A 144,179-nucleotide genomic window follows, 5' to 3' on the forward strand; every position below is an offset into this window, starting at 1 on the left:
CCAAAGAACACCCAGGACTGATCTCCTTCAAATGGACGGGTTGGATCTCCTTGCAGTCCAAGGGACTCTCAAGAGTCTTCTCCAACACCACAGTTCAAGAGCATCAATTCTTCAGTGCTCAGCTTTCTTCACAGTCCAACTCTCACATCCATACATGAGTACTGGAAAAACCATAGCCTTGACTAGACGGACCTTTGTTGGCAAAGTAATGTCTCTGCTTTTGAATATGCTATCTAGGTTGGTCATAACTTTCCTTCCAAGGAGGAAGCATCTTTTAATTTCATGGCTGCAATCACCATCTGCAGTGATTTTGGAGCTCAAAAAAATAAACTATGACACTGTTTCCCCTGTTTCACCATCTATTTCCCATGAAGTGATGGGACCAGATGCCATGATCTTCGTTTTATGAATGTTGAGCTTTAAGCCAACTTTTTCACTCTCCACTTTCACTTTCATCAAGAGGCTTTTTAGTTCCTCTACACTTTTCACCATAAGGGTGGTGTCATCTGCATATCTAAGGTTATTGATATTTCTCCTGGCAATCTTGATTCCAGCTTGTGCTTCTTCCAGCCCAGCATTTCTCATGATGTACTCTGCATAATAGTTAAATAAGCAGGGTAATAATATACAGCCTTGATGTACTCCTTTTCCTATTTGGAACCAGTCTGTTGTTTCATGTCCAGTTCTAACTATTGCTTCCTGACCTGCATACAGGTTTCTCAAGAGGCAAGTCAGGTGGTCTGGTATTCCCATATCTTTCAGAATTTTCCACAGTTTATTGTGACCCACACAGTCAAAGGCTTTGACATAGTCAATAGAGAAGAAGTAGATGTTTTTCTGGAACTCACTTGCTTTTTCCATGATCCAGCGGATGTTGGCAGTTTGATCTCTGGTTCCTCTGTCTTTTCTAAAACCAGCTTGAACATCTGGAAGTTCACGGTTCACGTATTGCTGAAGCCTGGCTTGGAGAATTTGGAGCATTACTTTACTAGCCTGTGAGATGAGTGCAATTGTGTGGTAGTTTGAGCATTCTCTGGCATTGCCTTTCTTAGGGATTGGAATGAAAAATGACCTTTTCTAGTCCTGTGGCCACTGTTGAGTTTTCCAAATTGCTGGCATATTGAGTGCAGCACTTTCACAGCATCATCTTTCAGGATTTGAAATAGCTCAACTGGAATTCTATCACCTCCACTAGCACTGTTCGTAGTGATGCTTTCTAAGGCCCACTTGACTTCACATTCCAGGATGTCTGGCTCTACATCATTCCCATACCCTAGGTTCAGAAATCATACCTCAGTAATGAGAGAAATAGCACGTCATTACAATATGGTTTGATCTCCAGTACAAGTTGGAAATAAAGGATTAATGTAGTCCTTTTACTAAATCAAGTTTTCATTTTGAATAGCATTTTTTTCTAGTCTTATTAATCTCTCTTTTAGCATTCATAATTCCCTTGAGTGTATGCTTTACTCCCCTCACTTCTTAACTTGGTTATCTATGTCTTTAATTTTTGATATCTCTTATTTTCTAATAAAAGAATTAGCACTGGAAATTTCATTGCATCTTGCAAGTTTGATATTTAATTACTCTATTATTGATCAAATCTATAAAATTTTGCTTTAAAATTTTTGAGTCATGAATTACTTTTACATGTATGGTGCACTTTATATCTTATTTTTTAATCAAATAGAAATTCTACTATGATCAGGACATAATATATTTATAATACTGAATCTTGAAAACTTGTTGAGACTTGATTTAAGGCTTTGTGTATGGCTAAATTTTATTATTCATGTGAGCTTGAGAGCATCATTTTGTCCACTTATTGTATGCAGCTTCTTCTTCTGTCTCTTAAATCATATGCTACTTATGTTGTTTAGGTATTCCATATATTTGCTACTATTGTATAATTTATTGATCAACTGAGAGACAAGTTGAATTCTAATGAGTTGTATATATTTCCCTTGTAATTATATCCATTTTTCACCTATATATCTTGATATGGTATTTACTTAAACATAGAATGTTTATACCTACCTGAATAATTGAAACTTTGTACTTAATGTTCATATCTATTTCTAAAGACACTTTTCAGGTTAAAGTTTTTCATGTGTGATATTAATATAACTGTGATATGCAGTGCTGTTGTTTCAGTCCTGTCCAACTCTTGGAGACCCTATGGACTGTAGCCCACCAGGCTCCTCTGTCCATGGGATTCTCCAGGCAAGACTACTGGAGTGGGTTGCCATGCCCTCCTTCAGGGGACCTTCCAGACCCAGGGAGTGGACCTGCATTTTCTGTGTCTCCTGCATTGCAGGTAGATTCTTTACCCTTGAGCCACAGCGGAAGCCATTTCAGTGACTATTCACTGGATTTATCTTTTCAAATGTTTCCATTTTAACCTTTCAATGTTTGTATATTGTAGATATTTCTCCTGTAAACAGTATAGTTCTTATGGTTATTTTTTTCATTTCAAACTATAATTTTTTTTTTCTTTTAACTGATAAGTTACTACTCACTATTTTGGATGTTTTTATCCCTCCAAAATTTATATTTTGAATTTCTAATGCCAAATGTGATGGTACTGGATGATAGGGGCTTTGGGAAGTGATTAGGTTGTGAGGGTGGAGCCCACCCACAGTGGCATACCGGGTCCCAAGCTTCCTCTCCCAACTAGCCCATGAAACAAGGGGACAATCAAGAGCACCCCAAAGGGCAACAGCAGTGAGTGAGGAAAGATAATCATTTAGATGCACCTGGGACCAAGAGACAGTGAAAAATAAATGAACTAAGAAAAGGAATATGATAGTCTTTTTAACTGACTCTGGGCCTATGCATCATTGAAGTTGCAGTATTAAAACTACAAAAGAGCTAGAAGCAGAGACTTGGAAAAATTGAAGATGTCTGCTTGCGGAAGTGCAGAAAGAGACCAGGACATTATTTATTAACGACCAACTTCTGTTATTTTGTGTTAAGTTTTTTCATCTGTGCATCAAATCACAAAGAATAAATAGATTTTTTTCCTTTATCAGTTTCTTGGGCACAGGAGCTCCTGAACACCTTGCCCTAAAAAGTTGCATCAAGAGTTCCAAACATCAGAATAAAATATTAATAGGAAACCCCCATCCTGTGACATAGTCCCGTTGGTTCACCTGGCTGGTTACCTTTTCTGCTAAGAGGAAGCTTAAATTTTTACAAAATGGCCAGAAAACTGGTTGCCTGTGTTAAACAAGGGTGAGCATAATAGCACTGAAGACAGCACAGGCTCCTGTACAGAGAATTCTTTCGCATTTGAACTGTGTACTGAGCAGCAAGTTGGCTGTGAGTTCAGTAAAATCCTCTGATAATACAAATGAGAAAAATAAAAGTATTAAATTTCATAAAATGTTTGTATTCAAATATATTTCTCAGTTTCAGATCCTCAGCTGTTTTATTGAATGGAAAATCTTGAACTGAAAGGGTTCAAGAAGAAGAATGTTGCATTTTCTTATGTCTCAGGAAACACTGTTTATGGTAACTTGTCAGACTGTCTATAAACAAAGCCACTTTTTTAGACATTGAGAAAGCCTTCTTCTCTTCACGTGATATTTTATACAAAAACACTTTAGATGTGTTATTAGATGTGACTGATTCTAACAAATCCTATTAGATTTTTGTCAACGAGTTGCATGTTATATTTATAGTCTTTTGTAAATCATCAGCTTTTTGTTTAAAAGATGGTCTATTTTGAGCCTTTGTATAGGTACACTCCTGGTTTTGTGACCTCCCCCCCCAAAAAAAAAAGTTTAAACTGTCTCAAACAGAAAAATAAAGGCTATCAGAAATATGTTTTGTTTTAATGTGAGTTACCATTACTATATTTGTTCATTGTAATCAGATCAGACCAGATCAGTCGCTCAGTCGTGTCCGACTCTTTGCGACCCCATGAATCGCAGCACGCCAGGCCTCTCTGTCCATCACCAACTCCCGGAGTTCACTGAGACTCAAGTCCATCGAGTCAGTGATGCCATCCAGCCATCTCATCCTCTGTCGTCCCCTTCTCCTCTTGCTCCCCATCCCTCCTAGCATCAGAGTTCCTTCCAATGAGTCAACTCTTCGCATGAGGTGGCCAAAGTATTGGAGTTTCAGCTTTAGCATCATTCCTTCCAAAGAAATCCCAGGACTGATCTCCTTCAGAATGGACTGGTTGGATCTCCTTGCAGTCCAAGGGACTCTCAAGAGTCTTCTCCAACACCACAGTTCAAAAGCATCAATTCTTTGGCGCTCAGCCATCTTCACAGTCCAACTCTCACATCCATACATGACCACAGGAAAAACCATAGCCTTGACTAGACGAACTTTTGTTGGCAAAGTAATGTCTCTGCTTTTGAATATGCTATCTAGGTTGGTCATAACTTTCCTTCCAAGGAGTAAGCGTCTTTTAATTTCATGGCTGCAGTCACCATCTGTAGTGATTTTGGAGCCCAGAAAAATAAAGTCTGACACTGTTTCCACTGTTTCCCCATCTATTTCCCATGAAGTGATGGGACTGGATGTTTTCAACAGAAAGTAAGAAAAAAATTAAAACTCACATAATAAGGTGTGAAGTTCCACACTAAATAATTAATATTTTAAATTAATTGTCTTTACAAATAGAGAAATGCTTACAAACTTCAGGTACATGTTTTCTTCTTAAAATAACTGTGATAATATAAACTAGATATTGCTAAAGTCATCAGGAAGGTTATAATTAATGAAAAAATCACATTAGTAAAATTAAAAATTCTGTGTTAACTAAATTTAAAATAAAGATGCTTGAATGTCTCTATTTTTATCATATGCTGAAATGAAAAACAATGGGACACTGCTAAAAGTCTACTGGAAAAGGAAGCCACCGTTTTAATTTTCTAACTTCAAAATACAAAGCCAGTATTTCCTAAGGCTTGGTTTGCATGATTGAATATTTGTACAATATGAAAGTAATTTAATGTTTAAGTTCAGCAACCAATTTTGAATGTCTGAGCTTAAAAAAATGAAACACTTTAAAGAAATCTAGAGATTTTGATGGTGGAAAGGATCTTAAAGCTCAGCTTATTCAATCATTCCTTCATTCTACAGATCTTCTTTCACAGCAAGTAATTAAGGTGAGTAATTATTAACAATAACTCCCAATTTGTCTATAACTCTTCCAGCCCTTGAATTGTTAAGTGTGAGCCCCTGGCTGAGGAAAATGCTTCAGGTTTAATTTAATTATCATAGAGTAGTGAATCATAATCATTTCTCTTATTCTGCATCATATATATATACTCGATATAATCTGATAATTTATGGATTTTAAGCCTTCTGGCAACTGTCATCTACATCCATCTTCCATATACAAGCCTGTCTTTTGCAACTAACGAAGTTCATTTTAGAGTTTCAGTCCAGAACTTTACATCAATTTCTTTTTACCTCTCTTTTGTTATAACAAGCTATTAGCCTTACTTCTCACAGCTTCTTTGCACTACATCTTTTAAAATTCAATATATCTTCCATCATTTCTGATTTTTAGTGAAAATATGAAAAATATGTAAAAAGGGATAATATTGCAAGTTTTCATACGTTCTTTATTCCTAGCTCTGATTTAAATGTCTGAAACTGAGCTCTAGTCTGCCTGACACTAAAACGTTACTCTAGATGCTTTCAGCCAAATAAGCTCAATTCCAGTGATATATAATTCACTTCACTCTGTAACATCTAGTCAGTTCAAGGAGCTAGTCCACTTGCCCCATGTAATGGGATATGGGCTTCCCTCAGCTCAGTTGGTAAAGAATCCACCTGCAATGCAGGAGACTTTGGTTTGATTCCTGGGTCAGGAAGATCCACTGGAGAAGGGAAAGGCTACCCACTCCAGTAATTTGGCCTGGAGAATTCCATGGACTGTATAGTCCATGGGGTTGGAGAATCAGACAGGACCAAGCAACTTTCACTTTCACTTCACTTCACTTCACTAGATTCAAGAGAAGTTTAACTCACATCATTGCAGAGGGATGTAACTAGTCTGAACTTATGCTGATCAAAAATATATCTCTATTTTTTGGCACAGAAAATCTGAGGAGATTGCTCCAGCAAAACTTAGCAGTATTTTCTGGCTGATTCAGTTGTATCTACCACGGATTTTGCTGGAGATAACCCACTGATGATCTGTTGCATCTCCTATGTGATGCCCACTTGAGACCACCCTCGTGTTAGCTTCTACAAGGTGACTGTGTTGTCCTCAGAAAACACTCTGTGCCCAACTCTACTCCACCTTATGAGATTAGTGGGGCCTACTGTCAACCACGGGCTTCCCAGGTGGCTCAGTGGTAAGAATCTGCCTGCCAAAGCAGGTGACCCAGAAGACATGGGTTCGATCCTTGGGTCAGGAAGATACCTTGAAGAGGGAAATGGCAACTCACTCCAGTATTCTTGCCTGGAGAATCCCATGGACAGAGAAGGCTGGTGGGATGCAGTCCATAGGGTTGCGAAGAGTCAAACACAACTGAGCATGCATGCACTCTTAACCACATTGTCTGTCTCTTACTGAGGCACACAGGGAATTTTTTACCCTAACTCACCTCTTTAGAGAACAGGAGTATTTTTTCAGACATATGGACCCCTTCTTTTGCCATTTCTTTGGCCCTTTATTACCGAAATATACCTCAAGGCCACTTTCACTGATTTCTCCATTCACACTGATAGCATTTGGATGGCTATTTTTTTTCCTCAGCAAGGTGCAGGCCTGTTATTTCCCAATTCTCCCAACTCACCTTGGAGGACTTTGCCTGCCAAATTACTTCTCTCTTCTCACTCCACATTCATATTCTGTCCTTTATTAAAAGGTTTGATATAGAGAGGTTATGAAGAAGTGGAATGTTATGAAGAAGTGGAAAGTTGCTCAGTCATATCTGACTGCAAATCCATGGACTGTAGCCTGCCAGGCTCCTCTGTCCATGTGATTCTCCAGGCAAGAATACTCAAGTGGGTTGCCATGCCCTCCTTCAGGGTATCTTCCTGACCTAGGGATCAAAACCAGGTCTCCCACAATGCAGGCAGATTACTTACTGTCTGAGCCACCAGGGAAGCCCCAAGAATACTGGGGTGGGTAGACATTCCCTTCCTGAACTTATTACTACTTTCTTTAATTTCTAGATCTATTGGCTTTTCTATTCCAGATAGATGGTAAAGAGGCTGATTCTGCTTCAGCTTATTGCATTTTGTCTCTGTTGCAACCTGAAATTTTGTATGTTATATGCAGTAGTTACAAATTTGTAATATTTGATGGTCCTTGTCTGTTCAGTCCTTTCTGAAGAGAAGGTCAATCATGACATGGCTGAAAAAGGGTAATCATTTGCACAAGTATGAAGTTGCCAGTTAAATCTTTAGCTTATTGATCTGACAGAAATTATTAATTTATAGAATATCCTGCCACACTTGTTTTGTCCTTACTAAAAATATTCTTAATAACATTTTTAATAGACGTTTTTGCTGTGATTAGTTATTGAAATGATTTCTGTTTCTTCAAAATGGTCTCTGTACAAAGAATGGTCTTGTGGCAATATCTGGCTATGATTGAAGTGTTTCTTTGGCTATAACTGGTTGATCTAGGAGTAGAGAACTGACCTGATAAGAGGCAACTGAATTCCTTCTCCTGTAAACATGAAACTTGAAAGATGAGACATTGAAATGTCTAAAGAGATAATTCATATGGATGCTGGTACCATAAAGAGATGTACTGTAAATTTCTGCCATGGACATATTTTTAGATATATTTTTGGTTTGCTCCTTTTCTAAAACTTGTGTGTTTAATCTGCCCTTCAATTTTGAGAAAAATTATGCTTGTTTTTATCTATTCAAGCCCCATTTTCTGTGTAATCAAGTTTGAACTGGATTTGTCTCATTTATAGTTAGTTAGTTCTGGCTGAAAAACTATGCATAGCAGTGATGAAGATGATATTCAGTTTTAGGGAATGGAAATGCCTTGTATGATCTTCCTTGTCTTTTTTTTCCCTGAAGCAACAACCTGGAAGCCATTATTGATAAGGCAGAACCATGATATCTGGAGTCACTACTTGGAAGGGAGTTTCCTTCAAGTGCAGTGGGATACACAGCTGACTTAACATATGTGAGCAATAAACCTCTGGTTACTGCATCATCACCTGTATATCCTGTCTAATAAAACTTACTTTCAATGCTTAAAACAGCATAATTTTTTTTTCTTTCTATTGTTAAATATGTGGTACACTTAATAAAGAGTTTCTCCTTACCCAAACTCCAGCCAGGCTTCTCAGTGTCTATTCTTGAATGGAGTCCTCAACCTTGGCCTAGAAAGACTTGATCAAAAGACTAACATAGTTTCTAACTTCTGAAGGCTATGATTCTAGGATGACCCTTGCCCTTCCTTAAAGTGCCTGCCTGAGAACATTCAAGGCTGTCAAAAGAATTTACTGTTCATTCCAGCCCACACCTGAAGACAGGGCTCCCAGGCTCTATGGGAGGATGGGACTTAATTTCATAAGCACTAGTTAAGAAACCCAGATAGGTTTCACATGGGCCAACTCGTCTCAGTTTTTGTAATTTTTCATTGCTTGAATCTACTGAACTGCCCTCACCACCCTCACTATTTCTTCATTCTTCTATTAAAATGCTCAGTTGTCTCTGAAACAAACGTTTCAGTTCACACTGGATTCTTCTCTTTATTGCATTATTGATTAGAATCTTCCCTGATCATTTTAACTACTTTCCTGCTTTGTCTTTAATATTCTCTCACTAGAATGTCCTTTTCTATCTTCCTCAGCCCAGTTCCATCTTCACATCAGTCATCTATCTAGCTAGCTACATATTAAGTATATTTAAGGTGATGGGTCATGAACAACTCTTTAAGAAAGCTATTCCCATCTCTTCATTCACTTAGGATGGACTAGGTACAGCATCTTGTATTTCCCCAAAGTAACATTTATCCTTATCATTGTGTTAATTGTACAGTATTGCAATTGTCCCATTCCTTGACTATCTCTAGTCCTAGACTTGTCAATGATACAAAACATGTTATTCTGAGAAATCAGCACAATGTTTGGCTATTAATAAGTATCTGTTAACCAAGCATGAGATTGGTAGCTAGTAGTCAATGAGATAATGATTTTAAAGCACTATATATAATATATGTATATAAAATAGTTATATACATAATATATATACACTGTATATATAAAAATATATATAAAATAATTGGCTTGACTGTATGAATAAAAAATAATTACAATAAACTTGTACTGCAATATCAAATAATCAAACTCCTCTAATATTTACCAAAATTCATAATTAGATGGAAAGAAAAGTCATTTTATTTAACCAAACTAACTTTCATATATACATCAGAGAGTTCCCATTATTTCAATTAGAAGAAAGTAAAGGGAAATTTTTCCTTAAAAGTTTAAGAGGTTAAATGATAAAGCATGCTATTCTATTAGAGATGGGAGGAGGTTAAATACTTTTCCTCAGGAGGATCATGTTGTGTTTGCCCAAAGGGAACGTGGCTTTTAGCTCATACTTAATTAGGACATGACTCTTCCCCTTGTATCACTTCAGAATGTTGATCTCTTCCACTTTAACCAGTATTGTGAAACTACTCTATTTCAGACACGGTTTGATTTTAGATTTAGCAGGAAACAGACACAGAAAAAATACAGCTTTAGGAAAAGCAAGAGGTCCATTGATTGATTTAGCAGTAAGCAAACAGAAAGAATACTTCCCTAAGGAGTTAAGAAAAGGAAGCCAACATATTACAGTATAATGAATGGAAATATCTACATCAAAAGAAAATGATAAAGCCTATGAATAAAGGCTTTCCTGGTGGCTCAGATGGTAAAGAATTTGCTTGCAATATAGAAGATGTGGGTTTGATCCCAGGGTTGGGAAGATCCCCTGGAAAAGGAAATGGCTACCCACTCCAGCATTCTTGCCTGGACAGATAGGGGGTCCTTAAATTTAGAGAGTGGCTTCCAGTTCAGAAGGATATAGGCCATGAATGTTGAAGATGTAGAAGACTGGTACAATGTGGGAAAGAAAAACACAAATTCCAAAAAAAAAAAAAAAAATCCCAGGTAAGTGTTTTCATTAATAGAAATAAAGTTTGGGTTTTATTTTACTCAAAAAAAAAAAAAAATGAGTTTGGGACTGTTTCTTTTGTCATGTCCTAAATAGCTACTCATAGTAAGTTTTCTGACATTGAAAAACATCCTGGTAATAATACTGAGCCACACATTTATCTAATCTGTTCTTCTTTTGGAATAGAATGTCTAACATTTATGCATATAAAGTCCACTATTTAACTCAGGTAGAGTCATATCAAACCACTAGACAAATCCTCACACAGAGTTTCCTGAATAAGGAGAAAACAGATAAACTGTTAAAATATTTTCATAGAAAGGCTTTTGCATTTGAGATACAAATACACTCTGTGAAGAATCTCAAACCAGCAACTTAGACCCCTTAGTATCAGTCCATTGTCATAACATTTCTTGTACTTAGAATACGAAATCTCTAATTCTCACAATTCTTCCACATTCAGACATGAACTACTCTGTTATATATCACAAGTTAATAGATACAATTTCAAGTTCTATTATGTGGAAATGTGTACCAAACCACATTATATATACTATTTATATAATTCACATTCATCTCTCTGCCAGCAGGTTATGAGTTCTGATTTTAAGCATGATAAATTGAGAAAAACAAACCCTGAAAGTAAAAGGGTCTTGGGAGGTAACACCAAGAAGACAAGGGATGCAGTGGAACATGAAAAGAAAGAAGGCAAGAAAAAAAGGCAATAAAATATATATTGAGTGAATACTGTTTCTTCTATTACCTTAGAATTGTCCCATTAAAAAATAGGAAGCCTGAGATATTCAACACTTGTCCTTCAGGGGTTTAGGGTAATTCCTGGAGGTAGTAATTCAATTTAACCTCTGATTTTTTTTTTTTTTTTGTGGGGGGGCTTTTTGTTTTCCCCAAAGCAAGCTGTAATGTTTCTGGAAAAATTCCTTAGGCAGAAGAGCAATCAAAAGACAAACCGAAGGTAAACCCAGAGGTGGAAATCAATGGCATCTTCAACATTTTGTATAAATTCTAAGTTTCAACAGACACTTGAAGTGAAAACATAGGGATACATATTAAATTCAAATAAACTACAACAGCTTCTAAAATTATACAAGTCAGTCAAAATTCTTCCAGATAAATTATTTTGAATCATGATTTTCAATCAATGTCACATTGATTCATAATAGTCTTTTCCAATATTATTAAGTGTTTCAAAAATATTATTTAGTTAAACAATGATGATTTCTTTCATAATTAAAAAGTGAAATTATTAGTCACTCAGTCATTTTGGACTCTTTGAGACCCCATGGAGTGTAGCCCGCCAGGCTCCTCTGTCCATGGAATTATTCAGGCAAGAATACTGGAGTGGGTAGCCATTCCTTTCTCCAGGGGATCTTCCCAACTCAGGGATTGAACCACAGTCTCTTGCATTGCAGGCAGATTCTTTACTGTGTGCGCTACCAGGGAGGCCCATTCCATATGCAAACTCACTCAAGACAGAATATTTAAATATGCTTGATAAAAAAGCACATTACTATGTAGGCTAGTGAGAGTTTGAATAACATTGAAGAATCCCTCTATCAGTGGGCTCTTTACAAGATTTAATTTATTCTGTGTCAAGGCAAAATCAATTGACTTTTTACAAGATAATGTAGTTTAGTAGAAAGCACTCAACAGATCCTCAAGAATCTGATTTATCTTCCAGATTCTGCATTAAATACATGTCTTATAAATTGCAGAAAAATGTGCTGAGCAGGGTATGAGGGGTATTGTTTTTCTCCAGTGAAATAAAAATTGTTGAAATAGGGAAGATTTAAATCTCTTTACAGCTCTCTTATCCTATGTCCAAGAATGGTTTCAAAGTAAATATCTTCCTCAGTTTCTGAAAATGGTTAGACATCTTTTTTTCTTGTATTCAGTATTACTATCATGAGCTGTTTAAAGAGAGGGGCTGGGTCTTAAGCAAATTTTTGGTGGCACCAAAGACTGTTTAATAGACATTTAATTAAATTAAAAGGAATATCTGCATAATTAATTAGTTACATGATTGTTTTTGAAATAATTGATTTAAAATAAATTTAATTTTTGGTTAGTTTTTCCTTTACTTGTTTAGAGTGAAGATTTCAAAAGAATCCCTCTATTTCATGTAAACAAAAGTATAGGAAAAATTGTTTTTAGAAAGACGGTGAGTGAAATTTGATTAAATTAACAATGAAATAATAACATTTATGATCATTTTAGTAAATCAGTACTTTGTTTTGTTGTTGATTGCATAAAAAAGATTCACACAGTAGGATATAATTTCAAAAGTGCTGAAATTTGCATTCATTAGAGTTGCAGTGGCTAATCAAGAAATTTCCAATTAAACACCACTTCAGCTGCATTTTCATCAACTATAAGAACTGTTTACATAGTTAATGATAAAATTTCAGATCGTACCAAACTATTCTTGATCTGTTCTGATCTGAATATTTCTATCTTATAATTTTGTTACCTAATTTTAAAGGCAGGATCTGTGTCTTTTACACTTTTGAATAGTTACTGTATATTCACTTTTATAAACCACAACTGAAGAAACTGTATGTTTGGTTAGACAGTTTATGTTATAAACATTCTTGCATTTGACAGACATGAATTGTGTTTATTTGGAATAAATGTTAAAAGTGATCTATCCAAACTTGTCTATTAAGAAATTTGAGGCCTGGAATGGTGAAATTATTTTTCAAGAAAGGGCTCAGAGTTGAACTAGAACCTAGAACTTTCCATTATCATACAATAATTATCAGTTCATTACACACTGAATTCAGTTGTAGCCATTTGTTCAACAAATATTTTTGGTGTTGCTCCTGCTGCTAAGTCACTTCAGTTGTGTCCGACTCTGTGTGACCCCATAGACGGCAGCCCACCAGGCTCTCCCGTCCCTGGGATTCTCCAGGCAAGAACACTGGAGTGGGTTGCCATTTCCTTCTCCAATGCATGAAAGTGAAAAGTGAAAGTGAAGTCACTCAGTCGTATCCGACTCTTCACGACCCCATGGACTGCAGCCCACCAGGCTCCTCCGTCCATGGGATTTTCCAGGCAAGAACACTGGAGTGGGTTGCTATTTCCTTAACTTCCCGCTAATTACCATAGCAGATACCATGGAATTGTATTTAAAGGGAAACTGCAATGAGTTTGTATAAAGAAGTGATAAGATGCCAAGGAGGCCATCTGCCTTATTTTAATAAGTATTTAATCCACTCAAGTCCTGACTTTTAGCTGACTTGCCTTAGAGGGATGTTTTTGTTAATGAGCTGTCTTAATTCCTTATGCCTATATCTTAAATTGGTACATACTTAAAATTCTAGAAATGTAAACTGTAGTCTATATCAGATTTAATTAATGACAAAATTGTAAAGCAGACAAAGATTGCATTCAATTAGCTCTTTATGAAAAGCCCTGTGGCATTCTTTTGGTGAGACTCTTCCAGATGGCTTGAGACTTGCAAATGTCTCTCTGTGGGCTGAAAATTTCTAATGCTTTTCTTTATTAAGAACATGAAATAAGTATTAAGGCTATACCTATGGGCTCTAGAATAAGTCTTCTCCATTCTAACCCTACATGTTTTCTCATGTAATAGTTATGAACTTCATTCAATTTATCTATCTTTTCTGAATGTCACTTTTGACTTTCTGCTTCAATATTCTCACACAGTTGTGAACATTAAATGACTTAATTTTTGAAAAGCCTTTAGTATACACGGGTCAGTACCCAGGAAATAATCCATTAAAATAAACTTTTATTAAAACACAATCTATGGATTAATTCTGATTTTTACTTTTTTATTTAACCACAAAATTATAAACACAAAAGTTGATTAAATTATTCTGAAGTGAAATATTAAACTTTTGAAATATTCTCAGATATATCCATTGCTAATCTGAATGGGATTTTCCTTCTGCAATTACATAGAACATTAACTATCAGTATAAACTAGATCTTCCCACTACTACAGTGGTGAAGTAAGGGCCTGAAAGTCAGATCTTCAATAAAAACAGAGAGTATTGAAAAATATATCATAATCAACTTTCTTAGAACTCTGTAAACTGATGAACTTCTTTCAACCATCCAAGAATCATGGATTCAAAAAATAGCTGAATGTTTGTACAGATAAATTGAAATACATCACAATAGGAATATGGTTCATAAAAAACCGCCAAGAAGTTGAAAGACAACTGAGAGAAGGGAAAAATATCTGTAAACCATATACTCAGTAAAGATTTAGTATCCAGATTATAAAAAAAAAGCAAAAACCTTCTTACAACCAAACAATAACATGAGAAAGAACCCAAATGAAAAAGTAGAATTTTTTTTTCCAAAGAAGACAAACGAATGGCCAAGAAGCTCATGAAAATATATTCAAAATTATTTACCATTAGATAAGTGCATATCAAACCCTTATGAGATATCTATTCATGCCAATAATATAGCTAAAATTAAAAAGAGAGCCAAATAATAGGTGTTGGAGAGAATGTGCGAACATTGGCATTCTGGTGCATTACTGAGTAGATGTAAAATGGTACGGCCACTTTGGAACACAGGTTGGCAGTTTCTTAGAAATTAAACTTAGAGTTACATGACCCAGCTATTCTAATCCCAGATATATACTCAAAAGAATGGAAAACAGGTGTTCAAATAACATCTTGGACATGAATTTTTATGGTAACATTATTCATAATCGCCAAAAGGTAGAAATAAGCTGAATGTTCATCAGTGGATGAATGTGTAAACAAAATATAGTATATCCATAAAATGCATTTCGTTGTAAAAAATAAAGTACTGATAACATGCTAAAACATGGGTAAACCTTAAAAATATTATTTTAATTGAAATAAGCTAAAAGCCAAAGGCCTCATATTCTATCATTTCACTTATTTGAAATTTTCCATAATTGTATTAGTTTTGCCAAATATCAAAATGAATCCGCCACAGGTATACATGTGTTCAGCAACTAGCATCATGCATCGAACCTGACTGCAACTCGTTTCCTACCTGATATTTTACATGTTTCATTGCCATTCCCATATTGTTACCATCTTTCTAAATTCCATATATATGCGTTAGTATACTGTATTTATGTTTTTCCTTCTGGCTTACTTCACTCTGTATAATAGGCTCCAGTTTCATCCACCTCATTAGAACCGATTCAAATGTATTCTTTTTAATGGCTGAGTAATACTCCATTGTGTATATGTACCACAATCCATTCATCTGCTGATGGACATCTAGGTTGCTTCCACGTCTTGGCTATTATAAACAGTGCTGCGATGAACATTGGGGTACACGTGTCTCTTTCCCTTCTGGTTTCCTCAGTGTGTATGCCCAGCAGTGGGGTTGCTGGATCATAAGGCAGTTCTATTTCCAGTTTTTTAAGGAATCTCCACACTGTTCTCCATAGTGGCTGTACTAGTTTGCATTCCCACCAACAGTGTAAGAGGGTTCCCTTTTCTCCACACCCTCTCCAGCATTTATTATTTGTAGACTTTTGGATCGCAGCCATTCTGACTGGTGTGAAATGGTACCTCATAGTGGTTTTGATTTGCATTTCTCTGATAATGAGTGATGTTGAGCATCTTTTCATGTGTTTGATTTTTTGATTGGGTCGTTTATTTTTCTGAGTTGAGCTGTAGGAGTTATAGTTTCCTTTGATGTGCAGAAGCTTTTAAGGTTAATTAGGTCCCATTTGTTTATTTTTGCTTTTAATAGACAAGTTCATCAACACAAAATGGATTAGTGATTGCCAAAGGCTCAGGGGAAAAGAAAATGATGAATAACAGCTAATGCATAGGTTTATTTGGGGGAGTTATTAAAATATTCTAGAATTGCATGGCATATATAGCATTAGAGATTTTAGTATCCATGAAAAGCACATAAAACATGAAAAAGATAATAGAGAATATGGTGGATAGATTACAATTTTAAAGAAGTTACTAGGGAAAAGGTGACCTAGGCTGAAGATCTAAGGGAGCTGTATTAGGGAGATGGGGATATATCCAAATCCTGGATTCTAAGGGGAAAATATTGCAATGAGTTTGAGGTTAGAGAATGCCTGATATGTTCAGAGTGACAAATCCATGTTGGTCAGCATGACTAGACTAGAGAGAAACAGGGAGGGAGCATCTATAAATGAGTTCAGAGAGGGAAGAGAAAGGGAGGAAAAATACTGTAAAAATGTACAGCTAATTGTAAAGAAATTGTTTTTCATGCTGAGCAAGATGGCAATCCACTTCAAATTTTGAGCATAGGAGTGACACCTAGTTATTTTTCAGAAATCATTTCTAACTACTCTATTAAAAACTATTGAAATGCATCATAAGCTAGAAGCAGGACATCAATGATTTGTGTATGCAACTATTTCCAATAACGTTTAAAAATGTGAAGTTTTTTCAAGGATGGTCATTGTTGAGATGGTGCGAGTGGTCAGATTCGTCAAATATAAGACAAAATTTTCTAACATACTGGATATGAGTATGAGAAAAAAAACAAGTGATGATTATACTATGTTGCTTAGTAGGCATCTAAGCGATTAGGTTTAGTTTTGTTGTTACTGTTCCGTCTCTAAGTCGTGTCCAACTCTTTGTGACCCCAGGGACTGCAGCATGCCAGCCCCCTTGCAATTTAGTTAGCAGTTAGAACGTATTAGCCTATGACTAAACTGTCTAAAACAATAGCCACTAGCTACATGGCAATTTGAATTTTAATTAATTAAACATTTAATTACTTGGTTGCATTAGCTAGCTGCATTTCAATTGCATAATAATCATATGTGGCTAGTGGCTACACTAATAGGGAGTGCAGGAATAGAACGTACACATGATCACTGAATTTCTACTGCATAGCCACTGTTTACAGCTCAGAACTGGGCCAGGAATATGCAGTTAGATATCATAATGTAGAGATAGAGACAGAGATATATAGATAGTACTTAGAGATGAAAAATTACCTACAGAACACCAAGACAAGAAACTAAATTGGTATGAGTACTGAGTCCTAGGGCATTTTAATATTTAGTGACTGTAGAAGGATAGAAAAACCACCAGCAAGGTTTTTTTTAGAAAAAGGACCAGTGAGATAGAAGGAAAATGTTGAGAATATTATCCCTGAGCCAAGAGAAGAAATTGAGAGGAAGTGATAAATTTGGATAAAGTGAAATAAGTGTAGAATAGGATGTAAATGGAAAAATGGGTTCTAGTGAGTACAATAAAACTAAAAAGGGGCCAAGGAGTTGATGGAGTGTGAAAAGGGGTGATATTAGCATGAAATCTTTTCCTTTAGTTACCCAGGGATAATAAGGAACAAGCAATATGAGAAAAGTCTCCTAGAATATCAACTATAAACCGTGTAAAAGAACATAGAAACCACTTCAGATTAATAACTGTTTTTCCAAGTAACTTCTAAGTGTTAGTGGCTCAATCATGTCTGATTCTGTGACCCCATGGACTGTAGCCTTCCAGGCTCCTCTGTCCATGGGATTCTCCAGGCAAGAATACTGAAGTGGGTTACCATTCTCTTCTCCAGGGGATCTTCCCAACCCAGGGATTGAACCCACGTGTCTTACATCTCCTAAATTAGCAGGTGGGCTCCTTACCCTCTAAGCCACCAAACACAATTAGCAAAACAAAATACAGTGTGCGTAGGTAAATCTGCATAGAATGTCCTGATGGTTCCTAAAACCTCATTTGAAAAATGTAGATGATTTACTCTTCAAGATTCTATTAGCTATCTTCTTTCTGTCTCAATGTTTAAATCATAAGTATGTCACTTAGAAGAGCAGATCATATTGTCTCTCTAATATCACAATGGTGTGATCACTCACTTAGAGCCATACATCCTGGAATGCAAACTCAAGTGGGCCTTAGGAAGCATCATTATGAACAAAGCTAGTTGAGGTGATGAAATTTCAACTGAGCTATTTCAAATCCTTAAAGATGATGCTGTGAAAGTGCTGAACTCAATATGCCATCAAATTTGAAAAACTCAGCAGTGGCTGCAGGATTGGAAAAGGTCAGTTTTCATTCCAATCCCTAAGAAAGGCAATGCCAAAGAATGTTCAAACTACCACACAATTGCACTCATCTCACATGTTAGCAAAGTAATGCTCAAGATTCTCAAGCCAGGCTTCAACAGAACGTGAACCGTGAACTTCCATATGTTCAAGCTATATTTAGAAAAGGCAGAGGAACCAGAGATCAAATTACCAACATCCCTTGAATCATCGAACAAGCAAGAGAGTTCCAGAAAAACATCTACTTCTGCTTTACTGACTATACCAAAGACTTTGACTGTGTGGATCACAAGAAACTGGAAAATTCTGAAAGATATGGAAATACCAGACCACCTGATCTGCTTCCTGAGAAATCTGTATGCAGGTCAAGAAACAACAGTTAGAACTGGACAGAACATTAGACTGTTTCCAAATCGGGAAAGGTGTAAGTCAAGGCTGTATATTGTCACTCTGTTTATTTAACTTATATGAAGAGTACATCATGAGAAATGCTAGACTGGATGAAGCATGAGCTGGAATCAAGATTGCTGAGAGAAATATCAGTAACCTCAGATATGCAGATGATACCATGCTTACAGCAGAAAGTGAAAAAGAACTAAAGAGCCTCTTGATGAAAATGCAAGAGGAGAGTGAAAAAGTTGGCTTAAAACTCAACATTCAGAAAACTAAGATCATGGCATCTGGTCCCATAAATGGGGAAACAATGGAAACAGTGGCTGACTTCATTTTGGGGGGCTCCAAAATCACTGCAGATGGTAACTGCAGCCACAAAATTAAAAGACATTGACTCCTTGGAAGAAAAGTTATACCAAACTAGACAATATATTCAAAAGCAGAAACATTACTTTGCCAACCAAGGTTCATCTAATCAAAGCTATGGTTTTTCAGTAGTCATGTACGGATGTGAGCATTGGACTATAAAGAAGGCTGAGTGCCAAAGAATTGATGCTTTTGAACTGTGGTTTTGGAGAAGACTCTTGAGTCCTTTGGGCTGTAAGGAGATCCAACCAGTCCATCCTAAACAAAATCAGTCCTGAATATTCATTGGAAGGATTGATGCTGAAGGTGAAAACTCTAACATTTTGGCCACCTGATGCGAAGAACTGACTCATTTGAAAGGACCCTGATGCTGGGAATGAATGAAGGCAGGAGGAGAAGAGGATGGACAGAAAATGAAATAGTTGGATGGCATCACCGACTCAATAGACATGAGTTTGAATAAACTCCAGGAGCTGCTGATGGGTAGGGTGGCCTGGTGTGCTGCAGTCCACGGTGTCGCAAAGAGTCTGACACGATTGAGTGCTGTAGTGAACTGAACTGAATATCTAATCATTGCAATGAGATAGTGTTATTTTGGTGTAGTGAGAAACCAGGGGTCAGAGAAAGAAACTGAAAGACGCTGATGCTAGGTCAAACAAGGGCAGTTGTAGGTTGGAAATAGTGATGTCAAAGCACAGAGTTTTCAATCCCTACAATAAACCAACATAGTGTTTGGATGAGGTCTCAGTACAGAGTTCTTCTGCCTTCATTTTTGAGGGAAAATCACCCACAAAATCAAAAGGACATGCCAACTGAACTTGACTAGTGGACTGCTCCACATATTTGTATTTCTTGTAGGTTATATGGCTTTCAAAAAAGTCGTCAGTACAAATCCATTTCTATGCATCAGTCTAATACTTCTAATACATTGACAATTGTTTTATTGAATCCTTAGAATGAGACAGAAGTTTCTATTAGATATACCTCTTGTTCCTGTTTTCTTAACATTTTTTACTCATTTCCCTGATTCCCATGTGATATCTTAAAATTTGATAATTTCTTTTACTATTTCTTTACATTTATTTCATGATAAAAAAATTCCCTTATAGTCCTAAAGATTAATAGCATTATTAAATAAGAATCCTTTATTTACACTGCCATTAGTTTTAAAATGTATCCATTAATATGTACTACTTACTTTAATCTTCTATCTAGTTTTACAGGCACAAAGAACATTTTTCTACCTTTACATAAAGCAGAGCTCTTATGTACTTCTTCCATGTTTTGACTCTGGATTGGTTATTTTTCTTTAAGAATAGAATAGAATTCAAAGAATGAAAAAGAAAAACAAACATATACTTTGTACAATCATGAACTATTAAAATTCAAACTTATTTTAAAATTATTACTGAAAGAGGTGAAAGCTTTCTATAAAAATAAATATAGATATATAGTGTGTAGCATGGTTTTTTAAAAAAATAATTGGTAAAATGCTACCAATATCTGTTTCTCTTCAGTTCAAGGTGATTGCACTATGTTAATTTAGACAATAAAAAGTATTATAAGATCATATTTTACTAAATATCATACCCTTCATATACAAAGTACTAAATCATTTGTTTCTTTAGAGATCAACACGATGGACACATCTTCCATGAGTGTATGATTTCTTCAACAATGTATAGAATAACTCCAGTTGAAATGTTTTATTCGATCTCTATGAATCCAGTTTATATATACATTTTTATAATCTATGATATAAAGGTAAATATTTCAGTTCATCTTATAAACTGAAATACTTTCCTTTATATTATGGAGTATAAAATATATGGTGTTTTAAAAAATAAATACTGTCATAACACAAAATTAACCAAGAATATATGATTGTTATAGAAAAACTTATATACATTTTTAATGAAACTATGATTACTAATTTCAAGAAATTATATCACTGTTAAATTAATATTTAAGATTAAGTAAGCAGTAAAATTTATTTTTAGTTATGTTAATGACTCTAACTTAATAGCTCAGTTGGTAAAGAATCCACCTGCAATGCAGGAGACCCCAGTTTGATTCTTGGGTCAGGAAGATCTGCTGGAGAAGGGATAGGCTACCCACTCCAGTATTCTTGGACTTCCCTTGTGGCTCAGCTGGTAAAGAATCAGCCTGCAGTGGGGGAGACCTGGGTTCTATCCCTGGATTGGGAAGACACCCTGGAGAAGGGAAAGGCTAAGCACTCCAGTATTCTGGCCTGGAGAATGCCAGGGACTGCGTAGTCCATGGGGTGGCAAAGAGTCGGATACGACTGAGTGACTTTCAATTTCACTAACTTAATATGTGGCTTTATTATCCTAAAATGAAGTGGAATTTATTTATACAAAATACTTCATTGCTGTTATCAGTAGACTTGGATATGAATAGTCTCCAAGTCAATCTTTTATTGTACATATTGACACTATGGATCAAGTATAGGTCACTCAAGAATGTTATTTTATGGTCAAGAGCAGATTTCTGAATAAAGTTTTAGTTGAGAAGTAAAAAGAGAAAAAGGCTATCTCAACCTACTTTTAAAAAATCTAAATTATATACAGAAAGTGACAGATAGAAGATGCTCTAGGTCTTAGAATTCCACTGAGACAGTTAAGCTGTCTTCCTAAAGCTTTCGTAGTTCAGGGGCAGTCAGTCACAGTGAAATGTATTCTGACATTGGAATGTGCTAAAGGATATTATGAAAAATAGCCCTGATGATTGCCAATATTGTAGTGTATTTGAAGAATGACTGGAGATCAAGAAACAGAATGATTCACAATCAGGATATCACTTTAAATCTAAGTATATCTTTGACATCACCATACTATAAAAGCAATTATCATCCCACGAGTTTAAAGACTTAGTGAAGTCTAGGTAGAACATTCACATTACTGACAAATTTTATCTTGTTAAGGACTTGTTGTCAGGTTAGACATTATTAAAGAATAAGAATATTGATTGATTTCCTTGACCTCATCATACACTGCTAGTCAAAAGATGATGAATGGCTCTTTGTCTATTAATCATACAAAAGGGACAACATGAGGTATTATTTTTCTTTTGAGTAAAAAATTAGGAGAACTGTCAAAAATACTGACACAACCAACAATTACTGCAGTAATTTCTAGTTATTTCATTAATAATAAAATGTTAAATACCAAAAATAAAAAAAATCTTTTTTATGACTTTTAAAAAAGCCTGGCAATATTATTCAGGGCATTATTTATAATGAATCAATGAAAAGCAAACTAAAAAAGTGGAATTCAAGTTTAGGTCACTTACCCTAAATATTTCAATAGAAAGATTGACCTCATGCAAGCTTCATACTTATACAAATCAACATGTGGAAATTAATATAAGATGGTTTATTTGCAATTGGCAACCTTGGTCCCATCTGAAGAATTCTTCCTTTATCACAGACTATATTGTTGTCTACATACTTGCTTTAAGAAGGCAACTAACAAATCAAATTTTGAAATGAAAACAAAATGAAATATGGCATTATCTATGTCAAAATTGGTAAATAGACACTAATTCATGTTAAAATGTACTTATCTTGCCAATAAGTAAGGGCTTACAAACATGGAGTAGTTATGCAGATACTAAATAAATAATTAAAAATTTAAGCCACCCCTATTCCATAATGGAGACAACTATTACATTACACTGCTAAAACTATTCATTCTTTCTAAACACTAGGAGGCATATTTAAAAATATACTTCTTCTGTTTCAACAGATACTTAAAAGTAATTGAAATAGACCTTCAGAAAACTGAGATATCTTCCTCCACACTAATGAAACATTCTCCTATGAAAACTCACACTGCTTTGAAATTAGCAATAGTAAACATTTTTCAAAAGAATTTTTCCTCATATATTTTCCCATTCATTAAACTATTGATTCATTTAACAAACATTAATAGATACATATTATATTCCAGACTTTGTGCTTAGGCTGAGGATGGAAAATGAAGACATTAGTTAAACATTGATATATATTTTTAAGCTTGATATTTAGGATGAATTCTTAATATGTATATCTAAAGAAGTCATGAATATCTACTAGGATTCTAAAACTAAATATTTCAAAAGCTGTGCTTCTTGCAAAAAACACTACTCCTTCTTCAGTTAATAACCACATAATCTTTCCAGATTGTAAGATCAAAATCTATAGTATCAATCTTAAATGCTTCTTTGCATATGTTATATCCTAATGCTGTTCAATCTATATTCAGAATATGCCCACTGGAGTGAAGTTCACTGATGATGACAATTTATATTGAAGGTAATAAAAGAGAAGAAAGATTGGTAGATATATTGATGAATAGATTAAACAGATGTGTATCAAACAAATCCAGCAAAATGTTAATAATAAAACCTGGATGGAGGGCATATATGTGTTCCCTATAGACTTCTTTTATATGTCTGAACATTTTCATAATAAAATGCTGAAGAATAATAAATCAATCACACATTTCCTCTTTCAAAAGTTGTGGAGGACTAAGCTACCTTCTAATAACAATTACAAATCCTTGACCGAATGTAAAAAACATTTCAACATACTGAAGACTGATCAAAAGTAGATAGAAGCTGGAAGATATATGGCTTTTTTTGAAAACAATGAATCACAATATATATCTCACTATAAGAAAGTCACATTTAAGTGGCTCTTTTACTTAGAGTTTGTGGTGTAAGGCCTAAAATTAAAGTCTATAGGCTTCAATATCTGGTGAATTGGGAGTACCCTGAATAGTCTAACCACTAGCTCCCTTCCCAACTTTGCTTCCACAGATAAGATCCCCTGCTGCTGCTGCTAAGTCACTTCAGTCATGTCCGACTCTGAGACCCCATAGACGGCAGCCCACCAGGCTTCCCTGTCCCTGGGATTCTCCAGGCAAGAACACTGGAGTGGGTTGCCATTTCCTTCTCCAATGCATGAAAGTGAAAAATGAAAGTGAAGTCACTCAGTTGTGTCTGACTCTTAGTGACCCCATGGACTGCAGCCCACCAGGCTCCTCCATCCATGGGATTTTCCAGGCAAGAGTACTGGAAAGGGTTGCCATTGTCTTCTCCTAAAGGAAATAGGAATAGTTTCTGCTTATTGCTAAGTAGTGGGTTTCATTTCCCTGCCAGCCTACAAAATTATTCAACAAAACCAATCAAATTCTTTCTTGGAATGAGGGATTACCCAATCCTCTTGATACTTCATTATTTACCTTTCACAGTTCCTGGTTGTTCCCTTGTCCTTGAGTACAGCCTCCCTGTGACCTTGTATGACATGCAATATTCCCTTCCTCTAGGTTGTGAGTGTATGTGCAAACTGTTGTCAGTCTCATCTGTCCAGTGTTGGGTGGCATGAACTCAGCCATCACCTTAATTCTAACTCAAGAGTCCCTCTCTCACCAATAGAATAAGGAAAAGGCAAGTTAAAATAGGACATCATTTCTACATACCAGTTTTATCTGTACATTGGGAATAAATGTAAGATAAAAACAGAAGCATTGTCACAGAATGGAAGAGTGAAGCTTGTAATTTAAGATTGCGTGCATGTATGCTAAGTTGCTACAGTCATGTCCGACTCTTTGTGACCCTATGAACTGTAGCCTGCCAGATTCCTCTGTCCATTGGGTTCTCCAGGCAAGGGCACTGAAGTAGATTGCCATGTCCTACTCTAGAGGATCTTTCCAATCCAGGGATCGAACTGACCCCTCTTATGCTTCCTGCACTGGAAGGCAGGTTCTTTACCACTAGTGCCGCCTGGGGAAGCCCAATTTAAGGTTAGAACATTTGAAAGTAGACTACAAAATTTGACAAATACAAAGCTAAAAATATGAAAATACATTGCCTTCAAATATTTTGTTGACTATTAAATCACACACACACCAGGAGATATTGCAATAAGGAACAGCTGTGAGATTAAAGAGAATGTATAAGCTAAATTGAAAAAACTTCTGAAATCAAACCTCCACAAGTTTAAGTCAATCTAACAATAACTACCTATCACTGTCTTCCAGGAAAAAATCTAACATATTTTAGAGGAATATGGCAAAATTCCATATTGGTGCAGCATTTGCCTCACAATATCTACTATATAATAAAAAAAAACTAGTAGTCAAGTAAAGAAGAGCAAGATAGGAACCATTATCTAGAGAAAAACACAGTCAATTGAAGCAAGCCCTAAGATTACACAGATGTTAGAATTAAATGAAGACTTGAAATAGTTATTATAAACATTTTTATTTTTTTGGAAGCATTCTTTTATTTATTTATTTATTTTTATACTTTACAACATTGTATTGGTTTTGCCGTACATCAACATGCATCCACCATGGGTGTACACGTGTTCCCCATCCTGAACCCCCTCCCACCTCCCTCCCCATACCATCTCTCTGGGTCATCCCAGTGCACCAGCCCCAAGCTTCCAGTATCCTGCATCAAACCTGGACTGGTGATTCGTTTCTTATATGATATTATACATATTTTAATGCCATTGTCCCAAATCATCCCCCTCTTCCCTCTCCCACAGAGTCCAAAAGACTGTTCTGTACATCTGTGTCTCTTTTGCTGTCTCGCATACAGGGTTGTTGTTACCATCTTTCTAAATTCCATATATATGTGCTAGTATACTGTATTGGTGTTTTTCTTTCTGGCTTACTTCACTCTGTATAATAGGCTCCAGTTTCACCCCCCTCATTAGAACTGATTCAAATGCATTCTTTTTAATGGCTGAGTAATACTCCATCGTGTATATGTACCATAGCTTTCTTATCCATTCATCTGCTGATGGAAATTTAGGTTGCTTCCATGTCCTGGCTATTATAAACAGTGCTGCAATGAACATTGGGGTACACGTGTCTCTTTCAATTCTGGTTTCCTCGGTGTGTATGCCCAGCAGTGGGATTGCTGGGTCGTTTGGCAGTTCTATTTCCAGTTTTTTAAGGAATCTCCACACTGTTCTCCATAGTGGCTGTACTAGTTTGCATTCCCACCAACAGTGTAAGAGGGTTCCCTTTTCTCCACATCCTCTCCAGCATTTATTGTTGTAGATTTTTGGATCGCAAAGGAATATAGAAAGGCAAATTATATATCAATTAGAAAATGTAGAATTGAGAAATACGATATTTACATTGAAGAAATAATCTGATTGTTTCACTTAAAAATAAGGTTTTATAGAAATACTTACACTGAAGCACTAAGATATTAAAGATTGGAAAATGTTAACAGCATGTCAGTGATATGTGGGATAATAGCAACTGTAACAATAATCACAGCTAAAAAAGAAGAGGGAGCAAGAAATGTTAAAAAAATTTAATCTGAATACCTTCTGTATTTTGCTAAAATATTAATCGTCAGTTCCTAGATGATCAGCAATAAGGCTGCAGCCATGAAATTAAAAGATGCTTACTCCTTGGAAGGAAAGTTATGACCAACCTAGATAGCATATTCAAAAGCAGAGACATTACTTTGCCAACAAAGATTCATCTAGTCAAGGCTATGGTTTTTCCTGTGGTCATGTATGGATGTGAGAGTTGGACTGTGAAGAAGGCTGAGCACCAAAGAATTGATGCTTTTGAACTGTGGTGTTGGAGAAGACTCTTGAGAGTCCCTTGGACTGCAAGGAGATCCAACCAGTCCATTCTGAAGGAGATCAGCCCTGGGATTTCTTTGGAAGGACTGATGCTAAAGCTGAAACTACACTATTTGGCCACCTCATGCGAAGAGTTGACTCACTGGAAAAGACTCTGATGCTGGGAGGGATTGAGGGCAGGAGGAGAAGGGGACGACAGAGGATGAGATGGCTGGATGGCATCACTGACTCGATGGACGTGAGTCTGAGTGAACTCCGGGAGTTGGTGATGGACAGGGAGGCCTGGCGTGCTGCGATTCATGGGGTCACAAAGAGTCGGACACAACTGAGCGACTGATCTGATCTGATCTGAGTGAGGCAAGTAGATACAAATTCAATTACAAATGACTTGTATCTTACATAATATAAAAACTGAAAATAGAATTAAACTATACATACTGTGTTTACTTCTGGTTAGGATGTAGAAAGACATAAGAAGATGCTGTTCCCAATTTTAACAAGAATAAAACACTAATCTACAAATCCTAAGATTTGTTGAACACATCAGACAGTTTAGATCACAAGTGAATCAAATGAATTGTACTCCAATGATGGTAAGCCCCTTTGATGAAAAATGAGTATCACATTTGTTTTACATACAGGAGAGTATAGGAGTCAACCATAAGAATGGGTAAAATGAAAATATCAGAAGTTATAAAGAATGTTGAACGTCTGAGTGTCAGCTAGCATGACAGATCAAACAAAACAGGAATTCATTCTGACTTTGTCCACTGGTTTCTCAAATGAGAAATTTATGGCCCAAAAGGTGATATGAAATCGTGACTTCAATGGAATAGCTGCAAGTGATGATTTCCTGGGACTAGATAAACATGATTTGGTTCTCAATCTTTCTTTAATATGAAGTACAAGCTAATGCCATTTTAGGGAGGAGAAAAACACACACACACACACAAAACAAATCATTTGCTGCTCTATGTCCCAGGAAAAGATCACGTGTTGCTCTACATCCCAGTAAAAGATCAGGTCAGCTGCTACTGAAAGACAAGTTAAAGTAAAAGCTGTCTGCTGTTGAGAAAGCAAGGCTCCTCCTGCCACACCTTGGTAACACTCAATGGCTTCTGGAGGAACCCAAATAACCTGTCCCATTCCCAGCACTGAAACTAGGAAAACTTATCTGCTGTTGGTAGAGGGACAGGAAACCATTCCATGCCCAGATCCTCCTGTAAACAAAGCAGTTCTCTGCTGCAATAAGGGTTGGAGAAGAAAATTTGCTCTCATTCAAACCCCTCTGTAGAAGAAAGGACAAGAAAATGTGTTTGACTTCTCCTGTGATATAGGAGAAAAAGGACTAGCAGAAAGCTGAGGATATAAAGGAACATTAAGAAGAAGAAAAACAAAAAAATGCTCTAGACTCAGCATTAAGTGGAATGGATCAGTCAAAGGCATATTGACTTTAACTAGAGCAACAACTGAAATCAAATTCAGCCCAATTACTGAATTGATGTATCCATTGATACTCAAGGAATAGCAACAGAGAAAGAATACACTATTTGGGGGTTAGATAATATTTATCTGTCTCTACTGTTCTTTTTAAATACAGTGTATGATAATTAAGCCATAAAGAGAGAGAAAAGGAAAAAAAAAAAAAGCTCCAAAAATAGATGAATTAAATATAAACAAATTACAAGATGTAGCCTTAAACTTCACCATGTAAGTTAGTATAAAAATAGTCTAGACACTTTTCTTACTAGGCAGTCTGTCTAATTTGATATAATGATGAGACCTTAAAATCTTCTATCTACAGGAAACTTACAAATAATCAATGAATTAAAATTTTAAAATGGAAAAATAATTCATAAAAAAAGCAATCAGAGGAAAGACTTACTGACTCTTTACATGTTGACAAATCAGACTTCAGAACAAGGAAAATTAGCAATGAAAAAAAGGGATGTTACATAGTGATTAAGGATAAATTCATCAAGAATATATTACAATTTGAAATGTGTATGTACCTAATAATAAATCATCAAAATCCATAATACAAATGCGTTGAATTAAAAGGGGAAATATACTCATCCACAGTTACATTTGCAGACACCAATATTTTTCTTTCTAATTGACAGAAAACATAGACAAAAACTTATCAATAAGTACTGAAGACATACAATAGTGAGGTAAAATCAAATTAAAACACTTCTGTATATAAAAGGAAATAGAAGAATGAGATCAACCTATGGACTGGGGAAAAGACTTGCAAACCAAATATCTGATAAGGAATTGATTTTTAAATACCTAAGAAATTCTTTTATGTGCAGTTCTGTCATACATGCATGCTTAGTTGCTTCAGTCATGTCTGACTCTTTGCGACCCTATAGACTGTAGCTTGCAGGCTCCTCTGTACATGGAATTTTCCAGGCAAGAATACTGGAGTGGGTTGCCATTTCTTACAACTTTTTAATATCAAGTTGTAAAACTTCTATATTTAATCTGATAAAAGATCTTTTGCTATATGTTTCGCAAATATTTTACCCAAATTTGCTTAATATTCTTAACACGGTTTTTCAGAGATCATAAACTTTTAATATTCATAAATCTGAATTTTTTCTTGTAAATCATGGCTTTTTTGTGTTCTCTTTAAGAAATCTCTGTCTAACACAATGTCCCATCCAAAAGAACTGACCTCAGGCACTAAAAGATATTTCTATTCCTATGTTCACTACAAGACACCAGCGGGCGTGTGTCACTACCTTCTGTGGAGCTGGAAGCGCCTGGAGTCTCCCTGGGCACTCAGGGATGGCCTGCCAGGAGCTCTGTCTCGAGATCCCTGACCTAGGATGGTGTCTTCTTGTCTCTCACAGGCTGGTCCTTGTGACCTACTTGCCCTCATTACCGTGATCCCTCTCAGCAAGTCTGATTTGATTCCTCAGCCTCCCCATTCTTCCCCAATCTCCCACCCTGAGCCTCCCGCCCAGCCCTTGTCACAGAGTCCATCTTTTCACCCCATCAGAAACCAAGTTCCCTGAAGGGAGGGCTGGGGCTCTGAAGTCCACAGCTTAAGACTGAGCAAAAATGTCTTCAGACACACAGTAAAAACTTCAGAGTGTAAGAGTGTTGAATGAAAACTCTGCATTCTTGCCAGTGTTCCTGCCAGTGTTCCCCTCCCTGGGGGCAGAGAGAAAACAATGTGTAGCAAAGGAGTTTATGCAAGAAGGTCATCTACTTACTCAGAGTGGCTTGCGGAGTGTTTAGTGTTCCCTTCCTAGACTGGATTCGGTCCTTCTAGTGTCCACACAATATTTTATTAAAATTGAACTTTATTCATCCCATTCCTTGTTGGGGGAAACTTAGGTTTTTTCCAGTCTTCTGTAACAGGCCAGTCTAGGTCCAGTATCCCCATACAAATATCTTCCTACACGAGTAGGAGTATTCCTGGAGGCTGTTCCTCAGTTTACAAGAGTTTCTCATAGATCTGTAAATGGGTATGTGATCTCTTAAAATATTTAATTGCAGTTTCATGTGTATTGCTTAGAAGTATAATCAAACATCTTAGTGCTTCTGTCAGATTTATTTTTATATTGTTCATTTCTACCACTAATCTGATCATTTTAAAACTGGAATAGTCTGCTATAAACATGTATTTTTATTTTTTAGTATAAAATTCTTGGTGGGAATGCAAACTAGTACAGCCACTATGGAGAACAGTGTGGAGATTCCTTAAAAAACTGGAAATAGAACTGCCATACAACCCAGCAACCCCACTGCTGGGCATACACACCAAAGAAATCATAATTGAAAAAGACATGTACAGCAGTGTTCATTGTAGCACTATTTACAATAGCCAGGACATGGAAGCAGCCTAGATATACATTGGCAGACAAATGTATAAGAAAACTGTGGTACATATACACAATGGAATATTACTCAGCTATTAAAAAGAATGCATTTGTAGCAGTTCTAATGAGGTGGATGAAAGTGGAGCCTATTATACAGAGTGAAGTAAGTCAGAAAGAAAAACATGAATACAATATATTAACACATATATATGGAATTTAGAAAGATGGTAACGATGACCCTCTATGTGAGACAGCAAAAGAGACACAGATGTAAAGAACAGACTTTCAGATTCTGTGGGAGAAGGCAAGGGTGGGATGATTTGAGAGAATAGCATTGAAGTATGTATATTATAATATGTAAAAATAATCACCAGTCCAGGTTCAATGCATGAGACAGGGTGCTCAGGACTGGTGCACTGGGATACCCTGAGGGATAGGATGGGAAGGGAAGTGGGAGGCAGGTACAGGATAGGGAACACATGTACACCCATGGCTGATTCATGTCAATGTATGGCAAAACCAACTACAATATTGTAAAGTAATTAACCTCCAATTAAGATAAATAAATTAATTAAAAAAATTCTTTAAGAGGTTAGATCTCATGTTAGGCATTCTTACCAAAATAAAGTAAAACATTAAAATCCATTGTAGCACATTTTACAATAGCTAGGATGTGGAAGCAGCCTAGATGTCCACAGATGATGAATGGATATAGAAATTGAGGTACATATGTACAATGGAATGTTGCTTAGCTATAAAAAAGAATGTTTTTGACTCAGTCCTAATGAGGTGGATAAACCTTGAACCTATTGTACAGAATGAAGTAAGTCAGAAAGAGAAAAACAAATATTGCATATAATATGGGTATGGAATCTAGAAAGATGTTATTTATGAATTTATTTGCAGGGCAGCAATGGAGACCGCAGATATAGAGAACAGATTTATGGACACAGTGGAGGAAGTGGAGAGTGGGATGAATTGAGAGTAGCATGGAAACATATACATTACCATATGTAAAATAGATAGCCAGTGAGAATTTGCTGTGTGACAAAGGGAGCTCAACTCAACACTGTGTAACAATCTGCAGAGGTGTGATGGGGTGGGACATGGGAGGGAGGTTCAAGAGTGAAGGGGAATATGTATATCTGTGGCTGATTCATGTTGATGCATGGCAGAAACCAGAACAATATTGAAAAACAATTATCCAATAAAAAATTTAAAAAAATGATGTAGAGAAGCAACAAAATATAAAATTGGCAAAAAATTATACATGAGTTACTGATTCATTTAAAGATACTCAACTATATTATAAGTAAAACCACAGTATGATACCTTTGGGAAGTTCCTGAGTTATGGATGAAATTAACATCAACAATGATACAATCAACAATTTGGAGAATTAACCATTTGAGATAACACTGTGTCCCTTTTTAAAAACATAAGGTTAAGCAAATACTTGCTATAAAACCAAACAATGATATTTCTATACACTTCCCTCAGAATAATGACAGTATATGTTCTCACAAAACCATAAATGCTCAAATCTACTCTATTCACAATAGTTAAAAACTAGTGTACATCAGCTAACTAATGAACAGACACTCTGATATATTCACACAATGAAATACTACTTAGTAATAAAAATAATAAACTACAGATATGTACAACAACATGGATAATTCTCAGAAGATTCTCTATAGACTATGTAATTTAATGTTCCATTTACTCTCTGGAGGATGAAAAACTATACTGAAAATGAGCAGTGTGGTTTTCATGTGCTAGAAGTGGGGAAATCAAATTGACTCCAAAGAGGCTCAAGAAATATTTTAGAGTGAACAAAATGTACTTAATCATGATTTTTTAGTCATCATTGATGACTATATAAATGTTTACATGTGTATACACTGAATTTTGTACCTCCCTAATCCGTATGTTAAAACTTATCCAGAATGTGATAGTATTTGGGGGTGGAGGCTTAGGGAAGTGATTAGGTCATGAGTTCAGAGTGCTCATGAATAGAAAAGTGAAAGTAAAAAAAAAAAAAAAAAACACTGACAGTAATACTAAGTTTTAGTAAAGTGTATAGTTCATGGGAAATAGATGGGGAAACAGTGTCAGACTTTATTTTTGGGGCTCCAAAACCACTGCAGATGGTGATTGCAACCATGAAATTAAAAGACGCTTACTCCTTGGAAGGAAAGTTATGACCAACCTAGATAGCATATTGAAAAGCAGAGATATTACTTTGCCAACAAAGGTCCATCTAGTTAAGGCTATGGTTTTTCCTGTGGTCATGTATGGATGTGAGAGTTGGACTGTGAAGAAAGCTGAGCGCCAAAGTATTGATGCTTTTGAACTGTGGTGTTGGTGAAGACTCTTGAGAGTCCCTTGGACTGCAAGGAGATCCAAGCAGTCCATCCTAAAGGAGATCAGTCCTGGGTGTTCATTGGAAGGACTGGTGCTGAAGCTGAAACTTCAATACTTTGACCACCTGATGTGAAGAGTTGACTCATTGGAAAAGACTCTAATGCTGGGAGGGATTGGGGGCAGGAAGACAAGGGGACAACAGAGGATAAGATGGCTGAATGCATCACCGATTCCATGGACATGAGTTTGAGTGAACTGCGGGAGTTGGTGATGGACAGGGAGGCCTGGCGTGCTGTGATTCATGGGGTCACAAAGAGTCAGACACAACTGAGCAACTGAACTGAACTGACTGATAGTAACTGGATACCTCATACCTCGTAAACATTTTACAAGAAATTTGAGAAAATGTTTTGTACTTTTCTTATGTAAACATTGGAAAAGACCCTGATTCTGGGAAAGATTGAAGGCAGTAGGAGAAGGGGATGACAGAGGATAAGATGGTTGGATGGCATCACCGACTTGATGGACATGAGAGTTTAAGTAAGCTCCAGAAGGTGGTGATAGACACAGAAGCCTGGCGTGCTGCAGTCCATGTGGTCGCAAAGAGTCAAACATGACTGAGCGACTGAACGAAACAATCGTTCTGGCCCAGCAATTGCACTCCAAGAGAAATAACAACATACATCTATAAAACTGTGTACACCAAATTCACTGATGTTTTATTCTTAATCAATTCAGGTCAGTTCAGTCGCTCAGTTGTGTCTGACTCCCTGCAACCCCATGAATCGCAGCACGCCAGGCCTCCCTGTCCATCACCAACTCCCGGAGTTCACTCAAACTCATGTCCATGGAGTGGGTGATGCCATCCAGCCATCGCATCTTCTGTCATCCCCTTCTCCTCCTGTCCCCAATCCCTCCCAGCATCAGTGTCAGTCCTTCCAATAAACACCCAGGACTGATCTCCTCTAGGATGGACTGCTTGGATCTCCTTGCAGTCCAAGGGACTCTCAAGAGTCTTCTCCAACACCACAGTTCAAAAGCATCAATTCTTCAACACTCAGCTTTCTTCACAGTCCAACTCTCACATCCATTCATGACCACTGGAAAAACCATAGCCTTGACTAGACGGAACATTTTTGGCAAAGTAATGTCTCTGCTTTTGAATATGCTATCTGTATTGGTCATAACTTTCATTCCAAGGAGTAAGCATCTTTTAATTTCATGGCTGCAATCACCATCTGCAGTGATTCTGGAGCCCCCAAAAATAATGTTGGACACTGTTTCCACTGTTTCTCCATCTATTTGCCAAGAAGTGATGGGACCATATGCCATGATCTTAGTTTTCTAAATGTTGAGCTTTTAGCCAACTTCTCCTGCAAGAAGATCCATGCAGTCAATTGTAAAGGAAATCAGTCCTGAATAGTCATTGGAAGAACTGATGCTGAAGCTGAAACTTCAATGCTTTGACCACATGATGTGAAGAAATGACTCATTGGAAAAGACCCTGATGCTGGGAAAGATTGAAGGCAGGAGGAGAAGGGGATGAGATGGTTGGATGGAATAACCAACTTGATGGGCATGAGTTTGAGCAAGCTTCGGGAGCTGGTGATGGTCAGGGAAGCCTGGTGTGCTGTGGCCCATGGGGTCTCAAAGAGTCAGACATGACTGAGTGGCTGAACTGAATTCAACAAAGATGAATTTCCCTCCATTTATTTAGTTTTTCTTTAATTGGGATTAGGTTAATGCTGTTCTCATTGAACGAGTAGAGAAATATTCCTTCTGCTTCTATCCAATGAAAGAGATGGTAGAGAATTGCTTTAATTTTTTTTTCTCCTTATTGTTTCATGGAATTCACCAGTGAATTTACTCTTGATACTTTCTGTTTGAAGGTTATTAGTTATTGATTCAATTTATTTAATAGATACAGACCTAATCTAATGGTCTATCTCTCAGTGAATTTTGACAAACTTTTATTTCAAGGAATTGGTCTGTTTTATCTAAATAGGTTTTCAGATTGTAGGCATACAATTGTTCATATACAGTTGACCCTCGAGCAGCATTGATTTAAACTGTGTAGGTTCACTTATACATGTGTTTTTCTTTTTTGAATAAATAAATATGTATTGCAGTACTACACAATCTGTACTTGTAGAACTGAATATAAGAAAGGCCAGCTGTAACAATTTTTTGGTTTTTGACTGCTTGGAGTTCAAAGCAGCAATTCCCACATTGTTCAAGGATCATTTGTATTCCTTTCACAACCTTGTGATTTCCATGGGATCCAAAGTGATGTCCATCTTCCATTTATAACATTAGTAATTTGTTTTTCTTAGTTAGCTTGGTTACACACATTGATTTTAATGATTTTTTTTCGAAGAATCAGCATTAAGTTTCATTGTTTTTCTTATATGTTCTTTTCAATTTCCTTGATCTGTTCTAAAACTTATAATTTATTTTCTTCTGTTTACTTAGATTTAACTTATTTCCTTTACTAATTTTCTGTGCTGGAAAATTATATCATTGTTTTTTGCATCTTTTTAATTTTCTAATTTATGGCATAGCTTAGTTTCATTGAATTAGACCAGGCTGTGGTCCGTGTGATTAGATTGACTAGTTTTCTGTGATTATGGTTTCAGTGTGTCTGCCCTCTGATGCCCTCTAGCAACCCTTACCATCTTACTTGGGTTTCTCTTACCTTGGGTGGGTTATCTCCTCATGGCTGTTCCAGCAAAGCGCAGCCACTGCTCCTTACCTTGGACGATGGGTATCTCCTCACTGCTGCGCCTCCTGAGCTTGAACATGGAATGGCTCCTCTCGGCCCTCCAGCCACCTCTCCTTGGACGTGGGGTTGCTCCTCGTCCCCACGAGGAGCTTATATCTTTCCTTTTTGCTTATATCTTTTCTTTTCTCCTTTGCTTTTCGCTTCTCTTCTTTTCACAACTATTTGTAAGGCCTCCCCAGACAGCCATTTTGCTATTTTGCATTTCTTTCCCATGGGGAAGGTCTTGATCCCTGTCTCCTGTACAATGTCATAAACCTCCGTCCAGTTCATCAGGCATTCTATCTATGAGATCTAGTCCCTTAAATCTATTTCTCACTTCCACTGTATAATCATACGGGGTTTGATTTAGGTCATACCTGAATGGTCCAGTGGTTTTCCCTACTTTCTTCAATTTAACTCTGAATTTAGCAATAAGGAGTTCATGATCTGAGCCACAGTCAGCTCCCGGTCTTGTTTTTGCTGACTGTATAGAGCTTGACCATTTTTGGCTGCAAAGAATATAATCAATCTGATTTCAGTGTTGGCCATCTGGTGATGTCCATGTGTAGAGTCTTCTCTTGTGTTGTTGGAAGAGGGTGTTTGCTATGACCAGTGCGTTCTCTTGGCAAAACTCTATTAGCCTTTGCCCTGCTTCATTCCGTATTCCAAGGCCAAATTTGCCTGTTACTCCAGGTGTTTCTTGACTTCCTACTTTTGCATTCCAGTCCCCTATAATGAAAAGGACATCTTTTTTGGGTGTTAGTTCTAAAAAGTCTTGAAGGGCTTCATAGAACCATTCAATTTCAGCTTCTTCAGCCTTACTGGTTGGGGCGTAGACTTGGATTACTGTGATATTGAATGGTGTGCCTTGGAAACGAACAGAGATCATTCTGTCATTTTTGAGATTGCATCTAAGTACTGCATTTCAGACTCTTTTGTTGACCATGATGGCTACTCCATTTCTTCTAAGGGATTCCTGTCCACAGTAGTAGATATAATGGTCATCTGAGTTAAATTCACCCATTCCAGTCCACTTTAGTTCGCTGATTCCTAGAATGTCGATGTTCACTCTTGCTATCTCCTGTTTGACCACTTTCAATTTGCCTTGATTCATGGACCCAACATTCCAGGTTCCTATGCAATATTGCTCTTTACAGCATCAGACCTTGCTTCTATCACCAGTCACATACACAACTGGGTATTGTTCCCTTCGTTCTTTCTGGAGTTATTTCTCCACTGATCTCCAGTAGCATATTGGGCACCTGCCGACCTGGGGAGTTCCTCTTTCAGTATCCTATCATTTTGCCTTTTCATACTGTTCATGGGGTTCTCATGAACAAAATTCTCCAAGCCAGGCTTCAGCAATACGTGAACCGTGAACTTCCTGATGTTCAAGCTGGTTTTAGAAAAGGCAGAGGAACCAGAGATCAAATTGCCAACATCTGCTGGATCATTGAAAAATCAAAAGAGTTCCAGAAAAACATCTATTTCTGCTTTATTGACTATGCCAAAGCCTTTGACTGTGTGGATCACAATAAACCGTGGACAATTCTGAAAGAGATGGGAAAAGACCCCTGACCTGCCTCTTGAGAAACCTATATGCAGGTCAGGAAGCAACAGTTAGAACTGGACATGAAACAACAGACTGGTTCCAAATAGGAAAATGAGTATGTGAAGGCTGTATATTGTCACCCTGCTCTTTAACTTATATGCAGAGTACATCATGAGAAACGCTGGACTGGAAGAAGCACAAGCTGGAATCAAGATTGCAGGGAGAAATATCAGTAACCTCAGATATGCAGATGACACCACCCTTATGGCAGAAAGTGAAGAGAAACTAAAAAGCCTCTTGATGAAAGTGAAAGAGGAGAGTAAAAAAGTTGGCTTAAAGCTCAACATTCAGAAAACGATGATGGCATCTGGTCCCATCACTTCATGGGAAATAGATGGGGAAACAGTGGAAACAGTGTCAGACTTTATTTTTGGGGGTCCAAAATCACGGCAAATGGTGACTGCAGCCATGATATTAAAAGACACTTACTCCTTAGAAGGCAAGTCATGACCAACCTAGATAGCATATTCAAAAGCAGAGACATTACTTTGCCAACAAAGGTTCATCTAGTCAAGCCTATGGTTTTTCCAGTGGTCATGTTTGGATGTGAGAGTTGGACTGTGAAGAAAGCTGAGCACCAAAGTATTGATGCTTTTGAACTGTGGTGTTGAAGAAGACTCTTGAGAGTCCCTTGGACTGCAAGGAGATCCAACCAGTCCATTCTGAAGGAGATAAGCCCTGGGATATCTTTGGAAGGAGTGATGCTAAAGTTGAAACTCCAGTACTTTGGCCACCTCATGCAAAGAGCTGACTCACTGGAAAAGACTCTGATGCTGGGAGGGATTGGGGGCAGGAGGAGAAGGGGACGACAGAGGATGAGATGGCTGGATGGCATCACTGACTAGATGGACTTGAGTTTGAATGAACTCTGGGAGGTGGTGATGGACAGGGAGGCCTGGTGTGGGGCAATTCATGGAGTCCCAAAGAGCCAGACATGACTGAGCGACTGAACTGAACTGATATATACTGGTGTTGCCATCATTATGTTACACCCATGATGATGTGCTATGGGAGTGTTTGAAAGAAAAAAAAAAAAGATATTTAGGAAAAAATCAGCTCAGTAAATACTAGCCATGATGACAGAACTCTGAACAATTAGTACAGATATTTTTAAGGATGTAATTTTTAAAAAATAGTAAATTAAAATCTGATGATTTTGATTCATCAGTTTAAAATATTAAAATTCCAGAAGCTAGTTTTCTTGAACATCTTGAGGAAAAACAATTTTCCATTAGACAAACTGAATCAATATTCATTAAATAAAAACTATTAAATGCTATTTTTAACATCTCAACTGATTGAGCTTACTAATCTATCACCAAAATCCTAATAAGACAATTAATTTTAAAATGAAATCCTTTGTAAAATTCCTTGTTCAAGGTTTTCATTCTAATCCTCACTTAGTTTTAGGTGATTAAGCATTGATATTTAAGCTGATTAGTGAAAATTTTTACCTTTTTGAAAAATATGTTGTTTCTCCATTTCCAGATTCCCTGAAGAATATGAACTATCTTCTTACATAGTAATAAAATCCAGGTCTTCAAATACTTGGTAAAAATAAAGGAAATTAAGACATTCATTATACATTTTTGCTCAGATTTCAATAAAAAAATTTATCTTGAGATCAAAGTAAAACTCATTTTGTAATATATATTCTAGTTACCTTTTTTGAGGTATTCACAAACAATATAACGGATAAAATATATAAATAACATAATAGACAATTTGAGTAATTTTTATCATTTGATTAATTATAGAACATAATTCATGTGGCAGAAAGATTATTTTGTTGTTTCCATTATTCTGGTGAAGATATTGGAGGAATACAGTTGAAAGGTGAAGTTAAAATCTAGGTTTGACATAGCACATATATCATTAAAGAAACTATAATTTGTAACAGTTTACATAAAAATGTTATTATGTATCAACAAATTTAGATTTGTTTATTTAATATTTATAAAAAGTAAATACTGAAAATTTTATTTTCTAAATTTGTATGCCAGATTTCTTTTGATAATTATGTCAAGAAAAAGTTCCAAGCTTTCATTTCTGAATACTGATTTTCAATTGTACTTTGTAGGCATTACTTTGCAGACAACCATCTGTTTCATTCTAAGTTTCTTCCTATCCAGTCTAAAGGCAATTATACTATCAATAGACAATTCTTTTCCATGGAAAAAGATGTAAAAAAAGGCTTTAAAAGTTGAAGTTGCAAGCAGTTGTTGAAATAGAATTTATATATAGTTCTCCATATTGCAAACTGCGAATTATTATTTTAAAATCTCAAAATATAGATGTTTTTAATATCCTCTCTGATTTGATGTAGCTGTAATTTGAAAATTCTTTTAGGTCTGAACAATTAATATGTTCTTAGCCCATGTGGACATTGCTGTTTTCAGAAAGTTAAAGTGAGTACATTATGATTATATGTATACAAACATACATGTACACAGAATCATGAATTCACAAGAGAAACAGCATTTGTTTAAAGTTTTGACCATTTAAATAAATAATATATGTAATGGTTCAGTCTTTTTTCTCATGGGTTTACAGTCTAGATAATACCACTTAAAAAATATGTTTAAAATATTAGACATCCTTAATCCCGTTGAGGTTTTATATTTTAAACACATTAAAAAATAATATTAGAGCTCCTAATCCCTTTGAAACTTCCCTGGTGACTCAGATGGTAAAGAATCTGCCTGCAGTTCAGAAAACCAGGGTTCAATCCCTGGGTTGGGAGCATCCCCTGAAGGAGCAAATGACAACCCACTTCACAGTATTCTTGCCTGGAGAATTCCATGGAAGGGCTATAGTCCATGGGGCCACAAAGAGTCCAACATGTCTGAATGACTAACACACACAACCCCTTTGAAGGGCTCCCCAGGTGATGCTGGGAAAGACTGAAGGCAAAAGAAGAGGGTGCTAGAGGGTGAGACGGTTGGAGAGCATCAACAACTCAATGGACATGAACTTAGGCAAACTCCAGGAGATTATGAGGGACAGGGAGGCCTGGCTTGATGCAGTTCATGGGTTGCAAAGAGTTGGACATGACTTAGGGACTGAACAACAATCCATTTGAAAATTTTCATCTCTATCTGGAAACTCTGTAGGCCTCCTTTAAAAGGGAGGAGGAGGTTAGTGTTCAGGACTGCCAGATTTAACAAATGAAAATAAAGACAGTTAAATTTGAATTTTCAATAATTGATCATTTTTAAATTAACTATGTCTCCCATACTGCATGGGCTACCCAAATAAATGCAGTTTTGTAACATATTTAGGCTAAAAACTATAAGTTGTTGATATGAAATTCAAATTTAGCTGGAATCTTTATATTTGACCTGACATTCGGCTAATATAATTTAGGTTGGTGCAAAAGTAATTGCGGTTTTGCACTGTTGAAATTTGCCATTTGATATTGAAATACAATCTTAAATAAATGTAGTTATGTTATACACATTTTAATGCTCATTTATCACTTTATTTATTTTTTGCTAATGACATTACTTGCTGTTTATTTTATATTTATTTTCAACTATGGAAATGATGTCAGACAAAAAGCAAATTTTCTTGAGTTTAAAATGGGCCATAAAGCATCAGAGACAACTCACAACATTGGCCAACGAATTGCTAAGGAATGTCCAGTGGAGTTTTAAAAGTGGTTTAAAAAAATTTGCAAAGGAGACAAGAGCCTTGAAGTTGAGGAGCATAGTGACTAGCCATTGGAAGTTGACAATGACCAATTGAGAGCCATCGTAGAAGCTGATCCTCTTACAGCTACACAAGAAGTGGCCAAAGAACTCAACATTGACCTTTCTATGATCATTCAGCATTTTTGAAGCAAACTGGAAAAGTAAAAAAGCTCAATAAGTGGATGCCTTATGAGCTAACCCCCCCTCAAAAAAAATGTTTTTTGAAGTGCCATTTTCTCTTATTCTACACGACAGCAAACCATTTCTCAATTGGATTGTGATGTGCAACAAAAAGTGGATTTTATGTGACAACCAGCTCAGTTGTTAGACCGAGAAGAAGTTCCAAAGCATTCCAAAAGCCAAAGTTGAACCAAAAAAAAGGTCATGGTCACTGTTTGGTGGTCTGCCACCTGTCTGACCTACTACAGCTGTCTGAATCCTGACAAAACCATTACATATGAAAAGTATGCTCAGTAAAGCAATGAGATTCACTGAAAACTGCAATGCCTGCAGCTGACATTGGTCAACAGAAAGAGCCTGATTCTTCTTCATGACAACGCACACCACACATCACACAACCAATGCTTCAAAAGTTGAACAAATCGGGCTACAAAGTTTTGCCTCATTCACTTTATTCACCTGACCTCTTACCAACTGACAACTTTTTGCAGGGAAAATTCTTCCATAACCAGCAGGAGAGGGCTTCCCTGGTGGCTCAGACAGTAAAGAATATACCTGCAAAGCAAGAGACCTGAGTTCAATCCCTGGGTCAGAAAGATCTCGTGGAGAAGGGAATGGCAACCCACTCCAGTATTCTTGCCTGAAAAATCCTATGAACAGAGGAACCTGGCAGCTACAGTCCATGGGGTAGCAAAGAGTAGGACACGGTTGAGCAACTAACACACACACACACACACAACCAATAGGAGGCAGAAAATGCTTTCCAAGAGTTCATCAAATCCTGAAGCACAGATTTTTATACTATAGTAATAAACGAGCATTTCTCATTGGCAAAAATGTTTATTATAATGACTCATATTTTTATCGATAATGATGTGTTTGAGTCTAGTTAAACTGACTTAAAATTCATTGTCTAGAACCACGATTACATTTATACAACCTAATAGAACATGTGTGTTGAGACCCTCAATGTCACTGTGTGTATCTAATGATCAGTATCTAATTGCTTGTACTGTAGGAAGAATCAGACACTGGATTTAAAAGGCTAGATCTTGTCTATCTGAGAACCAGTCAAGAGAAGATTATTGTTATCTGATCTTAAGATATCTTCAAAACTAGAATTCAGATCCATTACTGTACTGGTCCAAAAGTTTATATTCATTTTATCACTCCATATATCAATTTTCTGGCATGGAAATAGTCCGTAGGGCACAAATTTCTGGAGAACAGAGCCTATTCTACCCAGAGGGTTGTATATGTGATATCTATGTGGTAGGATGTAGGGATTCTCAGTTGTTAATCTGCCTCAAGCTATGATCTTAATCAACCTATTTGATATTTACAATGAATAGCATTAGAAGAGAATCTCTAAATAGCAAATATGAAAGGGAAATAGTAAGTCACCAGATAAATAGTGTTTCTGAAATCTGGCTGCTCATTAGAATTTGACATGTTAATGTTATGATATGTGTTCTTGGACTTTAATTCTGTATTTCCCAAGTGGCTCAAGAGGTAAAGAATCCACCTGCTAATGCAGGAGATGCAGTTTTGATATTTGTGTTGGGAAGATTCCTGGAGGAGGAAATGACAACCCACCCCAGTATTCTTGCCAGGATAATCACATGGATGGAGGAGCCTGGTGGGTAATCATACATGGACTTTATTTCTAGGAGTACAACTCAGTAGGCTTGGAGTAATAATCTTTAGTGTTTGTTTGTTTGTTTGAATAAGCTCTCCTATGAATAGCATTTTGGAATCATGTATAGCTCAACTCCTTAATATTACAAAGAACTTGAATATAAGAGAGGTTAACTTGCTCTACTAAAGTCTTAGAGCCTGTAGGATATTGGGAATAAAATCTGAGCTTTTTTATTTCTTGAATTTCCAGGATAACGAGGCCCTGTTCATGTTAGAGGAGAACAATGGGAAGCTAACAGTTAGGTAAGAACTCTTAAATGCAGTACTACACTGTCACCACAGGTTATCACATTATTTCTATACAAAACATTAATTAAATTTCTAACTATTTGCATTGGTATATATTAACCTGGAAGGATCAATCTTTTTGAATCCTAGAGAATCACAAATTTCCAGGAAAATGACAACTGCCACAGGGAAATTCAGGGAGAAGAAACTGGTTATGCAAGGTACCTGGAACAGACTGTATTATCTGTTATCTCCAATACTGCCCACAGTAGAGATCTTCATACAATCACTGCATTCCTTCATAGGTGAAGGCACAAGGTATTCAGATTGGGAGCCAATGAAGTAAAATATTGGATGATAGAACTGCGGGAAAAAGCCTAGCTCATTCTTTTTTGAATCTAGCAATGTTAACTTTTTGACATAATGGTTTATTACTATTATTATCTAAAAAATCTTATAACTTTTAGCTTATTCTGATAAAGATGATTGAACCTTATGAATGACAACTACCAATACAAAATTTTAGGTAATAACATAAGCTTCTTTTTAATTTCCCTGTAGCAGGTTGAGAGACACTAATATGAAATCAGAATATTTGTGAGAAAGGATAAAGAAGGGAAAAAAATGGAGAAAAGAGGAGCATTATCTATCCAAATTACCAGGCCCCACCCTTTCCAGATAAATGATCAGAAGGAATAGTTTCTAAGTCATGTCAGATCAAAAGAGACTATGTATGTAATTGCTCCATTATTAAAATGATATAAAATTATATTTAATAGCATTTGAATGCTTAAGAAATATAATATACAAAAAAAATTTACTCAAAGACAATTGTATGAAAGGAATGAGGTATGTTTCCAACTGTGCTTCTGCAGATAAAATAACAATATGGGTACTGTAATTTCTGGATTTTTTTTTCTTTTTTAGCACAACTATAACTTCCTTCAGATCCTTTAAAACAAACAAACAAAAAAACATTTTATGGGAGTGAAAAATCACTGTCATTTTTGTCAGGTAATTATCCAAGTTCTGATAAAATGAATATTATGCCTTCTCCTTTTAGAAATAAATTTAAAATATTCCTGCTTGAGAAAGAATTTTTCCTCATCACAACCTAGAAATTATTTCAATGTACTTTCTGCAGAATATTTTAGAACAAGATCCTAGAATGAAGCAGGCATTCAACTTAAACCACTTTGGGGCCCCTACTGTATGTTAGGCAACATTTGACTCTGTGAGGAATAATGGGTCTAATATGAGTACCTGCAATATGCCAAGCACTAAGCAAGGTGGTTGCAAATGAGTAAAACTGAATGGAGGTTAAGTATATACCACCTAATATAGTCTTTAGTTCCTTTCTGCTTCTTAGGAATTTAACAAATAATTTATCCCCTTTTATGCCTGAGGCTGCTAACTTTTAAATAGTTGTTAAAAACTGACACCTCACAGGAGTGTTATGCATTTTATAAGCATATATAAATATATGTTTATATATATAATATATAATAATTATATGTTATTATGATATATAAGTATATAAGTATTGATATTTAAGAAGTATATAAGAACATATAAGAATAAAGATAGACTAGTTTGTGTAGACTGTTCTCCAAGTACTAATATATAAAAGGATTTAGTAGACCCTACTTCACTTAGCAAGCTCTCAATGTTTATAGCTATTATGAAATAAAAGATATTTATTTTTTAAATATGTGTGATATAGTAATTACAGTGAAATCTATATGGTTTGGCAAAGCAAAGAAGCCAGAATTTATTGAAATTATATCCTTTAAATTTTATGGAAGATATCAAAAATCTTTCAGCCTTACATCCCTTATAGAAACAAAGGTGTGTATAAATTATCAAATAGAATTTTTGTGAATATTTAAAAACATAGATAATATGAAGTTTCCTAACACACGTTAGGGCACACACATTTTGCTTGAAAGAAAATTAAAACTTAAATGTAAGATCAGAAACAACTCAAAGAGAAATAGATTTTTAGGTCTATCTTGAGCATCACAGGATTGAGATTTGGAATGAGGTAGATCCTCCTGAAAAAGGTCATTCATTCACCTTGATAATAATAGTCAAAATATAAATGTAAAAATGAATAATTAAAAAAATATATATATAGTAGAGAGGACCACAAATAGAGGAAAGGAAGGAGAGCGGGAAGAAGAAAGGGGAGAGAAAAAAGGAAAGCAAAGGAAAAAGGAAGAAAAGAAATCATGTTTTATGACTAAAGCATATGTTTAGAATGAATTGTTCCCCTGATTCACTACCATTTTTAGGAACTCTTCTTTCCTAAATATGAAATCTCAATTAAGGAGATAATTAAGTGAAGAAAATCTAGAAATATTTTTTCATAACTCTTGGACTAGAGTAATGAATTAGTGACTAAATGCTATTATATTTTCTAGCCAAAAGAATCCTACTCTGCAGTACTCCAAAGCAGCGCTGTTAGCTTCATAAATTCTTACAAGAGCTTTTGCAGGCCATGAACCACTTAAGCAGGTTGACTCATGACAAGTGCTTATAAATTCCAGCTGAGTGAAGGAAATTTGTATGTAACTACAGGCTCAATTTTGGCTTTTGGATAGACTTTAGATTTTGTCTTAAAAAATTGTGATTTAATATTTATGATTGCATTAAAACAGTGAGTCTCCATTTTTTCCTAAAATGATTAGGGTATCATAGGTTTAACATTTTCTCTGTTGGGGGGGGTTAATCTCAGTTTACTCCTCTTAAATTTAGGAGGATGTATATGGAAAGAATTTGTATTATTACATATCAAGTACAATAATCCTATATATTTGTTTTTGTGGACCCATATAATCAATAGTAAATTGTTTCAATGTCAGCACCATTGAATTACAACATTTGGTAATTTATGTTTTGATAAAAGAAAACTTTTGAAAAACTTCATACTCTATTAACACAATAAGAAAGAAAACTCCAATTTAGTAAAGTTTTGTCACTTTCTTTCAAAAAATCTGAAAGTGGCTTGATTTGCTTCTTTTACCTAAGTATCACTGAATTCTAATGACAAAATTAATTTGCTGAATGAGATTATCAATCAGTATACATGACTTATAGGAAATATGTGATTCATATTTATCTTAAAATACTTGAGATTAATCTTTGTTGTTGGTTTACACATACCATAGACTAGTGTCAATAATGGTATCACAAATTCAGACTGTTGTTAGTAAACCAAAAGTTACTTTTAGGAGTTTAACTCTGCAGAAGCAATATAAATTTATAGCCAGAAAAACAAATTATGTACATTTAAAGCAAATTTTTGTTCTTTATGAAAATGCAAAGGCAATACTCCAATTTTGGAAATTCTTGGTGAGTGACCAAAAGAATGTTATGAAATGGTCTAAAAAAACATATTGTACAATATAGTTTTCTGCATATGTTTCATTAAACTCACATTTTCTTGGCTGCAATTACATTGGCTATGTGTATACACTACTTAGGTTTCAGTAAGAAAACACCTGTTTAGTGTTTTCTATATTTTTTAGCTTTAAATACAGTCAATGTGCTTTGGCCTTTATAACTACTGACTGTATTTCAAAATGTTGGTCTTCTGAAGTTGTAAAGACACCTTGAACTGTTTCAGTTTCATTCTCCTAATTTTACAGGTTCTTTCTGGAAAATAGCATTTATTTTTATTGATGCTGTCCTAAAGCAAAAATGTACATTTTATTTATTTCTTATAGAAAATACTCTTGATAATTTATGGCATTTTAAAGATGTAAATTGTGATTAATCTGTCATTTACTGGGCTTGACATCACAGCAAAAGAACATCTTTTCATCTCTTCCCATTCAGTAACTTTAGGCTCTATAAAAATCATGAAAGTTGTTTATTAAAACATTGTTTTAAGGCCTCTGAGCTTCTAAGCCTTTACTTGGAATTATAAGTTTGCATTTACTCACATTTCTTTTCCTCATACACTTTCCTAGTTAGTCCACAATTACTTAACTCTTCTTACTTCATTCTAGAAATAGGTTAAAATATAATCCTGAAATTTGATGTTACAGTGTATAAAAATATTTAGTTAAATATATCTAATTGTATTTATATAGTTACATAAAGTTTCCATGCAATTTGAAGATGAATCTGTGCCACATAATATGCAAATAAAAATATAAGTAAATATTTTCCTAAGTTTCAAGCATATTCTTAGAGAAAAACTAGTAAGCACAATGAATAAAAATAGAATTGCCAGGGTACAGGAAAAGATTTAGGGCTTTACTCAGATAGTAAAGAATGCACATGCAATGCAGGAGACACAGGTTCAATCCTTGGGTCGGGAAGATCCCCTGGAGAAGGAAATGGCTAACCACACCAGTATTCTTGCCTGGAGAATTCCATGGACAGAAGAGTCTGGCAGGCTATGACCCATGGAGTCTAAAAGAGTCAGACACAATTGAGAGACTAAGCACAGCACAGCATGTATCATGGATACTAGATTATATTACATGTTATCCTTACATACATAACTTGATCTACAAATGAATATAGATCTATAAATAAACAGATTAGAATGCATCTAACACAAATTATTATGTTTCGTTTGCTTAGATGACTGTTCAGTGTGGTCAGTTAACTTTTACAAGGTTATCCAACCAAGAAGATAATTAATAACACTATTTCCATTCTTATTTCAGTTATTTTATGTTTTCCAATGAATTTTAATTGATTTTTCTGGCAAACGTGAACAGAATAGGCAAATTTGAGACTATTTGATCCTCCCTAAGGAAACAGAAGGGGAAAAGGAGAAAGTGGAAGAAAAATCATATGAAATCAACTTTGACATTCTGAAAGAATCAATGCACTTCTCAATGTAAGCAATACACACCTTTGCACTGTTAGAATCATAGTTATCATTTGAAAAAAATATTGAATAACCATCCAGAATTATAAATGTGGTATCTATGTGGACATCAACACACAAATGGAAAGCTAAAGAAATCTTATTCAATTTTATTAAATGCATTTTTTACCCAAGATGAAGTCTCCATGACCCTCTATACTGTAATTCATATTTGAGACAGCTGCACTTTGCCTTTTTATAAAACAAACTATCAGACGATGGTGAAAACAAAATAAAGATGGTGAATACATCATCTTCCACAAAACAGAGTCAATTACTCCTGGCTTTGTATATGAAAAATATATGAAAATGATAACATCTTTCATCACCCCATTCCAAGCAAGCTGTGAAAAAAGAATTGCTTAAAAACCTATTCTGTTCTGAAGAAAAGAAAATAAAATTGACAATACAGACATTGCTTCAAGTACATATTAAATGCACTTTCACTGGAAGGACAGATATTAATTTTATAAAAAATATTGAGCTATTTAATACACTAAAATAGATTGGTGACTTGTATGTAATATCTTTTAAAATATTCATATGTATTAAGTTGGAGACATATGAATTCTTTGTGATATTCAATTTCATTATCAAAAACTGGTATACAGCTTTGATGTTTAATTTGTACAAGCTTATGTCTACAGTATTAGATGAGAGAGAGCATAGCGTTTTATGGATAGGACAATTTTAGAGTTTGGCTAATATGCTTATGTTCTTATAATCTCATTTTAAGTATTATAAATGTGTGAAAGAATATTAGGCTGGCTAAGCTTTGTATTTCACCCATGCATTTTATATGTAATTAATTAATTGTTTGATTAAATTTAACTTAATTAATTAAAAAACACCTGAAGCCCCATTGCACACTCACACTACTACTATATTGCTAGTCTCTCAGTCATGCCTGACTCTTTGAGACCCCATGGACTGTAGTCTTCAAGGCTCCAACATCCATGAAATTCTCCAGGCCAGAATACTAAAGTGGGTAGCCTATCCCTTCTCCAGCAGATCTCCCAGACCTAGGAATCAAATGGGTGTCTTCTGCATTGCAGGCAGATTCTTTAGCTGCTGAGCTGCCAGAGAAGCTGTAACAAACCTATATAGTGTATTCAAAAGCAGAGACATCGCTTTGCTGACAAAAGTCTATATAGTCAAAACTATGGTTTTTCTAGTAGTCATGTACAGACGTGAGAGTTGAACCATAAAGAAGGCTGAAGACTGAAGAATTGATGTTTTCAAACTGTGGTGCTGGAGAAGACTCTTGAGAGTTCCTTGGACAGCAACAAGATCAAACCAGTCAATCCCAAAGGAAATAAGTCCTGAATATTCATTGGAAGGACTGATGCTGATGTTTATTGATATGTCAGACATGACTGAGAGACTCAACAACAACAACAACAACACACACATATGTTGTTGCTGTTTAGTTGCTAAGTTGTGTCTGCCTCTATGCGACCCCATGGACTGTAGCCCATCAGGCTCTTCTGTTCATGGGATTTCCCAGGCAAGGATATTGGAGTGGGTTGCCATTTCCTTCTCCAGGGGATCTTCTCATTCCACGGACTGAACTCTCATTTCTTGAATTCCAGACAGATTCTTTACCACTGAGCCAACTGGGAATACATATATATATATATATATATATATATATATATATAATCAGTTCAGTTCAGTTATAGATACATACATTTCAAGTTTATATGACAGTACATTTTCATTAGTTGTAAATTATAAGCTAATATAACAATTTAATTAGAATATCATTTGCATATATAAGCAACTAGTAGTCAAGAGTGAAAAGGGGATATAGGTGACACATGGTAAAATGGCCTATTTGATTATTTGAATACCATTTTTGTTAAACTTTTGGTAGCATATCAGAAACTATGATTAATTTTTTCATAATAGTGTGCATACTTTGTGATTTTTTTATTTAAAAATATTACAGGTAACAAAACCGTTGTTTTTTACAAGTTGTTATCTTATTACGAGTAATAAAACTGTTGGATAAAGTTTAGTAATTCTAAATAAAAAGGAAAGATAACATATATGTCAGAGTCCAATTATGCCGATAGATGAAACTTCAGGTATCTTTCTGTGTGATAGAATATCTGCTATAATTCTTATCAATTTTGAACTTATCTTAGTTTTTATGTGTACATATCTCTTTTAATTAGGCTAGAAATGCTGTATTCTTTAGCCATTAACTAAAAATTTAATTTCAATGCTAGAATATTATTTTGGATATGAATTAACCACCTGACATATCAATAAACTTTTTTCTATTTAAGATAATTAAAGCAAAGTTATACTTCCTTTCCTGTATAAATAAAATGACAATTTTGTTCAGGATCTCAAATTTATATGAGATCTTCTCTAATGGAAAATGTGGAGAGATATGGGACAAGTAAGACAAAACTGGAAACCAAAACTTCAACCAATAAAACTTGAATTCATTCTACTCATGTACCAGAAACCATTCATGCTCAGAAACAGAACATGTATTATATAATGACTGTGTTTAATATCACTTTTACTAAAGCTATTCACATTTTTAAATGCCTCTTTTGTATTTAAACAGCTGGCACAATATTAGACAGTTCTTAGATTGATGGCCATATACAGTATACAAAAGGCAAAATCCTTATTTTAATAGAGAAATAGTTTGAAGTGATTGAGAAAGATTGTTTTAAGGAAAGATTAATTGCCTTAATCCACTGTAGCTAATAAGAACAGGTAAATTATATAGTAAAGAATGAGATAATTTTTTCCCTAGAAAATATTCCTTTACACATGTTTCAGTAGGGATCTTGCCTGGTATTACTCAAGTATTACATATATTGATTAAAAATAATAGGTATTAATAACAAAAGCAAATTACTATCTTTACTAGGTTTAACAATAACTTCAATAGGAAATTATATAATATGTCATATATATTTTATATATAATTATTATACAAATATATGTGTATAATATACATAGATACTTATGCCAATGTCTCAGATATACCCATTCTATAGTAGCAGTTATGAAATAAAGTCAGAAGAACTCCAGAAAATACCATAAAAATGTTTCTAGAAACTAGGTTTTCTAGTAAGGAAAATTATGCATAATGCAAATATTTTAACAGTGTTTGTATATAAAAATTTAAAAATAAAGAAAATATCTCATGATTAATATATATCCAGAAATTGAAACCATACATTTAAGATCATCCAACTTCATAAGTTAAAGGGAAAAGACAGGACTCACAATATTTTGAGTTATCAAGAGAAATTTGCTCTAGGTGATCTATATCTTTACCATTTTAGTATGTGAGATCTTTGTTGTGGTACAAATTGACAATATTTCAGAACATACTACCACATTATCCTTAGCAGTGTAGGACTGTTGCCAGCATCTAGGTTAGAAAAGAGAGATAAATGACAAATGTGGAAATCATTATGGAGTTACTAGTTGTTTACTGGTTTAAACAAAAATGTGAACAGCATCTATTTTCTCGAGAAATCTCTTACTTCATCTTTTGCTATTTGAACTTTGCACAGGTACTAAATAGCTTATTTTCATTTCTGCCTCAAACAAATGTTCTCATGACCTCTATAGATATGTTGCTACACTTGACATTCCATATAGTGTCTACCCTAAATGGACTCTTTTTTAAAAATTAATCAATTGATTTTAATTGGAGGCTAATTACTTTACAATATTGTGATGGTTTTTGCAATACACTGACATCAATCAACCATGGGTGTACATGTGTCCTCATCCCAAACCCACTTCCCACCTCCCCCGCCATCCTATTCCTCTGGGTTGTCCCCCAGCTTTGAGTGCCCTGGATCACCAATCCATTGAGCTTGGATTGGTGATCTCTTTCACATATGGTAATATACATGTTTCTATCCTATTCTCTCAAATTATCCCACCCTTTCCTTCTCCCACAGAGTCCAAAAGTCTGTTCTTTATATCTGTGTCTTTTTTCTGTCTCGCATATAGGGCTGTCATTACCATCTTTCTAAATTCCATATATATGCATTAATATACTGGATTGGTGTTTTTCTTTCTGACTTACTTCACTTTGTATAATAGGCTCCAGTTTATCCACCTTATTAGAACTGATTCAAATGTGTTCTTTTCAATAGCTGAGTAATATTCCATTATATATATGTACCAAAACTTTCTTACCTATTCATCTGCTGATGGACATCTAGGTTGCTTCCATGCCCTAACTATTGTACACAGTGCTGTGATGAATACTGGGGTACATGTGTCTCTTTCAATTCTGGTTTCCTCAATGTGTCAGCCCAGCGTGGGATTGCTCGGTCATATGGCAATCTATTGGCATGTGGCAATATTTTCAATTTTGGCAATATTGGCAACTCTATTTTCAGTTTTTTAAGGAATCTCCACACTGTTCTACATAGTGGTTAGATAGTGTAAGAGGGCTCCCTTTTCCCCACACCCTCTCAAGCATTTATTGTTTGTAGACTTTGTGATGGCAGCCATTCTGACTGGCATGAGATGGTACCTCATTGTGGTTTTGATTTGCATTTCTCTAATAATGAGTGAAATGTTCCCTTGGTATCTCTAACTTTCTTGAAGAGATCTCTAGTCTTTCCAATTCTGTTGTTTTCCTCTATTTCTTTGCATTGATCTCTGAGGAAGGCTTTCTTATCTCTCCTTGCTATTCTTTGGAACTCTGCATTCAATGGAAATATCTTTCCTTTTCCCCTTTGCTTTTCACTTCTTTTCTTTTCACAGCTATTTGTAAGGCCTCTTCAGACAGCCATTTTGCTTTTTTGCATTTCTTTTCCATGGGATGGTCTTGATCCCTGTCTCTTATACAATGTCACGAACCTCCATCCAAAGTTCATCAGGTATTCTATCCGATCTATTCCCTTAAATCTATTTCTCACTTCCACTGTATAATTATAAGGGATTTGATTTAGGTCATACCTGAATGGTCTAGTGGTTTTCCCTACTTTCTTCAATTTAACTCTGAATTTGGCAATAAGGTATTCATGATCTGAGCCACAGTCAGCTCTTGGTCTTGTTTTTGCTGACTGTATAGAGTTTGACCATCTTTGGCTGCAAAGAATATAATCAATCTGATTTCGGTGTTGGCCATCTGGTGATGTCCATGTGTAGTCTTCTCTTGTGTTATTGGAAGAGGGTGATAGCTAGGACCAGTGCATTCTCTTGGCAAAACTCTATTAGACTTTGCCCTGATTCATTCTGTATTCCAAGGCCAAATTTGCCTGTTACTCCAGGTGTTTCTTGACTTCCTACTTTTGCATTCCAGTACCCTATAATGAAAAGGACATCTTTTGGGGGTGTTAGTTCTAGAAGGTCTTGTAGGTCTTCATAGAACCATTCAATTTTAGCTTCTTCAGCATTACTGGTTGGAGAATAGGCTTGGGTTACTGTGATATTGAATGGTTTGCCTTGAAAACTAACAGAAATCATTCTGTCGTTTTTGTTTGTTTAAGTTATATGCAAAGTACATCATGAGAAACGCTGGGTTGGAAGTAGCACAAGCAGGAATCAAGATTGCCAGGAGAAATATCAATCATCTCAGATATACAGATGACATCACCCTCATGGGAGAAAGTGAAGAGGAACTAAAAAGCCTCTTGATGAAAGTGAAAGAGGAGAGTGAAAAAGTTGGCTTAAAGCTCAACATTCAGAAAACTAAGATCATGGCATCTGGTCCCATCACTTCATGGGAAATAGATGGGGAAACAGTGGAAACAGTGTCAGACTTTATTTTTCTGGGCTCCAAAATCACTGCAGATGGTGACTGCAGGCATGAAATTAAAAGATGCTTACTCCTTGGAAGGAAAGTTTTACCAGCCTAGATAGCATATTAAAAAGCAGAGATTTTACTTTGCCAACAAAGGTCCGTCTAGTCAAGGCTATGGTTTTCCAGTGGTCATGTATGGATGTGATAGTGGGACTGTGAAGAAAGCTGAGAGCTGAAGAATTGATGCTTTTGAACTGTGGTGTTGGAGAAGACTCTTGAGAGTCCCTTGGACTGCAAGGAGTTACAAACAGTCCATCCTAAAGGAGACCAGTCCTGGGAGTTCTTTGGAAGTAGTGGTGCTGAGGCCAAAACTCCAATATTTGGTCACCTCATGTGAAGAGTTGACTCATTGGAATAGACTCTGATGCTGGGAAAGATTGAGGGCAGGAGGAGAAGGGGACTACAGAGGATGAGATGGCTGGATGGCATCACCAACTCCATAAACATGAGTTTGGGTGAACTCCACCAATTGGTGATGGACAGGGATGCCTGCCATGCTGCGATTCATGGGGTCGCAGAGAGTCGGACATGACTGAGTGACGGAACTGAATAATGAGTGCTGTTGAACATCTTTTCATGTGTTTGTTAGCCATCTGTATGTCTTATTTGGAGAAATGTTTGTTTAGTTCTTTGGCCCATTTTTTGATTGGGTCGTTTATTTTTCTGGTATTGAGCTGCATGAGCTGTTTGTATATTTTTGAGATTAATTCCTTGTCAGTTGCTTCATTTGTTATTATTTTCTCCTACTCTGAAGGCTGTTTTTTCACCTTGCTTATAGTTTCCTTCGTTGTGCAAAAGCTTTTAAGTTTAATTAGGTCCCAATTGTTTATTTTTGCTTTTATTTTGATTAGTTTGGGGGGTGGGTCATAGACAATATTGCTGTGATTTAAGTCAGAGAGTCTTCTGCCTATGTTTTCCTCTAGGAGTTTTATAGTTTCTGGTCCTGCATTTAGATCTTTAATCCATTTTGAGTTTATTTTTGTATATGATGTTAGTGTTCTAGTTTCATTCTTTTACAGGTGATTGACCAGTTTTCCCAGCACCAATTGTTAAAGAGATTGTCTTTTCTCCATTGCATATTTTGTCTCCTTTGTTAAAGATAAGATGCCCGTGGGTGCATGGATTTATCTCTGGGCTTTCAATTTTGTTCCATTGATCTACATTTCTGTCTTTGTGCCAGTACAATAGTGTTTTGATGACTGTAGCTTTGTAGTATAGACCGAAGTCAGGCAGGTTGATTTCTCCAGTTCCATTCTTCTTTCTCAAGATTGCTTTGACTATTCAAGGTTTTTTGTATTTCCATGCAACTGTGAAATTATTTCGTCTAGTTCTGTGAAAAGTACCATTGGTAGATTGATAGGGATTGCACTGAATCTATAGATTGCTTTGGGTAGTATACTCATTTTCACTATATTGATTCTTCTGATCCATGAACATGGTATATTTCTCCATCTATTTGTGACCTCTTTGATATCTTTCATCAGTACTTTGTAGTTTTCTATGTATAGGTCTTTTGTTTCTTTAGGTAGATTTATTCCTAAGTATTTTATTCTTTTCATTGCAATGGTGAATGGGATTTTTTCCTTAATTTCCCTTTCTGTTTTCTCATTGTTAGTGTATAGGAATGCAAGGGATTCCTGTATATTAATTTTATATCCTGCAACTTTACTATGTTCGTTGATTAGCTCTAGTAATTTTCTGGTGGTGTCTTTAGGGTTTTCTATGTAGAGGATCATGTCATCTGCAAACAGTGAGAGTTTTACTTCTTTTCCAATCTGGATTCCTTTTATTTCTTTTTCTTCTATAATTCCTGTGGCTAAAACTTCCAAACTAAGTTGGATAGTAGTGGTGAGAGTGGGCTCCTTACTTTAGGGGAAATGCTTTCAATTTTTCACCATTGAGGATAATGTTTCCTGTGGGTTTATCATATATGTCTTTTATTAAGTTGAGGTATGTTCCTTTTATGCCTGCTTTCTGGATATTTTTTGTCATAAATGGATGTTGAATTTTGTCAAAGACTTTCTCTGCATCTATTGAGACAATCATATGGTTTTTATCTTTCAATTTGTTAATGTGGTGTATCACATTGATTGATTTGCGAATATTGAAGAATCCTTGCATCCTTGGGATAAAGCCCACTTGGTCATGATGTGTGATGTTTTTAATACATTGTTGGATTCTGTTTGTTATAATTTTACTGAGGATTTTTGCATCTATATTCATCAGTGATATTGGCCTGTAGTTTTCTTTTTTGTGGCATCTTTGTCTGGTTTTGGTATTAGGGTGATGGTGGCCTCATAGAACGAGTTTGGAAGTTTACCTTCCTCTGCAATTTTCTGGAAGAGTTTGTGCAGGATATGTGTCAGCTCTTCTCTAAATTTTTGGTAGGATTCACCTGTAAAACCATCTGGTTCTAGGCTTTTGTTTGTTGGAAGATTTTTTATTACAGTTTCTATTTCCATGCTCGTGATGGGTCTGTTGATATATTCTATTTCTTCCTGGTTCAGTTTTGGAAGGTTACACTTTTCTAAGAATTTGTCCATTTCTCCCAAGGTACTCATTTTATTGACATATAGTTGCTGATAGTAGTCTCTTATGATCCTTTGTATTTCTGTGTTGTCTGTTGTGCCTAAATGCACTCTTGAAAGTATAAATTAGTGGGGCAAAAAGACACAAGAAAAAGTATGAATATTGTGTTATATACAATGAGTAATACATGTATTTTATATATATATATAAATTCATGTAGGCACTACACACACACATACATACATACACACACACATACACACAGAGATTGGAATGCTTTATGAACAAAGAGGCTGCCAACTTTAGTTGATCTTTTTATCCATTGACCCATCCTATAGCTGAACCTACACCAAGGATCAGATTGTCAAATTGGATTCACACATTAAGCTTAATAATGTTGAAGATATAGGTGATTGTATTCTCAGATGAAAAATTCTAGGAAGTGATGGGAAATTCACATGGTTCTACATTTGTGATGTGGCCCTTTAGATCAGAATAGACAGGTTTCAAATTGAGGTTCACAGAGTCACTCACATAGGGGGAGAATTTAGATTCCAATACTGCCATTTTATAACCCAGTTTTTTATATAGCATATCCTAGAGATATTTTCTTGGGAGCCAAGATTCACAGTTCCTGGGTTCTACTTACTAGGGAGAACCCTTAGCCAGGGACATCCTCTTAAAGTCTTTCTCTTACTAAATATCATCGGGTTATTTACCCAGGTGATCCTCTCCTAAAGGAAATGATTAGTTCTTAAGCAGCTGGTTTAACTCTCTTCTCCTAGTAGCCTTGCACCACTCAATAATCAATCCATAATCAATCTGTGTTACCAAGTAACACATGATCAACAAATATAGGTAGATTTGGGACATATTCTCTTCTAATAAGTTTCTTTCAATCAAAGATAATTTTATGTAATACTTTTATTCCCTAATCATTGTTGAAAAAATTTACAGATCATGCACTCATCATTGTATCACCACTTCTTTGTAGATATCAGTCATATAGAAGTCACTCAAAATTTGCTTATTCATAAAATGAATAAAAGTTTATTTAAAGGTATAATATAAAAGTCTATAATTATGACCAAACTGAAGTTTAAGGGGAAGCACCATATAAGACAAGTGAGAAATATTATTAGAAGAAAAGATACATATTAGCAATGTAACATTCTGCAACTATGAACTACTTAGTATTCTAAAGAAAACAAAATGTAAAAATAATTCATCAGAGCCCTTATTATAAAACAAAAATCTGTATAGTACTCCAACAAAGACAAATGTAATTCATTAGTTAAAAAAAAAAAGATGTGCAAAATTTTTACATGTAATTATGTGTTTTTCACATATATTTTATGGTTTGTAATTTGTGAAATATTCTATTTTTCTATTTAATATTATTGTTTATTACTCATGCTCATTAACTATGTTTCAGAACAAGACAGTCATGTCACATTAATGTAACATAAGTAATACTGTAAATTAGAGTTGGAGCCAATAGTCAAGCACAATTCTTGTGATTATCATGTTCTCACTATGATGCACTAACATCCATTATAAATGTAGTCATTCATACTGGCTTCCCTGGTGGCTCAGATGGTAAAGAATCTGCCTGCAATGTGAGAAACTGAGTTCAATCCCTGGGTTGGGAAGATCCCTTGGAGGAGGGCATGGCAATCAACTCCAATATTCTTGCCAGGAGAATCCCCATGGATAGAGGTGCCTGGTGGGCTACAGTCCATGGGGTCACAGAGTCAGACACAACTGAGCAACTAAGCCCACAGCACATACTGGCTAAAACAGTTAACTCTTAAAACTATACATATCTTTTGTCACTACTTACAATTCATTACACAAAAGTATGAACAAAAGTAAATACTATGACCTAAGAGTAAATTATAATAGAATTACTAATTTAGAATGGTTAGTGTTTTATTTTAGGAAGTTAGAAATTTTAAAAATCTCTAGATTTTACTTACAACAATGTATCTTATAACTCTAGAATATTGAAAAAAAGTGACAAAATCACTGCTGCTGCCGCTGCTGCTAAGTAGCCTCAGTCATGTCCGACTCTGTGCAACCCCATAGATGGCAGCCCACCAGGCTCCCCCATCCCTGGGATTCTCCAGGCAAGAACACTGGAGTGGGTTGCCATTTCCTTCTCCAATGCATGAAAGTGAAAAGTGAAAGGGAAGTCGCTCAGTCGTGTCTGACTCTTAGTGACCCCGTGGACTGTAGCCCGCCAGGCTCCTCCATCCATGGGATTTTCCAGGCAAGAGTACTGGAGTGGGGTGCCATTGCACTTCTACATAAATAGGTTTCCATTTCTCAAAATAAAGAAGACTCTTGTTGATAAAATATTTTTAATGATGCTGATTTTTTTAAAGAAAAGTACTCTATGTTAGTGATATGTAAAGTATTATAATGTAGGGTTTTACATTTTCATTCCAATCCCAAAGGGAAATGACAGTGTTCAAACTAACATATAATTGCACTCATTTCACATGTTACAAAGGTTATACTCAAAATCCTCAGGCTAGGCTTCAGCAGTACCTGAACTGAGAACTTCCAGATGTACAAGATGATTTTAGAAAAGGCAGAGGAATCAGAGATCAAATTGCCAACATTCATTGCATCATAGAAAAAGCAAGGGGATTCCAGAAAAACATCTACTTGAATACACTAAAGCCTGTGACTGTGTGAATCACAACAAATTTTGGAAAATTCTTAAAGAGATGGTAATACCAGACCACCTTACCTGGCTCCTAAGAAATCTGTATGCAGGTCAAAAAGCAACAGTTAGAACTGGACATGAAACAACAGACTGGTTCAAGATTGGGAATGGAGTATCTCAAGGCTGTATATTGTCACCCTGCTTATTTAACTTATATGCAGAGTACATCATGCAAAATGCCAGGCTGGATGAAACTCAAGCTGGAATCAAGATTGCCAGGAGAAATATCGATAACCTCAGATATTCACATGACACCACCCTTATGGAAGAAAGTGAAGAGAAATTAAAAAGCCCCTTGATGAAGCTGAAAGAAGAGAGTAAAAAGCTGTCTCAAACTCAACATTCAAAAAACAAAGATTATGGCATATGGTCCCATCACTTCATGGCTAACAGAAACGGAAAAAGTGGAAACAGTGACAGGTGTTACTTTCTTGGGCTCCAGAATCACTGCAGCCATAAAATTAACAGATGCTTGCTCTTGAAATAAAAGCTGTGACAAACCTAGACAGAGTATTAAAAAGCGGAGATATCACTTTGCCAACAAAGATCCGTATAGTCGAAGGTACAGTTTTTCCAGTAGTTATGTACAGATATGAGAGTTGGACTATAAAGAAGGCTTGAGTGTGGATGCTTTCAAATTTTGGTGCTGGTGAAGACTCCTGAGAGTCCCTTGGACTGCAAGGGAATCAAACCAGTAAATTCTAAATGAAATCAACTCTGAATATTCTTTGCAGGGACTGATCTTGAAGCTGAAGCTCCAATATTTTGGCGACCTGATGCAAAGATCTGACTCATTGGAAAAGACCCTGATGCTGGCAAAAGTGAAAGTGAAATTGTTAGTCACTCAGTCCTGTCCAGCCCTTTGTGAATAGACTGTAGCCTCCCAGTCTCCTCTTGTCCATTGGATTCTTCAAGCAAGAGTACTGGAGGGGGTTTCCATTTCCTTCTTCAGGTAAACTCTCCAACCCAGGCATCAAACCCATGCCTCCCACATTGCAGGCAGATTCTTTACGGTTGGAGCCAGCCACGAGGAAGCCCGATGCTGGCAAAGATTGAAGGCAAAAGGAATAGGGGATGGTGGAGGATGTTAGTTAGATAACGTCACTGACTTACTGGACATGAATTTGAACAAATTCTGGGAGATAGTGGAAGACAGAGAAAGCTGGTGTGGTGCAGCCTGTGGGGTCTCAAAGAGTCAGATACAACTAAGCAACTATACAAACAACATTAACTAGTGATGTTGAGCATATTTTCATGTGCTTTTCTCATTTGTATATCTTTTGATCAACTTAACTCCTCACTTCTGAAATACTGTTCTTTGGAGGGCTGGAGGTTACCTGGTTTTATAGTGGTTAGAATTCTGAGGCCAGCTGTGCTTTATTGTGTAGTCCCTCTCTAACAAAACTTTGTCTCCAAGAGCCTTAAGCCAGCAGAAAAATTTACTCTTTTAGCTTTTGCCCACCATACAACATTCCAGAGATCTCAAGAGTAAAAGTAGTGCTACATTTGAAGCTATTCTAATTCTCAGTCTTGCCAGAGTGATTCTCTGCCAGTTTCTCATTTCCATAGGGGAGTCTCCCTGGTTCGGCTCGGCGTAAACCTTAAAGATGATGGCTGGCTCTTTTCACCACTTCCCTCACTGAAAAGGCCTTTTCCTCACTGAATTTTTGGTTTATCTAGTCTTTATTGTGTCTCCATTTAAAAAAAAATATTCTCATATATAGTATTTGCAAGTTTTCTGTGTTTTGATGTGTTGCAGTTGGAACATTCAGCTACCATAACCTATTGAAGTTCATGCACATGTAGAAGCCAATAGTATTACTTGACATTTTTTATTCTTATTATATTTTGCTAGTTTACTTGATAAATTTTCATTGAGTGTTAAGCATTTTATATTAAAAATTGTAAAGACTCGCAATGATCTTAACTTCCAGCAGAGATTTATTTTTGCTTCTGACAAATTGTCAGAATAAATACAAATTCACCCTGATACAATATAGGTTTGACCTGATTTGAATCTGAGCTCTATCTTTTGAGAGAAGGTATATTTCCAGGTTATACTTTCTCCAAGGAAGTAGCTCTTCTGTTGTTGTTCATTTGCCCAGTCATATCCGACTCTTTGTGACCCCATGGACTGCAGCATGCCAGGCCTCCCTGACCCTCACCATATCCCGAAGTACTTCTTTAGGGGATCCTAAAGAGAGCTCACCTGTTGTCCAGGCCCTCTTCTCTTTAGATGTTCCTAGATTCTAATTTTCTATTATTGTCAAAATTTCTACTTAGCTCCCCAGTCTTTAGCCATCATTTACGGTTGAGTTTCTCAGTCTCTTAGCTACATCTTCAGTTCAGTTCAGTCAGTCAGTTGTGTCCGACTCTTTGCAACCCCATGAATTGCAGCACACCAGGCCTCCCTGTCCATCACCAACTCCAGGAGTATACCCAAATCCATGTCCATCGAATCGGTGATGCCATCCAACCATCTCATCCCCTGTCATCCCCTTCTCCTCCTGCCCTCAATCTTAGAGGCTACATCTTAGGAGCTGGAGAACTGGTCAAGAGGAAAAACAATAATGATGGTTTGACTTATTTCTCTGATCGTACTTTTCTCTAGGTCTTTTCCCCCCAAATCCCCACTACCTTAATAGTTCTTGGGTGCCTTTAACACACTTTAAAATTGTCATGTTATCGATCTTTTTCTTAGTTGAAGAATGTGTCTAGTCCCTCAGTGCCAAAGGCAAAGGCATACTCTCTGAACTTTTATAACCTAAGCATCCTTTCCAGGTCAATACCTGTGCTCTAAACTGACTGTTTTAACCTACAGGGTAAGTATTGCTGGGCTTTCACATCTTAAACATATTCTTTCACTAAATCTCACACATGTCCATTATTTTGGAATAGTTAAACAGCCTTACAAATAGCTATGAAAAGAAGAGAAGCAAAAGCAAAGGAGAAAAGGAAAGATATACCCATTTGAAGGCAGAGTTCCGAAGAATAGCAAGGAAAGATAAGAAATCCTTCCTCGGTGATCAAAGCAAAGAAATACAGGAAAACAAGAATAGGAACTACTAGAGATCTCTTCAAGAAAATTAGAGATACCAAGGGAACATTTCATGCAAAGATGGGCTCAATAAAGGACAGAAATGGTATGGACCTAACAGAAGCAGAAGATACTAAGAAGAGGTGGCAAGAATCAGAAGAACTATACAAAAAAGATCCTCATGACTGAGATAATCACAATGGTGTGATCACTCACCTAGAGCCAGACATCCTGGAATGTGAAGTCAAATGGGCGTTACAAAGCATCACTACGAACAACACTAGTGGAGGTGATGGAATTCCAGTTGAGCTATTCCAAATCCTAAAAGATGATGCTGTGAAAGTGCTTACTTATTATGCCAGCAAATATGGAAAACTCAGCAGTGGACACAGACTGGAAAATGTCAGTTTTCATTCCAATCCCAAAGAAAGGCAATGCCAAAGAATGCTTAAACTACCATACAATTGCACTCATCTCACATGCTAGTAAAGGAATGCTCAAAATTCTCCAAGCCAGGCTTCAGCAATACATAAACTGTGAACTTCCAGATGTTCAAGCTGGTTTTAGAAAAGGCAGAGGAACTAGAGATCAAATTGCCAACATCTGCTGGATCATGGAAAAAGCAAGAGTGTTCCAGAAAAACATCTATTTCAGTTTATTGACTATGCCAAAGCCTTTGGCTGTGTGGATCACAATAAATTCTGGAAAATTCTGAAAGAGATGGGAATACCAGACCACCTGATCTGCCTCTTGAGAAATCTGTATGCAGGTCAGGAAGCAACAGTTAGAATTGGACATGGAACAACATACTGGCTCCAAATCAGGAAAGGAGTACATCAAGGCTGTATGTTGCCACCCTGCTGATTTAACTTATATGCAGAGTACATTATGAGAAACGCTTGGCTGGATAAACACAAGCTTGAATCAAAATTGCTGGGAGAAATATCAATCACCTCAGATATGCAGATGACACCACCCGTATGGCAGAAAGTGAAGAAGCACTAAAGAGCCTCTTGATGAAAGTGAAAGAGGAGAGTGAAAAAGTTTGCTTAAAGCTCAACATCCAGAAAACTAACATCATGGCATCTGTTCCCATCATTTCATGGCAAATAGATGGGGAAACAGTGGAAGCAGTCACTGACTTTATTTCGGGGGGCTCCAAAATCATGCAGATAGTTACTGCAGCCATAAAATTAAAAGACGCTGACTCCTTGGACGGAAAGTTATGACCAACCTAGACAGCATATTAAAAAGCAGAGACATTACTTTGCCAACAGAAGTCTGTCTAATCAAGGCTATGGTTTTTCCAGTAGTCATGTATGTTTTTGATAGTGGGACTATAAAGAAAGTAAGGGCAGAATTGATGTTTTTCAACTGTGGTGTTGGAGGAGACTCTTGAGAGTCCCTTGGACTGCAAGGAGATCAAGCCAGTTCATCCTAAAAGAGATCAGTCCTGAGAGTTCATTGGAAGGACTGATGTTGGAGCTGAAACTCCAATACTTCGGCCACCTGATACGAAGAGCTGACCTATTGGAAAAGACCCTGATGCTGGGAAAGATTGAAGGTGGGAGAAGAAGGGGATGACAGAGGATGAGATGACTGGATGGCATCACCAACTTAATGAACATTAGTTTGGGTAAACTCTGGGAGTTGATGATGGACAGGGAGGCCTGACATGCTGCTAACACCAGCAAGGGGGACACTCTCCATCCCCTTTCTGATGTCTATGTCAGAAGCTTTCTCTGTTTCTTTTCTTACTTTAATAAAACTCTGCTACACAAAAGCTCTTGAGTGATTAAGCCTGGTCCCTGGTCCTGAAGCTAAATCTTCTTTGGAGATCAAGAATCTGACACCATTCACCATAAGCTATCATCTTGGGGGCTTGTCCGGGATCTTCAGGACAAGGTAAGAACACTCAGAGCCCTAGTCTCTCTGCTTTCTCAATATGCACGTTTTCTGCTTTACTTTACTAACTACAGTGTGCTTGTGTGAATGAATGACATGCCCTGTGCAAAGCAAGTGATGAGCCATGCCTTCTCTGCGGTTTCACGATGCCATGTAATGACTGAAGGCAGCCTCAGAAAGGCGAGACTTGATGGGGACTTATAATGACCTGCCAATGCCAAGAGACACCCAAGGTCCCTGCGAGGGGAGTAACCAGAAATGGGCAAAGTGTGTGGACTGAACTTTCCTTTCTCGGTCACCTTTTCCTGGTGTTTTTGACCATTTCATAATTATGTGGGGTATTAGAATTACTAACCTAATCTGTCAAATCATAGACTCTCAAGGGACTTGTAATCCATGCCATTACTCTGTACTTTTATTTAGACCTCAAACTATATGGATGGAAGCGCCTAGCCTTACTAGGAGCTGAAAGTTACAAGAGCATGTTTGGGAGTGAGGCAGAGCTCTAGTTCCAGAAAGGAGTCTCAAGCTAGAGGTCACCCTCTTGGCTGCCTGCCTCAGGGCCCAGCAACCTGAAAGTGAGTCTTTGTCACAGCTCTGTCTCCTATCTATGTGAATAGAAGCTCTGCTGATGACCAGGAGGTTTGTGAGGACACAGATCGGGAATTGCAGGATTGCAGGATCTGGTCAGACTGGAAATGCAATGGGCTCTTCCTTTGGTAGCGCTAGCTCTTAATGGACCAGAGCAGGCTCTCTGATGGTTTTTGTCTCAACTCCTTAGATATTACTTTCTGTGTAATCCATGGAAATGAACTGGAAGGATTGGTCCTAGTAGCTCGAGGACAAAAATCACTGTTTCCTTGCTGGCCAACCCTCCACCACCTCTTTTGCTGTTACATATACTGGTGTGGTGACACTCAGGAGGGACATCTTGGTTGTTGTTGGTCCCTTTATGACTCACCATTCCTACTGCGGGCAGGACTGTACTCAGGAATGTGCATGGGCACATGTAATATGGATGCTTCTCCTAGTAGTCCTAGTTTGGGAAACATTCTGGGAAACTACTCTGGCAAATCAAACAAAGATCTTTGTGGTAAAGAACTAGAAATCAGTCTGGGATGCCATCAGGTCTACTGCTGGTGCATCTCCATCCCGCCTCGGTGGTGGAACTGGGAGGGACAAGTAAGATGCCGGTGTTGATAAGGAACAGACTAAGTCCGACCAGGGAAAGAAAGCTTCGGTGGAGAGTCTGTCTGCACCTCCATCTAGAGCAGGGAAGGACGCTTCCAGTGGAAAAAAACCACGGTTGTGGATGCTGCTTTTTTCTCTCTTACAGATGGGAGCTAGCTGTTCCAAAACCATTCCTTTAAAGTGTATTAAAAAAAAAATGCTGGGACAAGTTTGATCCCCAAAATTTAAAAAGGCATGCCTGATCTTCTTCTGTGATACTGAATGGCCATGGTATCCTTTGGAAGATGGGGAAGGCTGACCTGTTGAAGGATCTCAATTATTACTATTTTACAGCTAGACTGGTTCTGTAGAAAATAAGTGAAATGGGTAGAAGTGCCATATATGTTTGCCTTTATCTCTCTGAAAAACATGCCAGGCTTATGTCCTAAGGGTGCAGATTTGGGTGTGAAACCTTCAGCTTCCTCCTGTCCTCTACTTTGCCTCTGTATCTGGGACTTCCAACTGAACAGGTTGAGAATTAGGGGTTCCAGGAGGGGTTGCCTCAGTCTTGGTAGAAATTCGAACAGTACCAATTGTGGTTGAGACTATTTAGAGAATCCAGAAAAGTACGTAGAAGCCTTTACGGGGCTAACTTTACTTTATGAACTTACTTGGAGAGATGTAATGTATGTCTTGGGACAGACACTGACTCCTGACTCGAGAACTAGAGTTTTGGGGGAAGATACTACTTTTAGAGAGAAATGGCTTGAACGTGAGACAAGGGGAAAGAGGGAACATGAAATAGCCCTCCTTCCTATTAGAAGCCAAGCAGTTCCAATAACAGAGTCACTTTGTCTGATGTATTCTTGAAGGACTTAAGCAAGCACATGCTGAGATTTTAAACTATGCTAAGTTGTTTGACATAGAGCAGGGAGAAAAGGAAATTCCTGATAAACTCCAAGTATAGACTACAAGAGGCTCTCCACAAGTTTACTGACATTGATCTTGAAAGTACAGAAGGAGGAATGATCTTAAAAAATAGATTTCTCACTCGATAGGCTCCAGATATCTGCTGTAAGTTATGAAAACAGGTGTTTGGACCAAATCAATCTTTAGATAAACTGTTACAGCTGGCTCAGATGATATATTGTGGTAAAGAATAAGAGGAGCAAAATAGGAGGAAAACAAGAGCCAGGTAAAAGACTGAAGCCCCAACAATGTTAGACCTGCTCTGAAACAGCCTGAGTAAAATGCCCAGAGGGACCCAGGTAAAAAGGGATGGGCTTGCTATTACTGTGGAAAGGAGGGGCATCTCAAGCAGGATTGCCCTCAGGCATCCAAGCCGCCCCTGGCTCCATTACTGGTCTGTAAAGGACCACACTGGAGAATAGACAGCTCTCTGAGGTGTAGGCCTCAGGGGTTTTACTCTCAAGGCAAATGGGATTTAAGGTGCCCAGGGGTCCCCACACAAGCCCCCATCATAATAACTCCTGAGGAACCCTGGGTATTAATAACTGTGAAGAGCCAGTCAGTTTTCTTTTGGACACTGGGGCAACTTTCTGCTCACTAAAGCCTGTGATCTGATTTCCTCTCTATTCACTACCATACTGGGATGAGCCAAGCATTATGTCAGTCATCCTTTAAGTTACAACTGGGACTCTGTGCTATGTTCAAGAGTTTCTAATCATGCCAGAGTCTCCCTCACCCGTTCTGGGGAGGGATATACTGAACAAGGTCCAGGCCTCTGTTTTCATGATTATGGAACCAGCTATTTTTAATAAAACAAACTTTAAATCCTAGTATGTGGGCTGATGGAAAAACTGTGTGTTGAGCACAAAATGCTATTCCTGTCTTTATCAAGCTCAATGACCCTCACCTATTTTCCCATCAAAAGCAGTATCCACTAATGCCCGAGGTTAATGAATGGGCTAAATTTTACTGTACTGACTTCTCATGATGTAAGTGGGATCTTAAACTCTAAAGCTCAAAGCAACAATGCTCCATCTTTAAAGCTGCTGTAACTCAAAAGGGTCAAAAGTTATAAGAACAGAATATCACTTACAATGTTCCTGGAGACCCAAATCTTCAGGAAAGGTTGAAAAGGCTAATGCCATTATTAAAAGACACCCATGTAAGCTAACTCAGGAAACATAAGACAGTTGATTTGAAGTTTTACCATAGCTTTAATGAAGGCTCAGACTGCCCCTAAGAAGAAGGGACTATCTCTATGACAGACTTTTTGTGCACAGATATTGTCATTGATCCTGAAGCCTTAAAATTAGCTGTGTGACTCAGTTTTTAGCTTTTCAACAGACATTACTGGGAGGTTAACTCATGACCCAGCCTTTGAGTTAAACAAGCCACTGTTTGAGCCAGAAACCAAGATGGGCCTGAGAATCTAGGTAGGCTTGCTTCTGCTACTCCAAAAGGCTTGCTTCTGGTGACTTTTGCTGAATCTGCCATTTGACCCTCAAGAGAGTGCCTTCCTGTCCTAGACTCATCACTATGCTGCATTCCACAACTGTGGGTCTTCGGAGCACTCCCCTCCTCATCAATTGAAGACTTCCCATGGTGGGTTTCTCCACTTCAAGGAAAGGACTTTCTTCAACTCTAATAATACTTTCACCAACAACAATCATGTGATGCCTCTTCTCGATCTGATGACATCTAATAATCCTAAAAATCCTAAAATTATGGATATAATGTAATTTTTAATTCTGATTATGTTTTAACTTGGTTTAATGACTATTTTTAGAGAAGGCAATGGCACCCCATTCCAGTACTCTTGCCTGGAAAATCCCGTGGATGGAGGACCCTGGAAGGCTGCAGTCCATAGAGTCACTGAGGGTCAGACACGACTGAGCGACTTCACTTTCACTTTCCTGCATTGGAGAAGGAAATGGAAACCCACTCCAGTGTTCTTGCCTGGAGAATCCCAGGGACAGGGGAGCCTGGTGGGCTGCCGTCTCTGGGGTCGCACAGAGTCGGACACGACTGAAGCGACTTAGCAGCAGTAGCAGCAGCAATGACTATTTTGCCTTACATCTGTAACTGTAAAATGGGGTTTGTTTGTAACCATCTGAAAGCTTTTAAGTTACAAATGGTTGTCCAGGTGCCTACGAGTGCCACAACCTCCTGCAACTATTACGTGTGGCCCCTGGATCAGAAACCCTCAATATGAGGGTTAAGAGAATATGTTGCCTCAACAATTTAGGGACCATGCCATTCAACAGCAGGAAGTAGTTATGGAATGAAAATGATGCTCCCTTCCTTTGACAACATAATTCTCCTAAAAGAAAAGTGGGGAATGAGAGAATCAATTCCCATGCAGGTTGATAAGAAGTCCAGGGTTCCTGAGGAGGAGAAAGAGGTCTGGGGCTCTTGAAGCAGAGATAGGGGTCCGGAATTCTCAAGGAGGAGGAAAGGACAAATATTCTTTTATTCTCTACATTCCTTAGTCTTAAACATAAAACCATTTTTTCCCTTAAACCCTGAATTGATGATTACACAATAAACAACTCAGTTTAACTCTGTACTAAGGATTATATTTTCCACAGGGATGGTCTTGATCCCTATCTCCTGTACAATGTCACGAACCTCCATCCATAGTTCATCAGGCACTCTGTCTATCAGATCTAGTCCCTTAAATCTATTTCTCACTTCCACTGTATAATCTATGGGATTTGATTTAGGTCATACCTGAATGGTCTAGTGGATTTCCCTACTTTCTTCAATTTAAGTCTGAATTTGGCGATAAGGAGTTCATGGTCTGAGCCACAGTCAGCTCCTGGTCTTGTTTTTGCTGACTGTATAGAGCTTCTCCATCTTTGGCTGCAAAGAATATAATCAATCTGATTTCAGTGTTGACCATCTGGTGATGTCCACGTGTAGAGTCTTCTCTTGTGTTGTTGGAAGAGGGTGTTTGCTATGACCAGTGAATTGTCTTGGCAAAATTCTATTAGCCTTTGCCCTGCTTCATTCTGTATTCCAAGGCCAAATTTGCCTGTTACTCCAGGTGTTTCTTGACTTCCTACTTTTGCATTCCAGTCCCCTATAACGAAAAGGACATCTTTTTTGGGTGTTATTTCTAAAAAGTCTTGTAGGTCTTCATAGAGCCATTCAACTTCAGCTTCTTCAGCATTACTGGTTGGGGCATAGGCTTGGATTACCATGATATTGAATAGTCTGCCTTGGAAACAAACAGAGATCATTCTGTCGTTTTTGAGATTGCATCCAAGTACTGCATTTTGGACTCTTTTGTTGACCACGATGGCTACTCCATTTCTTCTAAGGGATTCCTGTCCACAGTAGTAGATATAATGGTCATCTGAGTTAAATTCACCCATTCCAGTCCATTTTAGTTTGCTGATTCCTAGAATGTCGACATTCACTCTTGCCATCTCCTGTTTGATCACTTCCAGTTTGCCTTGATTCATGGACCTGACATTCCAGGTTCCTTTGTAATATTGCTCTTTTTGATTCCAGAAATAAAAAGACACTTACTTCTTGGAAGGAAAGTTATGACTAACCTAGATAGTATATTGAAAAGCAGAGATATTACTTGGCCAGCAAAGGTCCATCTAGTCAAGGCTATGGTTTTTCCAGTGGTCATGTATGGACGTGAGAGTTGGACTGTGAAGAAAGCTGAGCGCCGAAGAATTGATGCTTTTGAACTGTGGTGTTGGAGAAGACTCTTGAGCATCCCTTGGACTGCAAGGAGATCCAAGCAGTCCATCCTAAAGGAGATCAGTCCTGGGTGTTCATTGGAAGGTCTGGTGCTGAAGCTGAAACTCCAATACTTTGGCCACTTCATGCGAAGAGTTGACTCATTGGAAAAGACCCTGATTCTTGGAGGGATTGGGGGCAGGAGGAGAAGGGGACAACAGAGGATAAGATGGCTGAATGCACCACGGATTCGATGGACATGAGTCTGAGTGAACTCCGGGAGTTGGTGATGGACAGGGAGGCCTGGCGTGCTGTGATTCATGGGGTCACAAAGAGTCGGACACTACTGAGCGACTGAACTGAACTGAAGGATTATATAACAACAATGTATCCTGCTTGAGGACAGTTTCTCCTCCCTGAAAAACCTTCTGGCTAATCCTTTCATCTTAAAATATAAATTATGGGAGTGGGTCTAGTAAGATCTTTACAACCTTAAGACATTCTTTTGATTTATTGTAATAATTAATTAAAAAGTATATAACTCCCTTTCTAACACCAGCCAGGGGGGCACTCTTCATCCCCCTTCTGATGTCTATGTCAGAAGATTTTTCTGTCCCTTTTTATACTTTAATAAAATTCTGCAACCCAAAAGCTCTTGAGTGATCAAGCCTGGTCCCTGGTTCTGAAGCTAAATCTTCTTTGGATATCAAGAATCTGACACTGTAAGCTGTCAATGTCTTTAGCATAATATGTCTTAACAAAATTTATGTTTACTTTTTAAACAAAGGTTATCTGGTTGCCGCTTGACAGTTCGAATACCAGGAGTCTAATGATTATGTGTTTGCCAGGAATGATGGGAAAGTTGAGGCTACTGCTGAGCATACAGATAAAATCAAGCACCACAGAAAATATAAAGAGGTAATTGTCAAAGAATCTGGCAGGTTTTAGACAGTATGAGACAGGCTGCATGTAGGGGAAAATCATAAATTTGGCAGGAAAGAATAGAAAGGAGCTTGTAGGTATTTTGAAATATTAAGGAATCATCTTGGAATCTTAAAAAGAAAGTCAAAGAATTGCATACCTGGAGTAACCACATAGATTTTATGGCATGTTAAGGTTATTTTTGGATGACAGAGGATGAGATGGTTGGATGGCATCACCAATTCAATGGACATGGGTTTGGGTGGATTCCAGGAGTTGGTGATGGACAGGGAGGCCTGCAGTGCTGTGGGTCATGGGGTTGCAAAGAGTTGTACACGACTGAGTGACTGAACTGAAGGTTATTTTAATATGCGTGTTTTAAGAAGACTATATGATATTATTGAGAGAAAAAAATCCTATACTTATTTTTTTCTCTTTCTGAATCCAGTAAAATGTCTTAAAAGTTAGAGTTCAAAATTTGATTTGTATCATCATAAGCACCTAAATATGTAAACTGAGAAGAACAGTTGAATAAAATCTAATAGCTTCATATCATATAAGCTAATCTATAAATTATGTTTTCACATTGAATAAATAGATATATAATTTTCTTTTTGAGGAAAAGAAAAATAAATAAATAAAACTTGTAAACAGACACATATCTATTTACTTCCTCCAGCAAAGGAGTATTAGATATCCAGCAAGCAGTTATAGTGGAGAAGAAAATGGCAACCCACTCCAGTACTCTTGTCTGGAACATTCCATGGACAGAGGAGCCTAGTAGGCTACAGTCAATGGGGTTGCAAAGAGTCGGACATGACTAAGCAACTTTATTAAGCAGTTACAGATATCCAGTAAGATATCCAGTAAGCAGTATTAGATATCCAGTAAGCAAATAATTCTATTGATTATATGAAGCTTTTTAATTAGAAGCAGTAACTTGAGAATCTGAGATAAAATTCTCTCTGCCATTTATTAGCTATACAATAAATCCGAATCTTATAGTTTCTCAATTTTCTCTACCTGTAAGATGGAGAAAATGACATTATTGATTGTGAGAATTAAATTCAATACTAATAATATGTCTAATCCTATGCTTGGCACACAGTATGTGTACAAAGGAAAAACTAAGAAGTAAAGAAATAATCCAAAAGTAATAAATGTAAATAAGTACCCAAACTGGGAAATTAGAATTATGTAGGAGAATTTAAATGAGACAGTTCATGTGTACATGGTCATAACATCTCCTTAGATGTTATTTTTCAAAATAAGCAAAAGTGTAACACAAAAGAGTTGTAGGCTGATATTTTTTAGAAAATTAAAGTATCTCCTTTTTATTTTACTTAGTTTAGCCAGAATAAATGAAACAAATTAAAAAAAAAGGGATAACCAAGAAAGGATTAATTATAAGGTTTGGCTAAAAAAAAGTGCTTAATTTATCTCATTGTGACATAATCTTAGTATTTTTATTTAAAGAGATGTTTGTTTGCTTCTCACAAAAATTATAGTTTTTGACTGTCCTACAAAGTAGGGATGCTAACGCTGGCCTTATATACAGAAGTGTACTCATAAATATTTAATAACCTACTTTCCAAACCGGGGAAGCCATGATGTATAATATTTTCTGGGCTCAATACTTCCACCACAGCTGATTTCAAGCTACATATGTAATGTTGGCTAGTTCACAAAAGACCAGAACATTTAACAATTCTCTATCACCAGGTAGTAAAAACTGGCTTCTATTTTTTATATCATATGGGTATCTCTTAACAATTTATACTTAAATAGTTCATACTTATTTTGTTGAACCTACCCTCAATTTATTCCTTATGGATACCCTGTTTTCTTTTACTCATATAAACATTTTATAGCTTAATTACTGATGATTTGATAATGTAGCTTACCTTAAGGATTAGCTGTAAAGTAAAAAGAAATATATTCTCTCATGGAAAGAAATCAAGGGCTTCTTATTCCAAGAGTATCATCAAAAGTCAGCTCAAGTTTGAGATATGGGATTTGGATACTTTCCTTAAAATTAATAATTCAGTTAAATCATTGGGGCAACAGTTTAGAAGTCTTGATCTTTAAAACTAAAACAATTCCAACTTTTTTCTTAAGTTTCATTTTCCATGGGTAAGAACAGAAAATAAAATTAAATAGAAGAAGATGAGACCCTTAATACAAGAAAAAACACTGCTTATGTTGTACAATCAGAGTTTCTGCCTCGTGGCTTAACCAAATAGAGAGAATATGAAACACATAAAGTTCTGAACTATTAATATCATTATCCAGTCAGGTTTCTCTGTTGCTAATAGAAACTTCTAGGGACATGCCATGGGTAGCTTCTGCAATGTTTCCTGATGTTAGCTTTGAAAGTTCAACTTCCTAATTTAAATGTCCAGAGTCTCTAAAACAAAAGACATGTCTCCAAGGGCTAGCTTGAGGGTGTCTTCAGGACAAGTGATAGCAGGAGTTCTATTTTGTACTTGGATTTTGTATCTTGGCATAGAGATTCTGATTCTTCCTCTGGCTCTTTGCAAACTTGTATTTACAATACTCTATATCTCTTTCTTTTTTTGTGAAAAGTGGCACATTGGAGCAAAACATGAAACAGGCCTTTTGTTCTCTAATAACAAATACTTAATCCTTACAAGATATGTGAGAGTTTGATCAAGGTTGGTGTGTGACTTTGGGCAAATGATATTGCTTCATGCCTGTCCCTTGTGGTTGACATGAGTGTACAATGTGTATGCTGCCTGCTAAAGGAGTTCCTATTCTGTTTTTATTGAATTTTTGTAATTCATTAATGTGAATTAAGGTGACATGACTAACTATACAATTAATTTCTAAATTATTTGCAAATCAAGCAGAAGGAATTGTGTATTGTAGAAATGGAGATTTAACCTAAGTTTCATGTATAAACATCATGAACCCTAGTTTACAAATTCAACTGAGCAATATATATCAACTTATATTTTTTAGCACAAATGTAATATGGCCTTGAACTTTTATTAGGTTTTTTTGAGAGAGGCTTCTAGAAATTGAGTCAATCTTGATGTTTATTGAAAACTGGAGCAGATTTGCAAATCTCTAAGGTGAATGGCACTGCACTTTTCACTGACCGAATCATGAATGATTCTTTGGAATCTGATGACAGTGCTCTTCTTTGTCTCACATAATATGTGGAAATTTTTATCAGGTCTGAGTCCTTCCAGTGACTGGAGTCTAGCTACTTTGTGCTTACTATAGAACTATCCTCTGTACATGCATGGATACTCAGTTACTAAGCTGTGTCTGACTCTGTGTTATCCTCTAGACAGTAGCTTGCCTGGTTCCTCTTTCTATGGAAATTTTCAGGCAGAAAAACTAGTGGGTTGACATTTCCTTCTTCATCTTCCCAACCCAGGGATGGAACTCGTGTCTCCTGGGATTGGCAGGCAGATTCTTTACCAATTGATCCACCTGAGAAGCATAACTCTCCTGTTTAGAATCTTGCCATTTTATTGGTCCAAGACTTCAGGAAATACTAAGGTTTTCTCTTTCCCTGACTCTCAACTCGCTAGTATTGTTTGAGGGTCTCTCTATTTCTATCTCAATCCTTCTACTTCCCTCAATTTTTTAATCTCCCTTACTTTCTATCTTTAGAAATACTTCTTTGCACCCTGTGCTTTAGCACAATTTCTATTACGAGCTGAACCTTTGAAAAATATACGGTGGAAAAAGAAATAGCTTATAAGCAGCTTCTACTTTTGATCTCTAACTATATGTCATGGTCTGCATGATTGTGTTTCTTCCAAATTCGAATATTGAAATCCTCTCAAAGTGATGTTATTAGTAGGTAGAATCCTTGGGATGTATTAAGAGTTTGAGCCTAAGAAGTGATTAGGTCATGAAAGTGGAGCTCTCAAGAATGGAATTAGTGCTCTTATAAAAGAGATTGCACTGAGCTCACTATTCCCTTCCATCATGTAAGGATAATCTTATGTCTGATTCAAAAGAGGACCCTAGCGCTACAATACTGGCACCCTTATCTTAGATTTCTAGCCACCAGAATTGTGAACATTAAAATTCTGCTGTTTATAAATTACCTAGTCTGTGTTATTTTGTTATAGCAGCCCAAACATACTAAGACATTAAATTTTTCCTAAAGCAAAGGAGTACAAAATGACCTAGAAACATTTGTGGATGGTGTGTTTGAATGCAAAAGTATATAGGTGAGTGAATTTGCTACTAAGTCCAACTTGCTCTGCTTCCTGCAAGAGAGGCTAATAAATCCAAGGGATGAGATGTTAAAGCAAAGAATATGACTATTCAGAAAGCCAGTTGACCCAGAAGATGGCAGACTAATGTCTCAAAATAACTATTTTGCTGGGGACTGGATGTCAGGTTCTTTAATGGATCCAAGATGGGGGGAGGTGAGGAAACAAAGGTAAACGGTCATTTAATTCCTATTAGAAAATAGCTCCTAGAATGGCAAGCCACAGGCAAAGGAATGTGATAGTTTCCTTTCCTTATAGTCATTCACAGGTGGGCAGAGTCAGCATGTCTCCCTGTGAACTGAATAAAGGCTCTTTAGTTTAAGGGTCAGAGAGTTCCAGGAAAATATCTACTTCTGCTGTATTGACTACCCCAAAGTCTTTGACTATGAGGATCACAAGAAACTGTGGAAAATTTGAGAGGTGGGAATACTAGACCACCATACCTGCCTCCTGAGAAATATGCACGCAGGTCAAGAAGCAAGAGATAGAACCAGACATAGAACAACAGACCGGTTCCAAATTGGGAAAAGAGTAGGTCAAGTCTGTATATTGTCACCCTGCTTATTTAACTTATATGCAGAATATATCATGTGACAGGCCCAGCTGAAACAAACACAAGTTGGAATCAAGATTGCTGGGGGAAATAGCAATAATCTCAGATATGTAGATGACACCACCCTTATGGCAGAAAGTGAACAGGAACTAAAGAGCCTCTTGATGAAAGTGAAAGAGAAGACTGAAAAAGTTGGCTTAAAACTCAACATTAAAAAAACTAAGATTATGGCCTCCAGGCCCATCAATTCATAGTGAATAGTTTGGTAAACAATGGAAACAGTAGGAGAATTTATTCTTTTGAGCTCCAAAATCACTGGAGATGGTGACTGCACCCATGGAATTAAAAAATGCTTGCTCCTTGGAAGAAAAGTTACGACAAACCTAGACAGCATATTAAAAAGCAGAGACATTACTTTGCCAACAAATATCTGTCTAGTCAAAGTTTGGTTTTTCCAGTAGTCATGTATGGGTGTGACAGTTGGACTATAAAGAAAGCTGAGCGCCAAAGAATGAGTGACTGAACTGAACTGAACTGAGACGGGGCAGGGTTCTCTGAGGCAGGCTATTATGTATGAGATTATAACAGCAAAAATAGCAAAAACAAGGGTTATAGTCAGAGCATGGAGTCAAAATTAACCCTTCCCAGTTACAGATGAGCATATAGCTATTAAAACAACATTAATGCCTCATTAAATTATCATGCTATAATCAAATTTTCATTAATTACCTATGCAATCTCACATGAGCTGTGAGGGCAGAAGATAAACAAGCAATTACAGGGGCGTGTAATTGGTATTATGAAAAGGGAAGTAAGGTAAGATGGGAGAACACTTTATGAACCTGTAAATCATGTTTCTATAATACAACATAAGTCATAGAATTAGCTAAACAATGAACTAAGCTACATAATCCCAGAAAAGACTCGAAGCAAGTCAAATTCTTTTGGTCAGTACTTGCCAAACCTTATTGTCTCAGGACTTTTTTGCATTTTTACAAATGATAGAGGCTCACAAAGGCATCCTCAGCTTTGCTATGGTGAGTTATATCTGTTGATATTTATTTGCATGCTAGACATTAGAACTAAGAGAATCTTTCACATATTTTAACTAACTTGTTTAAAATAACAGTGCAAATGTCATTATACTTAATATATTTTCATGGAAAAATAACTATATTTTACAAAAACAGTGATAAGAGTGGTATTTTATGACTTTCTTCAAATCTCTTCAATGTCTGGCTCAGTAGGAGACAGCTGGATTTGCATGACTACTTCTGTAGCTCATCTGCTGCAACATCATGTCAAGCAGATTTTAAAAATTACACTATGCACTTATAAAAGAATGAGGATAAAAAATACAAATAGAAACTTAATCTTGCTGTAGAAAACATTTTATCTCACTGACCTTTAGGAAGCAGTTTGAGAATCCCAGGAACCCAGGGCCATATTTGGAAAACAAAAGAAAATTCTGATAAGTGGAAGTAAATAGAAAGAGATAGTTACTTTGTGTTCCTTGAACTACAGGTTTGACAAATTAGAGGCCTACAGCTAGATTTCCCTTCAAGTCATTATGAAAAGAAGCAGCCTTTGAAAGAAACATACTTACTTCCAATCACACAGCTCTAACTCTCATGTCTTCTCCCTTGAAATAAATCCTTGCTTATTACAAACAGAAGGATTTAAATACTTCCACACTTATTAAATAGCATTATATCACTGACACCATTCATTTCTTTGAGCTTGACTGGATTTCCAATCCTGACAGCAAGTCATCATAAAGCATTCACAATCAGTATTGTTACCTAAACTGTGACAGAAAAATTTAATGATAGTTTAGTAGGAACACTTAAGAAAAGCGTAGGGATTTGATGGGAAGACTACATGACTTCTACTGAGATCTGAATAGATAGTTTTACTAAAAATAATTATTCACAGTGAATTTGTAAAAGATGTTATAGTACTTATCTTTAACAGTGTGGAATGAATACAAGAGGTGTCAACCTGGTATATTCAGTTTTAAATTTAAAGCAAAAGCTAGAAATTTCTGAGAAAACTGCAAACCATTAAACAAAAATTACTACTGGCCACCAAGACCAATCTAATTACCACTGGTGGAAAAAGGCGTCGTTTTACATAAATGTATTTATTTCAATAATTATGCTGAACATGATAAAGTGAACTAAGCTTGTAATGAAATCCACTGAAGTGTATAAAAGTGTTCCAACCTCTGTCAGTCTAAACTATCAAATATAAATTCAGAATTCGGAAATAATCAGAAGCAACTGAAAAATAATTCCTCATTCCCCAGCACTTCTGAATATGATAGTCTCAAAGCAATTCCTTGAGTGCTTGTCATTCATGTCTTGTATACTAACTCCCATTTTATGTCAATTATTGTTTTAAAAGACAGATATCAAGATTTCTACTGCATCCCTAGTACTATGTAAAGACATGAACAAGTAATTAACAAATATTTTTAATGACTAGGAAACAAAATATGACAGAGCTCAGCCCCTCAAGTAGTTCATAGTATAGAAAAAGACACTAAGGTAAATATACAGTTGCATAAATGATATACATAGATATACATAGAAGCAGAGAGAATATAATAAGTCATTCTGTGTTGAGGAGAATGGCACAGAGAGAATCCAGAGGAGTAGCATATGAAAAAATAAAAAAAAAAAACCTTTAATTAGACATTATACATTATCTAGCACAAATAGGAAATTATTTTTTTCTTAATGTGGTTTGTTTGCAAGATAGGCAGAAAGTTAGGACCAGAAATGTTGACAAAAGACAGCTGTGATCAGCATACAACTCCATCATAAAGGTTGAATAATATAATATTTGGATAGTGGGAATGTACTGAAGCTTTCAAGCAAGGAAATGACAAGATTCATTGAGGGTAAATGAGAGCTGAAATGAAAAGTAGTTGTAGATGGCACTAATTTATTTACTTTTTCTCACAATTACCCAAAGTCCCCTTTATTATAATTCATAGAACAACCAGACAAATATTGACTCTTCCCATACTCTGACATCAAGGAGCAATGCATATGTCCCAGTTTTGAATAATAGGGTCTTTCTATTGAGGTAAATATTGGGCAGGTAAATGTCCTCAACAGGACATGACACACAGGCAGTGCCCAGCAGTGGTAGTAGCCATTGATAGCAGTGGCTGTACATCCAGCAATGAAATCTCATAATATGTCTATGGCATAGTCTCTTTTATGTTATCAACTGCTCCTGGCCACATTTTCCAGAGTGATTCTCTTGTCTTCCTATTAATTCTCTGAAGTCTCCTGCAATTTTTTTTCCATTCATTTTTTTGCTTGTATTCATTAGCCAGAGTAGTTTTCAACTGCTTGAAACCCTGAACTCTTACTATTAACAGGTAGACCAGGCACTAAATAAAAAGTGGAAAAGAATGCTCTGTGAGCATTTGTGATGTTTTAGGTTGATTATCAACAAATTTCAAAGATCAGAGACATGTTGGGGAGTACTCAAATCACACTATTATGATAGCATTAATGCTGTAATAAAATGGCTCCAAAAATAGAATGTGAATTTTTGTGAGCAGCTCCTGATGTGACAAGGGTCCATCTAGTCAAAGCTTGGTTTTCCCAGTAGTTATGTATGGATGTGAGAGTTGGATTATAAAGAAAGCTGAGCACCTAAGAATTGATAATTTTGAACTGTGGTGTTGGAAAAGACTCTTGTCAGTCCCTTGTACTGCAAGGAGATCAAACCAATCAATCCTAAAGGAAATCAGTCCTGAATATTCATTGGAAGAACTGATGCTGAAGCTGAAACTCCAATACTTTGGCCCCCTGATGCAAAGAACCGACTCCTTGGAAAAGACTCTGATGCTGGGAAAGATTGAAGGCAGGAGGAGACAGTTGTATGGCATCACTGACTCAATGGACATGAGTTTGAGCAAGCTCCAGGAGTTGATGATCAACAGGGAAGCCTGGTGTGCTGCAGTCCATGTGGTGGCAAAGAGTCAGACACGACTGAGTGACTGAAATGACTGAACTGATGTGAACCATAAGTTTGAAATTTGGAATTTAAGTAAATGGATATTCATAAATTCCTAACTCCACTTTAAGGAAAGTAAATTCAGACTCTTTAAGGTTGAACACTATATGGGAAAATTTCAAATACTGTATTATATCTCCACAAATAACCTTTACTGTGCCTCTATTTCATAAAGCATTATTATTATTCACATGTGTCTCGCTGTTATGTAGACATTAAGGGTTTGGAAGTTAGAAATCTTGCTTGCTTGTTTTTTATACCTGGGCCCAGAATTTTCAGGAATCTAGAGAGTGTTCAATCAGTGTTGCTAATTCATAATAGGAGTTTTCCCTGGTCCCTAGTATCTAAAACTGTTACAATCTTGCATCCGCTATTATCAAACAGGTATGATATGTACAAATTGATTTACTATCTCTGAATTTTGTTTCTCAGCTCGAGCTGTTGAGTTCCTTATTCTGAGAAAGTCCAATGTAGTTCATATGAAAAACACTGTTTTGTTTTCCCTGAAAAGAGTTGTAATGTGTGAGAGCTCAGATGCTCAGTCGTGTCTGACTCTTGGATAAAGTCAGTGTGATAAATGATTCAGTAATTCCTTTCAAAGATTGCAAGACTGTATTTGTTGTATTATAATAGTGATGAATCACACTGAGTACTTCTTTCATAAGGAAAGTTACATACATATTAATGGCCTTATGTGTTGTTATGAGGCAAGCATATTATACTTTATTATATACAAGAGAAACATGATTTGACTAACAGTAAAACCCAATGTTCAGTACCACAGCACTCTAAATGGAGTTTTTACTGTATTACCATTTTTATTTGCATTTATTAAAAAATCCAAACATTTTACAATATGGTTCACCTAGTTTTCACTGTAATACATATTTTTACCACTAACAAGGAATTATGTACAGTTTGTTTTTGCATTTATGAATAATAATTTAATTTAAACACACGTAAAAGATTAAGGCTTGGAGCTCATCAAACTTGAATACGCATATTTAGCCAGAGCAGCATCTCAAAAAAATTGTTTTTGAATGGCCCAAACCACATCATATATATTAAAGCTTTGCTGTGCATTTTGCATCTTTGATAGAAAAGATTTTGCCTTGAAAAGTTGGCAGTTCACATTATGGTAAAATACACACTATGCAAAACATTATAAAAATAATGTGCTGTCTGGCCTTTTTGGCAATACACATATATAAATGTGTGTTGTCATTGTATTACATGTCAGCACATTTGGTAAACTGAATTTTTGCATTATGATGTTTAATTTCAGGATGCAGATGACACCTGCCTTGTACACTTCTCAGTAAGAGCACAGAATTGCTTTATTGGCAAACTCATTTGGATAAGAAGATGTTTGCAGTGCAAAGTTTCTCTCACTTACATCCTAATAGAATGTTATGCTTTAAATCCATATTGACTTTGCTAATGTTGAAAAAGTGCTGTATTAAATAACTTATGAGCTTGTTTGCATAAGTTAAATCATTAGCTTCTTTTCCAGGAAGCAGATCTATAATTACAAATGACTCATGTATTTTCCATTTCTTAAAACATCCAAGAGAAGTAGCAAGGATCCACACCAAAAAAAGAAAGAACTGTATCAGCTCATGTTTCCACAAATACTTCTAGATAAATTATGGCATAGCTGAAATCACATTGACCCATCCATCTGACAAGATTTTGCTAATAATGCATTTGTGCTACTTGCTAGTTTTAGCAAGCAACACAATGTCTCTGAACTTGTATTATTCAATTGGCAGAATAGCATTAAGAGCAATTATTTTGTAGAATCATTCTGAGGATCATGTCTGTAAAATATCTCACATGATTTGAATGCTAATAAATAACTTAAAATAGACTAACTTTACCTCTAACATTTTCGTGCAATTTTCATTAGTGGTAATACATTTTGAAATTGTTTATTTTACCCAAACTGTAAATAAATGAGTAAGCTAGGCATATTTCTCTCACAATGGTGTTATCATTTCTCCATAACAGAATGTCCATGTTTTGTTATGCTTTGTTTGATTATAAGTGTAAGGCATAAGGTTAAGTTCTAACTTTGTGGTTGCTGTGTCATCAGAACTTAGCACCTTTCTTGGCACAAAACAGATATTCTATAAATGCCATTGCCTGTAAAGACAATTGTTTTTCTTTACTTTTAACATTAAGGTCTGATAAAACACTTAAGACATAAGAAAGGAAAACAAAACAAATACATTTTGAAAAAGACAACAACTGACTGCTACTCTGGCAAATAGCATTTTCTCAGACCTTTCAATTCAAATACTATACTTACAAAATGAAAAGTATTCTTCAAAGGAGCTCAGAAACACTAGTGCATAAAAGGGATTTATCGCTTCAATTGGAATTTTTACAAGGTCAATGGGAATAAAGAAAAAAATCCATTTTTTTACTAATATCTACAAACTTTATCTGTTAAGGAATAGTCTGAGTAGAAAACTATATTTTCTGAAAGAGCTAATAGATGTGTATGTTAGAAATGTAAGTGAAAAAGAATGTGACAATATCTTAGTGAGGGATTCCACAGGCTAGAGTAAGTTTATTGGGTAGAAACCTCCTGAAATGTGGTTGATATACTCAGTATTAAGCAGAATTACAGTGCTACCACCAGAAGAAATCAAGAAAAAAAACAAATTCCAGGTACTCTAGATAGAACCATTTCCTATTTGGCATCCAGGACTCCACTTTCCGTGGTTACTCAGAAGGTAGAGAATCTGCCTGCAGTGCAGGAGACGGGTTTGATCCCTGTGTCAGGAAGATCCCCTGGAGAAGGAAATGGAAATCCACTCAGTATTCTTGCCTGGAGAATCCTGTGGACAGAGGAGCCTGGTGGGCTACAGTCCATGGGGTGGCAAACAGTCAGACATGACTGAACAACTACACACACACTTGACTACTGAAGCTCTAGTGTGTTCCCTGAACAAGGAAGAAGTTTCAGGTATGCCAGTGCTTTGAATAAGATTTCTAGTTTTCTAGATTCTGTATCACTGTTGTAACAAGTGAAAAAGGAGTCCTAGAATTCTGCATGCTTCCAATAAGGTCTTAACCAAACCTTTCCTGAAATAATCTCAACCAACCCACTCTAGAACCATCTATAAGAATAACATTTAATCCTTTGATCACCCTTTATGTAAATTCCATCAAGATCCCCAGGATTACTAACTTGTTCTACATAATCTCTATTGCCTATTATCCAAGGGTGTTGACTCCATCCATAGTCATTCTTCAACTCCTGACACCACTTCAATGTAATTTCTGGAACTCTTAATATCAGCAGTAAAATCTTAAAACTTTCTTGTTTTAATTTTATTTTTAATTGGGGGATAATTGCTTTATAATACTGTGTTGGTTTCTGCCATGTATGTATCAATATGAATCAGCCATAGATATACATACGTGCCCTTCTTCTTGAACCTACCTCCCCTCTCCTACCCCATCCCATCCCTCTAGGTTTCAATCTAAAGTCTTATTCAATATCTTGATGACTTTTTTTGCACCCTGACCACCAAGACAGAGGCGACATTTCTTGTTACTCACTATCACTTCCAGACCTTTCTTTCTCATTCTTCCCTAAAAATCTGAAATGTTTCTTTAACCACCACGTTGGATCCCTTGATCTTTGTAAATTCTGGCTCACTGTTCAGTTCAGTTCAGTCATTGTGACCCCATGGACCGCAGCATGCCACGCTTCTCTGTAATCCCTCCTAAAATAGATATTAGCAGTTCTAGTACTAAGATAGTTTATCTTTCCAGCACTTTCATATTTCAACTGCCTTGATTTCTGCTCCCTTCAATGATTTTGCTTGCCTCCCTTTCTTAGCAATACATTGCTATTTTTATTCACAGAACTTTCTCAATCTCACATTACTTTAATCTCAATTTCGAGTCCCATAAATTCTAAGCACAAATTCCTAATAGTTCACTCTCCCAAGTACTTTAACATTTCTTTCATACCAACCATCCTTATTAATTGCTTTTCAACCCTCTTATCTTTTTACTTCCCTCCTTTCTAGCTTGAAGTAAGATTAATTATTATAATTATTTCCTTTCAGACAACCTCAGTTCCCTCGGCCCTTTTTTGCTTCTTCTTTCACCTGTCAAAACCATAACCCTAAAAAAATAATTATGCTGACTGTTCTCATTTTGAAATCATAACCACAAACCTCAAGCGGCTCTTTAATGATGTGAGCAATCATATTGCATTTCCCTTTCAATCTCTCTCTCACTCGCTTAGACTTCAATTTTGTAAGTTCTTCAGTTTGATCAAGCTTGGAGCTTCTCTTTTAAAATGTCAAAATTATTTGATGACGTTGTGTCAATTGAAGTTGGAAAATGGAAGTTAGAGTAGATCTTGTAAAAGTTCACATTTACATTTACTCATTCACTTAACTCTATGGTCACTCTCCAACTTATTCCTCTTATTGGAGATAAATTGCCCTTGTTCCTAAGTAAAGCCAAGGTTTCTGCATGTGTTACTTGCTGTTCAGTTGCTCAGTTGTGTCTGACTCTTTGCAACTCCAGGGACTGCAGCACACCAGGCTTTCTTGGCCTTCACTATCTCCCAGGGTTTGTTCAAACTCATGTCCACTGAGTCAGTGATGCCATCCAACCATCTCATCCTCTGTTGCCATCTTCTCCTCATGCCCTCAATCCTTTCCCGGCATCAGTCCTGTCCAATGAGTCGGCTTTTTGCATCAGGTGGCCAAAGTTTTGGATCTTCAGCTTCAGCATCCATCCTTCCATTGAATATTCAGGACTGATTTCCTTTAGGATTGATTATTGATTTCCTTGCTATCCATGGGACTCTCAAGAGTTTCCTCCAGCACCACAGTTTGAAAGCATCAATGCTTCGGTGTTCAGTTGTCTTTATGTGTATTAGATTCTATTTTGTAACATATTTTAATGAATATACCTCCAGCAAGTCAACCACTACTTTTGCATCATCAACATTCATTTGGATAATTCCTATCAGATAACAAAAGCTTTTCTTCTCTCCATTTAAAACAATTTAAAACCTTTCTTAACCCAGCAATTTTCTCTATTTGCTGTCTCATTTCTTAGCTTCCATATAGAGTAAAATTTTCTCCTCTTTCTTTTCTACTTTTCTTTTATAAAGTTTTAAAATTTAGATATTATTTATACAAAATATAAAATAAATGTATGGTTTAAAAATTATCTTAGAGGCTCCCTGAAAGTCCAGTGGTTAAGACTCCATGCTTCCACTGCAGGGGACAAAGATTTGATCTCTGGTTGGAGAACTAAGTTCCCACAAACTGTGTGGTGTGGTAAAAAAAAAAAAAAAAGAAAGAAAAAAGTTTTAGCACAAACTAGCTTATTACTGCACATGTCAAGGAATAGAAATTAACCAGATACTCAGAAACCCTCTAGAGCAGCCTCTCAATCACAAAGCATTCCTTTCATCTTAAGAGTTATTTTTGTTTTGATCCTTATTATAACCAATTTTTAAATTTCTCTTAGACAGTTTTCTATTCTTTTTGAATTATTGGCTTGCGCTCATTCTCTATAGAAACACTGTTTTGAATTTTGCCAATGGCTTACATGTTGCTAAACCAATGAGTCCTCATCTTAGTTAATGGATTATTATTTGACTATTAACATCTATCTACTTGTACACCACATTCTCTCTTCTTCCTTATTCTTCTGGCACCTCATTCTCCTTTGTTTATTTTTATCTTACTGAATTTTAGTACTATTATTATTAAAAACATCTTCTCAAACTTTGAAGTATTCAGTACAGTTTTGTTAATCATATGTGCACATCATTGTATAGAGGTATACAGAATCTTTTCATCGTGCTTAACTCAAACTCTATGCTCACTGAACAGCAACTTCCCATTTCCCTCCAATTCCTGACAACTGTTATTTACTTTCTGCTTCTATGGACTTGACTATTTTATCTACCTCATATAAGTGGAATTATCACTATTTCTCCTGTAACTGGCTTACTTCACTTAGCAGTAAGTCTTCGAGGTTTACCTGTGTTGTGCATTGTGGGATTCCCTACTTTCTCAAGACTGACTTTTATGACACTACATGTATATACCACATTTCTATATCAATGTACCCACTGGGGAACATTTAGATTGCTTCTACCTCTTGCTATTGTCGATAGCGCTGTAGTGATCATGGAACTGGAAACATTATTTCAAGATCCTGCTTTCAATTATTTTGGATAAATACCTAGAAGTGGTATTGCTGGATTATATATGGCAGTTTTATTGTTAATTTTCTGAGGAAAATCATCTTATTTTCCTTAACAGCCACAGCATTTTAGAGTCCCAAGAACAATGAACAATTCTTTCACATCTTCACCAGCATTTGTTACTTTTTTAAATGATGACCATCACAGGTATGAAGTGATATCTCATTGTAACTTTGATCTTAATTTCTGAGATAGTTAATAGTCAGGAGTTTCTCTGATAGCTGTTTCTCATTTGTATGTCTTCTTTACAGAAATGTCTATTCAAGATCTTTGTACATTTTTCAGTTGAGTTATTGATTCTGGGGTTATCAATTGTTATTGAGTTGTAGGAGTTTGTTGTTTATTTTAGATATTAACCTTGTGTCAGATAGATGGTTTGAAAATGTTTTCTCTGATTCTGTAGGTTCCCTTTTTATCCTGTTGTTGTTGTTTTTTTTTTTTTTTCCTTTCTGCCCAGAAGCTTTTAAGTTTGATATAGTTCAATTTATTTACTTTTGCTTTTTTTGGCCTGTGCTCTTGGTATCAAATCCTAGAAGCCATTGCTATGACAAATGTCTAGAAGCTTTTCCTTTATCTTTTCTTCTATAAGTTTTATAGTTCAAGGTCTCATATTTAAGTTTTAAACCCACTTTAAGTTTATTTTTGTGAATAGTGTAAGACAAAGGTCTTATCTCATTATTTTGTATGTGCTTATCTAGTTTCCCACTACCATTTGTTAATGAAAATATCCTTTCCCCATTATGTATTCTTGGCATCCTTATTGAATATAATCAGATCCTACACATGGGTTTGTTTCTAAGTTCTCTATACTATTTCACTAGTCTGTATATCTGACTTTATGCCAGGACTCCACTGTTTTATTATGTACATAATATGCTTACATAAGATCTAAAATTATGTAATATGTATGTTACATAATGGGTTTTCATAATACTTTTTGAAGTCAAGAAAAATGAGGACTCCAGTTTTCTTCTTCTTTCTCAAGATTACTTTGGCTATTTATGGTTCTTTGTGGTCCCATATGAGAAATAGGATATTTGTCTATTTCTGTAAAAAAATGTCAGTGATATTTCTATATATATTCCATTGACTCTGTAGATCAGTTTGGATGATATGAACATTTTAACAATATCAGTTCTTTCAATTCCTCAACATGTAATTTCTTGCTAGTTTTAGTTTTGTCATCCATATTTTCAATATTTACAGTTTTTAGTGTACATATATTTCACTTCTTCAGTTAAATTTAAGTGTTATGTCTTTTTTAATGTTTCAATATTTGTTTATTTCATAAGGATTTATTTAATATTTACTATATTTCAAAGTGTTGACTCTAAACTGTGAATATTATGAGGCAGACAGATACAAGCAATCATGGATTAACTTTAGGCTGCAGGTATAATGACAAGCAAAGTGCAATGTACAAAATGGGGAACAGAGAAGAAACTGATCAGCTCTGTGCTTGAGGGGCTAAAAGAGGGTAGGGACAGGATTTATGGGGGAAGAAAGGCTTGAGCAAAGACTTGGAACCCAAACTTAGTTCATGTGCCTAGCTGACAAAGGGAAGGATATGGGAAAGCAGTCAGGAGACCATCTGGTGTGTGCAAAGACTAGAACCAGAGGCAGCGTGGAGATTCCATGTGGGGGAATAGGAGGAAATGGTGCAGGAATAGAAGACTAACACCAGAGGAAAGAAAGACCTTTTAAACCACACTCAGGACCTTAGTGGAAAAGTCATAAAAGGGTTTTAGACAAAGGAATGACACTTTGATTCCTAATCAATGTTCTAAAATGAATAGATATGAATATCTGAATTGGTAAGTAAAGTAGATAGATAGCTATAAGATCTATTAACATACAGGTTTCCATTCAAATAAGATGGTCTGATTAAGATGCATGTATTTAGTCGCTCAGTCAGGTACAACTCTGTGATCTCATGTACTGCAACCTGCTAGGCTCACCTGTTAATGAGATTCTTCAGGGAAGAATACTGGAGTAGGTTGCCATATCTTTCCCCAGGGCAACTTCCTGACCCAGGAATCAAACACAAGTCTCTATGTCACTTGCATTGGCAGGCAGGTTCTTTACCACTAGCGCCACCTGGGAAGCCTGTTAAAAACAAAGAAATGAAGCATAAACTTGATAGCTCCTTTCCTTAGCGAACATAGTGTCCCTTCACTTAGTTTTTTTTTTTTTTTTTTAATCTTAATTTTATATTGGAGCATAGTTGTAACAATGTTATGTTGTTTCACATGTACAGCAAAATGTTTCATATATATATATATATGTATATATATGTATCTATTCTTTTTTCAAATTCTTTTTCCATTTAGATTGTTACAGAATATTAAGCCCCATTTCCTGTGCTATACCATAGGTCCTTATGGGACTGACATATACATACTGCTGTGATTAACTATTATTTATATTTGATGCTATAGTAAATGTGATTATTTTCTTGATTTCTTGACTTTCTGTGTAGCTCATTGTTAGTATATAAAGACACAACTGAGTTTTCTATGTTGATTTTGTATCCTGAAACTTTGTTGAATTCATTTATTGTACATAACACTTTTGTCGTGAAAACCTAAGGATTTTTACATATCAGACTATATATTGTGTAAACAGAAATAATTATACATTTTTTCTGATTCAGTTCAGTTCAGTTCAGTTGCTCAGTCATGTCCGACTCTTTGCGACCATGAACCGCAGCACGCCAGGCCTCCTTGTCCATCACCAACTCCCAGATTTTACCCAAACTCATGCCCCTTGAGTCAGTGATTCCATCTAACCATCTCATCCTCTGTCATCCCCTTCTCCTCCTGCCTTCAATCTTTCCCAACATCAGGGTCTTTTCAAATGAGTCAGCTCTTTGCATCAGGTGGCCAAAATATTGGAGTTTCAGCTTCAACATCAGTCCTTCCAGTGAACACCCAGAAATGATTTCCTTTAGGGTGGACTGGTTGGATCTCCTTGCAGTCCAAGGGACTCTCAAGAGTCTTCTCCAACACCACAGTTCAAAAGCATCAATTCTTCTGCATTTGGCTTTCTTTATAATCCAACTCTCACATCCATACATGACTACTGGAAATTTAGAATGTTTTATTTTTTTTATGCTTTAATTGCTCTAAAACTTTCAGGACTATGCTGATTAAAAGTGAGAAGAATGGAAATATTTGCCTTGTTCCTATTTTCTAGGAAAAAATATTGAGTATTATATTAGCTGTGGTCTTTTCACCTATGATCTTTATTATGCTGAGGTACATAAGTGCTCAGTTGCTTCAGTCATGTCCAACTCTTTGCCACGCTATGGACTGTAGCCTGCCAGGCTCCTCTGTCCATGGGGATTCTCCAGGCAAGAATACTGCCATGCCCTTCTCCAGAGGATATTCCCAACCCAGGGATTGAATTTGGGTCTCTTGCACTGCAGGCAGATTCTTTACTGACTGAGCCACCACTTGTTGACAGTTTTTATCATGAAAGGGTATTGAATTTTGTCAAATTTTATTACTTCTATTAAGCTGATCATATTATTTTTGTCCTTCATTTTATTAATGTGATATATCACATTTATTGATTTTTGTATATTAAACCACGCTTGACCTCATAGATAAATTCCACTTGGTCATACTATATAATTTTATTTAATTTATCTTGCTATTAATTTTCTACAGATTTTTGCATCCTTGACCAATACAGGAGTTAGGGGCACTGATCCTCCATACAGTTGAAAATACATGTATGGCTTATAACTCCCCAAATTCTTAACTACTAGTAGCCTATTTTGACTATAAACCTTACCAATAAATAAGCAGCTGATTAATATGTGTTTTGGAAATTCCCTGTAGTCCAGTGGTTACGACGCTGCACTTCCACTACAGGGGGCCTGAGTTTGACTCCTGGTCAGGGAATCAAGATCCTTCAAGTAGTGCGGCCAAAAAAAAAAAAAAATCATGTTTTGTATGTTATATGTATTATATTCTGTACTCTTAAAGTAAGCTAGAGAAAAGAAAATGTTATTAAGACTACCATAAGGAAGAGAAAATATATTTACAGTAGTGTATTGCTCTTATCACACTTCCCTGGCAGCTCAGATGATAAAGAATTCACCTGCAATGCAGGAAACCCTGGTTCAATCCCTGGGCTGGAAAGAGTCCCTGGAGGAAGGCTTGGCAACCCACTCCAGCATTCTTGCCTGGAGAATCCCCACTAACAGAGGAGCCTGGAGAGCTGTAGTCCATGAGGTCTCAAAGAGTCAAACACGACTGAGCGACTAAACACAGCACAGCATTGCACTTATCAATACCATTAAGTTTACGTGGTCTGCTTATAAACAATACCATAAATTTACATGGTCTGTCAGCATCTGTATCATTATTTTCTTATATGATACAAAACACTGTAGATGTTTCAAGCATTGCTAGCACTAAACATCAGAAATGAAAATCTACTGTGAAAAAGAAATTCATATTTATTTACAGGTACAAGAACTCATGCATTGATAATGTGGAAACAGCAATATGATTGTTTATGGTAGTCTAGTGTAATCTATTATATAGCTTTAAGGTAGCCTAGCCTATACACTAATGAAGGAATCTTTATAAAATTTTTATTATCATACAGCATTACAGTCATTTTCATAATACAGCAGGGAAAATATTGCAACATTTTTTAAATCACTTACTTGTGATCATAGTCTAATAGGCAGTTTCTCCAATTGCAAGAGAGAGAGGCATTCTGTATGGCAATGTAATTCTTTGAAAGTAAAGTATAAAGCAGTAAAAACTAACATATTATTAATTTTATATTAAATATTACTCACATTATGCCTATGTAAGGATAAGCTGTGCACCTCAATACACACCTTCCAAAGAATGTTCTACAAGATGAAATCTTTGGCAATGACAATGATAATGACACAAAAAAGTCTCATACAGTTCTTGTGGTAGGATTATTAGATTTTCACTTGAAGATGCTCACACACATACATAATAGATAAGTTTATTAACTATACAGCATGATGATTATTTACCATTCATTAAATAGAAGAGGATCATCATAAAAGTCTTCATTCTCATCATCTTCACAGTGAGTAAACTGAGGAGGAGGAGGAAGAAGAAGGTTGGGTCTTAGTACCTCAGGGGTGGCAGAAGTATACAAAGTGGAGGAAATGGAAGGGGAGGCAGGCATACTTAGTGTAACTTTAAGAAATAGACTGTAATTGCCTTCTGACTTTTTTGCCTTGTCATTTCTGTACAAATGTTTCTATACAGCACCAATCCTTTTTCCATTGTTTGCCCAAGTTTCAGCGCCCATATCATGGAAAGGTTCATATTATAACAGAAGTCAAAAAGCAGTCTTGAATAATTAAAAGCCTTACGCCAGATTGTCTAATGTTAATTTGTTTCCTGATGTTACTTTTCTTCATCATCTGGCACTGGTTTAAAAACACCCATTTCCATCAACCTATCTTCTCTTAATTCCTCTGGTATAGTGTCCATTGGCTCTTGAATTTCTCAAGACGCCTATCTTGAAATCTTTCAGCAGCCCAGCCCCCATCCCCCGCTTTTGCCATATCCACAGCACTTTCACTGTTTCCTTGATCAGCTCTGTCACAAATTGTGTGAAATCATGCACAATATCTGGGCACAGTTTTCTTCAGCATGAATGTATTGTTTCAGACTTGATGGTTTTCACAACTTTTTCTGTAACAACAATAGCATCTTCAATGATATAATTGTTCCGGTCTGTTTTTGATGTTCTTTATCAGGGTTCTCTTCCATAGTGTTGGCAATCCTTTTCATTAAACACCATGTGTAATGAGCCTCAGATATCCTTATGACCCCCTGATCTAGAATCTGAAAAGTTTAGGGTATGAATAGACAGCTTCCATGTCATTGGTTTGAACACATGGGTTTCTGGATGGTCAAGGGTATTGTCCAATATTAAAAGAACTTTGAAAAGCAGTCCCTTACTGGCAAGGTATTGTACTTCCTGACTTCAGGGACAAATATCAATGAAACCATCCCAGTAAAAGGGCTCAAATTGTCTAGAACTTCTTGTTGTACAACTAATAGACTGGCAACTGGTGTTTATCTTTTTCTTTCAAGGCTCAGATGTCAGAAGCTTTGTAGATAAAGGCAGTCCTAATCATAATCCAGATTCCATGTGTCCAAGAATAGAGTTATCCTATCCTTTCCTGCCAACTGCAGTTTCTTTCTAAACTGCATAATGTTTGTTTGTCTTAATTATTTGTTTTGTCTTATTGCACTAGATAAGACCTCCAGTTTAGTGTTGAATAGAGGTGGTAAGAGTAAGCATCATTGTCTTGTTTTTGATTTTAGGGAAAAAATTCACTCTTTTACATTAAATATTATGTTAACTGTATATATATATATATACACATATACATATGTATATATATACACATATATATATACTGTATACATAATTTATAATTTGTAGATGATCTTTATCAGCTTAAGGGCATATGCTTCTATCCCTTGCTAGGAATTTCAATCTTGAGGAAAGTGTCAACTTTGTCAAATGCTTTATCTTCAGTTATTGAGATGACTATATGATTTTGTTTTTATTGTGTTTTCAATATGGTGAAATATATTGATCTTTAAATACTAAGGAATATTATTTTACTGAGATAAATTCTACCTGATCCTGATTTTCAGTTCCATTCAGTTCATTCACTCAGTCATGTCTGACTCTGCCATCCCATGGGCTGCAGCCAGGCTTCCCTATCCATCACCAACTCCCGGAGCTTCCTCAAACTCTTCTTCATTGAGTGGAAAATGCCATCCAATCGTCCCATCCTCTGTTGTCCCCACTTCCTCCTGCCTTCAATCTTTCCCAGCATCAGGGTCTTTTCCAATGAGTCTGTTCTGCGCATCAGGTGGCCAAAATATTGGAGCTTCAGCTTCAGCGTCAGTCCTTCCAATGAATATTAAGGACTGGTTTCCTTTAGGATTGACTGGCTTGATATCCTTGCAGTCCATTTTTGATCATTTGTAGTCCTTGTTTGATTATTTGCAGTCCTTGCATCACAATTCAGCAAACTACAATTTTGGTCTTGGTAGATGCACCCTGTACAGCAGGGGACAGGATTACCTCCTAAAAGCCAAGTGCTTAGGTAACCCCTTATAAAGTTAATCAGAGAGAATGGTTTTCAAGTTAAGCATAAAGATAACTAAAAGAAAAAGTTTTCTCTGAATAAGAGATAAAGTAAGATACTGATTTATTGCACCATTTCTTTTCTTTTTTAACATGACTTGAATTCAACCTGAAAAGCATTTTTAAATTATTTTTGTATTTATTAAGGATATCGGTTTTAAGGTTTTGGTTTTGTTTTGTTTTGTCATGTCCTTGTCTTTATTTTAAGTTAGGCAATGTACAATAAAGCTGGTTTGTACATATTCTTTCCTCTTCTCTTATCTATGAGTTTTGATAAATTGATGTTAGCACTTTCTTAAACATTTGATACAGTTTATCATTGGAGCTATATAGAATTGAAGTTTCCTTTGTGGAAAGATTCTAAATAGGGGATTGAATATTTCCATTAAGTGTTGAATATATAGGTTTTGACATTATCTTTTACTTACTTTTGGTAAATTGGTGACTTTAAATATATCTATTTCATCTAAAGTTGTCAAATTTGGAAAATGTTGTTCTTAATATCCTCTTATCATATTTTAGTAAGGTGATATCTAGTGATATTTCTTTATTTATACTAAAAATGTTAATGTTAATGATGTATTTGAAGAAAAATAGACTTTCTCTAATTTTTGTTTGCTTCCCTTTTTATTTGAGTCTGATTTTTATCTTTTTAAAATTCTTCTTTATCTACTTCAGTTCAGTTCAGTTGAGTTGCTCAGTTGTGTCTGACTTTTTGTGGCCCCATGAATTGCAGCATGCCAGGCCTTCCTGTCCATCACCAATTTCTGGAGTTCACTCAAACTCATGTCCATCGGGTTGGTGATGCCATCCAGCCATCTCATCCTCTGTCGTCCCCTTCTTCTCCTGCCCTCAATCCCTCCTAGCATCAGAGTCTTTTCCAATCAGTCAACTCTTCACATGAGGTGGCCAAAGTACTGGAGTTTCAGACTTAGTTTGGACTTAATTTACTCCTCTGTCCTAGATAATGGGCTTCCTCCATAACTCAGTTGGTAAAGAATCCGCCTGCAATGCAGGAAACCCTAGTTCGATTCCTGGGTCGGAAAGACCCACTGGAGAAGGGATAGGTTACCCACTCCAGTACTCTTGGGCTTCCCTTGTGGCTCAGCTGGTAAAGAATCTGCTTGCAATGCGGGAGACCTGGGTTCCATCCCTGGGTTTGGAAGATCTCCTGGAGAATGGAAAGGCTACCCATTCCAGTATTCTGGCCTGTAGAATTCCATGGACTGTCCTAGATAATAAATGTAGAAATGCACATAGTTTATAAGAACTTTCTTCTTTCTAATACAGGCACAAATATTATGCATTTCCCTATAAATATTTCTATAGTCACATCCTACTGCCATTGGATATGTTTCATTTTTCTATGTGTCTTCAGTATAAAATAAATTATAATGCCTCTAGTGAGCTTTTTCTTTTAGCTATATGTTATTGATTTCAAAACATCTCCCCATGCAGCTCTAACTTATTTCAAATTTACTTCTTTTATGATAAAAATAACATTATCCATTTTATGTAATATAAATTTTATAAACATTAAACTTTACATAATTGTATTAGTTTTGCCAAATATCAAAATGAATCCATCACAGGTATACATATGCTCCCCATCCTGTTCTGGGTCATCCCAGTTAGCCCCAAGCATCCAGTATCGTGCATTGAACCTGGACTGGCATCTTGTTTCATACATGATATTTTACATGTTTCAATGCCATTCTACTCTCCCACAGAGTCCATAAGACTGTTCCATACATCAGTGTCTCTTTTGCTGTCTCACAGGGTTATTGTTATCACTAAATTCCGTTAGTATACTGTATTGGTGTGGCTTACTTAATAATAGGCTCCAGTTTCATCCACCTCATTAGAACTGATTCAAATGAATTCTTATATTTTTAAATTAGTTTAGATCTTCAAGGTTGATATATTCCTTTTTAGTAAAAGTACTCTGCACACTTCAAAAAAAGTTCTTTCTCCTGTTACTACGTAGAGTATTTGTTTCTTAAAATACTCTATAGCCCTTCTTACTTTCTGCTTACCCTTGATTTCATTACTGAGAAAAGAGTTTTTATTTCTCCTTCTACAGAGGTGAATTTGTCTATTATATTTTAGCTTATTTTATGGCATTAGACACAGTATATAGAAATTTAATATTGCCTTATCTTTTTAGACAAAGAAAAAATACTTTATTAATTTAAAATACCTCTATTTTTGGTGATTTATCTTACACTAGACACAATTTTACTGGATAAGAATATAATCATGACAGCTTTAATGACTAATGTTTGCATAATACAATTTTCAATTTTTTATAATATATCAAGCAGAAGTTTGTAAACAGGGTAAAGTCAAATCATCTCTGCTTCATAATTGGGGGATTTAGAACGGTAAGTATAATGTAAGTTTTTATGTAATTTGGCTTAAATCTATCATCAACTCTTTGTCCTTTAAAAAGTTTTTCCATTTTATTTTTCTAATTTTTTCTTCCCTCTGAATGAGTTAAGTATTTTAAAGATTTAACTTTAGTTCTTTATATGTTTATGAGATATATTTTAATTTTTTAAAATTAATTTTTCATTTTACTGCTTCAAATGTGCATGTTTATTTAGAATTAAAATAAAGTTTGCAATGTCACATATAATCTTAGGTTATTGGAATGGTATATTTCAAAATTCTTTTCATTCTTTATGCTATTTTCTCAGATATTTAAATATATGTATATATATGTATATTATATATAATAAACTCACTTTTCATCAAAATAGTATAATAATATTTTCCTTAAAAGTCAATATATATTGAGAAAATTTCAAAGAAGAGAACATATATTTTATGTTATTTATATTTATCTTTTTTAGTGTTCCTGATTTTTTTGTATAAATTTCTTTTGTGCTAAATTTCTATCTGATAATCTTCCTGAAGAAAGTGTTTTATCATTTCTTATAGTATAGGACACTGGAAATGATTTTCTCATTTTTTTAATCCCTGTAATTTTTTTTTTAATTTTACATTAATTTTTATAGGATATCTTTTCTGGTAGTAAAATTCTAGATTGTGAGATTTTTTTTTCTCTTTTAGAACTTAAAGATGTTGTTCCTTTCCCTTATTGCATAGTTTGTGATGAAAATTGTGTTGTTGTCTCTTTGTGGCTCTGCACATAGTATGTAATATTTTCTTCTCCTCTTAATTTACATTTCTAGTTTTCCCTGGTTTCTAGAAATTTATAAGTTGTCTTGATCATCTTATTTTCCTTTAATGTACACTGAGCTATTTGCATCTGAAGGTTTACTGTTTCAACATTTTTTTTTAAAAAATTGTTATTAAACCTAATATTGTCCCATATTTTCACTAATGTTTCATTATTTTTCTTTTTTAAATTCTGTGCCTTCATTTGTAAAGTTCTTATTGCTTTATCTTCAAGAATTATGATACACATCTTCACAGTATATATATGATATATATATATATATATACACATATGTATAATTTTATTATAGTATAGTGGAAAAGACTCTGATGCTGGGAGGGATGGGGGGCAGGAGGAGAAGGGGATGACAGAGGATGAGATGGCTGGATGGCATCACTGACTCGATGGACGTGAGTCTGAGTGAACTCCGGGAGTTGGTGATGGACAGGGAGGCCTGGCGTGCTACAATTCATGGGGTCGCAAAGAGTCAGACACGACTGAGTGAATGATCTGAACTGAACTGAACTGATAGTTGATTTACCTTATGTTAGTTTTCCATGTGCAGCAAGTTAAATGGGTTTTATATATATATATATATATATATATATATATATACACACACACACATACACACACACACATATCCACTCTTTTCTAAGATTCTTTTCCCATATAGGCCATTACAGAGTATTGAGTTCCCTGTGTAACCCAGTAGGTTTTTATTAGCTATCTTAATTTACAGTAGTGTTTATATGGTCCCATCACTTCATGGGAAATAGATGGGGAAACAGTGGAAAGAGTGTCAGACTTTATTTTGGGGGCTCCAAAATCACTGCAGATGGTGACTGCAGCCATGAAATTAAAAGATGCTTACTCCTTGGAAGGAAAGTTATGACCAACCTAGATAGCATATTCAAAAGCAGAGACATTATTTTGCCAACAAAGGTCTGTCTAGTCAAGAATATGGTTTTTCCAGTGGTCATGTATGTATGTGAGAGTTGGACTGTAAAGAAAGTTGAGCACTGAAGAATTGATGCTCTTGAACTGTGGTGTTGAAGAAGACTCTTGAGAGTCCCTTGGACTGCAAGGAGATCCAACCAGTCCATTCTCAAGGAGATCAGCCCTGGGATTTCTTCGGAGGGAATGATGTTGAAGCTGAAACTCCAGTACTTTGGCCACCTCATGTGAAGAGTTGACTCATTGGCAAAGACTCTGATGCTGGGAATGATTGGGGGCAGGAGGAGAAGGGGACGACAGAGGATGAGATGGCTGGATGGCATCACTGACTTGATGGACGTGAGTCTGAGTGAACTCCGGGAGTTGGTGATGGACAGGGAGGCCTGGCATGCTGAGATTCATGGGGTCACAAAGAGTCTGACATGACTGAGCGACTGAAATGAACTGATATATGTCAATCTCTTTGTCCCTCCATCCTCTTATCCCCTGATAACCATAAGTTTGCTGGCTACACCTGTGACTTCATTTCTGTTTTTTAACAAAGTTTATTTGTATACATTTTTCTAGATCCCTAATACCATACACACACACATACAACCTCAAAATGGTAAATGTATGGCTCCACACTATAAAATTCTTATAGGAAAACATACGCAGAACAGTCTTAGACATGAATTGCAGCAAGATCTTTTTTGATCCACTTCCTAGAGTAATTAAAATAGAAATAAAACTAATTCGATCTAATTAAAATTAAAAGCTTTTGCATAACAATGGAAACCATAAACAAGACAAAAAATACAACCCTCAGAATGGGAGAAAATATTCCCAAACAAAACCACTGACAAGAGATTAATCCAGAGATTAATTTCCAAAACATAAAAACAGCTCATGCAGCTCAAAACACACAAAATCTAATCAATAAATGGATAAAAGATCTAAATATCCATTTCTCCAAAGAAGACACAGTTCAGCTCAGTTCAGTCGCTCAGTCGTGTCCGACTCTTTGCGACCCCATGAATCACAGCACTCCAGGCCTCCCTGTCCATCACCAACTCCCGGGGTTCACTCAGACTCACGTCCATTGAGAAGACTTCTCCAACACCACAGTTCAAAAGCATCAATTCTTTGGTGCTCAGCTTTCTTCACAGCCCAACTCTCACATCCATACATGACCACTGGAAAAACCATAGCCTTGACTAGACGGACTTTTGTTGGCAAAGTAATGTCTCTGCTTTTGAATATGCTATCTAGCTTGCTCATAACTTTCCTTCCAAGGAATAAGCATCTTTTAATTTCATGGCTGCAGTCACCATCTGCAGTGATTTTTGAGCCCAAAAAATGAAGTCTGACACTGTTTGCACTGTTTCCCCATCTATTTCCCATGAAGTGATGGGACCAGATGCCATGATCTTCGTTTTCTGAATGTTGAGCTTTAAGCCAACTTTTTCACTCTCCACTTTCACTTTCATCAAGAGGCTTTTGAGTTCCTCTTCACTTTTGCCATAAGGATGGTGTCATCTGCATATATGAGGTTATTGATATTTCTCCCGGCAATCTTGATTCCAGCTTATGCTTCTTCCAGCCCAGTGTTTCTCATGATGTACTCTGCATGTAAGTTAAATAAGCAGGGTGACAATATACAGCCTTGACGAACTCCTTTTCCTATTTGGAACCAGTCTGTTTTTCCGTGTCCAGTTCTAACTGTTGCTTCCTGACCTGCATACAAATTTCTCAAGAGGCAGATCAGGTGGTCTGATATTCCCAACTCTTGAAGAATTTTCCACAGTTTATTGTGATCCACACAGTCAAAGGCTTTGACATAGTCAATAAAGCAGAAATACATATTTTTCTGGAACTCTCTTGCTTTTTCCATGATTCAGCGGATGTTGGCAATTTGATCTCTGGTTCCTCTGCCTTTTCTAAAACTAGCTTGAACATCAGGAAGTTCACGGTTAACATATTGCTGAAGCCTGGCTTGGAGAATTTTGAGCATTACTTTACTAGCATGTGAAATGAGTGCAATTATGCGGTAGTTTGAGCATTCTTTGGCATTGCCTTTCTTTGGGATTGGAATGAAAACTGACCTTTTCCAGTCCTGTGGCCACTGCTGAGTTTTCCAAATTTGCTGGCATATTGAGTGTAGCACTTTCACAGTATCATCTTTCAGGATTTGAAATAGCTCAACTGGAATTCCATCACCTCCACTAGCTTTGTTCATAGTGATGCTTTCTAAGGCCCACTTGACTTCACATTCCAGGATGTCTGGCTGTAAGTCAGTGATCACATCATCGTGATTATCTGGGTTGTGAAGATCTTTTTGTACAGTTCTTCTGGGTATTCTTGCCACCTCTTCTTAGTATCTACTGCTTCTGTTAGGTCCATACCATTTCTGTCCTTTATCGAGCCCATCTTTGCATGAAATGTTCCCTTGGTATCTCTAATATTCTTGAAGAGATCTCTAGTCTTCCCCATTCTGTTGTTTTCCTCTATTTCTTTGCATTGATCACTGAGGAAGGCTTTCTTATCTCCCCTGCTATTCTTTGGAACTCTGCATTCTGATACTTATATCTTTCCTTTTCTCCTTTGCTTTTCACTTCTCTTCTTTTCACAGCTATTTGTAAGGCCCCCCCAGACAGCCATTTTGGTTTTTTTTGCATTTTTTTTTCCACGAGGATGGTCTTTAACCCTGTCTCTTGTACAATGTCACAAACCTGCATCCATAGTTCATCAGGCACTCTATCCATCAGATCTAGTCCCTTAAATCTGTTTCTCACTTCCACTGTATAATCATAAGGGATTTGATTAAGGTCATACCTGAATGGTCTAGTGGTTTTCCCTACTTTCTTCAATTTAACTCTGAATTTGGCAATAAGGAGTTCATGATCTGAGCCACAGTCAGCTCCTGGTCTTGTTTTTGCTGACTGTGTAGAGCTTCTCCATCTTTGGCTGCAAAGAATATAATCAATCTGATTTCAGTGTTGATCATCTGGTGATGTCCATGTGTAGAGTCTTCTCTTGTGTTGTTGGAAGAGGGTGTTTGTTATGATCAGTGCATTTTTTGGGCAAAACTCTATTAGTCTTTGCCCTGCTTCATTCTGTATTCCAAGGCCAAATTTGCCTGTTACTCCAGGTGTTTCTTGACTTCCTACTTTTGCATTCCAGTCCCCTATAATGAAAAGGACATCTTTTTTGGGTGTTAGTTCTAAAAGGTCTTGTAGGTCTTCATAGAACCGTTCAACTTCAGCTTCTTCAGCATTACTGGTTGGCATAGACCTGGATTACTGTGGTATTGAATGGTTTGCCTTGGAAACTATCAGAGATCCTTCTGTCATTTTTGAGATTGCATCCAAGTACTGCATTATGGACTCTTTTATTGACCATGATGGCTACTCCATTTCTTCTGAGGGATTCTTGCCCGCAGTAGTATATATAATGGTCATCTGAGTTAAATTCACCCATTCCAGTCCATTTGAGTTCACTGAATCCTAGAATTTCGACATTCACTCTTGCCATCTCTTGTTTGACCACTTCCAATTTGCCTTGATTCATGGACCTGACATTCCAGGTTCCTATGCAATATTGCTCTTTATAGCATCGAACCTTGCTTCTATCACCAGTTACATCCACAGCTGGGTATTGTTTTTGCTTTGGCTCCATCCCTTCATTCTTTCTGGAGTTGTTTCTCCACTGATCTCCAGTAGCATATTGGGAACCTACTGACCTGGGGAGTTTCTCTTTCAGTATCCTATTATTTTGCCTTTTCATACTGTTCATGGGGTTCTCAAGGCAAGAGTACTGACGTGGTTTGCCATTCCCTTCTCCAGTGGACCACATTCTGTCAGATCTCTCTACCATGACCCGCCCATCTTGGGTTGCTCCACGGGCATGGCTTAGTTTCATTAAGTTAGACAAGGCTGTGGTCCTAGTGTGATTAGTTTGACTAGTTTTCTGTGAGTATGGTTTCAGTTTGTCTGCCCTCTGATGCCCTCTTGCAACACCTACCATCTTACTTGGGTTTCTCTTACCTTGGGCATGGGGTATCTCTCACGGCTACTCCAGCAAAGCGCAGCCGCTGCTCCTTACCTTGGATGAGGGGTATCTTCTCCCCGTTGCCCTTCCTGAACTTCAACGTGGGATAGCTCCTCTAGGCCCTCCTGTGCCCGTGCAGCCACGGCTCCTTGGACGTCGGGTTGGTCCTCCCAGCCGCTGCCCCTGGCCTCGGGCGTGGGGGCATGGGGCCGTGGGGTAGCTCCTCCCAGCTGCCAACTCTGACCTGGACGCAGGGTAATCCTCTCGTCGCCGCCTCTGACCTGGAATCAGGATAACTCCTCTCGGCCGCCCCCCTTGACCTCAGATATGGGGTAGATCCTCTCAGCCGTTCCTGCGCTGTTGCAGCCTGGCACTCTCGGCCGCTGCCCCTGACCTTGGACGTGGGGTAACTACTCTTGGCTGCCGCCCTTTGGGCATGGGGTTCTCCTGGCTTCTGCTCCTGACCTCAGACGTGGTGTAGCTTCTCTCAGCTGCGCTAAGTGCGCCGCTTGTTGCAGCTGCATACAGATGTCCAAAAAGCCTATGAAAAATGCTCAACATCATTAATTATTAGAGAAATGCAAATCAAAACTTCAATAATGTAAAATTGTATTTATATTAAATAAAAAAATCATTAGTTTATTATTATTAGTTAATAATAAAAATTAGTGGAAATAAAAAGTCACATTAATGATTAGCATTAATATGCCAAGTGTTGTACTTCAATCTTTACAAATGCAATATAATTATAATTTTATAACTAATTTTGAATCTATACACTTTCTCTGTTATATAAAAATGCTTGATCATGCTTTCTCAGAGTATGTGAAGTAGGGTAAAATAGTAGCTCATAAGAAGGTATAAACAAGCCAAGATTTCAGGAACATTTTATTCTATTAATTTCTCTCATTCTTTTTCACAACTCAGAACAGATCAGTCATGAATGGCCATGTAACTGCATTATAGCCTTCATATTTTACTTCATTTGCTCCAAATTTTCCTTTAGAAAAGCACAATCTTCTTCATCTCTTGAAAATATTTCTAGGATATAAAACTCGATTACCTGGTTTTTCAAAGACAATGTAGAATGCACGGGGGTGTTATAAATCTTGCTTGACAAAAGGACATGATGAAAATGACTTACCAAGTTTCTCCAAGAAAAAGAATAGAAGATACAATTATGTTAATGCTGTGCTGTGCTTTGTCACTCAGTTGTGTCTGACTCTTCCACCCCATGGACTATAGCCCACCAGGCTACTCTGTCCATGGGGATTCTCCAGGCAAGAACACTGGAGTGGGTTGCCATGCCCTCCTCCCATCTCTCTAACTTATTTATGTCATAATGTTTATGTCAATGTATGGGCTTCCCAGGTGGCACTAGTGGTAAAGAACCATCCTGCCAATACAGGAGGTACAAAAGATGAGGGTTCAATCCCTAGGTCGGGAAGCTTCCCTGGAAGAGAGCATGGCAACCTACTCCAGAATTCTTGACTGAAGAATCCCATGGACAAAGAACACTGGAAAGGCCACAGTCCATGGGGTCACAAAGAGTTGGACATGACAGAAGCAACTTAGCACATACATCATGTTAATATGGATACACACACGCACACAGGCACACACACACACACACACACACACACACATATATATACACACCTATATATATCTTGATATATATAATCAAGATTTCCAGGAGAAATATCAACAACCTCAGATTCATGTGACACCACTTTAATGGCAAAAAGTGAAGAAGGTAAAAGAGGAGAGTGAATAAGTTGGCTTAAATTGAACATTCAAGAAACGAATACCGTGTCATCTGGTCCCATCACTTCATGAGAAATAGATGGGGGAAAATGGAAACATTGATACATTTTATATTTTGGGGCTCCAAAAGAGCTTCCCTGATAGCTCAGCTGGTAAAGAACCTGCCTGCAATGCAGGAGACACCAGTTTGATTCCTGGCCAAAAAGATCCTCTGGAGAAGGGATAGCCTACCCACTCCAGTATTCTTGGGCTTCCCTGGTGGCTCAGTTGGTAAAAAATCCACCTGCAATGTGGGAGACCAGTGTTTGATCCCTGGGTTGGGAAGATCCCTTGGAGAAGGGCATGGCAACTCACTCCAGTATTCTTGCTTTGAGAATCCCCATGAACGGAGGAGCCTGGTGAGCTGCAGCTCATAGGGTTGCAAAGAGGAGGACATGACTGAGCAACAAAGCACACAGTACAGGGCTCCAAAATTATGGCAAATGGTGACTGCAGCCAAGAAATTAAAAGACTCTTGTTCCTTTGAAGAAAAATTATGACAAAAAAAGATCACTTTGCCAACAAAGGTCTGTATAGTCAAAGCTATGGTTTTTCCAGTAGTCATGTACAGATATGAGAGTTGGACCATAAAGAAACCTGAGTGCTGAAGAATTAATGCTTTCGAACTATGGTGCTGAAGTCTCTTGAGAGTCCCTTGGAGAGCAAGGAAATCAAACCGATCAATCCTAAAGAAAAGATGCCTTGAATAATCATTGGAAGGCCTGATGCTGAAGCTGAAGCTCCAATGCTTATAGTCACTTGATATAAAAAGCCGACTCATTGGAAAAGACCCTCATTCTAGAAAAGACAGGGCAAGAGGAGAAGGAAGCGACAGAGGATGAGATGGTTTGATGGTATCATCAACTCAATGGACATGAGTTTGAGCAAACTTCTGGAGAGGGTAAAGGACAAGGAAGCCTAATGTTCTGCAGTCCATGGGGTCGCAAATAGTTAGATAACTCTTACCAACTGAACCACAAATGCCTCTCTCTCTATATATATATATATTTAGAGATTTTTTATAATAAATTATCTCATGTGATTATAGAGGTTGAGAAGTCCCACAATCTGCTATCCACCAGCTGGAGAACCAGAAAAGCCTATGGTATAATTCCTGTTCATGTTCAAAGACCAGGGAACCAGGAGAGCCGAATGTGTAAGTTCCAGCCTGAGTTCAGGAGAACATCAAAGTCTTAATATGAAAACACTTGTGTAGAGAGAGCACCTTTTGTTCTCTTCAGGCCTCCCAACACATTGGATGAGAACCCTCCTGCCACCCTCTTTCCTCCCTTCCCCACACACACACAAAGGAAGGGAAAGTTGCTTTCTGAATCTTACCTATTCAGATGTTAATCTCATCCATAAACACTCTCACAAGTGTACAGAATAATGCTTTTTTTGGCCATTCCCTGTTCCAATAAAATTGAAAGAAAATGATTTTTCATTGCAGAGCCCCTAAGAAAGGTAATGGTAATAGCTCTTATTAATTCCTTGGTGATGACACAAGTTTAAGACCAAGAGATATTGTTACAGTATATTACCTTATAAATAAAATTTTAAATTAATTGATTTATTTTAATTGGAGGATAATTATTTTACAATACTGTAGTGTTTTTTGCCATACATTTATATGAATCAGCTATGGGTCTACATGTGTCCCCCATCCTGAAGCCCCCTCCCACATCCCTCCCCATCCAATCCCTCATGGTCATCCCAGTGCACTGATCTTGAGCACCCTGTCTCATGCATCAAACCTGGACTGGCTATCTATTTCACCTATGGTAATATACATGTTTCAATGCTATTCTCTCAAATCATCACACCCTTGCCTTCTCCCACAGAGTCCAAAAGTCTGTTCCTTATATCAGTGTCTCTTTTTAGCTCTTTTGTATATAGGGTCATCATTACCATCTTTCTAAATTCCATATATTTGCATTAATATACTGTATTGGTGTTTTTCTTTCTGACTTACTTCACTCTGTATAATAGGCTCCAGTTTCATCCACTTCATTAGAACTGATTCAAATGTGTTCTTTTTAATAGCTGAGTAATATCCCACTGTGTATATGTACCATGGCTTTCTTATCCATTCATCTGCTGGTGGACATCTAGGTTGCTTCCATGTCCTAGATATTGTAAACAGTGTTGCAATGAACAATAGGGTAAACTTGCCTCTTTCAATTCTGGTTTCCTCAGTGTGTATGCCCAGCAGTGGGATTGCTGGGTCATGTGACAGTTCTATTTCCAGATTTTTAAGGAATCTCCACACCGTTAGCCATAGTGGCTGTACAAGTTTGCATTCCCACCAAAAGTGTAAGAGGGTCCCCTTTTCTCCACATCCTCTTCAGCATTTATTGTTTGTAGACTTTGTGATGGCAGCCATTCTGACTGGTGTGAGATGGTACTTCACTGTAGTTTTGATTTGCATATCTCTAACAATGAGTGATGTTGAACATCTTTTCATGTGTTTGTTAGCCATCAGTATGTCTTCTTTGGAGAAATGTCTATTTAGTTCTTTGGCCCATTTTTTGATTGGGTCGTTTATTTTTCTGGTATTGAGCTGCATGAGCTGTTTCTATATTTTTGAGATTAATTCTATGTGAGTTGCTTCATTTTCTATTATTTTGTTCCATTCTGAAGGCTGTCTTTCACCTTGATTATAGTCTCTTTTATTGTGCAAAAGCTTTTAAGTTTAATTAGGTCCCATTTGTTTATTTTTGCTTTTATTTCCATTACTCTGGGAGGTGGGTCATAAAGGATCCTGCTGTGATTTATGTCAGAGAGTGTTTTGTCTATGTTTTCCTCTAGGAGGTTTATAGTTTCTGGTTTCCTATTTAGATCTTTAATCCATTTTGAGTTTATTTTTGCGTATGGTGTTAGAAAGTGTTCTAATTTCATTCTTTTATATATTGTTGACCAGTTTTCCCAACACATTTTGTTAAAGAGATTGTCTTTCCTCAATTGTATATTTTTGCCTCCTTTGTCAAAGATAAAATGTCCATAGGTATGTGGATTTATTTCTGGGCTTTCTATTTTGTTCCATTGACCTATATATCTGTCTGTGTGCCAGTACCATACTGTCTTGATGACTGTAGCTTTGTAGTATGCTCTGAAGACAGACAGGTTGATTCCTCCAGTTCCATTCTTCTTTCTCAAGATTGCTTTGGCTATTTGAGGGTTTTTGTACTTCCATACAAATTGTGAAATTATTTTTTCTAGTTCTGTGAAAAATACCATTGTTAGCTTGATAGGGATTGCATTGAATCTATAGATTGCTTTGGTTAATATACTCATTTTCACTATATTGATTCTTCCAATCCATGAACATGATATATTTCTCCATCTATTTCTGTCATCTTTTATTTCTTTCATCAGTGTTTTATAGTTTTCTATATATAGGTCTCATAAATAATTTTCAAGACCTCTGTTGTACATTCTAGTTTCAACTCTTTTTTTGTAATCATGTGGTATTGGGCAAAGTAAAACCAAAAATTTTGTGACAGGAGAATTTAACTGCTTACCTCACAGAACCATTGTAAGTACCAAATTAGATAAGATTTGCTCCATGAAATTGCTAAAAATATATTTTATTATTGTTTTACTTGACAATCAAATGCTTATATGTTCATTATAATTATAATTATCTATTGCCCTATAATGCAATGAATTGTAGCCCTTAAAAATTTAGTTCCACCTAACTTTTGATAGGGAGAAGGCAATGGCACCCCACTCCAGTACTCTTGCCTGGAAAATCCCATGGACGGAGGAGCCTGGAAGGCTGCAGTCCATGGGGTCACTAAGAGTCAGACATAACTGAACGACTTCACTTTGACTTTTCACTTTCATGCATTGGAGAAGGAAATGGCAACCCACTCCAGTGTTCTTGCCTGGAGAATCCCAGGGACGGGGAGCCTGGTGGGCTGCCATCTGTGGGGTTGCACAGAGTCGGACACGACTGAAGTGACTTAGCAGCAGCAGCAGCAACTTTTGATAAATTTTATACCTTCTTAGCGTTATCAGTGACATAACCTTATTAAAATAACGTGCAATTATTTTTGTGCTAATATACTCCAAAGTAACCCTTAAATAGAACAAAAGGAGATGCTTGAACTCACCATAATTTAAAAAAAAAAAAAAAAGCTATAATTAGACAATAGATAATCTATCAGCAGAAGAAACCTCAGGCCTGGGCTGGTTCCTGATTAATTATTCAAGTAGTTTTCAAACATATCCCCTACTAGAACCATCTAATCATGCCTACTAGTAGGGGATAGTATTAAAATACTTAACACATCCATACTAGATATTAAGCCATGATGTGTTCTTAGGGTAGTCAAGACCATAGGTTCACTGTGTCAGCACAAACAACAGTTTCACAATGACTTTGAGTTTGGTGCTTTTGCAAAACACTGTACCATATGCGTCAAGGCTGTATATTGTCACCCTGCTTATTTAACTTATATGCAGAGTACATCATGAGAAACGCTGGACTGGAAGAAGCACAAGCTGGAATGAAGATTGCTGGGAGAAATATCAATCACGTCAGATATGCAGATGACACCACCCTTACAGCAGAAAGTGAAGAGGAACTCAAAAGCCTCTTGATGAAAGTGAAAGAGGAGAGTGAAAAAGTTGGCTTAAAGCTCAACATTCAGAAAACCAAGATTATGGTATCTGGTCCCATCACTTCATGGGAAATAGATGGGGAAACAGTGGAAACAGTGTCAGACTTTATTTTTTTGGGCTCCAAAATCACTGCAGATGGTGACTGCAGCCATGAAATTAAAAGACGCTTACTCCTTGGAAGGAAAGTTATGACCAACCTAGATAGCATACTCAAAAGCAGAGACACTACTTTGCCAACAAAGGTCCGTCTAGTCAAGCCTATGGTTTTTCCAGTGGTCGTGTATGGATGTGAGAGTTGGACTGTGAAGAAGGCTGAACGCCGAAGAATTGATGCTTTTGAACTGTGGTGTTGCAGAAGATTCTTGAGAGTCCCTTGGACTGCAAGGAGATCCAACCAGTCCATTCTGAAGGAGATCAGCCCTGGGATTTCTTTGGAAGGAATGATGCTAAAGCTGAAACTCCAGTACTTTGGCCACCTCATGCAAAGAGTTGACTCATTGGAAAAGACTCTGATGCTGAGAGGCATTGGGGGCAGGGGGAGAAGGGGACGACAGAGGATGAGATGGTTGGATGGCATCACTGACTCGATGGACATGGGTCTGAGTGAACTCTGGGAGTTGGTGATGGACAAGGAAGCCTGGAGTGCTGCGATTCATGGGGTCGCAAAGAGTCGGACACAACTGAGCAACTGAACTCAACTGAACTGTACCATACGGTGGTCCTAAGAGATTAGGAAATCTAAAGAGTCTTAGTCTACAATCAGATTTTTAACTCAAATATTTTACCAATGCATATTTACTTGTATGCATAAGTAAACATTTCACTTTATATTCAGCTTGAAATTATATACTTATATTCTGAGACTTAAGAAAATACAAACTTACTGTTGAAGTAAACTTAAAGTATTTATTTCTTTCATTAGAATAGAACTTTTCTAGTGATTTTCTTTTTCTTTTATTTTAGTGTGGTTGACTGAAATGTGTTCTCTTAGGAAGACCTGTTGTTACTGCTTATGTATCTTTTCATCTGCTAGCCTAAAAGCTCCTGGCTAGTAGATAGCATACCATTCAATATTCCTGGCCCATTCATTAATCAGGTGTTTCTAATGGAATGAATTCTCCGGACAAATTGGACAATAAAATTAAATGGATGGGGTAAATAAAATAATTGGCAAACAGAGTAAACCAGCGTAGGGAAATCAGAGTTTCAGAATAGGATACTTTACTGTTTGAAGTATCATTAGTAAGCTAGCATTCTACAAAAAAAAAGTGGCCTCAAAATATAAACAAATGTTCCCTTACTAGAATTCCTAATCAAACCTTGGAATTGAATAACATTATCTAAATTTATTTGATACATTATTGCAAACACTGCTAATGTAATGTACCTTTGAATTTCCAACATGTAAGATAAAGTATTAAAAGTTTCTCAAATTTCTTTACTGCAAGGTATACTAATATTCTCCAAAACACATTTTTAAAAATGGGTAGAAAAAAGGTTAATATTTGTAAGGCATTTTCTTTGTACCTTAGGCATTTTCTAGAGCACTCAAGTCTACTAGCTCTAAGAGCTTCAACAACTGTTTCTCATTAAATCACCTCATACTCTTCTCCAGCACACACACACACACACACACACAAACACACACGGATGTGTCCACCTATATTTCAGGGAAGCCAACAATGACCTGCTTCAGGAGTATTTTTTCAACATTCCACACCGAGGCAAATGCTTCCATACTTATCAACTCCTAACTTTCCAATGTTAACTATTACTTTGTTTCTACTTTTAAAAAAAGCTATTATCACTATTTTATTATTTTGTATGCGTTACTCCTTTTAATTAAACATACTTAAAACTCCATGGCTGGAATATGGTCTATATTTTTAAGAGCTTAATCTTTTGTACCTTAGTTCAGTTCAGTTCAGTCAAGTTCAGTCACTCAGTCATGTCCGACTCTTTGCGGCCCCATGAATCACAGCACGCCAGGCCTCCCTGTCCATCACCACTCCTGGAGTTCACTCAAACCCATGTTCATCGAGTCAGTGATGCCATCCAGCAATCTCATCCTCTGTCATCCCTTTCTCCTCCTGCCCCAATAATTCCCAGCATCAGAGTCTTTTCCAGTGAGTCAACTCTTCTCATGAGGTGGCCAATGTATTGGAGTTTCAGCTTCAGTATCAATCCTTCCAATGAACACCCAGGACTGATCTCCTTTAGGATGGACTGGTTGGATCTCCTGGCAGTCCAAGGGACTCTCAAGAATCTTCTGCAACACCACAGTTCAAAAGCATCAATTCTTGGGCACTCAGGTTTCTTCACAGTCCAACTCTCACATCTATACATGACCACTGGAAAAACCATAGCCTTGACTAGATGGACCTTTGTTGGCAAAGTTATATGTCTGCTTTTCAATATACTATCTAGGTTGGTCATAACTTTCCTTCCGAGGAGTAAGCGTCTTTTAATTTCATGGCTGCAGTCACCATCTGCAGTGATTTTGGAGCCCCCAGAATAAAGTCTGCCACTGTTTTCACTGTTTCCCCATCTATTTCCCATGAATTGATGGGACCAGATGCCATGATCTTCGTTTTCTGAATGTTGAGCTTTAAGCCAACTTTTTCACTCTCCTCTTTCACTTTCATCAAGAGGTTTTAGTTCCTCTTCACTTTCTTCCATAAGGGTGGTGTCATGTGCATATCTGAGGTGATTGATATTTTTCCCAGCAATCTTGATTCCAGCTTGTGTGTCTTCCAGCCCAGCATTTCTCATGATGTACTCTGCATATAAGTTAAATAAGCAGGGTGACAATATACAGCCTTGATGTACTCCTTTTCCTATTTGGAACCAGTCTGTTCCATGTCCAGTTCTAACTGTTGATTCCTGACCTGCATACAGATTTCTCAAGAGGCAGGTCAGGTGTTCTGGTATCCCCATCTCTTTCAGAATTTTCCACAGTTTATTGTGATCCACACAGTCAAAGGCTTTGGCATAGTAAATAAAGTAGAAATAGACGTTTTTCTGGAACTCTCTTGCTTTTTCCATGATCCAGCAGATGTTGGCAATTTGATCTCTGGTTCCTCTGCTTTTTCGAAAATGAGTTTGAACATCTGGAAGGTCATTGTTCACGTACTGCTGAAGCCTGGCTTGGAAAATTTTGAGCATTACTTTACTAGCATGTGAGATGAGTGCAATTGTGTGGTAGTTTGAGCATTCTTTGGCATTGCCTTTCTTTGGGATTGGAATGAAAACTGACCTTTTCCAGTCCTGTGGCCACTGCTGAGTATTCCAAATTTCCTGGCATATTGAGTGCAGCACTTTCACAGCATCATCTTTCAGGATTTGACATAGCTCAACTGGAATTCCATCAGTTCCACTACCTTTGTCTGTAGTGATACTTTCTCAGGCCCACTTGACTTCACATTCCAGGATGTCTGGCTCTAGGTCAGTGATCACACCATCGTGATTATCTGGGTCATGAAGATGTTTTTTATACAGTTCTTCTGTGTATTATTTCCACCTCTTCTTAATATCTTCTGCTTCTGTTATGTCCATACCATTTCTGTCCTTCATCGAGCCCATTTTTCCATGAAATGTTCCCTTGGTATCTCTAATTTTCTTGAAGAGATCTCTAGTCTTTCCCATTCTGTTATTTTCCTCTATTTCTTTGCACTGATTGCCGAGGAAGGCTTTCTTATCTCTCCTTGCTATTCCTTGGAACTCTGCATTCAGATGCTTATATCTTTCTTTTTCTCCTTTGCTTTTCACTTCTCTTCTTTTCACAGCTATTTGTAAGGCCCCCTAGACCACCATTTTGCTTTTTTGCATTTCTTTTCCATGGGGATTGTCTTGATCCCTGTCTCCTTTACAATGTCACGAACTTCCATCCATAGTTCATCAGGCACTCTATCTATCAGATCTAGTCCCTTAAATCTATTTCTCACTTCCACTGTATAATCATAAGGGATTTTTAGGTCATACCTGAATGGTCTAGTGGTTTTCCCTACTTTCTTCAATTTAAGTCTGAATTGGCAATAAGGAGTTCATGATTTGAGCCACACTCAGCTCCTGGTCTTGTTTTTGCTGACTGTATAGAGCTTCTCCATCTTTGGCTGCAAAGAATATAATCAATCTGATTTCAGTGTTGACCATCTGGTGATGTCCATATGTAGAGTCTTCTTTTGTGTTGTTGGAAGACAGTGTTTGTTATGACCAGTGTGTTCCCTTGAAAAAACTCTATTAGCCTTTGCCCTGCTTCATTCCGTACTCATAGGCCAAATTTGCCTGTTACTCCAGGAGTTTCTTGACTTCCTACTTTTACATTCCAGTCCCCTATAATGTAAAGGACATCTTTTGGGGGTTTAGTTCTAATAGGTCTTGTAGGTCTTCATAGAACCATTCAACTTCAGCTTCTTCAGCATTGCTGGTTGGGGCATAGACCTGGATTACCATAATATTGCATGGTTTACCTTGGCAACGAACAGAGATCATTCTGTTGTTTTTGAGATTGCATTCAAGTACTGCATTTCGGATCTTTTGTTGACCATGATGGCTACTCCATTTCTTCTAAGGGATTCCTGCCTACAGTAGTAGATATAATGGTCATCTGATTTAGATTCACCCATTCAGTCCTTTTTAGTTTGCTGACTCCTAGAATGTCGATATTCACTCTTGCCATCCCTTGTTTGACCACTTCCAATTTGCCTTGATTCATGGACCTGAAATTCAGGTTCCTATGCAATATTGCTCTTTATAGCATTGGACCTTGCTTCTATTACCAGTCACATCCACAGTTGGGTATTGTTTTTGCTTTGTCTCCATCCCTTCATTCTTTCTGGAGTTATTTCTCCACTGATCTCCAGTAGCATTTTGGGCACCTATGACCTGGGAAGTTCCTCTTTCAGTATCCTATCATTTTACCTTTTCATACTGTTCATGTGGTTCTCAAGGCAAGAATATTGAAGTAGTTTGTCATTCACTTCTCCAGTGGACCACATTCTGTCAGATCTCTCCACCATGACCTGTCCATCTTGGGTGGCCCCACATGGCATGGCTTAGTTTCATTGAGTTACACAAGGCTGTGGTCCATGTGATCAGATTGGCTAGTTTTCTGTGAGTATGGTTTCAGTGTGTCTGCCCTCTGATGCCCTCTTGAAACACATACCATCTTACTTGAGTTTCTCTTACCTTGGACATAGGGTATCTCTTCATGGCTGCTCCAGCAAAGCACAGCCACTGCCTCTTACCTTCGAGGAGAGGTACCTCCTCACGGCCGCCCTTCCTGACCTTGGATGTGGAGTAGCTCTTCTCAGCCTTCCTGCACCCACACAACTGCTGCTCCTTGGACATGGGGTAGCTTTGTGTCTAGTGGCTTATACTTAAAGTTTGAAATACATAGGTCAATGGACATGGAGGCAGAGTAAATGTTGAATATAATTTTCAACTTGACAGTCAGTGTGGGAATGGAAGAGACATAGGTCATGAAGGAAATGAGAATTGCCATAAGAAATGAGACAATATAAGATTTCCAACACAAAGTTATGTGACCTGAAGTAAAGTATTTACATCCATTGAGCATAAGCTATATTATCTGATATTTAAAAAGAGAGAACATTAGATGGAGTTGAAAGGGATTTGGAAATTTTATTGGCCCTGGTCTATTGTTTCTTACTAAATTCCACCCTGCCCCCTACCCCATTTTGCCATATGCCAACCTAAAACTACAAGAGATGAAAAATTACTAAATTCAGACAAACCCAAAACTTCAGCACCTAGGCGAACTTGAAGTCCACATTCACCTCTAAAATTTCATGATCTCTTAATTTTGTTGTGTGTCTAGATTATCATACTTTAAGAGGTAAGAAAATTAGAATCAATATCAAATTCAATAATGAAGATAGATCTTTGAACCAAATGTGAAAGCTAAACCAATAAAAGCCCTATGAAAATGCATACTTAAGAACCTCATCTGGTCAGCAAATACTGATCACAAAAAGCTTCAAATATCAATATAACTATATACTCTTCATTAAACAAATAAAAACATTTTGCAAAAATAGGACACTGCGGAAAAGTAATGGTGCAACAATCTGGTAGAAGATGCTTCGGTTAGTTTTTCCATATCCATGACTTCTTATAATAAGAACAGAGAGGTAATAAATGATACCAAATTACATACAGGGTTGGAGCCTTAATTAAGTATCTTGCTTACTCCAAAGATGCACATAGATGTGATTCAACAGTTGCATTTTTCTAAAACATGTATAGAGGAAATCACACCAAAGTTTAAGATGAAGATAAAGAGGCGAGTTAAGGTCTCCCATAAACAGTGTGACCTCTCAATGTGATTTACTGGGGTACTACACATTGGAGTGCATTTGCAGGACTACGAAATTATATACCATTATATCGGAATCCTAAAAAAATGCATCTACATATGCATCTATTTGAAAAATATGAGGGAAAAGGACAAAGGAAACTGATTGTAGGGTAGCAGAGGCATAGTAAATGTTGAATACAATTTGCAACTTGACAGTCAGTGTTGAGAAAGTTTTAAGCCAGAGTGGTAATGGTGGCTATAATGAAATCATTCCACTTAAACCTTTGCAAATTCACACTTTCACCTGCCATTTCTCTTTTTGAAGTAACTGTCGGTGCTTGCAGTGCTTCTAAAGCTAAGTGGTTTAGGCTGCATATGGCTAATTAACTTCCACAACCATTTCCCTCAGTATATTTAGAGTGTAATATTTAATTATCATTATCACACGTGCCCAGCCCCCTCACCATAGATGCTTTAATATGGGCATGGCAGAAAGCCACAATTCTTTTTTTTTTTTTTTTTTTATTCTTCCAATTTTATTTTATTTTTAAACTTTACATAATTGTATTAGTTTTGCCAAATATCAAAATGAATCCGCCACAGGTATACATGTGTTCCCCATCCCGAACCCTCCTCCCTCCTCCCTCCCCATACCATCCCTCTGGGCCGTCCCAGTGCACCAGCCCCAAGCATCCAGCATCATGCATCGAACCTGGACTGGCAACTTGTTTCCTACATGATATTTTACATGTTTCATTGCCATTCTCCCACATAGAAAGCCACAATTCTAAAGGTTAAAGCTCTGCCTACATTACCCCCACTGGAGTTTGGCTGCTAAGAGGCAATAGAAATCTGCTTAACTCACAATTGCTTATGTTTAATTGTATGAGAAAATCCATTTCTTGAAGTATGAGTCTTGAGTGCCAGCAAGATTCACGTACACTTGATGGAAACATTTAGTCTGAGAATATCCCATGTTAATACTTTAAAAGTTAAGACTCATTTTATGTAGCATAATTTGCTGTGGTGAAGAATATCAAATGAGGAGAATAATTTAACAGGATAACATTGGGAATGTAATGGGCCCACATTCTTCAGTCGATGAGAGGAGTCTTATAAAATTGTATTTCTAACAAAACAAATATAATATTTCATTCCTGCTGTTATCAGCTTCCTTTCAGCTTATTTTGCCTCTTTTCCTTGGCTAACCCCAGGGAAGTTTGGGAGATTTCAAAAGAAATAGAAACAAGACTGAGATAGGCAGTCCTGAGGTCCATCCAAATACAATGATTAAGTAAACAAGAGAGGCATAGCTCCAAGACTTAAGTGACTTGCTTAATGCTCTATGGGGAAACATGTATGCTAATAAAGAATTCAGGACGCTGGGTTTGTTTTTGCTTTTTCTTTTTGTAGCAAATCTAGAATTCAGACTATGTAGAGTTGTGTCCTGCCTTCAGTGTGATTGACCTTTAGGAGTTTTATTATGAAAGAAATAGGTTGGATAGCATTTTGAATATTAGAATTTAAATGCTTAAATCTGGACTATATTAACTCATTAAATAATCTGTTGCTCTGTAAAGCAATAATCCATTATTTTTAACAATGGACTAAATTATGTAACAAACAGAAGAAAATGCACAATGCATTTTTTTCATATTTGTGTCACTTAAGAATGTACAGTATAATAGGCTTTCCATTTTCTCAAGATCCATGTAGAAAATTATTTCTGATACAGAGTTACTTCTGTTTTATGCTTCATTTATCAAGGAAAGGTAATAATCTTATGGTAAATGTTAAATTATATATTATATGACCCATTAATCAAAAGAATAGCTGAAGATGAATAAACATTATCTTCAGTTTGATGAAACAGACCTATGTTGTTTATTCTTCTGTCCCTCATAGAAAGAAGAGAGTGAAAAAGTTGGCTTAAAGCTCAACATTCAGAAAACTAAGATCATGGCATCTGGTCCCATCACTACATGGCAGATAGATGTGGAAACAGTGGAAACAGTGTTATTCTATTTTTCTGTGTTATTATTTTTCTGGGCTCCAAAATCATTGCACATGGCAATTGCAGCCATGAAATTAAACTTTCATTGGAAGGAAAGTTATGACCAGCCTAGACAGCATATTAAAAAGCAGAGACATTACTTTGCCAATAAAGGTCCTTCTGGTCAAGGCTATGGTTTTTCCATTGGTCACATATGGATGTGAGAGTTGGACTATAAAGAAAGCTGAGCACCAAAGAATTGATGCTTTTGAACTGTGGTGTTGGAGAAGACTCTTGAGAGTCCCTTGGACTTCAAGGATATCCAACCAGTCCATCCTAAAGGAATCAGTCCTGGGTGTTCATTGGAAGGACTGATGTTGAAGCTGAAATGCCAATACTTTGGCAACCTGATGTGAAGAGCTGACTCATTGGAAAAGACCCTGATGCTGGGAAAGATTGAGGGCAGGAGGAGAAGGGGATGACAGAGGATGAGATGGTTGGATGGCATCATCAACTCGATGGACATGGGTTTGGGTGGACTCCAGGAGTTGGTGATGGACAGGGAGGCCTGGCGTGCTGCAGTTCATGGGGTCGCAAAGAGTTGGACATGACTGAGCGACTGAACTGAACTGAATTATTTAATTTCAGAAATAGTTTAAGGATACTCTTTTTCTGGATGGACTGTGGCAAATGTAGAAAAAAAATTTGTTAAGCAGAAATTGTGAAGAGTTAATGTGCCAATACTTTGACTCCTGTGAATACAAACAGTAACATGAATACCTGTTGTATAATAAAGAATTTGCTTGATTTGGTTCCAGGTTCCAAGAGCAGTATCTAAACCCTTGGAATTTCCCTAATGTTGAGAGTGTCTTTGTTATTCATGGTGGGCTTTTGGGGCTATGGTTTTGTTTATGCTAATGAGGTGACCCGAGGTGGGCCCTCAGATATTTCAAGGTTATGGGCTGGACATGCAAGGAAGATTAACCATGTGATTAAGTGGTTGGAGCTTTGACATACTTGATTTTAGGAGTCTGACCTCAAAGGGAGGGTGACTTAAGACTGAGTTTAACCAGGTGGACAATGTCTGTGTAGTAAAACTCCATCCAAAGCTCTGGACGTCTCAGTTTGATTGAACTTCTTGGTTGGTGATACACATTGATGTGCGGGGAGGGTGATATGTCCTGAGGACATGGTGGGTGCTATCCATATGCAACCCTGCCAGACCACATCCCATGTTTCTTCTTCATTTGACTAGTCCAATTTGTATTCTTTGTAATAAAATTGTAATTTTAATCTTAAATTCTTTGAGTTATTTTAGTTGATTATTGAACCTGAAAGGGTAGCAGAAACCCCCTACCAGTTGTAGCCAGTTAATCAGACTCAGACACGACTGAACTGAACTGAACCATTAAGAAGGATAAAATAATGCCATTTGCAGCAATATATATTAGCATACAAAGTGAAATGTCAGAGAAAGCAAATATCATATTATATCATTTGTGTGTGGACTCTAAAACATGATACAAATAAACTTATTGATAAAACAGAAACAAAGATTATAGGTGAAAATTTCCCCAACATGGAAAAGGAAATAATCAAGGAAATCCAAGATGCACAAAGAGTTCCATACAGGATAAACCCGTGGAGAAATACACCAGGACACATACTAATCAAACTAACAAAAACTAAACACAAAGAAAGAATATTAAAAGCAGTAAGGGAAAAGCAACAAGTAACATACAAGGGAAACCCCTTAACAGCTGATCTTTCAGCAGAAATTCTGCAGTCCAGAATGGAATGGCAGAATGTATTTAAAGTAATGAAAGGGAAAAATCTACAACCAAGATTACTATACCTAGCAAGGATCTCATTCAAAATTGTTAGAGAAATAAAAAGTTTTTCAGACAAGCAAAAGTTAAGAGAATTCAGTACCACCAAACCAGTTTTACAACAAATGTTAAAGGGACTTATATAGTCAATAAATGCAACAGAAGAAAAAAGATCTACAAAATCAACCCCAAAGAATTATGAAAATGGCAATAGGAACATATATATCAATAATTACTTTAAATGTAAATGAATTAAATATTCCAACAAAAAGACACAGACTGGATGAATGGACACAAAAACAAGACCAATATGTGTGCTGTCTACAAGAAACCCACTTCAGACCTCAAGACACATAGACTAAAAGTTAGAGGAATGAAAAATATATTCTATGCACCTGGGAAGCAAAAGAAAGCTAGAGTAACAATCTTCATATCAGACAAAATAGACCTTAAAATAAAGAATAGTACAAGAGATAAGGATCTCCTTGCTGCCCAAGGGACTCTCAAGTGTCTTTTCCAACGCCACAGTTCAAAAGCATCAAATCTTTGGCACTGGCTTTCTTTATAGTCCAACACTCACATCCATATATGACTACTGGAAAAACCATAGACTTGACTAGATGGACCTTTATTGGCAAAGTAATGTCTCTTCTTTCTAATATGCTGTCTAGGTTGGTCATAACTTTCCTTCGAAGGAGCAAGCATCTTTTAATTTCATGGCTGCAGTCACTATCTGCTGTGATTTTGTAGCCCCCACCCCTAAATTAAGTCTGTCACTGTTTCCATTGTTTCCCCATACATTTTCCATGAAGAGATGGGATCATATGCCAAGATTAGTTTTTTGAATGTTGAGTTTTAAGCCAGAATATTCATTCTCCTCTTTCACATTCAACAAGAGGCTCTTTAGTTCCTCTTCAATTCCTGTGACAAGTGTGGTGTCATCTGCATATCTGAGGTTGTTGATATTTTTCCCGGCAATCTTGATTCCAGCTTGTGCTTCATCCAACCCAGCATTTCTCATGATGTACTCTGCATATAAGTTAAATTAATTAAACAATATTCAGCCTTGACAAACTCCTTTCCCGATTTGGAACCAGTCTGTTGTTTCATGTCCAGTTCTAACTGTTGCTTCTTGACCTGCATACGTATTTCTCAGGAGACAGGTTCAGGTGATCTGGTATTGCCATCTCTTTCAGAATTGTCCACAGTTTGTTGTGATCCACAGTCAAAGGCTTTAGCATAGTCAATAAAGCAGAAGTAGATGTTTTCTTGGAAATCTCTTGCTTTTTCAATAATCCAACAGATGTGGGCAATTTGATCTCTAGTTCCCCTGCCTTTTCTAAATCCAGGTTGAATATCTGGAAGTTCATGGTTCATGTATTATTGAAGGCTGGCTTGGAGAATTTTAAGCATTTCTTTGCTAGCATGTGAAATAAGTGCAATTGTGTGGTAGTCTGAGTATTCTTTGGCATTGCCTTTCTTAGGGATTGGAATGAAAACTGACCTTTTCCAGTCCTGTGGCCACTGCTGAGTTTTCCGAATTTACTGGCATGTTGAGTGCGGCACATTCACAGCATCATCTTTTAGGATTTGAAATAGCTCAGTTGGAATTCCATCACTTCCACTAGATTTGTTTATAGTGTTTCTTCCTAATGCCCATTTGACTTTGCATTCCAGGATGCCTGGCTCTAGGTGAGTGATCACACCATCGTGATTATCTGGGTCGTGAAGATCTTTTTTATATGGTTCTTCTCTATTTTTGCCACCTTTTCTTAATATTTTCTGCTTCTGTTAGTTCCATACCATTGAAATGAAAAAAAGCAAACTGGTTGTCTGAGGAGGCCTTACAAGTAGCTATGAACTGAAGAGGAATGAAAGACAAAGCAGAAAAGGAAAGATATACCCATTTGAATGCGGAGTTGCAAAGAATAACAAGGAGAGATATGAAAGCCTTCCTCAGTGACTAAGGCAAAGAAATAGAGGAAAGCAATAGGATGGGAAAGACTGGAGATCTCTTCAAGAAAATTAGAGATACCAAGGGAATATTTCATTTAGAGAAAAGCTAACGCCTATCTTTCTAAAACTCTTTCAAAAAACTGAAGAGGAAGGAACACTTCCAAATGCATTCTATGAGGCCACAATCACACTGATAGCAAAACCAAAGACAACACAAAAAAAGAAAAGTATAGGCCAATATCACTGATGAACAAAGATGCAAAAATCCTCAGCAAAATTTTAGCTAACAGAATCAACACATCAAAAAGCTCATACACCATGATCAAGTTGGGTTTATTCCAGGGATGAAAGTTTTCTTCAGTATATGCAAATCAATCAATGTGACATGCCATATTAACAAACTGAAAGAGAAAAACCATATGATCATCTCAATAGATGCAGAAAAAACCTTTGACAAAATTCAGCACCCATTTATGATTAAAACTCTTCAAAAAATGGGCATAGAAGGAGCCTACCTCAACATAGTAAAGGCCATATACAATAAGCCTACAGCAAACATTATTCTTAATGGTGAAAAACTGAAAGCATTCCCCCTAAGATCATTAACAAGACAAGGGTGTCTACTTTCACCACTATTATTTAACACAGTTCTGGTCGGCCTAGCTACAACAATCAGAAGAAACAGAAATAAAAAGAATCTAGATTGGAGAAGAAGTAAAGCTCTCACTGTTTGCAGATGATATGATACTGTACATAGAAAACCCTAAAGATAATATCAGAAATTTTCTAGAACTAATCAGTGAATTTAGAAAAGTTGCAGGTTACACAAGCAATACACAGAAATCACTTGCATTTCTATATACCAACAATGAAAAATCAGGAAGAGAAATTAAGGAATCAATCCCATTCACCATTGCAACAAAAAGAATTAAATATCTAGGAATAAACCTACCTAAGAAGACAAAAGAACTTTACACAGAAAATTATAAGACACTAATGAAAGATATAAAAGATGACATAAACAGTTGGAGAGATAGCCCATGTTCCTGCGTAGGAAGAATCGTTACTGTGAAAATAACTATACTACCAAATGCAATCTACAGATTTAATGCAATCCCTATGAAATTGCCAATGGCATTTTTCACAGAACTAGAACAAAAAATTTCACAATTCATATAGAAACACAAAAGACCATGAATAGTCCAAGCAGTGTTGAGAAAGAAGAATGGAGCTGGAGGAATCAACCTTCCTGACTTCAGATTATAATAAACAAAGCTACAGTCATCAAGACAGTATGGTACTGGCATAAAAACCAAAATATAAACCAATGGAGCAAGATAGAAAGCCCAGAAGTAAACCCATGCACCTATGGGTACCTTATTTTTGAGAGGCAAGAATATACAAGCCTCTTCAAGAAATGGTGCTGGAAAAACTGGACAGCTACATGAAAAAGAATGAAATTAGAACACTTCCTAACACCATACACAAAGATAAACTCAAATGGATTAAAGACCTAAATGTAAGACCAGAAACTATAAACCTCTTAGAGGAAATCATAGGCAGAACATTTGATGACATAAATTAAAGCAAGATCCACTATGAGCCACCTCCTAAAGTAATGGAAATAAAAGCAAAAGTAAACAGCTGGGATCTGATTAAATTTAAAAGCTTTTGCACAGCAAAGGAAACTATAAACAAGGTAAAAAGACAACCCTCAGAATAGGAGAAAATAATAACAAATGAAACAACTGACAAAGGATTAATTTCCAAAGTATACAAGCAGCTCATATAACTCCAAGCCAGAAAAACAAGCAACCCAATCAAAAAGTGGGAAAAAGACCTAAACAGACATTTCTCCAAAGACATACAGATGGATAACAAACACATGGAAAGATGCTCAATATTTCTCATTATTAGAGAAATGCAAATCAAAACCACAATGAGATATCACCTCACACCAGTCAGAATGGCCCTCATCAAAAAGTCTACAAGCAATAAATGCTGGATAGGGTGTGGAGAAAAGGAAACACCCTTGCACTTTGGTGGGAATGTAAATTGATATACCCACTATGGAAGATGCTATGGTGGTTCCTTAAAAAACTAGGAATAAAACCACCATATGACCCAGCAATCCCACTCCTAAGTATATACCCTGAGGAAACCAAAATAGTAAGAACATGGAAGCAACCTAGATGTCCATCAACAGAAGAACAGATAAAGAAGTCTCTCCATATAATCAATGGAATATTACTCAGCCAGAAAAAGGAATGCATTTGAGTTAGTTCTAATGAGGAAGATGAACCTATAACCTATTATACAGAGTGAAGTGAGTCCGAAACAGAAAGATAAATACTGTATTCTAATGTGTATATAAGGAATCTAGAAAAATAGTACTGAAAAATTTATTTACAGGGCAACAATGGAGAAACAGACATAGAGAATAGAAATATAGACATGGGAAGAGGGGAGGAGAGGGTGAGATGTAGGGAAACAACATGGAAACTTACATTACCATTTGTAAAATAGATAGCCAATGGGAATTTTGTGTATGGCTCAGGAAATTCAAAAGGGGCTCTGTATCAACCTAGAGAGGTGGGATGGAGAGGGAGATGGGAGGGAGTTTCAAAATGCAGGGGATATATGTATACCTATGACTGATTCATGGTGAGGTTTGAGAGAAAACAGCAAAATTCTGTAAAATAATTATCCTTCAGTAAAAAAATAAATTAATTAAAAAAAGAATAAAAGACTATCTTAATAGCAGATTCCCTCTAGAGACTCTTTTTGCTGGCTTGATGAAGTAGTCATGATGGAGAAGCCTGTCTGTTAAAGAAGTGCACACCTCCAACAGATGCTGCTGCTGCTGCTGCTAGGTCACTTCAGCCATGTCTGACTTTGTGTGGCCCCATAGATGGCAGCCCACCAGGCTCCTCTATCCCTGGGATTCTCCAGGTGATAATACTGGAGTGGGTTGCCATTTCCTTCTCCAACGTGTACATGCATGCTAAGTCTCTTCAGTCATGTCCAACTCTATGTGACCCTACGGACAGCAGCCCACCAGGCTCCTCTGGCCACACGATTCTCTAGGCAAGAATACTGGAGTGGATTGCAAACAGATGACCAGGAAACATTTGAGAGATGAGGGCAGTGTCTAGTCAAGAATCAGCAAGAAGCCAGAAACTTCAATTCTACAATCACAAGGAAATTAATTCTGCCAAAAAACTGAATGAGACTGAAAATGAATCCTTCCCTTGTCAAACCACCATATGAGAATGCAGCCTGGATGATAGCTTCATAAAACCCTAAGCAGAGGACCCAGTTAAGCTGTGCCTTGAATTTTGATCCACAGAAACTGTGAGATAATAAATGTGTGGGTTGTTTTTTTTTTTTTTTTTTTTGAGACACTGAGGAAAAAAAAAAAAAGAAGAAACAAACTCATAGACATAGAAAAAAAACTTACAATGTCACCAAAAGGAAAAAGGGTTAAATAAACACAAGCAAAAAGAATAAGAATTTTTTCCATTTCTTCCTAAACTTCAACCCTGAGATTATTTAGGAGAAAGAGGCTTTCTAATTATTCAAGCATCATGAAATACATCAGTTCTTTTGTTTCTGCAGCCTATCAAATGGTCTATAATTCTCCATAATAAATCAGAATGTTTTAACTAAATAAAAGTAAAAGCATCAACAGGATATATATTAGCATCTCTGAGAAAGTGACACTTGGAATGATATATGAAAGATGTGAAGGAAGTACATTTTAAACAGAGGGAACAGCATGTGCAAGGGCCCTGGGGCAGATGGGTGCAGCTCATCCGGAAAGTGTTGGCCATGTTAAGGATATTTCAGTTCCTCCTTTGAGCCATAGTAAAGCACCAAAGTGTTTGACCTAAGGAGATACTTTTATGGGATTTTCGTTTTGAGACAACCACCCCGGATTTAGTGTGGAAAACAGCAGTGAGGGACAACTTAGTTGAGCCAAGATAAATTGGCCATATATACTGATTATATTCTGGTTTGCCCAGGAAAGAGCAGCATAGGCCTTTTGACCCAGAGTAATAGTCAAACCAATCATCAAAATAGCAAAACCTTAGACTCAACCTTTTCCTGATGTCAGATGACTGCCAATTTTCATTTGTCAATCTCTGTATCTCTATGCTGAGAGCTTTTTTATGAAAACATGAAGATCACTTTATCCCACAAGCGTGAAGACCTAGAAGTACTCAAAAATAACACCCTGGATAGCAGCTCTCAACAATAACTGATAGAAATTAATAAACAAATACACAGTCAATTATATCTATCTATCTATCTATATATATATATATATTTTTTTTTTAAGAACAACACATTTGATACTGTTTCCAGGGAAATTGAGTTTCAGTCAGTAGAGGTAGCTAGCTTAGTGGCATCTTCTCTTCTTTGTATCAGTTTCTCATTCTAGTCATGCTTTCAGCACTTTCAAAATTAACTACTTAAATGTGAATCCTTCTCTCAGGATCTACAGCTTAAGGAACCAAACTTCAAACAGTTGAAACCAAAAGTGGTTTTAGAAAATGATACATAAAATTAGTTTCTGGAACTGGATGACTAGTCAGACAAATGAGAACAAAGACCTTGTAGTAAGTAGTGGTACAATGGACTGTATGTACATTTGTATCTCTCTCAGATTCATTTGTTGCAGTTCTAACCTCAATGCATTGGTATTTGGAGATGGAGCCCTTGGGAAGAATTAGGTCATGAGGGCGAAGCTCCCATGAATGGAATTAGTGTACTTTATAAGAAGAGACATAGAGTGAATCTCTTTCGGCCATGTGAGGATACAGCTCACCAGAAATGACAACACCTTGATCACAGGTTTCCCAGATCTGAGAAATAAATGTTTGTAGGTTAAGTCACCCAGTCTCTAGCATATTTGTTACAGCATCCACACTCACTAAGACAAGTCGTACTTATCCCTGACCTACTATAGCATCACAGTTACTAAGAGTTTTACCTGAGAAATAAGATCCACAAAGCAGGAAATTCCAAGGAAATGTCCCTTAAACCATAATTCCACAGTCCCTGGATATGGTAAGTCAGAACCTATAATGAAGAGACTAGTGCCACTTTCTAAAACAAAGAATGCAGAATTGGTCGTCATCTTTATACCCCTATTTAATTCACCAATCAGGACTTTTCAAAAACTGGCTGACTCATGGCCTTTGTTAGGGGACTACTACAGACTTAAATGGCCACCTCATACGAAGAGTTGACTCATTGGAAAAGACCCTGATGCTGGGAGGGATTGGGGGCAGGAGGAGAAGGGGATGAGAGAGGATAAGACAGCTGGATGGTATCACTGACTCTATGGACATGAGTTTGATTGAACTCCAGGAGTTGGTGATGGACAGGGAGGCCTGGCATGCTGCGATTCATGGGGTCGCAAAGAGTCGGACGTGACTGAGCGACTGAACTGAACTGAACAGACTTAATTGAAAGCTTCAGTTGTAATTTCTGTTCTGGGGATCTTTAATGTGCAATAATAGATCTATATAATAGATAAGAATAGACAACTCCAATTTATGGCAGAAATTGATGAGTATACACTCATCAAATCAATAACCTCCTAGAAAGCACCAGAAACTATTGATCTGGAAAATGTAGCTTTTTCAATTCCTATTATGGAAAAGAATCTGTAGTAATTCACATGAAAGAGACAGTGGGATACAATTATAAGACAGATTAAAATATATTCATGGTCTTGACCCTGGCCTATATAATGCTTATTTTCTCTGTCACAAAGGGCTTTATAATAATGGAATACTAACCTATCTCTCTCTTTTGATAATCTTTTAATTGAACATGGGATCAAGAAGTAGCTCATACTCTAGATGCCCTACTAAGGCTCATATGCATAAGTGGATGAGAAATAAAACCTTGAAAGCTTCAGGTGCCTGACAAATGAGTGACACTTTTAGGGATTCAGTAGAGTGGAGTATTCAGAAATACTTCTTCAAGATAAAGAACACATATTTTAGCACTAAGTAAAAGACACAGATGCTATGTAGGTCCTTTTATGTACAAAGACAGCACACATTGGTGATAATGCTTCAGCTAATTTATCAGTTGATTAACAAGACTTCCAGTTTTGATAAGCAGCTTCCACATTTCTTTAGGATACCAGCTGGGTATCCATATGATTAAACTTGATTCTGACACTCTCCATCTGGAGACAGCATTAGATCACAAAGGTTAAGGGTTCTGTTCAAAGAGATATCCTCCATTTTAAATGCCAGTCATGAGTAGCAGGTCCCCATGTTACCTACAACCTCTGTCTGATTTGACTACAATTCAGACATTCCCAAATCTTCTTCATTTGAATTAGATTAATTTACTAAAGCAGCACAGAGAACTCAGGGAAACATTTACTTAGGTTTGTTGTTGATGTTCAGTCGCTCAGTCATTTCCAACTCTGAGACACATGGACTGCAGCATGCCAGGCTTCCCTGTCCTTCACCATCTCCCAGAGCTTGCTCAAACTTATGTCCATTGAGTCGGTGATGTCATCCAGCCATCTTGTCCTATGTTGTTACCTTCTCCTCCTGCCTGCAACCTTTCCCACCATCAGGGTCTTTTCTAATGAGTCGTCCTTTGCATCAGGTGGCCAAAGTATTGGAGCTTAAGCTTTAGCATCAGTTTTTTCAATGAATATTTATGGTTGATATCCTTTAGGATTGACTGGTTTGATCTCCTTGCAGTCCAGTGTATCTTAAGAGTCTTCTCCAACACAACAGTCAAAATAGTTAATTCTTTGGCACTCAGCTTTCTTTATTGTCCAACACTCACATACATACATGACGACTGGAAAAACCATAGCTTTGACTATATGGACGTTTGTTGGCAAAGTAATGTCTCTACTTTTTAACATACTGTCTAGAATTGTCATAGCTTTTCTTCTAAGGAGCAAACAGCTTTTAATTTTGTTGCTGCTGTCACCATCTGCAGTGATATCGGAGCCCAAGAATATAAAGTCTGTCACTGTTTCCATTGTTTCCCCATCGATTTCCATGAAGTGATGGGACCAGATGCCATGATCTTAGTGTTTTGAATGCTGAGTTTTAAGCCAGCTTTTTCTCTCTCCTCTTTCCCCTTCATCAATAGGCTCTTTAGTTCCTCTTTGCTTTCTGCCCCAAGGGTGGTGTCATCTGCATATCTGAGATTATTGACATTTCTCCCTGCAATCTTAATTCCAGCTTCATCCAACCCATCATTTCTCCTGATGTACTCTGAATGTAAGTTAAATAAGCTGGGTGACAATATAGAGCCTTGAGTATTCCTTTCCTAATTTTGAACTAGTCTGTTGGTCCATATTTGGTTCTGTTTCTTCTTAATCTGCATGCAAGTTTCTTAGGAGGCAGATAAGGTGGTCTGGTACTCCTATCTCTTTAAGAATTTTCCACAGATTGTTGTGATCCACATAGTTAAAGGCTTTAGCATGATGGAGCAGATGTTATTTCTGGAATTCTCTTGCTTTTTCTATGATCCAGTAGATGTTTGCAATTTGATCTCTGGTTTCTCAGGCTTTTCTAAATCATCTTGAACATCTGGAAATTCTTGGTTCAGGTACTGTTGAAGCCTGGCTTGGATAATTTTGAGCATTACTTTGCCCGTGTGTGAAATGAGTGCAACTGTGCAGTACTTTGACCATTCTTTGGCATTTCCTTTCTTTGGGATTGGAATGAAAACTGACCTTTTCCAGTCCTGTGGCCACTTCTGAGTTTTCCAGATTTGCTAGCATATTGAGTGAAGCACTTTCACAGCATCATGTTTTAGGATTTGAAATAGCTCAGTTGGAATTTCATCACCTCCATTAGCTTTGTTCATAGTGATGCTTCCTAAGACCCACTTGACTTCACACTCCAAGATGTCTAGCTCTAGGTGAGTGATCACAGCATCATGGTTATCTGGGTCATAAAGATCTTTTTTGTATAGTTCTGTGTATTCTTGCCACCTCTTCTTAATATCTTCTCCTTCTATTAGGTGCATACCATTTCTATCCTTTATTGTGCCCATTTTGCATGAATTTTTCCCCTTAGCATCTCTAATTTTCTTGAAGAGATTGTTAGTCTTTCCCAGTCTATTGTTGTCATACTAAAGAATTTGGTTAAGTATACACATGAGAAACTGGATGAAAGGATACATAGGTTGAAGCCTGGTAAGTTCCCAGGAGCAGGAACTTCTGTCTCTGTGAAGTTGGGGTATATCATACTCATGGTAACTGGATATGTTCACGGACCTGGAAACTCTTACTAAGGAGATTTATATGGAGGTTTCATCACACTGGCATAATTGATCATTAACTCCATTTTTAGCCCATGCCTATTTTTAAGGGTTTGGGAGATGGTGTTGAAAATTTCAGGAATCTAATTATGCCTTGATCTTTCCAATAACTGTCCCTCATCCAGAAGCCAACCACAGTTACCTTATAAGAACAAAAGACTTTCAAATTACCCAAGAAATTAAAAGAGTTTCAGAAGAAGCCCTATGTCAGGAAACAGGGTCAAAGACTGAGTTTTAGAACTACCTAACCAAAGAACCTATTATCCCAGGTTCCTATTACTTAGGAAATTCTGTGCCAGGAAAGAGGATGGAGACCAAATATCTACTTCTTACTATAAATCACAGTATAACAGGCATTATATCATGCTGCATATTGGTAGATATTTATTCAATTCTTAGAATAACAACCAAGAGGTGAAAGAAAGAATAATGCTTCTTAATATTATTTTCTGTGAGCCATCCAAGCATATTTTGCTTTCCCCCTACCCCCAATGGCCCCAAATTTCAGCTATTAGAACAGAGACCTGGTGAAAGATTGAAATCATAGTGGAGTAATTATAGTTCAGGTACACAAAATGGAACCAGAGGCCACTGAGGATCTAGTTTCAGACAGGTCCCTGCAGCACTGAGAAGTGAACTCTCTCTGAACTATACAAAACCCAAGGGAATCAACTGCTTTTGCAATAGTATCTGCTATCTGCAACCTTGTGGTCTCAAGGTTTTTCCCCTTTGTAGCTAGGCAGTTATTTCAGATCTCAACCAATCCTTGTTTAGCGAACACCCTTCTTGCCAGCTCCAATTATAATTCTTAACATACAATTCATGTAACTAACTGTAACCTTGTGTTTTTTGCCTTTATAAACTTTTTTTCATTTTGTTATCCAGCATAGCACAATTCAAGTGTTTCTTCAATCTGTCTCCCAAGCTGCAGTTCTAATAAACCACAAATAAACACATTTTTATTTAAACTACATATTAATTTGTGAAATTTTGCTTAACAGGTCCTTGATCCCAGGGGAGGCACACTTTTACCTTTAGACAAGAAAGAGTTTCATCACACATTAGTTTAGAACTTTTGGTTGGTTATGTTTGGCTTATCATGAAAGTACATTAGCAGGCAAAGAAAGGAGTAACTATGCTGACAAAAAATTTACTGAGATTATCATTAGGTCTTGAGATTTTGTGTGTGTGTGCATGCTCACTTGTATCTGACTCTTTGTTTTCCCATTGACTGCAGCAGCCAGGCTCCTCTGTCCATGGAATTTCCCAGGCAGGAATATTGGAGTGGGTTGCCATTTGCTACTCCAGAGGATCTTCCTGACCCAGGGATTGAACCTGTGTCTCTTGCATATCCTTCATTGACAGGTGGATTCTTTAACCATTGGGCCACATGGGAAACCCAGTCTTGAGATCGCTACTATAAGATGAGGTGGTGGGAATATATCTGCACCCAGGTTATTCACTGTGGCATTGCTTGTTGCTGTCATACCCAGTAATAACTGTAAACAGACAATTGCAGTAACTATGATCTGACTAAAGCATACTAACATAGGGTTCAGAACTTTAGAAACAAACCTGAGGTGAAAGAATACTAGAATGGATGAACAGAATGAGACAATGAATAACAGCTGTGTTCTTGAGGCCACCTGCAACAGCCTGTCCCATTAACCTGACTTGTCACCTGACAGGACGCAGTGACTTTTACATGGGGAATGAATGGATCTGAGCATTACAAAGAATGAACATAGCAGTCACTGAGATTTCCTGCATATATCCCTTAGACTTTACAATTTTGGTATAATCAAAATTATTTCCAATTGTCAATATCTGTAACTCAGTTTCTGAGTTTTTGTTTTTTTTTTTTGAACCATGGAAGTCAATTTTCATCCACATGCCAGAAGTACCAAGAAATAAACATCCCTCAGGAATAGCCTTTAAGTAATGACTTACAGTAATTGATGCGTAAATATCCCAGTTTTGTTTCGTTTCAACACTTTTGTTCTGCCTGCTTCATACCATTTCACAGCATTTTCTTACAAGATTAAGTTCTGTTTCTTCTCTGTGATACCTGGTTTAGTATTCACCCTTTACTTGCTGACTTCCTTTCAATAAATACCTTCTTCTTTGTGTTCACTGCACCTTCCAAATATGCTATTTGCCCTGATTTGTTTGTTTGAATGTTTATAAACCTGCTCCTTGGAGACTCAAAAAAAGGATTCATGTGCCTTTCACCAGGGTATATGGAAGATCAAGTCATTTCATTAGGAAACCAGGAAGAAAATAAAGATGATAGAGGAAAATCCTCAATTCCATATTATACCAAGAGTTTTTAGTTACTTTCACAGACTGAAGGATAGTCATATTCATACATGTATATGTGTGTGCTCAGCTGCTCAGCCATGTCTGACTCTGAGAAATCATGAACTGTAGCCCACCAGGCTCCTCTGTCCATGGGATTATCCCAGTATTATACTGAAGTAGGCTGTCATTTCCTCCTCCAGGGGATCTTCCCAGCCCAGGGATCCAACCTGCATTTCTTGTAGTTCCCGCATTGGCAGGAGGATTCTTTATCACTTAGCCACCTGGGAAGTCCTATGTATATGTATATATTCTTATATATATACACTATCTATACATATACAGTGGGCTTCCCTGGTGGCCCAGCAGTAAAAGAATCAGCCTGTAATGCAGGAGACACAGCAGGAGACATGAGTTCAATCTCTGGGTTGGGCAGATCCCTTGGAGAAGAAAATTGCAACTCCCTCCAGAATTCTTGCCTGGAAAGTCCCATGGACAGAGGGACCTGGTGGGCTATAACCCATGGGGTTGCAAAAGAGTCAGACATGACTTAGCAACTAAACAACAAAAGGAAATACATATATAATATATGCAGTATCTATATACAGTATTATTAGATTTATTAGGTTAATGTATTATATATCTTACATCTAACAAACAATAATCATATATTGAATAATTGTGGGCTTCCCTGGTAGCTCAGATGGTAAAGAATCCATCTGCAATATGGGAGACCTGGGTTCAATCCCTGGATTATGAAGGTCCCCTGGAGAAGGCAATGGTGACCCACTCCAGTATTCTTGCCTGGAGAATTCCATGGACAGAGGAGCCTGGCAGCCTTCAGCTCATGGGGTTTCAAAGAGTCCGATACGACTAAGGAATTTCACTTTCACTTCACTTTCATTGTATAATATATACAATAACCATAAGAACATGTATATTATAAGACAGAGAAAGAAACTTGACCACAGGTCAAAGTTCTGAACCAAATATTGGGTTGTCCAAAAAGTTTGTTTGAATTTTTCCATAAAACATTACAGGAAAAAAAATTACAGGAAAATCCAAATTTTTGGCCAAATCAGTAAATATTAATATGTTTGTGAGTCATATATATATATACATGTATATATGTATATATATGGTAAATAAAAATTTGAATGAGTCTTTTAGAAAGCATATGACAGCAGGAGAGAATCTAGTATTGACTTATGGGAACTTTGACAATCTAGTATTGACTTATAGGAACTTCGATATTCAAACAATCCTGCAGAGGATAGAGCTAAAAACTGGACACAGAGTAGTTATAATGTGGGGAGAAAAACCAAGAGTATCAGAGATAAGAGAGTGTTTAAGAAATGCGGGTAATTTTCAAATGCTGTTGAGATATCTAATAAAATAAGGGCTGGAAAAAATTAATTGGTGTTTAGAAATAAGGAGATAGCTAGTTTATAGCTTATTTAAGTTTTTTAGCAACATTTTATTATCACTAACAACCCCCTAGACACTTTGGGATGACAATATCATTATTGATTTACCTTTGTTAGTTATTCTCATATATAATGAATAAATGTAGTTTCAACTCTTGGTAATTTTACATGCAGATAGATATATTTGAATCTATGTTTACCTTTCCTATCACCTTTATGTAATTGCCTCTCATAGGATTCTTCATCATTTTCCTTCCTTGTCAGTGCTGTCAGAATATAAATACTGAACTACAGAATTGCTCATCGGTTGACTAAAATCTTTCCAGGATTACTCAAATTATTCAGAATGTATTTAATGACTCCAGTTCAAATGGCACATTCTCATACTATCTATGTCATAAATGCTATTCTATTTGTCACTTCCATACATTTCTATACTGTAATCCTCATTACAGTATAATTTTCCATTACCCATATGTAGAGATTCAGGCTTTGTGTGTCCTGAAGCTTATATAATTCGAGGTCTGTTTAAAAATCTAAATACTACAAAATTGTAAATATAAAGTTAGTGATTAATATATATGCTTATTAAATTAAAAAAAAGCAACACATTAAAATTTTAAAAATCTGACACATATTATAAATACCATGAATTCCTGAATAATAAAATGTTAATTTTGATTAACTGACATATAATCTTTTGCATTTATGTTTCTTGAACATGTACTTATCATTTATTCATATTTCACATGACAATGATTTCATAAAACTGTTTTTTGAGAGATTACAATATTAATTTAATGGTTTTATTAGCATGAGTGAAGCTATGAGCAAAGCAAACTATGAGGGAAGAAATAGAAGATAACAATAGAATAGGAAAGACTAGAGATCACTTCAAGAAAATTAGAGATACCAAGGGAACATTTCATGAAAATACGGGCTCAATAATGGAGAGAAATTGACATAACAGAAGCAGAAGATATTAAGAGGTAGCAAGTATACACAGAAGAACTGTACAAAAAAGATCTTCACGACCCAGATAATCATAATGGTGTGATCACTCACCTGGTTTCAGACAACCTGGAATGTGAAGTCAAGTGGGCCTTAGGAAGCATCACTACAAAAAAAGCTAGTGGATGTGATGGAATTTCAGTTGACCCATTTCAAATCCTAAAAGATGATGATGTGAAAGTGCTATACTCAATATGTTATATTCAAAAGTGTGAAAATGTTCTACTCAATTTTCCAGCAAATCTGGAAACTCAGCAGTGGCCACAGGACTGGAAAAGGTCAGTTTTCATTCCAATCTCTAAGAAAGGCAATGCTAAAGAATGCTCAAACTACCGCACAATTGCACTCATCTCACACACTAGTAAAGTAATGCTCAAAATGCTCCAAGCCAGGCTTCAATACTATGTGAACCATGAACTTCCAGACATTCAAGTTGGCTTTAGAAAAGGCAGAGGAACCAGAGATCAAATTGCCAACATCCACTGGACCATCAAAAAAGCAAGAGAGTTCCAGAAAAACATCTATCTCTGCCTTATTGACTATGCCAAAGCCTTTGACTCTGTGGATCACAAAAAACTGTGGAAAATTCTGAAAGAGTTGGGAATACCAGACCACCTGACCTGCCTCTTGAGAAATCTGTATGCAGGTCAGGAAGCAACAGTTAGAACTGGACATAGAACAACAGACTGGTTCCAAATAGGACAAGGAGTATGCCAAGGCTGTATATTGTCACCCTGCTTATTTAAATTATATGCAGAGTACATCATGAGAAAGGCTGAGCTGAATGAAACACAAGCTGGAATCAAGACTGCTGGGAGAAATATCTATAAACTCACACATGCAGATGACACCACCCTTATGACAGAAAGTGAAGAACAACTAACGAGCCTATTGATGAAAGTGAAAGTGCATTCAGAAAACGAAGATCATGGCATCTGGTCCCATCAGTTCACGTCAAATAGATGGAAAAACAGTGGAAATAGTGTCAGACTTTATTTTGGGGGGCTCCAGAATCACTGCAGATGGTGACTGCAGCCATGAAATTAAAAGACACTTGCTCCTTGGAAGAAAAGTTAAGACCAAACTAGACAGCATATTAAAAAGCAGAGATATTACTTTGCCAACAAAGGTCTGTCTAGTCAAGGTTATGGTTTTTCCAGTAGTCATGTATTGATGTGAGAGTTGGACTATAAAGAAAGCTGAGTGCCGAAGAATTGATGCTTTTGAACTGTGGTGTTGGAGAAGACTCCTGAGAGTTCCCTGGGCTCAAGATTCAACCAGTCCATTATGGGGGAATTCAGTCCTAAATATTCATTGGAAGGACTGATGTTGAAGCTGTGAGACTCCAACACTTTGTCCACCTGATGTGAAGAACTGACTCATTTGAAAAGACCCTGATGCTGGGAAAGATTGATGGCAGAAGGAGAAAGGGACGACAGAGGATGAGATAGTTGGATGGCATCACCGACTCAAGAGACATGAGTTTGAGTAAAGTCTGGGAGTTGGTGATGGACAGGGAGACCTGGTATGCTGCAGTCCATGGGGTCACAAAGTGTTGGACACGAACTGAGAATGGGTGATTATATTTTTATTAAAAGTTGAATTGCATAAAATATGCAATACCACAAGTTGATGTATTATATGTTATTGTTTACTGCTAAAAGTTTTCTCTTCAAACAAAGAGAAGAGTCTGAAAAAAAATTGTGAGTCCTATAAAAACAGATAAAATCTACTTTGTTTTTTTTTTAATCATTGTATATACCATATTACCAACTAGATTCCTGATAGGATAACACCTATTTTAGACTATTATCTTCCATTTATGATTTTCCTAGTCTAACACTTACAAGAAATTTCCACAGATTAAAAGACGCTTACTCCTTGGAAGGAAAGTTATGACCAACCTAGAAAGCATATTCAAAAGCAGAGACATTACTTTGCCAACAAAGGTCCGTCTAGTCAAGGCTATGTTTTTTCCTGTGGTCATGTATGGATGTGAGAGTTGGACTGTGAAGAAAGCTGAGTGCCGAAGAATTGATGCTTTTGAACTGTGGTGTTGGAGAAGACTCCTGAGAGTCCCTTGGACTGCAAAGAGATCCAACCTGTCCATTCTGAAGGAGATCAGCCCTGGGATTTCTTTGGAAGGAATGATGCTAAAGCTGAAACTCCAGTACTTTGGCCACCTCATGCGAAGAGTTGACTCATTGGAAAAGACTCTGATGCTGGGAGGGATTGGGGGCAGGAGGAGAAGGGGATGACAGAGGATGAGATGGCTGGATGGCATCACCGACTGGATGGACTTGAGTCTGTGTGAATTCCGGGAGTTGGTGATGGACAGGGAGGCCTGGCGTGCTGCAATTCATGGGGTTGCAAAGAGTCGGACACGACTGAGCGACTGATCTGATCTGATCTGATCTGATCACCTACTTGTAGTGTTTCATGTTTAGGAAATGTAAATAGAGACACAATTATCGACACTTTCATGTCATAGTGCCAACTAAGTAATCTGCACATTAGGGCCAGGAGGATGTATTCCTGGAATACATTTCTACATCAGTTTAGTTGCTAATAAATTTTCACAGAAGTGACTGCGATCCACACAATTGTATCCTTATATCTAAAATAAATATATTCCCAATGCAACATGTTCTAGGCAGATTCCAAAAATGTTTGCATTCACTCCAGCACTACACTAACAAGAAAAATTGTGGCAAAGGGAAATCAGAGTGAGAAGAGAAAACAGTCTTCAAAGCAGTTCAAAATTGCATTGCAGACACATTTTACCAGGTGAGTTTATTGTTTTGCAAACCCTCTCCATTCAGGGCTTTGGCATTTTCAGTGCAAGCAAGAAGACTGATGCTAAACTTACAGTTCATTCATTTCATAGTAATTTCATAGTAAACCCAGCTCTTATATAATATTGATACATACGTGCTACACATGCATAGTCTGAATTTTACATGGCCTGTAAATTACAGTTTACCACCTTTTCTTTGAAGACATAATCTCTTCCTGCCTTGAACTACCATGGCAATTTATGTCTACTCTTTCTTTAAGATACTTCACTCTCTTCTCTTCTAGGCTTGTTTTATCCCCTCTACCCTCTCTTTTCTTTTCTCTCTCTCTCTCTATATATATATGGTTAGGGTATTGGCTAGGATTAGGCCTATGTATTAATATGTGTACTCATATACCATAGTCTGTATTGGGGCATGGTTTCTGTTTAACAGATATTTTAATTGCTCATATTGTACACAGCATTTAATGCTATCTTGGTTATCCAGGGGAATATTTACAACAGTATTGAAAATATAATTATTACATATGAACCTGATACAAGAAAAGGTCCAAAGAAGTAAATCAAATAAATAATTTAAAATATGAGTAGTAAGTAAATGTATTACTACCAGAAATAAAAGCACTTTGGTTTGCCTCAAGAAGGAAAAAAAAAACATAGCTTGGCTGAGGCATGAGGTTAACAGGGAGTAATTTCTTAGCTTTTCTACGGTCTTAAATCACAACTCCCGAGTGAGTTCAGTTTCCACTTGAAAGTGAAGAAAAGCTAGTGAGGTATTTCTACACTAAAATTAACAAGGCACAGCTAGAGCAGGTATAAACTCCTTTGGATATATGTATGCTGAACTTTGTAAATACGTTGGGAAACCAACTATATCAGTTAAGATAAGCTAAGTTATGCTACAATAACAACTATCAAAAAAATCTCAGTTACTTATAACAGCAAAGGTTTATTTCTCTTTAGTATTGTATGTCCATCTTCAATTGGCTGTGGCTTTGCTTCATGTCATTATCTCTTTAGGGCCTGGGCTGATAGGGCAGCCTTTCCCCAGTACATGAGTACACACTATGACAAAGTAGAAAGAGACAAGCCAGTTCCTGAACTTCTGTGCCAAAGGAACACATATGCCTACCTATATTTCCTCACTCAGAGAAAGTCTCAAGGTCACGAAGTCCAACAGGGCATTATCTTCTCACACAGAGAGGCACTGTATGCTTGCATGCTAAGTCACGTTAGTTATGTCTGACTCTTTGTGACCCCATAGACTGTCACCCACCAGGCTCCTCTGTCCAGGGGATATTTCCAGGCAAGAATACTGGAGCCAGCTGCCATTTCCTTCTCCAGGGGATCTTCCTGACCCATGGATCAAACCTGGGTACCCTATACACTGTGTTGGCAGGCAGATTCTTTACCACTAGTACCACCTGGGAAGCCCTGAAGAGGCGCTACAGGGACAGAAACTAGAACATTTAGTAACAAGTAATATAATCCACCACTCTAATTAACTGTGTTTTCTCCATGTCATATTTTTGCCATAATCCTTGATTCCTCTTTCAAAAATATGTGCTTAGAAAAATTCAAGCAATTTTCTGTTTAGGAAAAAGTCTATTAAGATTCCAATTCATTGATCCTCCCAAAAGGTCAAAGGCATTTAAAGTTTCCAAAGCACTTTCAAATATATTTATTCTTCCTAAGTACTCTATGAAAGTTTGAGCTTATGAACTTTGATCCTTTTTTTATGATTGAATTTATTTTTATTTATTTATTTTCAACAATTTATCATTTCTTTATTATTATTATTTTTTACTTTACAATATTGTGTTGGTTTTGCCATACATCAACATGAATCTGCCACAGGTGTACATGTGTTCCCCTTCCTGAACCCCCTCCCACCTCCCTCCCCATACCATTGAACTTTGATCCTAAATTCATCTGTTCTATTGATTAACCCCTGCTGTTCCTATTTCCAAAGGGAAAAAAGTATATTACAAGCCTGTGTATTTTATCCTTTATGTCTGTCGTACTTTGAATTAGATAATATTAAATTGAGATTATTTGAAAAATTCATTAATTCATCTGAATATTCTTTGTGTTCTCTGCTGCATTCTTGTATTTTCATATCATCCCTTGTGCCAACTTTTGCTCTGTTAATAATCCATTGTTACTAACAAACCCTACATATGACCTTTCCTCCTGTTCTCTTCATTTTCTTTAAGCAGATCATTGCTACCTGATAATTATCCTACTGTTTTAAATAATTCTGAACCTCATTTCCCAAAGTAATTCTCTTCATATACTCTATATAGGAAATTTAGATATGTATAATTATGGATTGTTAAAGCTCAAAGAAACCCTTGAGTTCATGGAAGTCTTTTAACAGAAGATAAAACAGGCCCAGAGAGATAGAGTGACTTGCTTGAAATATCAAAGCTAGTTAGGGATATTAACAGCACTGTAACTCGGGTCTTTGAATTTCTGATACAGTAGTCTCTCTGGTGTTCTGTCTTTATTTCATGAGTTGGCATGTCACTCTTGACCTTGGGCTTTAATATTTTCAGAGATTCTCCATTTGCCAGCCAGATCCACTCTTTACCTGCCCCTGTGTGTGGGGGCTGTCCTCTGTCTGATCCTTTGGCTTCTGGTTGTGTTCAGCCAGTGAGAAGCACCACTAATAGATGGGAACCTGGGAGGGCTGTGTTTGAGTTCCTCCAGCTCCTACCACCTAAGCCATAGCTGGTGCATGGCTGTACTTTTCCACTGTCTATGAGGGAGACCTTATGCCTCAGCTAAGCCCCGTGTTTTCTTGGGCTCTAGTAGCTATTCCTTATCCTTATTGCTTCAGGCATAGGCATTGTGATGACTTTCCACATTGCCAGATATAGACAGACTTTTTTAGTCTGTCAACTTTTGCTCTTGGTAACAAGTTTCTCTTATTAACAGTCTTCTTGGTTCCTTTATCCCTATCCCCATTTTCAGAAACAGCGTCTTTATTAAACTCTTTTCATTTGCACTTTTGAGTGTGCATCTGGTTCTTTCTTAGAATGTTTATAAAGATAATTTGTAATTCTTAGTCCATCTGTTCTAACATTTTGCTTCTGATATAAGCGGTAATCCAATATTTTGTTTTTCTTTTAAAATAGCAATGCTCCTCAAGGGTACTGCTATTCTGGCCTCTGACCTCATATCCTTCACGCTTATCAGTTATTTGTGAATGCTTCCACTTTCCCAAGACTGCCCACACTTTATGATTCACTAGAAGGACCCAAGGGACTAAGCATACGGTTGTACTCAGTGCTGATTTACTACAGAGACACAGTAAGGATCAACTAGGGAGAATAAACAGAATCTAGAGGAATCTATTTGCAGGTTTCCCAAGATCTTTAACCCTACCTCCCATTAAGGGATCACAGAGTACATCCATTCTCCAGCAGCAAAAATGCAGTGACACCAAAGTGATGTTTCCACCCAGGCAAGTCTGTTTGAGATTCAGAAACGAGGGTTTTAGTAGGGACTGGTCACATTGGCATTCTTCTTCTAGCAACAATGAAAATTTCCTACTTTCAAAAGAAAAGCATGTTTTCACCATAAATCACATTGCTGATAAGAACAGTGTAGCTCAGGGACACAATCTTATTATTTAGGGATTGTTTCAGAAGCCAAGTACTTGGATGCCATCCAAGAGTGAAACTCAGAAAATAGCAACCTCCAGTTTCCTATGTTAACTTTCTCTGTGTGGTTGGTATGTAAGCAAAGGCCAGTCAAACCCCAAACTCTTGTGAGTTCAAGGGTTGGGGGTGGGCTGAGCCTGAAGTGAAGGGAGCCTTATGGTGTCAGAGTACTCCTCTTTCCATTAACCAATTCTTTGGATCATAACCTCATCCATTATGCCCTAAGGATAAGGTGAAGACACATCCTAAAATGTCAAGGAAACAACTTCCCTAAGTTAATTGGCTCCCATATTGTTTATCTCAAGTCCTGCAAACACAGATCTTCTCTACTGACTTGATTTTACCTTGAGGGCACTTGGTCAAAGGCAGAATTGTCACAAGATGGGAGGCAGACCCTTCATCCCAAACCAATGGTGATGAAAGAAGAAAGGAAAAACGCTACAGTTTTCCCTCTCATAGTAGGACTTGCAGCCCTCATTCCTCTCATACAGCAGTTTCAAAACAGCCACACATCACCCAGGGACTTTTTTATAGTTTTTTTTTTTTCCCCTTTTCTTGTTGTTTCTCTTCTGTGGTTTCCCTGGGCTGTAAACCAGCACTCTTGCTCCTTTAGCATCCTGGCAGGAAATAGATAAAGCATATTTTAAAACTAATTTTTTCCTCTTATCTAATTTTAAAACCTCATACTTCCTAATTATAACTCTCTTGGAAAATATAGATAAAGGCAAAGGAAAGAGAGTAAATTAAAACGTTTGCCCAATTCTGTAGTAGAGGAATAATCACTGTCCACAGCTTGTGGCAGATCTTGTCTGTAGTTTTGTTTTTTTTTTTTCTTTCCTCCAGTGTGCTTGTCACTTGAAGTATAACTCTATGTTCAGTCTACACTTGGTCTACTGCTAAGTGTTGGGAGGTTTAAGAACATCTGGTGAATTATATAACGAATCCTAATTAAAATCTACTTGTCTATGGGGGTGAAGGAAGCTTCTGAGGAATGATATTAACTGGGTCCATTTGGGAGATTCAGACACTTGGTTATATGTGGAACATGGGTGGGACTATTTAAGAGAAGCCCAGTAACAGTGGGCTTCCCTGGTGCTAGTGGTAAAGAACCTGCCTGCCAATGAATAAAATGTAAGAGATGAGTATTCACTGCCCGGTGGGGAAGATCCCCTGGAAGAGGTCATAGCAGCCAATATTCTTGCCTGGAAAATCTCATAAACAGAGGAACCTGGAGGACTATAGTCCATAGAGTCACAAAGAGTGGGGCATGACTGAAACTACTTAGCACACACAGTTACAGTAGAAAGATTTAGCTACCTAGGGGGGAAAAACATAGAATTAGAGAGACCTAGATGTAAAAATATTAACTTGATTCTACTATCTAAATCATAAAGTGGTGGTTTTAGGTATAATATGGAATTATTCTATAGGATTTACATTCTATTGGATCTTCTTTTTCTCATTTCTGAGACCTATACAAGGTAGCGGGTGTGTGCTCAGTCGTGTCCGACTCTCTGAGACCCCATGGGCTAGAGTCTGCCAGACTCTTCCATCCATGGAATTTGCTAGGTGAGAATACTGGAGTGGATCGCCATTTCCTATATCTGGGGAGTCTTTCTGACCCAGGGAATCGAACCTGCGTCTCTTGCATCTCCTGCATTGGCAAGTGGATTCTTTACCACTGCGCCACTTGGGAAGCCTGTAAAAGGTACAGTAAACTGTAAGAAATATTTCCATAAAATTCTGAACCAGCTGTTTCACTGAACTATGAAACACCTTACTGAATAATCAACATTGCCTGAGAACACCCTAGAAAATGGTTTCATTCTTTTGTTTTTGCTTCCCCAGTTTCCTGACCAGGGACTGAACCCAGGCCATGGTAGTGAAAGTGCCAAATTCTAACCACTAGACCACCAGTGAACTCCCATTGATTCTAGCCGTCAGATCCTTTCAGCCAGAGGCCACTTTAGACCTTCACCATCAAGAGGCTCAAGAAATAAGTACCAGTAGGAAAATGCTTTTTCTGTTGTGCAGCAGTAGCCATCAGTGGAGAGATGTTCATCCTGATACTGCAGGAGATAGAGTGCCTGGTTTGGCAGCCATAGAGTGAAGTCCATATGTGTAGGGGATTGCCACACCAGGCGACCTGCTAGCAGTTTTCATTGGCTTGGTTTACCAGCAATAACCACAAACACAAAACTGCTGTATTCAGAATGTACTGGAAAAAGACTAAATTTCCCATTGAAAGAGTAGGAGAAAAGTAAGAAAATATGGCTGGCATAGACTCATTTGTGAATCCAGCCTATAATAAGTGCTGGACTTGTATTGTTATGAAGGTGAGCTATTTTTAAAGATTGTATCCATGGGTTTCTTGAATATATGCTGCCAAAACAATAAGTTTAGCAATCTTTATTTTCAGATGAGACTTATGAAATCTAGGAGAGTTTGCTCCACAATCATGGTTGCATTGTGACCATAGCTCAGGTCTCCTGATTTTTAACCCACCAGAAACGCGTTCATAGCATTCCCTATAAGATGCCTTCCTCTTCTATGCCAGAGCAGCAAGGTGCTCATTCATTCTCAAATAATGTGAAGTGTTGTGTCTATCAGTAATTTGTACTTGGGCAAACGACATAATCTCCATTTGAAAAATGTTGTTTACACAGTTTATATTTTGTTTAAAGACTATTTGCAACACATTTTTTCTTCCCTTCCTTTCTTCTTTTTTTCCTGTTTATTACTTTTTCCCTAATTTACCATCATACTTTAAAAACTTATGGAATGATTTATTTCCAGCAAACATGTAGAATTTCAAAAATGGAAAAAAAAATGTAAAGTTTGGAGGTAACATCTAAGTAAGTGAAAAATAAGAGCAGCAGAAAAATAATAGCAAAAGATGTCTTAATTTATAGAAATTCTAATCTAGAGAAATGCTTTTATTGTGAGCAATTCTACCTAATAATGTATTCTAGTATAACAGAAATCACTAAATAAAGATAAGCATTTATGAATGATACAGAGAATGAGAGAGGGACAAAAAGCATGGAAAGAGAATGAGAGAAAGAGATAAAATAAGAGAGTGTTAAAAATTACATATCGTATTCCTGAAAAAAAGCACTGATGAAATAAAATTTGAAAAAAATTAATGAGCTAGAGATTGGCCATTTGACAATTTTTTAACCCATTTAGTTTGTGTTTTAAGTTTACCTAAATTTTTTGATAAAGGAATTAGATAATTTTTTATGGATAAATTATATGCAGAAAAGAATTACATCCATGTTTTCAAATTGTCCATATATTCACCTAGTAAATTTTCCCTTTCAGCTGATTGTTTCCCTTTGACTTTCACCTTCTATACAAGGTGGCTCCTTGTCACACCTCTACTTATTAGATATCTGATTTGAAATCTCTAAGATCTGCTTTTAAGACAGTGAAAATTCCTTAAGCTAGAAGCTTTATATTTTATCATTGAACAAAGTAATGACCTGCTTTTTATTCTACTAATGACTCAAAGTTATTAATATTTTATATTATATGAGAAGATAATTTTATCCTCTTAGTATTAATTATTGGCTAAAATACATTTAACTCAGGAAGAAGCAGGTACAAGAAAATTTTCGTGTATTTGAAGATACGTCTGTGTATGGAATTTTTAAACATTTATGAAATTATTTCTAAATTTAAAAAAATGTAAAGAAATAAATAATAATAAAGGATAAGACAGAAAGCAAATTTGTGATGGGGATCAAAAATTAGCATTCTATTAGTGAAAGTATTTTTTTCTCTAAATTCTTAACAAAATGATTAAATTTCTTACAGGAAGAGAAACAGAAAGATATACAGTAAACAGGGAAAAATAGACTCCTGCATTGTTTGGGTTTCTGCAAAGGGAGAATCTGTGAGGACAGTCCATTTGTATGATCACTTTTTCTGGAGCAAATATGAGCACTGTAAACAAAAGGCCCTGCTAATGTAAATGAAGCATTGCAGACAGGTGATGACAGACACTCAACTCAGCAAAGTGCTTTGTTCACCTCTTATTACCATTTCCTGTTAAAGGAGACTTAGACTCTCATATGAGCCTTCTTGGCAAAATGCTACAAAAAGTATTATTATAATCAGAAATCTGGAGGTATTAAGTCAAGGACTGAATACATACCGACTAGGGAAAAGCACAAAAAGAACTTGGCAGCAACAAAGACTCTAGAAAAAAGCAGAATAAGGTGGATAGCATCTTTCAAAAAGAGCAACTTTGTCTGTTCCTAGTCAATGCTTTGTACTTCTGAGTAAATGACTATAGATTATCATTTACTTTAAACATATTTTTTTCATTTCCTAATATTGACCTCATTGGGGGATTTAATGTTAAATTATTGGAAGTTAGTTCAAATATTATAATTCAACTTGAAGAAACAGAAAGGCAACAGGAAAAGCAGCAAAGATGTATTCAGCCATTAGATTAGGCAGGTGGGACAGTTTAAGTTTGAAAGCTAGTTACTAAATTTTAAGGAAGATTATTCTTCTTTTCCAAGGAAGTCAAATAATGTCTATCTTTTAGTAAGAAAGCCAGTCTCATTTGGTTAGCAATAACATAATTTATATGCATTTTATTTTTGGTGTATCACTGAATTTCAGGAGCCAGCATTACTCTCAACTTCAGAAACCCAATGCAGTAGATATACATGTATGTCACTCCTGTCTCCATTTACCAGCTGCACCCTGGAAAATATAAAATGCACTTAAAATGTAATCTTGAAAATAGGAAGCGTGAGTTTCTTTCAACGTTGTCCCCATTGAGACCACAAATATTACTTGAAGCAAATAAAACCCATAATGAATATTTTGGTATGTAGTATCTCTACTTCCTCCATTTCCAACTTAATAATCCCAAGAACACATTCCTTAGCCTGAATTGTTCCTGGCATGAGCAATCAAATGTTTTGCACTAATATCTTCCTGCTCTCTCTTTAAGATCATAGCACTGCAGTCTCCATTTCCTTCATGGGCCACTAAGCTGCTATTTCACCCTCATTTCAATTCTCTCATACACAGACTATTTGATTTTTTTAGAAGGTCCTATTTCTTATTGCCTAGTCAATCTACCTGTTCACTCAGCTCACTTTT

General features: G+C 36.9%; 1 pseudogene; it reads right to left on the reverse strand.

Moving 5' to 3' along the window:
- Nucleotides 1-65,451: 65,451 nt before the first annotated feature.
- LOC133245202 (craniofacial development protein 2-like) lies at nt 65,452-112,784 on the reverse strand (annotated as a pseudogene).
- Nucleotides 112,785-144,179: the final 31,395 nt, after the last annotated feature.

This window comes from Bos javanicus, chromosome 3, assembly GCF_032452875.1.
Source record: "Bos javanicus breed banteng chromosome 3, ARS-OSU_banteng_1.0, whole genome shotgun sequence".
Taxonomy (NCBI): Eukaryota; Metazoa; Chordata; class Mammalia; order Artiodactyla; family Bovidae; genus Bos; species Bos javanicus.